This window comes from Ranitomeya imitator, chromosome 2, assembly GCF_032444005.1.
Source record: "Ranitomeya imitator isolate aRanImi1 chromosome 2, aRanImi1.pri, whole genome shotgun sequence".
Lineage (NCBI taxonomy): Eukaryota > Metazoa > Chordata > Amphibia > Anura > Dendrobatidae > Ranitomeya > Ranitomeya imitator.
In genome coordinates this window covers 318179946-318324124 of record NC_091283.1, presented here as the reverse complement: position 1 = coordinate 318324124, position 144179 = coordinate 318179946, and the positions used below count along the sequence as shown (strand labels likewise).

General features: G+C 45.5%; 2 protein-coding genes across 3 annotated transcripts; one reads left to right on the top strand and one right to left on the bottom strand.

Moving 5' to 3' along the window:
- The first annotated feature begins 13251 nt into the window (after positions 1-13251).
- Positions 13252-15519, top strand: LOC138667413 (oocyte zinc finger protein XlCOF7.1-like). The gene has a single exon (XM_069755630.1). It carries the CDS (start codon positions 13383-13385, stop codon positions 15261-15263), a length of 1881 nt encoding a protein of 626 aa, XP_069611731.1. The 5' UTR covers positions 13252-13382; the 3' UTR covers positions 15264-15519.
- A 64032-nt stretch (positions 15520-79551) lies between these two features.
- On the bottom strand, positions 79552-141413 carry LOC138663456 (oocyte zinc finger protein XlCOF7.1-like). Of its 2 annotated transcripts, none has more exons than XM_069749666.1 (7): positions 141354-141413; positions 99914-100062; positions 99605-99784; positions 99399-99522; positions 99220-99317; positions 97787-97877; positions 79552-82036 (listed from the first exon to the last, which is right to left on the bottom strand). In XM_069749666.1, exons 3-7 carry the CDS (start codon positions 99626-99628, stop codon positions 80343-80345), a joined length of 2031 nt encoding a protein of 676 aa, XP_069605767.1. In that variant the 5' UTR covers positions 99629-99784; positions 99914-100062; positions 141354-141413; the 3' UTR covers positions 79552-80342. The 2 variants fall into 2 exon arrangements, with proteins under 2 accessions (XP_069605767.1, XP_069605768.1); XM_069749667.1 differs by having other exon boundaries at positions 79552-82033.
- Between the last annotated feature and the right edge of the window lie 2766 nt (positions 141414-144179).

Below are 144179 nucleotides of genomic sequence, written 5' to 3'. Positions count from 1 at the left end.
CGTCATTATAGCTAGCGCCGATGTTTATCTACCGTTGGTGGTCACGAAGTGGTTAAGTTAAGGGTACCATCATTTCTGTCCAGGCCTATTTCATGAGGTTTTACCGCAACACCATGTCCAGACCACATATTACCACCACATAGTGACTGAAAACTACAATTCTGATCAGTAATTAGAAAAAAAAGCACCATACTATCACCATAAGTGCCATTATACACAGGAGATCTGTACTTAGTGCAGCGCCCCAGAGACCTGGTCGTTGCAGTATGGCCCCAAGGCGAGTAGCAGTACGTCCGATGGCACTAAGGAGTTCTCCTGACCAGGTATCACCAGAACACATTACACTTCACACTCCGGCCACTAGGGGGAGGAAAAGGCTTCATGTATTGGGCCACTCCCCACACTGGTAAAACTAGGGGCTGGAGAGGAAGTTAGTTAGAAGCTGACTGGGTTGGAACCAGGCAACATCCCGTGGCAGGGGGTGTTGCAGGGAGAAGACACAGGGGGGTCCCTGTCAGGCGTGGGAACCTGGCAGGTGCCTAGCGAACAGAGCAGAACGTTATGGAACCGCGCCTGCACACCTTGCGACGGTATCCTAAGAAAGAGACAAGAGGGGAAGAATATTGTGGAACAGTGTATACGAGATCAGCACAAAGGAGAGCCAGTAAGAGTCGTGCCGAGAGAGGAAGGCAACATCTTACTGAGGCGCGTAGTCGGTGGCCGGATCACCGTAGGAGTAACTGACTTCAGGCCTTACTTCAAATTCCGCTGGACAGTTAATTATAGGTTGGCTGTCTACCTTCTACACCTATGAAGACATAGGGGGCAACATTGGGAGAGGGGTGTCTCTAGGGTCCCGAAAGACCTCCAAGCCTTCCCATCAAACGGGTGGCATCCTAGCCATACTTCATCTGGGGGACGTTAGAAACTAGCAACATCTGGAACCAAAGAGAGAGAGAGAGAGAAAGCTGTAGAGAACGAACGAACGAGAGCAGCAGTTGTGAGGACTATCTCGAATGCTCAGCAGGGTAGGACTACAACACACAGGCGCTATTGGTAGGCAACGATTTCCATCTGTGAAGGAAACTCTGGATGTGCCCATCGGACCGGCCGGTCTCTGATAGCCCGGTTGAACGTGCTCTGGACTGAGTGTACTGAAGCCTTCAGTAAAAGGTAAAGAGACTGCAATCCTGTGTCCTCGTTATTGCCTGCACCTCACACCATCACAATCTACCTTATTGGGAAGCCCTGGGGACATACTTCACCTGTGGGAAGGTACACCATCCGGCTGCTATTCCATCACCCCAGCGGACCCCACAGCAGCGTCGGTCACCCTGACCGAACACCACAGGTGGCGTCACAAACTCCTGACAGACTGTACTACCACTTCCATTGGACGCCCCTTAGCAGGGTCGCGGACTGGGTCTAGCCACCATGACAGCCTCAGAACCGAACCAGAGAGGCCCGGTACCGAAACGACGTGGCCCTGTGTCTGGGGGCGCTCCACTTAGTATGCAGTGTCTGTGTACAGATAATACAGTGATCACTAGTGAAATTATACACAGGAGCTCTGTATACAGTATACAGTGTATAGTGTCAGTGTATAGGTAACACACTGACTCACCAGTGACGTCTCTAGGTGAAGTCCTTCATCTTTCATCCAGCACAGACCGCCATCATTTCATCCAGCCAGGACTTCTCTCTGCAGGAAATAACACAGTTATCTCGAGCTCCGCTTGTAGAATACATTACTTAATTTTTCCCAACTTCTACATTACACCACATGAAGAAAAAGAGGCGACATAGTGTCACTCACAGTACACAGTAACAGGACTTCCCCCCCATTTAAAACAGCGTCCTTAAAAAATAAAATAAATACATCACTGCAGTAATAATATCCCTAGATTAGCCCATATGGTAATAATATTCCCCATCCTGGCCACCGTGTGTCTCATTCCTGGCGTCAGCCATATGTTCTCCCATCCTGCCCTCATGAGTATCCATTCTGCCCCATATGATCTCCCCATCCTGCCCCATATGATCGCCCCATGTGATCTCTCCGTCCTGCCCCATCTTTCTCCATCATATCCATCCTGCCCCATGATCCTGCATGATCTGTCTCCAATTCTGCCCCCAGTGTCTCCAATCATGCCCCATGTCTCCATTCTGCCCCCTATGTCTCCAACCATGCCCCCATGTATGAAATCCTGCCACTTGTCTCCAATCATGCCCCATGTCTCCATTCTGCCCTCTGTCTCCAACCATGCCCCCATGTCTGCAATCCTGCCACTTGTCTTCAATCATGCCCCCTGTGTCTCCAATCCTCCCCCTTCTGTCTCCAGTCATGCCCCCATGTCTTTCATCATGCCCCGTATCTCCATTCTGCCCCGTGTCTCGCATTCTGCCCCAATGTCCAGCATTCTGCCCCAATGTCCAGCATTCTGCCCCTGTCACTGTGTCCAGCATTCTGCCCCTGTAACTGTGTCCAGCATTCTGCCCCTGTCACTGTGTCCAGCATTCTGCCCCTGTCACTGTGTCCAGAATTCTGCCCCTGTCACTGTGTCCAGCATTCTGCCCCTGTCACTGTGTCCAGCATTCTGCCCCTGTCACTGTGTCCAGCATTCTGCCTGTCACTGTGTCCAGCATTCTGCCCCTGTCACTGTGTGTCCAGCATTCTGCCCCTGTCACGGTGTGTCCAGCATTCTGCCCCTGTCACTGTGTCCAGCATTCTGCCCGTCACTGTGTCCAGCATTCTGCCCCTGTCACTGTGTCCAGCATTTTGCCCCTGTCACTGTGTCCAGCATTCTGCCCCTGTCACTGTGTCCAGCATTCTGCCTCCGGGTCTCACAGTCTGCCCCTGTGTCCAGCATTCTGCCCCTGTCACTTTGTCCAGCATTCTGCCCCTGTCTCTGTGTCCAGCATTCTGCCCCTGTCACTGTGTCCAGCATTCTGCCCCTGTCACTGTGTCCAGCATTCTGCCCGTCACTGTGTCCAGCATTCTGCCCGTCACTGTGTCCAGCATTCTGCCCCTGTCACTGTGTCCAGCATTCTGCCCCTGTCACTGTGTCCAGCATTCTGCCCCTGTTACTGTGTCCAGCATTCTGCCCCTGTCACTGTGTCCAGCATTCTGCCCCTGTCACTGTGTCCAGCATTCTGCCTGTCACTGTGTCCAGCATTCTGCCCCTGTCACTGTGTGTCCAGCATTCTGCCCCGTCACTGTCTGTCCAGCATTCTGCCCCTGTCACTGTGTCCAGCATTCTGCCCGTCACTGTGTCCAGCATTCTGCCCCTGTCACTGTGTCCAGCATTCTGCCCCTGTCACTGTGTCCAGCATTCTGCCCCTGTCACTGTGTCCAGCATTCTGCCCCTGTCACTGTGTCCAGCATTCTGCCCCTGTCACTGTGTCCAGCATTCTGCCCCTGTCACTGTGTCCAGCATTCTGCCCCTGTCACTGTGTCCAGCATTCTGCCCCTGTCACTGTGTCCAGCATTCTGCCCCTGTCACTGTGTGTCCAGAATTCTGCCTGTCACTGTGTCCAGCATTCTGCCCCTGTCACTGTGTCCAGCATTCTGCCCGTCACTGTGTCCAGCATTCTGCCGCTGTCACTGTGTCCAGCATTCTGCCCCTGTCACTGTGTCCAGCATTCTGCCCCCGGGTCTCACAGTCTGCCCCTGTGTCCAGCATTCTGCCCCTGTCACTGTGTCCAGCATTCTGCCCCTGTCACTGTGTCCAGCATTCTGCCCCTGTCACTGTGTCCAGCATTCTGCCCCTGTCACTGTGTCCAGCATTCTGCCCCCGGGTCTCACAGTCTGCCCCTGTGTCCAGCATTCTACCCCTGTCACTGTGTCCAGCATTCTGCCCCTGTCACTGTGTCCAGCATTCTGCCCCTGTCACTGTGTCCAGCATTCTGCCCCTGTCACTGTGTCCAGCATTCTGCCCCCGGGTCTCACAGTCTGCCCCTGTGTCCAGCATTCTGCCCCTGTCACTGTGTCCAGCATTCTGCCCCTGTCACTGTGTCCAGCATTCTGCCCGTCACTGTGTCCAGCATTCTGCCCCAGTCACTGTGTGTCCAGCATTCTGCCCCTGTCACTGTGTCCAGCATTCTGCCCCAGTCACTGTGTGTCCAGCATTCTGCCCCTGTCACTGTGTCCAGCATTCTGCCCCTGTCACTGTGTGTCCAGCATTCTGCCCCTGTCACTGTGTGTCCCGCATTCTTCCCCTGTCACTGTGTCCAGCATTCTGCCCGTCACTGTGTCCAGCATTCTGCCCCAGTCACTGTGTCCAGCATTCTGCCCCTGTCACTGTGTCCAGCATTCTGCCCCCGGGTCTCACAGTCTGCACCTGTGTCCAGCATTCTGCCCCTGTCACTGTGTCCAGCATTCTGCCCCTGTCACTGTGTCCAGCATTCTGCCCCTGTCACTGTGTCCAGCATTCTGCCCCTGTCACTGTGTCCAGCATTCTGCCCCCGGGTCTCACAGTCTGCCCCTGTGTCCAGCATTCTGCCCCTGTCACTGTGTCCAGCATTCTGCCCCTGTCACTGTGTCCAGCATTCTGTCCCTGTCACTGTGTCCAGCATTCTGCCCCTGTCACTGTGTCCAGCATTCTGCCCCAGTCACTGTGTGTCCAGCATTCTGCCCCTGTCACTGTGTCCAGCATTCTGCCCCTGTCACTGTGTCCAGCATTCTGCCCCTGTCACTGTGTCCAGCATTCTGCCCCTGTCACTGTGTCCAGCATTCTGCCCCTGTCACTGTGTGTCCAGCATTCTGCCCCTGTCACTGTGTGTCCAGCATTCTGCCCCAGTCACTGTGTGTCCAGCATTCTGCCCCTGTCACTGTGTGTCCAGCATTCTGCCCGTCACTGTGTCCAGCATTCTGCCTGTCACTGTGTCCAGCATTCTGCCCCTGTCACTGTGTGTCCAGCATTCTGCCCCTGTCACTGTGTCCAGCATTCTGCCTTTCACTGTGTCCAGCATTCTGTCCCTGTCACTGTGTCCAGCATTCTGCCCCTGTCACTTTGTCCAGCATTCTGCCCCTGTCACTGTGTCCAGCATTCTGCCCCCGGGTCTCACAGTCTGCCCCTGTGTCCAGCATTCTGCCCCTGTCACTGTGTCCAGCATTCTGCCTGTCACTGTGTCCAGCATTCTGCCCCTGTCACTGTGTCCAGCATTCTGCCTGTCACTGTGTCCAGCATTCTGCCCCTGTCATTGTGTCCAGCATTCTGCCCCTGTCACTGTGTCCAGCATTCTGCCCCTGTCACTGTGTCCAGCATTCTGCCCCTGTCACTGTGTCCAGCATTCTGCCTGTCACTGTGTCCAGCATTCTGCCCCTGTCACTGTGTGTCCAGCATTCTGCCCCTGTCACTGTGTGTCCAGCATTCTGCCCCTGTCACTGTGTCCAGCATTCTGCCCATCACTGTGTCCAGCATTCTGCCCCTGTCACTGTGTCCAGCATTCTGCCCCTGTCACTGTGTCCAGCATTCTGCCCCTGTCACTGTGTCCAGCATTCTGCCCCCGGGTCTCACAGTCTGCCCCTGTGTCCAGCATTCTGCCCCTGTCACTGTGTCCAGCATTCTGCCTGTGACTGTGTCCAGCATTCTGCCCCTGTCACTGTGTCCAGCATTCTGCCCCTGTCACTGTGTCCAGCATTCTGCCCCTGTCACTGTGTCCAGCATTCTGCCCCTGTCACTGTGTCCAGCATTCTGCCCCTGTCATTGTGTCCAGCATTCTGCCCCTGTCACTGTGTCCAGCATTCTGCCCCTGTCACTGTGTCCAGCATTCTGCCCCTGTCACTGTGTCCAGCATTCTGCCTGTCACTGTGTCCAGCATTCTGCCCCTGTCACTGTGTGTCCAGCATTCTGCCCCTGTCACTGTGTCCAGCATTCTGCCCGTCACTGTGTCCAGCATTCTGCCCCTGTCACTGTGTCCAGCATTCTGCCCCTGTCACTGTGTCCAGCATTCTGCCCCTGTCACTGTGTCCAGCATTCTGCCCGTCACTGTGTCCAGCATTCTGCCCCTGTCACTGTGTCCAGCATTCTGCCCCTGTCACTGTGTCCAGCATTCTGCCCCTGTCACTGTGTCCAGCATTCTGCCCCTGTCACTGTGTCCAGCATGGCCTCACAAAACCCATTCATACAAAGAAAACACAAACACTAAGTTCGTTTTGGATAAAAATGGCCGTGTAGTTTATTCAGGGTTACATAAGTTAAATAAATAAATACCAATAAATAAATACTTCAATTAAAACTCAATTTCCATATTACTCCAATAAACCAATCCACCCATACATGGGTGATTTTCCCACAATTAAACTACACGACAGTGCATTACAAACATTAAAAAAGGGGGAGGGAGTGCGGGCTTCTTCTTTTCTTCTTCACCAGCAGAATGACTAAATCCCCTGAAACCAGGGTTTTTATACACAAATATTTGGGCGCCCAGCACTTCAATAACCAATCAAAACAGTTAAAATTGGGCGCTAGGCAGAACATACACAAATATCTGGGTGCCCAGCAATTCAATAACCAATCAAAACAGTTAAAATTGGTCGCCAGGCAGACCAGAAGGAACTGGATAAAACCAGTTTCTCCTCACCTCATCTGACTGACCTGACCTCTAAATGACCCATAGAAAAATAGTCATATTAAAAACTATAGGGTCTATGAGGCCATGAGACCCCCGCTGTATTTCTTCTGGGTTCACGCGGGGGGCTAACATTCTGCCCCTGTCACTGTGTCCAGCATTCTGCCCCTGTCACTGTGTCCAGCATTCTGCCCCTGTCACTGTGTCCAGCATTCTGCCCCTGTCACTGTGTGTCCAGCATTCTGCCCCTGTCACTGTGTGTCCAGCATTCTGCCCCTGTCACTGTGTCCAGCATTCTGCCCCTGTCACTGTGTCCAGCATTCTGCCCCTGTCACTGTGTCCAGCATTCTGCCCCTGTCACTGTGTCCAGCATTCTGCCCTTGTCACTGTGTCCAGCATTCTGCCCCTGTCACTGTGTCCAGCATTCTGCCCCTGTCACTGTGTCCAGCATTCTGCCCCTGTCACTGTGTCCAGCATTCTGCCCCTGTCACTGTGTCCAGCATTCTGCCCCTGTCACTGTGTCCAGCATTCTGCCCCCGGGTCTCACAGTCTGCCTCTGTGTCCAGCATTCTGCCCCTGTCACTGTGTCTAGCATTCTGCCCCTGTCACTGTGTCCAGCATTCTGCCCCTGTCACTGTGTCCAGCATTCTGCCTGTCACTGTGTCCAGCATTCTGCCCCTGTCACTGTGTGTCCAGCATTCTACCTCTGTCACTGTGTCCAGCATTCTGCCCCTGTCACTGTGTCCAGCATTCTGCCCCTGTCACTGTGTCCAGCATTCTGCCCCCGGGTCTCACAGTCTGCCCCTGTGTCCAGCATTCTGCCCTGTCACTGTGTCCAGCATTCTGTCCCTGTCACTGTGTCCAGCATTCTGCCCCTGTCACTGTGTCCAGCATTCTGCCCCTGTCACTGCGTCCAGCATTCTGCCCTTGTCACTGTGTCCAGCTTTCTGCCCTGTCACTGTGTCCAGCATTCTGCCCTGTCACTGTGTCCAGCATTCTGTCCCTGTCACTGTGTCCAGCATTCTGCCCCTGTCACTGTGTCCAGCATTCTGCCCCTGTCACTGTGTCCAGCATTCTGCCCTTGTCACTGTGTCCAGCATTCTGCCCTGTCACTGTGTCCAGCATTCTGTCCCTGTCACTGTGTCCAGCATTCTGCCCCTGTCACTGTGTCCAGCATTCTGCCCCTGTCACTGTGTCCAGCATTCTGCCATTGTCACTGTGTCCAGCTTTCTGCTCCTGTGTGCAGCGTTCTGCCCCTGTGTGCAGCGTTCTGCCCCTGTGTGCAGCGTTCTGCCCCTGTGTCCAGTGTTTTGCCCCTGTGTCCAACGTTCTGCCCGTGTCCAGTGTTCTGCCCGTGTCAGCTTTCAGCCCCCCCCATGTCCAGCCTTCTGCCCCCCCCCGTGTCTAGCTTTCTGCCCCCCGTGTCCAGCTTTCTGCCCCCCCGTATCAAGCTTTCTGCCCCCCCATGTCCAGCTTTCTGCCCCCCCGTGTCCAGCTTTCTGCTCCACCCCCCATGTCCAACTTTCTGCCCCCCGTGTCCAGCTTTCTGCCCCCCTTGTGTCCAGCTCTCTGCCCCCCCTGTGTGCAGCTCTCTGCCCCCCCTGTGTCCAGCTTTCTGCCCCCATGTGTCCAGCTTTCTGCCCAGCTTTCTGTCCCCCCTGTGTCCAGCTTTCTGCCCTCACTGTGTCCAGCTTTCTGCCCCCCCTGTGTCCAGCTTTCTGCCCCCCCCTGTGTTTAGCTTTCTGCCCCCCTGTGTCCAGCTTTCTGCCCTCCCTGTGTCCAGCTTTCTGCCCCCCCCGTGTCCAGCATTCTGCCCCTGTCACTGTGTCCAGCATTCTGCCCCTGTCACTGTGTCCAGCATTCTGCCCCCGGGTCTCACAGTCTGCCCGTGTCCAGCATTCTGCCCTGTCACTGTGTCCAGCATTCTGCCCGTCACTGTGTCCAGCATTCTGCCCCTGTCACTGTGTCCAGCATTCTGCCCGTCACTGTGTCCAGCATTCTTCCCCTGTCACTGTGTCCAGCATTCTGCCCCTGTCACTGTGTCCAGCATTCTGCCCCCGGGTCTCTCACTCTGCCCCTGTGTCCAGCATTCTGCCCCTGTCACTGTGTCCAGCATTCTGCCCCTGTCACTGTGTCCAGCATTCTGCCCCTGTCACTGTGTCCAGCATTCTGCCCCTGTCACTGTGTCCAGCATTCTGCCCCTGTCACTGTGTGTCCATCATTCTGCCCCTGTCACTGTGTGTCCAGCATTCTGCCCCTGTCACTGTGTCCAGCATTCTGCCCCTGTCACTGTGTGCCCAGCATTCTGCCCCTGTCACTGTGTCCAGCATTCTGCCCCTGTCACTGTGTCCAGCATTCTGCCCCAGTCACTGTGTGTCCAGCATTCTGCCCCTGTCACTGTGTCCAGCATTCTGCCCCTGTCACTGTGTCCAGCATTCTGCCCCTGTCACTGTGTCCAGCATTCTGCCCCAGTCACTGTGTGTCCAGCATTCTGCCCCTGTCACTGTGTCCAGCATTCTGCCCCTGTCACTGTGTCCAGCATTCTGCCCCTGTCACTGTGTCCAGCATTCTGCCCCTGTCACTGTGTCCAGCATTCTGCCCCTGTCACTGTGTCCAGCATTCTGCCCCTGTCACTGTGTGTCCAGCATTCTGCCCCTGTCACTGTGTGTCCAGCATTCTGCCCCTGTCACTGTGTGTCCAGCATTCTGCCCGTCACTGTGTCCAGCATTCTGCCCCTGTCACTGTGTCCAGCATTCTGCCCCTGTCACTGTGTCCAGCATTCTGCCCTTGTCACTGTGTCCAGCATTCTGCCCCTGTCACTGTGTCCAGCATTCTGCCCCTGTCACTGTGTCCAGCATTCTGCCCCTGTCACTGTGTCCAGCATTCTGCCCCTGTCACTGTGTCCAGCATTCTGCCCCTGTCACTGTGTCCAGCATTCTGCCCCTGTCACTGTGTCCAGCATTCTGCCCCTGTCACTGTGTCCAGCATTCTGCCTGTCACTGTGTGTCCAGCATTCTGCCTCTGTCACTGTGTCCAGCATTCTGCCCCTGTCACTGTGTCCAGCATTCTGCCTCTGTCACTGTGTCCAGCATTCTGCCCCTGTCACTGTGTCCAGCATTCTGCCCCCGGGTCTCACAGTCTGCCCCTGTGTCCAGCATTCTGCCCTGTCACTGTGTCCAGCATTCTGTCCCTGTCACTGTGTCCAGCATTCTGCCCCTGTCACTGTGTCCAGCATTCTGCCCCTGTCACTGTGTCCAGCATTCTGCCCTTTTCACTGTGTCCAGCTTTCTGCCCTGTCACTGTGTCCAGCATTCTGCCCTGTCACTGTGTCCAGCATTCTGTCCCTGTCACTGTGTCCAGCATTCTGCCCCTGTCACTGTGTCCAGCATTCTGCCCCTGTCACTGTGTCCAGCATTCTGCCCTTGTCACTGTGTCCAGCATTCTGCCCTGTCACTGTGTCCAGCATTCTGTCCCTGTCACTGTGTCCAGCATTCTGCCCCTGTCACTGTGTCCAGCATTCTGCCCCTGTCACTGTGTCCAGCATTCTGCCCTTGTCACTGTGTCCAGCTTTCTGCTCCTGTGTGCAGCGTTCTGCCCCTGTGTGCAGCGTTCTGCCCCTGTGTCCAGTGTTTTGCCCCTGTGTCCAACGTTCTGCCCGTGTCCAGTGTTCTGCCCATGTCAGCTTTCAGCCCCCCCCATGTCCAGCCTTCTGCCCCCCCCGTGTCCAGCTTTCTGCCCCCCCGTGTCCAGCTTTCTGCCCCCCCGTGTCCAGCTTTCTGCCCCCCCATGTCCAGCTTTCTGCCCCCCCGTGTCCAGCTTTCTGCCCCCCCTGTGTCCAGCTTTCTGCTCCACCCCCCATGTCCAACTTTCTGCCCCCCCCGTGTCCAGCCTTCTGCCCCCCCTGTGTCCAGCTCTCTGCCCCCCCCTGTGTGCAGCTCTCTGCCCCCCCGTGTCAAGCTTTCTGCCCCCATGTGTCCAGCTTTCTGCCCAGCTTTCTGTCCCCCCTGTGTCCAGCTTTCTGCCCTCACTGTGTCCAGCTTTCTGCCCCCCCTGTGTCCAGCTTTCTGCCCCCCCCCTGTGTTTAGCTTTCTGCCCCCCTGTGTCCAGCTTTCTGCCCTCCCTGTGTCCAGCTTTCTGCCCCCCCTGTGTCCAGCATTCTGCCCCTGTCACTGTGTCCAGCATTCTGCCCCTGTCACTGTGTCCAGCATTCTGCCCCTGTCACTGTGTCCAGCATTCTGCCCCCGGGTCTCACAGTCTGCCCCTGTGTCCAGCATTCTGCCCTGTCACTGTGTCCAGCATTCTGCCCCTGTCACTGTGTCCAGCATTCTGCCCCCGGGTCTCACAGTCTGCCCCTGTGTCCAGCATTCTGCCCTGTCACTGTGTCCAGCATTCTGCCCCTGTCACTGTGTCCAGCATTCTGCCCCTGTCACTGTGTCCAGCATTCTGCCCCTGTCACTGTGTGTCCAGCATTCTGCCTCTGTCACTGTGTCCAGCATTCTGCCCCTGTCACTGTGTCCAGCATTCTGCCCCTGTCACTGTGTCCAGCATTCTGCCCCTGTCACTGTGTCCAGCATTCTGCCCCCGGGTCTCACAGTCTGCCCCTGTGTCCAGCATTCTGCCCTGTCACTGTGTCCAGCATTCTGTCCCTGTCACTGTGTCCAGCATTCTGCCCCTGTCACTGTGTCCAGCATTCTGCCTTTCACTGTGTCCAGCATTCTGCCCCTGTCACTGTGTCCAGCATTCTGCCCCCGGGTCTCACAGTCTGCCCCTGTGTCCAGCATTCTGCCCGTCACTGTGTCCAGCATTCTGCCCCTGTCACTGTGTCCAGCATTCTGCCCTTGTCACTGTGTCCAGCTTTCTGCTCCTGTGTGCAGCGTTCTGCCCCTGTGTGCAGCGTTCTGCCCCTGTGTGCAGCGTTCTGCCCCTGTGTCCAGTGTTTTGCCCCTGTGTCCAACGTTCTGCCCATGTCCAGTGTTCTGCCCGTGTCAGCTTTCAGCCCCCCCCATGTCCAGCCTTCTGCCCCCCCCGTGTCCAGCTTTCTGCCCCCCGTGTCCAGCTTTCTGCCCCCCCGTGTCCAGCTTTCTGCCCCCCCATGTCCAGCTTTCTGCCCCCCCGTGTCCAGCTTCCTGCCCCCCCTGTGTCCAGCTTTCTGCTCCACCCCCCATGTCCAACTTTCTGCCCCCCCGTGTCCAGCTTTCTGCCCCCCCCCTGTGTCCAGCTCTCTGCCCCCCCCTGTGTGCAGCTCTCTGCCCCCCCTGTGTCCAGCTTTCTGCCCCCCTGTGTCCAGCTTTCTGCCCAGCTTTCTGTCCCCCCTGTGTCCAGCTTTCTGCCCTCACTGTGTCCAGCTTTCTGCCCCCCCCCTGTGTCCAGCTTTCTGCCCCCCCTGTGTTTAGCTTTCTGCCCCCCTGTGTCCAGCTTTCTGCCCTCCCTGTGTCCAGCTTTCTGCCCCCACCCCTGTGTCCAGCTTTTTGCCCCCCCAGTGTCCAGCTTTCTGCCCTCCCTGTGTCCAGCTTTACTGCCCTGGGCCCCCCCGGATCGCCGCTCTCAATAAATAACCTGCACACTGCGCCTGACGTCAGTTGCCAGCCTCAGGCCCGCACGTCAATAGCGTTATGCGGCTCCCTCTGCTCACCGGGCCCCATACACCAGTCACGGCTGTAATGCCCTGATGGCGGCCCTGTTTGAGCCACTAGTGTGTGGGAACCTCTGTTTCTACATTGACAGATGATGGACCTGAGTGGGGACTTGGCTTTTTGTGAGATGAGAAAAGGTATTATTTTCGCATACATAACATTGATTGGTTTCTTTTTATTCGATAGTTGGGAGGCAGAATGAACAAACAGTTGAACACCACGCACTACTGGCTCATCCAACAAGGTTTTCAATTAGACTGTGAACATTGTCTTGATGAATAATTAAAGGGAACCTGTCACCCCTCAAAATGGAAGGTGAGCTAAGCCCTTTGTCATCAGAAGCTTATCTACAGCATTCTGTAATGCTGTAGATAAGCCCCCGATGTTACCTGAAAGATAATTAAAAGAGGTTAGATTATACTCACCCAGGGGCGGTCCCGCTGCGGTGGGCTTCACTGGTCCGGTCTGGCGCCTCCTATCTTCATTCCATGATGTCATCTTCCGGTCTTCACACCGCGGCTCTGGCGCAGGCATACTTTTATCTGCCCTGTTAAGCGCAGAGCAAAGTACTGCAGTGCGCAGGCGCCGGGAAAGGTCAGAGAGGCCTGGCACCTGCGCACTGCAGTACTTTGCTCTGCCCTAAACAGGGCAGACAAAGTACGCCTGCGCCGGAGCCACACCGTGAAGACCAGAAGAGGACATCATGGAATGAAGATAGGAGGCGCTGGACCAGACCAGCGACGACCTTCGGACCGGACCGCAGCGGGACCGCCCCTGGCTGAGTATAATCTAACCTCTTTTTATAATTTTTCAGGTAACATCGAGAGATTATCTACAGCATTACAGAATTCTGTGGATAAGCCCCGGATGACTGGGCTTGGCTCACCTTCCATTTTGGGGGTGACAGGTTCCCTTTAAAGTTTTTTACATAGCTTGCCATTTTTATGGACAGTTTTAGTAGAAATGTTCAAAAATATAAAACTCAAGGATATGTTATTAAAAAAAATATTTTTTGTCTTGGCAGATGACTGTACCAGGAGATCAGAAGGACAGCTGACATCTTCAATTTTTAAATCTGATAATCTTGAGATCCTACAAGATACAACTAAAGTGATTGCTGTTACTCCAGATATATCGACATCCATTCACAGCAAATATCTGTCATCCGATCCTATGAAACAGGTCCCATCTTCTGATTCATTACTGACTACTAAGGAAAATCAAAGTCACAAAAGAGGCATTAAAAAACAAACTGCTCCTAAAGCAAAGAAGTCATATTCATGTTCAGAATGTGGGAAATGTTTTAACCAGAAATCAGATTTGGTTAATCACCGTAGAATTCACACAGGGGAGAAGCCTTTTTCCTGTTCAGAATGTGGGAAATGTTTTAACCAGAAAGGGAATCTAGTACGTCACCAGAGAACTCATACAGGGGAGAAGCCCTTTTCCTGTTCAGAATGTGGGAAATGTTTTACCCACAAAGAGAAACTTGTTACACACCAAATAAATCACACAGGGGAGAAGCCTTTTTCCTGTTCAGATTGTGGGAAATGTTTTAACCATAAATCAGATTTGGTTAATCACCATAGAATTCACACAGGGGAGAAGCCTTTTTCCTGTTCAGAATGTGGGAAATGTTTTAGCCAGCAAAGGAATCTAGTAAGTCATCAGAGAACTCATACAGGGGAGAAGCCTTTTTCCTGTTTAGATTGTGGGAAATGTTTTAACAAGAAAGGGAGTCTAGTTAGTCACCAGAGAACTCATACAGGGGAGATGCCTTTTTCCTGTTCAGATTGTGGGAAATGTTTTAACCAGAAAGGGAATTTAGTTAGTCACCAGAGAACTCATAGAGGGGAGAAGCCTTTTTCCTGTTCAGATTGTGGGAAATGTTTTAACCTGAAAGGGAGTCTAGTTAGTCACCAGAGAACTCATACAGGGGAGATGCCTTTTTCCTGTTCAGAATGTGGGAAATGTTTTAACCATAAATCAGATTTGGTTAATCACCATAGAATTCACACAGGGGAGAAGCCTTTTTCCTGTTCAGAATGTGGGAAATGTTTTAGCCAGCAAAGGAATCTAGTAAGTCACCAGAGAACTCATACAGGGGAGAAGCCCTTTTCCTGTTCAGAATGTGGGAAACGTTTTACCCACAAAGAGAAACTTGATATACAACAAATAGCTCATACAGGGGAGAAGCCTTTTTCCTGTTCAGAATGTGGGAAATGTTTTAACAAGAAAGGGAGTCTAGTTAGTCACCAGAGAACTCATACAGGGGAGAAGCCTTTTTCCTGTTCAGATTGTGGGAAATGTTTTAACCTGAAAGGGAGTCTAGTTAGTCACCAGAGAACTCATAAAGGGGAGATGCCTTTTTCCTGTTCAGAATGTGGGAAATGTTTTAACCAGAAATCAGATTTGGTTAATCACCGTAGAATTCACACAGGGGAGAGGCCTTTTTCCTGTTCAGAATGTGGGAAATGTTTTAGCCAGAAAGGGAATCTAGTTAGCCACCAGAGAAATCACACAGGACAGAAGCCTTTTTCCTGTTCAGAATGTGGGAAATGTTTTAATCAGAAAGGGAGTCTAGTTAGTCACCAGAGAACTCATACAGGGGAGATGCCCTTTTCCTGTTCAGAATGTGGGAAATGTTTTAACCAGAAATCAGATTTGGTTAATCACCGTATAATTCACACAGGGGAGAAGCCTTTTTCCTGTTCAGAATGTGGGAAATGTTTTAACCAGAAAGGGAATCTAGTTAGCCACCAGAGAAATCACACAGGACAGAAGCCTTTTTCCTGTTTAGAATGTGGGAAATGTTTTAATCAGAAAGGGAGTCTAGTTAGTCACCAGAGAACTCATACAGGGGAGATGCCCTTTTCCTGTTCAGAATGTGGGAAATGTTTTAACCAGAAATCAGATTTGGTTAATCACCGTAGAATTCACACAGGGGAGAAGCCTTTTTCCTGTTCAGAATGTGGGAAATGTTTTAGACAGAAAGGGAATCTAGTTAGTCACCAGAGAACTCACACAGGGGAGAAGCCTTTTTCCTGTTCATAATGTGGGAAATGTTTTAAATGGAAACAGATTCTTGTTAGACATCAGTGCAGTCACACAGAGGAGAACCCTTTTTCGTTTTCTTAATGTGGGAAATATTTTACTTGGAAACCAACTGTTGATAAACATCAGAGACGTCACATAGGGGAGAAGCCTTTTTTATGTTCATAATGTTGGAATAGTTTTAACCAAAACTTAATCTTTTTAAAGGGGTTGTCTCTTGTCATTCCTCATGTTTGCTGACAAAAGGATAAAATTAAACTTTATTAATGCTAAATGTAAAACTATACCCATAATTCACCCCCTTAAGGTTAGTCAGTAGGTGACTAATAGAAAAAACATGTACCCCACAGTTCAGTATATAGGGTGAGGTGACGTATATACACTCACTCTCCAAGCCTCTCATTTCTATGGGTTTCATGGTGGCTACGTTCACACTAGCGTTGCGCCGCCCTGCGTCGGCGACGCAACGCGCGACGCACGGAAAAACACGCGCAAACGCGCGCAAAAACGCGCGCGTTTTGCGACGCGTGCGTCGTTTTTTGACGAAATCGGACGCAAGAAAAATGCAACTTGTAGCGTTTTCTTGCGTCCGACGCTAGCGTCTAAAACGACGCACGTGTCGGAAAACGCGTGCAAAAAGATGTTAAACATAGGGGCGCGTCGCCGCTGCGTCGCCGCTGCGTCGCCGACGCAACAGCGACGCGACGCTAATGTGAACGTAGCCTGTCCTCACCAAAGGCGACTCATCAGGAGACTATTTAATATTGACCTATATTGAAGTGAGACAAGACGAAAAAAACCAAAATCATGTATCATGTTATCCGAAACAGTCAGAAAACCAGCCACATATTGGCAGATCCCAGAACTCAAACTATATACTTCGTAAGTTTATAAGCCACTCCAGTGTCAGGAATAGATAGTATGTGACAATACAGTATAATTCTTGTGTTTTCCTCGTGTAGGGACTGCCCTAGTTTGGTGTTGTAACAGCTGTTAATTAGCAGTACAGACAAATTGTCCTAGACTAAACTCAGTTTTCAGATGGCCCAATATGTACCACTCAGGGAAAACTTACCTGCTCCAAAAATCAATAGCAGCTTCTAACTAATGGCTATGCTGCGGTCTGTCAAGGAATGAGTGCAATATCGTTATAAATACTAGGGATGTGTGCAATCATAATGTCTGGGAGATCTGTGCCATTATTTAGTATGAATATGGAGATTATCTCTGAAATTTAAGTGTTCCCTGAGCAGTATATACTGTATTTTCATATACTATCTATTCCTGACACTGGAATGGCTTATAAACTTACAAAGTATATAGTTTGAGATCTGGGATCTGCCAATATGTGGCTGGTTTTCTGACTGTTTCCGATAACATGATACATGATTTTAGTTTTTTTTTTGTCTAGTCTCGCTTGAATATAGGTCAATATTAAATAGTCTCCTGATGAGTCGCCTTTGTGAGGACGATGAAACCCGTAGACATGAGAGGCTTGGAGAGTGAGTGTGTATACGTCACCTCATCCTATATATTGAACTGTGGGGTATATGTTTTTTCTATTAGTCACTTTCTGATTAACCTTCAGGGGGTGAATTATGGGTATAGTTTTACATTTGGAATTAATAAAGTTTAGTTTTATCCTTTTGCCACTGAATCTTCTAATCAAGGGATCATTTTATATATAATTATATCTTAGAATTTTTTTTCTCAGTGAACTCATTCCTCATGTTTGGCCTCATTAAAATAAAAACACTCATACTCCTCTGGCAGCCGGCTCCACTTCAGCGGTGACGAGACTCGCTGTCCCGGGGCTTATGTGAGGTTGTTACATCACATGAGCCCTGCACCCGATCAGCAGCAGCTTCACTGCTCCTTCCTTCGGATGTATTGAACATGAACAGGAAGCCAGGGCCGCGGCTGCTCTCTGCCTCATGATGGTTGATTTGTCTGAAGGTGGGGACAGTGACGTCAGCGCTGATTGGGCACAGGGCTCACATGATGTAAAAACCTCAGAAGAGCCTCAAGAACCCAAGCGCCAACACCAGTGAAATGGCGCCACTTTGGGAGGTTTCTATGATTTTTATTTTAACAGGCCCAAACATGAGGACTGAGAAGGGCTTGTCCAACTAGTTGTCACACAGGGAAAAGCCATTATTATACTTGGAGGGTGAGAAATGAATTACAGGAAAATCGTATTTTCCTCAGACTGGGAGAAACTATATATGTTATTGACAAACTGTACAAAAACATGATGCGTGCATTCAAGAATCGAATATTACCGTATATGGGAGTTTTATAGAATAAACAAAATACCAACAGAAAATAAATGACCCGAAACAAACATTTATCAGTAAAAATAACTCATCTTTATTAAGTATAAAAAAAATTGCGCCATTTTCTCATACCCGTCGCGTCTCCACTTTTCATGATCTCGGGTTGGGTGAAGGCTCATTTTTTGCTGAGCTGATTTTTTTAATAATACCATTCTGGGGGTAATTTTTTTTGTATTGATAGATCGGGCAATTCTGAACGCGGCGATACCAATTATGTATATGTTTGATTTTTTTTAATTGTTTTATTTTGAATGGGGCGAAAGGGGTGATGTGAACTTTTATATATTTTTTATTTTTTTTATATTTTTTAAAACTTTTTTTTACTTTTGGCATTGTGAAGACATGCAGCATTGTATCTGTTAAGGGGAGAATGTATGGCATATGAAGATAAATTTAAATCAATCCTATATGGACGCTTTGCTTAACATTAGACTCGTGTAGCTTTAAGGTTTTCTGATTCACTGTCATAAGACCACATTCTGTTGATTACTCTGTACCAGGATGTACCAAGATCTGTGTAAATCCCTTAGTCTTATCGAGAGTAAATGTATCTGCACGAAGGTGAATTGATCCCCAATAAACCAAAGATAAGTAGAATGCGTGCATAGACAGATGTCAGCTTGACCCAAAGCCATTAGGGCGATAACGGTACAGAAATAGACTAAAAGCAATAATCATTAGAATAATGGTCCAATGATAATAAAGATAATAACATAGAACATGTAAGATCAAAAGAGTTTTGTGATAAGTGTTAAGTTGGAAAAACCCATGATGTAATGTGCTGAGACAGGGAACCAATTTTTCCCATAAAAAGAGCGGTCCGACCAATAAAGATCAGAAATCTTTGAGAGACAATTGCTTGCATTTGTGTCCTGATTTCTCCAGTCATAATACCTCACATCCAATTTGGAAGCAGACAACTAAGATGAGAACACACGCATCCCGTGTGCCCTAACATATCTTAATTAAACAGACAACTATTTTTAACAAGCAAAGAATAATAGAATGTTATCTGTATGTTGGCTTTCAAATGTAAAGGTACCGTCACATTTAGCGATGCTGCAGCGATCTAGACAACGATCCCGATCGCTGCAGCGTCGTTGTTTGGTCGCTGGAGAGCTGTCACACAGACAGCTCTCCAGCGACCAACTAAGCGAAGTCCCCTGGTAACCAGGGTAAACATCGGGTTACTAAGCGCAGGGCCGCGCTTAGTAACCCGATGTTTATCCCGGTTACCAGCGTAAACGTAAAAAAAAAAAAACACTACATACTTACATTCCGTTGTCTGTCCCCCGGCGCTGTGCTTCTCTGCACTGACAGTGAGCGCCAGCCGGAAAGCACAGCGGTGACGTCACTGCTGTGCTCTGCTTTCTGGCCGGCGCTTACACAGTGCAGAGAAGCACAGCGCCGGGGGACAGACACCGGAATGTAAATATGTAGTGTTTTTTTTTTTTACGTTTACGCTGGTAACCAGGGTGAACATCGGGTTACTAAGTAACCCGATGTTTACCCTGGTTACCAGTGAAGACATCGCTGAATCGGCGTCACACACGCCGATTCAGCGATGTCTGCTGGAGTCCAGCGACGAAATAAAGTTCTGGACTTTCTGCGCCGACCAGCGATGGCACAGCAGGATCCAGATCGCTGCTGCGTGTCAAACACAATGATATCGCTAGCCAGGACACTGCAACGTCATGGATCGCTAGCGATATCGTTCAGTGTGAAGGTACCTTAAGTGTTGATTTCTGGTTGGTCAAGAAAACAGACTTTTGTTTGTGTAGGCCGGTAATATTGACTTTTATTGTGCGCTTATCCTTAATCACTACTTGATGTTTGCTGATATGCTAATTATGCATTGTATTATGGATCCAGTTTGTTGACTTCTAAAGCAGAGAGGATAAAACTATGCAAATAGTTTAAATAATCAAGTAATGCTACTTGATCTCATCTTCATTCTTAAGGTACCTTCACACTCAGCGACGCTGCAGCGATACCGACAATGATGTCGATCGCTGCAGCGTCGCTGTTTGGTCGCTGGAGAGCAGGGCCGCGCTTAGTAACCCGATGTTTACCCTGGTTACCATCGTAAAAGTAAAAAAAACAAACACTACATACTTACATTCCGGTGTCTGTCCCCGGTGCTGTGCTTTCCTGCACTGACTGGCGCTCACAGCCAGTGCAGGAAGCAGAACGCCGGGGGACAGACAGCTGAAGGTAAGTATGTAGTGTTTGTTTTTTTTACTTTTACGATGGTAACCAGGGTAAACATCGGGCTACTAAGTGCGGCCCTGCGCTTAGTAACCCGATGTTTACCCTGGTTACCAGTGAAGACATCGCTGAATCGGCGTCACACACGCGGATTCAGCGATGTCTGCAGGGAGTCCAGCGACAAAATAAAGTCCTGGACTTTCTGCAGCGACCAACGATATCCCAGCAGGGGCCTGATCGTTGGTCGCTGTCACACTGAACGATATCGCTAGCCAGGACGCTGCAACGTCACGGATCGCTAGCGATATCGTTCAGTGTGAAGGTACCTTTACCTTTTATGTAAATAATGAATGAGGGACACTTGTTAAGTCTAAAAATAAGTTACATGCCTCTGTATAAAGAGACTGAGAGAGAAACAGCCAGAAAGATTCTGCCAAGACATCCATACATCTCAAAAGGACCAGAGACAGGACAGCAGCCATTTTATCTCATGGCTCCATTACGAGGGACACGGATCTAGCATTCTATAATGAACAACCTAGGGGTTTTCAACCTCGGTTGGAAGAATACAGATCTGCTCCATTGACCATCTCTGAACCACAGATATGTTTGGAGAAGCCAGTTTGTGATCCTCAGATCAACTGGCCTTGTACCTTGTATGGACTCAATAGACTGTCATCTTCCTACACTCATTATCTTCTCTCTGTGCGCGTGTCACTGGTAGAGTAACCGACCCTGGAAGATTAAGCCAGTTTGTGATCCTCGGATCAACTGGCTTTGTATGGACTGAATGGATTGACATCTCCCTATGCTAGCCGTTGCCTCCTCTCTGTGTGTGCCACAGGTGGGTTAGCGACCATGGAAGATCTGAAGTCACAGCTACTATTATCCCGGAAGAGCGAGACTCTGTAATGTGCCCCATTTTGGGTACTGTGCTGGGACTGTTCTATGTGTTACCTGCCTGTTTTGCGATTCAATAAAGCTTTGCCACACTGCTTTACCCTCATCCTGGTGTTGTCTGAGTAGCGTTTTGCCCATGTTAAAAGGAGAGCGGGAGTTCGGCAGGACGATCCCTTGTCCATGCTGTTTCGGCTAGCAGGCAGTGCTCCTAGCAATCTGGCAGTGACCACCATAGAGGTCTGCTGGAGATATAGTTAAGACAAGAAAATAAAATTTGTATAAACCATGTGTAGCTATAAAAATTCAGGCAAATGTCAAATGTTATAGCTCCATCTAATGGCTATGTGCAAAAATACCATCATAGAGTAAAATGTATCCTAAGAGAGCATCACTATCAAGGATGAAATGAGATTGAGTGCACCGTATAAGATAAATACATACAGGGGTGAACCTAGCCCCTCTGCTGCCTGAGATGAACTGCGAAACGGCGCCCCCCCACCCAGGGGTGAACCTAGCCTCTCTGCTGCCTCAGATGAACTGCGAAACGCCCCCCCTCCCCGTAGTAATATCAGTACCAATAAATCTGGCTTACTCTTTACTAGCCTATCCTGATGCACATGTAGAATAGGAATATACTGTAAACATCGATCTTTACACTTGTAGAAAATAAAGGATGTTTATTACGAGCCCTCTTGGTAACTACTCCTGGCTTTTCCCTCATAATATATATCTATAGCTCAGAAATCTGTATAAAGATCGTTTACAATCAGAATGATTAATACAAGCTCCTCCAACCTTTCCCATCCTGTCCAGAGGGGGCTGGCCTGGGCCCGTTATTGTCCATGGCTTGAATTACAGCCTATCGGCAACTTACGACTGCTGAATCTCTATCAGATGATTTCTAACTTGTACTAGAAAATTGACATCATGCCCGTTGCAACGACATCACTGCGGAAATGACTAAGTGAACCCTATCCAGCAGGTAGAGACTCGTCACAGCGCAGCTTTCATTTTACTACAGCTGGTTACAACAATTAAAGCTGTGCTGTGATTGGTTGCCATGGGCAACAAAGACTTTTTCTCTTAGACATTTTTAATAAACGGGGCCCATGATGTGGCAAGCTACCGCACAATTTACAATATAGTGCTACACAATCAGGATGTCTTCAGCCATTTTTTTTTAACCCCTTACTGGCATCTGGCGTAATATTCCATCCATGTGACCTGGGCCTATCTGCCCTGGTACGTAATATTACGTCATCACAATTGGCCATGCACACTGGGTGTGTGCGTGCGATCGCCACAGGTGTCATCTGATTCTGACTGCTGACACCCGGTTCTAGGTGGCAGGAGCAGTCACAACGGCTCCCGGCACTTTAACCCTTGAAATACTGCAATCGAATACGAGCACAGCATTTCGGAAGCCGGCACAGGGGATGACAGCCCCTCTGCCTTTGGGTCGGAGACCCCGCGGTGTAGCGCGGCTCCAGATCGTTGCCATGGTGACTCACTGTCATCATGACGACATCGGGTCACCACAGCTAGGGAACTTGGTGATCATGCGCAGTGCATGTCAGAACGTCTCCCTGTCAGTGCAGCGCTGACAGCTTCTATGGCATGGGGATGCAGCTTCATCTGCCGGCTATAGAAGTGATCAGCCTGCAAAACATGATTGTCCCATAGTGGGACAAAGGCAAAAGTTAGAATTTTTTTTTTTAAATAATTGTAAAAATATATATTTTTATTCTAAAATAATAATTAAAAATCAATATATATTCTATCTCTAAATAAATATTTGAATGAAAAAAAATCTAAACACTAAAAATACACATATTTGGTAACGCCCCGACCTATAAAACTATCCCACCAGTTGTTCTGTCACCCTCAACTTTGTGCTTAAGAAAAGCGACTTGACAGACAGCTAAACTCCTAAACCATCCAATTCAAAATGAACAGCGCTCCACCCAGGTGTAGAAATCTTCAAACAACGCTTTATTAAGCCATGGCACAGCAGCAACGTTTCGACCACAACTTGGTCTTTGTCAAGCATACACTACAGCATAGAGGGCTGTCTTAAGTAGAGTGGATGCCACACAGTGCACCAATCACCAAGTCCTGCCCAAATAACACAATTTACAAATATTACGTATAAAATAGACATCAGATATAGACATACACTTTTCCCATTAATGTCCACCCATATAACCAATAAAAAGTCCTATTATTCACTATACGTCAGAAGATCTTCACATGTTTATTCATGACCGGCGAATCACCACTCCCTGTATCTTCGTCTCCATGGGGATAATCAGCCAACCGGCAACTCCGTAGTCACAGCGTCATTGATTTAAACATGTGAAGATCTTCTGACCTATAGTGAATAATAGGACTTTTTATTGACAAAGACCAAGTTGTGGTCGAAACGTTGCTGCTGTGCCATGGCTTTAAAAAGCGTTGTTTGAAGATTTCTACACCTGGGTGGAGTGCTGTTCATTTTGTATTGGATGGTTTTGGAGTATCCAGGAAGGTTCCCTGGACGTTGAACGGGCGTCCCAGAGAAGGAAGTGCTGTCAGCCTCTGTTTATTTCTGTAGACAGCTAAACTCCTGTCTATGCATTGAGGTAGACGCAGGGGGTCCGTTACAACTTTTATTAATAGGATCAGTGTAAAACTATAAGAAAAAATGAAAGTACTCAGTACAAGGCATACAACATATCTAAATACACAGCATTAAGTATGGTACAAAACATTCACAGTGTAAGTGCACAACATGGCGGTAGTGTAAACATCTGTAATATCAAAAGGCTACTTTGATATAAAACATATATACAACAGAGTAGCTATATAATACAACATGGTGAGCTCTAACAAGGGGAAAACAATAACTCACCGACTGTGCTATGTGGAGGTAAACAACCAGATGGGCTGAAAATCAGGGAGACATAATCAGCATGTCCGCATCCATGAGGCCAAAATGGCTGCTGGAGAAGAAGGGGCAAGACTAATGCAGGCTGATGGGAAACTACGGAGGCCTCGATGAGCCTTGATTGAATTGCACAGTAAGTAATGAAACAGAAAATAAACTACAATGAGAACACTGTTGGATAAGTTAGCACAATACACCACACTTCAATAATACAAAGCATTGTAAACTGATTATATGCATTTGTATAAAGGCTTGACACTCCCCGTCTGGTGTCCAGTGGAAACAGTTTTCCGTTTTGCTTGGGGATCTTGATCTCCACCTTCCGGACCTGTCCATCTTGACTTGGGAAGAGTTTGGTTACCAATCCTAGAGGCCACTTGTTCCTATTAGACTGAGTGTTTCCAGGTTCCATATTGGGCTTACTAGCTTGCCATTTGTCTCTTGTCGTAGAAACTGCCCTCATCAAAGTGACCAATGACCTTCTGACAGCAAAATCTAACAGTGACCACTCTCTGCTCATTCTTCTCGACCTTTCTGCAGCTTTCGACACTGTTGACCACCCTCTCCTACTCTCTAGGCTCCAGTCACTGGGCATTAAGGACACTGCTCTCTCCTGGTTCTCCTCCTATCTTTCTGACCGCTCCTTCAGTGCTCTGTTCGCTGGCTCCACTTCATCTCCTCTTCCTCTCACTGTCAGGGTACCTCAAGGCTCAGTCCTTGGCCCCCTTTTCTTCTCCCTCTACACTGCCCCAATGGGACAGACCATCAGCAGATTTGGCTTTCAGTACCACCTTTATGCTGATGACACACAACTATACAACCTCTGGCAAAAATTATGGAATCACCGGCCTTGGAGGATGTTCCTCAGAATTGAGTGATTCCATAATTTTCCGCCTATGCTTGGTTAAAAAAAAGTAAGAAGGAACATAGACCAGCTCACCCGTGATTCAGCAACCAAACCTCGGGAGCACGGACCCGCTGTGTCCAGGCGTGCAAGATCCAAAAAAAGATTGTCATGATTGGGGGGCCTGGTCTCCAGAGGCGCGTTGAGATTCTTACCCATATGGTTGTGCTGAAGTCTGTATCCTCCATGTTTAAAGTTTGTTAATAAAGAAAACGCTTTTTTACGGACTCGGTGAAGCTGGACATTTCTTTCTTTTTTTAAAAAAAAGTAACCATTACTGACTACCACATTTTTTGTTCGTGATTTCTTTTAGTGTTTCTTAAAGCCAGAAAGTTGTCGTTTGAAATGACTTTAGTTTTGTGTCATGTCTGTGATCTGCTTTTTTTCTACAAAATTAAACAACTGATTGCACATCCTCCAAGGCCGGGGATTCCATAATTTTTGTCAGGGGTTGTACATGTCATCCCTGACCTTACCTCTGCTGTACTCAGGGCCGAATTTAGAGTTTCTGCTGCCCTAGGCACTCTTAGTGCTGCCTCCCCCTTTGGTGAGTATGACACTATCTACAGTGACTTTGGCAAGAATCGCTGTTGTGAAAGTCGCCTTTTGCAGCAGATCGGGGGGGCAGTTTTTCTGCATCTGCCACGTAACGGATCACTTATGGCAACATTGTGTTTGGTTTCATTCATACCCTATGGGATTTGCGGTACTTGCTGTGATCTGGGAAATGTGGTACCATACCTCCCAACCTTTGAAGAAGGGAAAAAGGTGAAAGTTTGCGGCGCACGTAGTGCGCCGCGGCAAATTTTAGGCCACGCCTCTGACCACACCCATTTCACAACTAATCACACCCATATCCACGTCCCAACCACACCCATTTAGCACTGCTGATCACACTGTTTCATATACAATATTTAAAACCAAAAAAATATGGCCACGCAGTGCTCCATACTGTATAATGGCTACGCAGTGCTCCACATACTGTATAATGGCCCTACATGATGCTCAATACTGTATAACGGCCACACATGATGCTCAATACTATCAAACAAAGAATCACGAAGCACATGTATATTATGGGGCTGAGAGTAATATAGTAAAGCTCTCCCACTTATATTAACCAGATACACTGGTTTACCAGGGCTACTCCAACAATCACGTATAACAACAAGAAAACGGAGTAGAAAAATCCCAAACAACATAGTAAAATTACAATAGCTTTATTAAATGCAAGTATACAAAAATTCTATGATCAAAGAATAAAATTTACAATTATGCACCGTAACAGATTGAAAATAAGGAGAGTACTCCAGCAGTACTGGTGTATATGGGGAGCGGAATATGTGTCCGGGGGCAAGAAAAATGCCAGCAGTCAGGAACCTTTCATACTATCCCATTTAATCAGGGTTGATTCCTGCAACCATCCCCGCTGTCCAGGAATAGTACCTCATGGAGTAAATGCTAATGCATAAATCAATGAGTGCTAACCACTATATGCTTACCCATATGGTAATCGGACCGCTCACCCACTGTGCACCAGGAACCCCTTGACGCACGTTTCGCCGCCAAGCTTTTTCAAAAGGGGATGGTGATCGGATGTTCAGATGCCATAATATACACGCTAAACCGGAAATGCCGCTGGGTTCCGGCGCATGCGCACCTGCGTCCGGGCTCCACAACACCAGCGGCCGTCACAGACGTGCGAGCATGGGGCGGAAGTCCGCCGTGTGACGTCATGACATGCGCACACGTCGATTAACAGACGGCCGCTGGTGGAGTGGAGGAAACCAGACCCAAGGAGCGCACGCGCACCCAAAGCGGCCATTTAAATGAAGGCCACTAATGGCGGCCATATTGTCAGAGACCTAAATATTAAAATATACTGCCGCGGAAAAAACGGCAGAAATAAATAGATAAAGCACTACTCGTCACCAATCGCAGCAATGCGCTTCAAAAAGTTGTGAACAAAATTACAATAACAACAGGTATTAAGTAGGTGTAAGGTGACAAACCCAGGATGAGAACCTATGTAAATAGGAAAGCCCAAGACGGGCAACTATAATACATAAGAGTGTGCATACGAAGTATAATACAAAATCAACAAAGCAATAAAAAAAGGGGGTATCAAAAAATGATTCCCCAAGAGCAAAAATACTTGTGAATATCAAGATCCAGTGAAAGAATGATATGCTTAGTATATCCACAAAACTTCATCTGTGGTTCTTCAGCAGCGACAAGAAAAGTAGTCTCAAGCAACTTCCGCCAAGCAGCATAGCCGAACTAATTAAAAAAACAACAACAAACAATCAAAATACAATACACATAAAAACGAAACGGGGGCGACCCGTATCAATAAATCGAGAGAGGACAGGATGAAGACTCAGACTCTGAACAATACTACAAAATCCTCAGTTGCCACTACAGGCACTATCAACACAGGCGGAGCAAGACTGGCCGTAATTATAAAAAAGGGGCAAAGCTGATAGATTCATTTAGGCCTTTAGGGGCCATGGTATCAAGGGTGACAATCCACCTACACTCACGCTGTGCCAATAATTGGTTAAGATTGCCACCCCTGATACCACCCTGTATTCTATCAATCCCCCTAATCTTAAGGCCACTGGGATCGGAGTTATGGTACTTTCTAAAGTGCCTTGGCATGGTCTTGAGTAAGGACACATCCAAGGCATCCCTACCAGCCATGATGTCACGTACGTGTTCGCGCGTCCTAATTTTCAGTTCCCTAGATGTGAGACCTACATATATGAGGGAGCAGGGACAGGTGGCATAGTACACCACATGAGTGGTATTACATGAAATAAATTCTCGAATTTTGAATTCCCTGCTCCCATCAGATGTTTTGAAGGTCCCACATCTAAGGATATTAGGACACGCGACACACGAACCACACGGGAAACACCCAACGCGAGGGGAGTAGTTTGTAAAAAAGGGTTTTTGTGCTGCCACATAGTGACTACGCACTAAATTATCCCTAAGATTTCTCCCTCTCCGTTGTGTCACCAGTGGAGCCTGTGGCAACTGGGCCGCTAGAATACTATCAGTCTTCAAAATCGGCCAGTGCTTTGTCAAGATTTCCCGCATCCGATCCCAGTGGCAATTAGAGGTAGATATAAACCTAATTTCAGACTTACTCGTAGATCTCTTCTTTTTGGACTGGGTAAGAAGATCCTCCCTTGCTGTAGCTCTTGCTCGTCTATATCCCGCCTTAATACATCTCTGGCTATATCCTCTAGTCCTAAACCTATCAGCAAGGGCCAATGACTGACACTCGAAGCGGGCATTAGTAGAGCAGACCCGCCTCCCCCTCAAGAACTGGCCAACTGGGATGGCTTTAATGACAGAATAGTTGTGTGCCGAGGAGGCGTGCAACAGTGAATTTACAGATGTTTCCTTCCGGTACAAGTCCGTTTCAATAGAACCGTCCTCCGCGACACACAACGTAATGTCAAGAAAATTGATTTTCTTCGGATGCCAAAGGTAAGTGAACTTTAAATTAAAAATATTGTCATTAAGGTACCGCATGAACGTGGATAGGCTGGTCTCGTCACCGTTCCAGATCATCAACACATCATCGATATACCGAAACCAGCCCACCACTTGGTCCGCGGCATGTGCCCCGTCCCCCTGGAAGATAAATCTCTCCCAGTATCCAAGAAATAAATTTGCATAGGCCGGGGCACATGCCGCGCCCATTGCGGTACCTTGTAACTGCAAAAAAAACCTGTCTTTGAAAACAAAATAATTATGTGTCAACACAAATTGAATCAGATCCAAAATAAACTCTGAAAAATGTCCATCCCAGTTAGCCATCTCCAGGAAGAAGCGGGCCGCCTTAAGACCATCCTCATGACGAATAGAGGTATAAAGTGACTCAATATCGATGGTCACCAATAGCATGCCCGCCTCGAGGGCCATGCCATTGACCCGAGCCAGCACATCAGTCGTGTCTCTGACATAGGAGGGGAGGGTTTCAACTAAAGGTTTGAGATAAAAGTCGATGAATTTACAAACATTGTCACTCAACCCCCCTATGCCAGAGACAATGGGACGGCCAGGAGGATTAGCAATATCCTTATGTACCTTTGGTAAAAGGTAAAAGGTCGGGATTTTTGGAAATTTAGGCAATAATCCATCCAGAACCCTTCTGGGAACAATACCAGACTCGCCCGCATAAGATAAAATTGAGTCCAACTCCTTAGAAAAGGTCAATGTTGGATTCTGTGTTAGCATTTGATAGGTGGTTTTATTTCTCAGTTGCCGAAAGGCCTCTTTTTCATACTTCTCAGTTGGCCAGATCACCACATTCCCCCCCTTGTCCGCTGGTTTAATGACCACAGATTCTAGTCCTTGTAACTCCTTCAAGGCACGCCTTTGTGGGCCTGTGAGGTTATCGTTACGTCTATACCCCGGGATCTTCTTTAAGTCCTCATTGATTTATGCATTAGCATTTACTCCATGAGGTACTATTCCTGGACAGCGGGGATGGTTGCAGGAATCAACCCTGATTAAATGGGATAGTATGAAAGGTTCCTGACTGCTGGCATTTTTCTTGCCCCCGGACACATATTCCGCTCCCCATATACACCAGTACTGCTGGAGTACTCTCCTTATTTTCAATCTGTTACGGTGCATAATTGTAAATTTTATTCTTTGATCATAGAATTTTTGTATACTTGCATTTAATAAAGCTATTGTAATTTTACTATGTTGTTTGGGATTTTTCTACTCCGTTTTCTTGTTGTTATACATGATGCTCAATACTGTATAATGGCCACATATGATGCTCAATACTGTATAATGGCCACACAGTGCTCCATACTGTATAATGGCCACACATAATGCTCAATACTGTATAATGGCCACATATGATGCTCAATACTGTATAATGGCCACACAGTGCTCCATACTGTATAATGACCACACATGATGCTCCATACTGTATGATGGCCACACAGTGCTCCATACTGTATAAAGGCCACACATGATGCTTCATACTGTATAATGGCCACACATGATGCTCCATGCTGTATAATGGCCACACAGTGCTCCATACTGTATAAAGGCCACACATGATGCTTCATACTGTATAATGGCCACACATGATGCTCAATACTGTATAATGGCCACATATGATGCTCAATACTGTATAATGGCCACATATGCTCCATGCATACTGTATAATGGCCACACATGATGTTCCATACTGTATGATGGCCACACATGATGCTCCATACTGTATGATGGCCACACATGATGCTCCATACTGTATGATGGCCACACATGATGCTCCATACTGTATAAAGGCCACACATGATGCTCCATACTGTATAAAGGCCACACATGATGCTCAATACTGTATAATGACCACATATGATGCTCCATGCATACTGTATAATGGCCAACCCCCCCTCCAATCATGTATGCATGGCTCATCTCCCCCTCCCTGTATGCATAGGTGGCTCATCTTCCCCTCCCCTGTATGCGTGGCTCATCTCCCCCTCCCTGTATGCATGGGTGGCTCAGGCACTGGCTCATCTCCCATCCCCCCCCCTGTATGCGTGGCTAATCTCCCCCTCCCTGTATGCATGGGTGGTTCAGGCACTGGCTCATCCCCCCCCCCAAAGGCGTGGCTCATCTCCCCCTCCCTGTATGCATAGGTGGCTGAGGCTCAGGCACTGGCTTATCCCCCCCTCTGTATGCATGGCTCATCTCCCCCTCCCTGTATGCATGGGTGGCTCAGCACTGGCTCATCCCCCCCATGCGTGGCTCATCTCCCCTTCCCTGTATGTATGCATGGGCGGCTCAGCACTGGCTCATCCCCCCCCCTATGCGTGGCTCATCTCCCCCTCCCTGTATGTATGCATGGGTGGCTCAGCACTGGCTCATCCCCCCCCCATGCGTGGCTCATCTCCCCCTCCCTGCTGTATGTATGCATGGGTGGCTCAGCACTGGCTCATCCCCCCCCTATGCGTGGCTCATCTCCCCCTCCCTGCAGTATGTATGCATGGGTGGCTCAGCACTGGCTCATTCCCCCCCCCCCCCTATGCGTGGCTCATCTCCCCCTCCCTGCTGTATATATGCAGCATGGGTGGCTCTGCACTGGCTCATCCCCCCCCCCCTATGCGTGGCTCATCTCCCCCTCCCTGCAGTATGTATGCATGGGTGGCTCAGCACTGGCTCATCCCCCCCTCCCTGCTGTATGTATGCAGCATGGGTGGCTCTGCACTGGCTCATCCCCCCCCCCCATGCGTGGCTCATCTCCCCCTCCCTGCTGTATGTATGCAGCATGGGTGGCTCTGCACTGGCTCATCCCCCCCCCATGCCTGGCTCATCTCCCCCTCCCTGCTGTATGTATGCAGCACGGGTGGCTCTGCACTGGCTCACCACCCCCCCCCCCTATGCGTGCACTGGCTCTGGCTCATCTCCCATCCCATCCCCAACCCCCCCCCCCCGGGCCCCGCCGTATGCTTGGCTGGCTCGTTATCTCCCCCCTGCCCTGGGCCTGGCTGTATGCGTAGGCGGCTCCATCATCGGCTCCTCGACGCGACGCTCCCATCTTGTATGGCTCGTCACCGTCGTCGGCTCCCCTTCCACCACGGTCCTCCTTCATCCTCCCCGGCTCCCCCCGTCCTCCCTGGCTGGCTGTCATCAGTAAAGTTACCTCACACACGCACCGCGGACCGCGCAGAGGAACGGAATCCTCCACCTCTGTGCTCTGTCCCACTCCCTGCGCAGCACTGTCCCTCGTCCTGTGTGAGCGCCGCGGTCAGGTGGTACCGCCTGATTAAGGTGATGAATATGCATGCATATTCATCACCTTAATCAGGCGGTACCACCTGACCGCGGCTCACTCAGGGCGAGTTGCAGTCGCTGAGAGCAGACCAGCCGGCACCGCTGTCTGCATGTCTTCAAGGGGGGGCTGACTGAGCCAGCAAGGAGGCGCCGGGGGGAGGGTGTTGATGGGGGCGGGGTCTTCTTAAGGTAACCACAGCCAAAGCCCAAACCGGACTTTATAATAATAAAAAAAAAAAAAAAAACCCTGCTCAGGTGCCGCCCCCCCTGCATTGCCCCGCCTTAGGCACGTGCCCTCGAGTGCCTAGTGGCAAATACGGCCCTGGCTGTACTGCAGAATGCCAGTGACTGTCTGCAGTCTCCAACATCATATCCGCTCTCTATCTGAAACTCAACCTCTCCAAAACTGAACTTCTTCTGCTCCCGCCATCTACTAACCTCCCTAAATCTGACGTTTCTCTCTCCGTGGGTGGCACCATAATAACACCCCGGCAGCAGGCACGCTGTCTGGGTGTTATGTTTGACTCCAATCTCTCCTTCACATCTCATGTACAATCTCTTGCCCTCTTGTGCCGCTTTCACCTAAAGAACATCTCTAGAATCCGCCCTTTTCTCACCATGGTAACAACAAAAACCCTCACTGTCGCCCTGATCTACTCCCGCCTGGACTACTGCAATGCTCTATTAATTGGCCTCCCCCTTACTCAAATTTCCCCTCTCCGGCTATGATCCCAGGCAGGATCTTTCAAGCAACTTTTCTCTGAAATAATGGCGGATTTCAGAGCAATATATTCCTGACTCTGATTCATGTTTCCCACGATTTGCTCAGCATGAATCAGATGACAGGTTCCCTGTAAGGCAAACGTAGCAGAATAAGGCTTCATGCACATTTGTGTTCTGACATTCTGTTTATCTATTACCTTTTTTGGACCAGATACAAGAAATTAATGTCCAAAATGGATTTGTGGCCTAACTAATGTATGCGTGAAAGTAGCCTTAGGGAAAGGTAGTGACAAAACTCTCTCTCCTCTGAAGCCGCTCACCATACTGTAGTAGTGTAACCAGGATGGAAACCGTGCCTGGCCACTGTGTGCAGGTACAGCTGGCAACAGGCACGTATGCACACATGCCAGTCGCATTCATACAGTGCTCGCTCTGGGAAGCGTGCTGATCAGTCAGAAGCATGGAAGTCGCCTAATATGCCAAAGAGGTGGCCTTACAGCTCAGAGAATTCTTGGCTACACCAGTGTTGTGAATTCCGCTCTTGGGCTCCCTCCGGTGGTTGTAAGTGGCACTTTTGTGAGTTCTGCTCTTGAGCTCCCTCTTGTGGTTTCTAGTGGTATGGCTGCTCCTTGGAGTTAGCTGTCTTCAGCTGCTTCCACTGATCGTCTGTTCTGCTCGGCTATTTATGCCTGGCTTTGTCCTTCAGCTAGTGCCACTTGTAAATGGTTCCTGGTTGGATTCACATCTCTTTGGAGTTCCCTGTTATCCTGACCAGTTCTGCAAAGCTAAGTTTTTGCTTGCTCTTTTCTGTTCACAGTTTATGGACTTATCCGTTCTGTGCTTCTATGTTTGACCAGCGTTATCAGTATGAATTAATTCTGTCTTGCTGGAAGCTCTGGGAAGCAGATTTACCCTCCACACCTTTAGTCAGGTGTGGAGATTTTTAGTAAACTCTGCGTGGATTTTTGTAGTGTTTTATACTGACCGCACAGTATTCCATCCTGTCCTATCTATCAAGTTAGACTGGCCTCCTGTGCTCATCCTGGTTTCATTCTATGTATGTCTTTTCCCTCTCCACTCACAGTCATTATTTGTGGGGGGCTAATCTATCCTTTGGGGATTTTCTCTGAGGCAAGATAGTTTTCCTGCTTCTATCTTTAGGGGTAGTTAGCTCTTAGGCGGTGACGAGGTGCCTAGGGAGAGTTAGGAGCACCCCACGGCTACTTCTAGTGTTGTATTGAGCTTAGGGACTGCGGTCAGTACAGTTACCACTTCCTTTAGAGCTCGTTCCATGTTGCTCCTAAACCACCGCATCATAACAGTACAAGTGGCCAAAAATGAATTAAATGCATCTCAAAAAAGGAAAAGAAAGTTCTGAACCATTTTTTTTTCTGTGTTCTGGTTTGTCTTTTTTCTCCTCTTGATATCTGGGTGGTTCAGGATATATGCTCTGGCATGGATGTTCAGGGTTTGTTTTCTCGTGTGGATCAACTTGCTGCAAGAGTACAGAGTATCCAGGACTACGTTGTCCAGACTCCAGCTTTAGAGCCTAGAATTCCTACTCCTGATTTGTTTTTTGGGGACAGATCCAAGTTTTTGAACTTTAAAAATAACTGCAAATTGTTTTTTGCTTTGAAACCCCGTTCTTCAGGTGATCCCATTCAGCAAGTAAAAATCATCATATCCTTGCTGCGTGGTGACCCTCAAGACTGGGCCTTTTCTCTTGAAACAGGGGATCTGGCATTATTGAATGTAGATGCATTTTTTCAAGCGCTCGGATTATTGTATGACGAACCTAATTCTGTGGATCATGCAGAAAAAACCCTGTTGGCCTTGTGTCAAGGTCAGGAAGCGGCAGAATTATACTGCCAAAAATTTAGAAAATGGTCTGTGCTCACTAAATGGAATGAGGAGGCTCTGGCTGCTATTTTCAGAAAAGGTCTTTCTGAAGCCCTTAAAGATGTTATGGTGGGCTTTCCTACGCCTGCCGGTTTGAGCGAATCTATGTCTCTAGCTATTCAGATTGATCGGCATCTGCGCGAGCGCAAAGCTGTGCACCATATGGCAGTGTCCTCGGAGCAGAGTCCTGAACCTACGCAATGTGATAGGATTTTGACTAGAACAGAACGGCAGGAATTCAGATGTCAGAATAGGCTGTGTTTTTACTGTGGTGATTCTACTCATATTATCTCTGATTGCCCTAAGCGTACTAAGAGAGTCGCTCGGTCTGTTACCATTAGTACTATACAGCCTAAATTTCTCTTATATGTGACCCTGATTTGCTCATTGTCGTCCTTTTCTGTCATGGCATTTGTGGATTCAGGCGCTGCCCTGAACTTAATGGACTTAGAATTCGCCAGGCGCTGTGGTTTTTCCTTGCAGCCTTTGCAGAGCCCTATTCCTTTGAGGGGTATTGATGCTACACCCTTGGCCAAGGATAAACCTCAGTACTGGATGCAGATGACTATGTACACGGCCCCAGCACATCAGGAAGATTGCCGTTTTCTGGTGTTGTATAACCTGCATGATGTTGTTGTACTGGGTTTTCCATGGTTACAGGAACATAATCCGGTGCTGGATTGGAAAACTATGTCTGTGACTAGTTGGGGTTGTCGAGGAGTACATAGTGACGTTCCTTTGATGTCAATTTCCTCTTCCCCCTCTTCTGAGGTCCCTGAGTTTTTGTCGGAATTCCAGGATGTATTTGATGAGCCCAAGTCCAGTTCCCTTCCACCACACAGGGACTGTGATTGTGCTATTAACTTGATTCCTGGTTGCAAGTTCCCTAAGGGCCGACTTTTCAATCTGTCTGTGCCAGAGCATGCCGCCATGCGGAGTTATGTTAAGGAATCTTTGGAGAAAGGGCATATTCGGCCCTCTTCGTCACCATTGGGAGCGGGTTTCTTTTTTGTTGCTAAGAAGGATGGCTCCTTGAGACCCTGTATTGATTATCGTCTTCTTAATAAGATCACGGTTAAATTCCAATACCCCTTGCCTCTGCTTACTGATTTGTTTGCTCAGATTAAGGGGGCTAGTTGGTTTACTAAGATTGACCTCCGAGGGGCATATAATCTTGTTCGTATTAAACAGGGTGACGAATGGAAAACTGCATTTAATACGCCTGAAGGCCATTTTGAATACCTTGTGATGCCATTTGGGCTCTCTAATGCTCCATCTGTGTTCCAGTCTTTCATGCATGATATTTTCCGCAATTATCTTGATAAATTCATGGTCGTATATTTGGATGATATTTTGATTTTTTCCGATGATTGGGAGTCTCATGTGAAGCAGGTCAGGATGGTGTTCCAGATCCTTCGTGAGAATGCTTTGTTTGTGAAGGGGTCTAAGTGCCTATTCGGAGTTCAGAAGGTCTCTTTTTGGGTTTTATTTTTTCTCCCTCGTCTATAGAAATGGATCCTGTTAAGGTTCAAGTTATTCATGACTGGATTTAACCCACATCTGTGAAGGGCCTTCAAAAATTTTTGGGCTTTGCTAATTTCTATCACCGTTTCATTGCCAACTTTTCCAGTGTGGTTAAGCCCCTTACTGATTTGACGAAGAAAGGTGCTGATGTGACGAATTGGTCCTCTGCGGCTGTTGAGGCCTTTGAGGAGCTTAAACGCCGATTTACTTCTGCCCCTGTGCTGCGTCAGCCGGATGTTTCTCTTCCTTTTCAGGTTGAGGTCGACGCTTCTAAGATTGGGGCAGGGGCCGTTTTGTCTCAGAGGGAGTCTGATGGTTCTTTGATGAAACCGTGTGCCTTTTTTTCCAGAAAGTTTTCGCTTGCGGAACGCAATTATGATATCGGCAATCGGGAGTTGTTGGCTATGAAGTGGGCGTTTGAGGAGTGGCGACATTGGCTTGAGGGAGCTAAGCACCGCTGTTGTGAATTCCGTTCTGGAGCTCCCTCCTGTTGTTGCTAATGGTATTTTTGTGGGTTCTGCCCTTGGGCTCCCTCTGGTGGTTTCAAGTGGAACTGCTGCTCCTTAGGTAGCTGTAGCAGCTGCCTTCACTAATCGCCTTGCCTGGGTTTGTTATTTAAACCTGCTCTGGGCTTTAGTTCATGCCTGCTGTCAATGTTCTTGGTTGGATTTTGTTCTCTCCTTGGATTTCTCATATGGCCAGTCCTTGTCTGCAAAAGATGAGTTTTTGCTAGTTTTTGTTTGTCCATTTATTTGGACACTATTGCTTTGCAATTATGTCTCTTTTGTCCAGCTTGTCACTATGTCTTATTCAGGCTAGCTGGAAGCTCTGGGAAAGCAGATTTGCCCCTCCACACCGTGAGTCGGTGTGGAGTTCATTTTTGTAAACTCTGCGTGGATGTTGTAGTTTTTTATACTGACCGCACAGTATCCTTTTCTCTCTGTCTATCAAGTTTAGTATTGGCCTCCCTTTGCTGAATTCTGATTTCATTACTTGGTACGTCATTTCCCTCTCCATTCACAGTCAATATTTGTGGGGGCTGTCTTTCCTTTTGGGGGTTTCTCTGAGGCAAGATAGCTTTCTATTTCCTTCTTTAGGGGTAGTTATTTCTTAGGCTGTGAAGAGGTGTCTAGGGAGAGTCAGGAACATCCCACGGCTATTTTTAGTGTTGTTGTTAGGTTTAGGGACTGCGGTCAGTAAAGATACCACCTTCTCAGAGCTCGTCCCATGTTGCGTTTTAGCCACCAGGTCATATCAGTGTGGCCTCTTAACCACCAGGTCATAACACATCGCGTTGTGGTCTTGACTGATCATAAGAATCTGGTTTACCTCGAGTCGGCCAAGCGGCTGAATCCTAGACAGGCTCGATGGTCTCTGTTTTTCTTCCGTTTTGATTTTGTGGTCTCATATCTTCCGGGATCTAAGAATGTTCAGGCTGATGCCCTCTCTAGGAGTTTTTCACCTGATTCTCCTGGAGTCCTTGAGCCGGTTGGCATTTTTAAGGAAGGGGTGGTTCTTTCTGCCATCTCCCCTGATTTGCAGCGGGTGCTTCAGGAATTTCAGGCTGATAGGCCTGACCGCTGTACTGTGGGGAAGCTGTTTGTTCCTGATAGATGGACAAGTAAGGTGATTTCTGAGGTTCATTGTTCAGTGTTGGCTGGTCATCCTGGGATTTTTGGTACCAGAGATTTGGTTGCTAGGTCCTTTTGGTGGCCTTCCTTGTCGCGCGATGTGCGTGCTTTTGTGCAGTCCTGTGGGACTTGCGCCCGGGCCAAGCCTTGCTGTTCCCGCGCTAGTGGGTTGCTTTTGCCTTTGCCGGTCCCTGAGAGGCCCTGGACGCATATTTCCATGGATTTTATTTTGGATCTTCCTGTTTCCCAGAAGATGTCTGTTATCTGGGTTGTTTGTGACCGGTTCTCTAAAATGGTCCATCTGGTACCTTTGCCTAAGTTGCCTTCCTCCTCAGATCTGGTTCCATTGTTTTTTCAGCATGTGGTTCGTTTGCATGGCATTCCGGAGAATATTGTGTCTGACAGAGGTTCTCAGTTTGTCTCTAGATTTTGGCGGGCCTTTTGTGCTAGGATAGGCATTGATTTGTCTTTTTCCTCGGCGTTTCATCCTCAGACTAATGGCCAAACTGAGCGAACTAATCAGACCTTGGAGACCTATTTGAGATGCTTTGTGTCTGCTGATCAGGATGATTGGGTGTCTTTCTTGCCGTTGGCTGAGTTTTCCCTTAATAATCGGGCTAGTTCGGCTACTTTGGTTTCACCTTTATTTTGTAATTTTGGTTTTCATCCTCGCTTTTCTTCTGGGCAGGTTGAGCCTTCTGATTGTCCTGGTGTTGACTCTGTGGTGGACAGGCTGCAGCAGATTTGGACTCATGTGGTGGACAATTTGACGTTGTCTCAGGAAAGGGCTCAACGTTTTGCTAACCGCCGTCGGTGTGTTGGTCCCCGGCTTCGTGTGGGGGATTTGGTTTGGTTGTCTTCTCGTCATGTTCCTATGAAGGTTTCGTCCCCTAAGTTTAAGCCTCGGTTTATTGGTCCTTATAACATTTCTGAAATTATTAATCCGGTGTCTTTTCGTTTGGCTCTTCCAGCCTCTTTTGCCATTCATAATGTTTTCCATAGATCTTTGTTGCAGAGATATGTGGTCCCCGTTGTTCCCTCGGTTGACCCTCCTGCCCCAGTGTTGGTTGAGGGAGAGTTGGAATATGAGGTTGAGAAGATTTTGGATTCTCGTTTTTCGAGGCGGAGGCTTCAGTATCTTGTCAAGTGGAAGGGTTATGGTCAGGAGGATAATTCTTGGGTTGTTGCCTCCGATGTCCATGCCACCAATTTGGTTCGTGCTTTTCACTTGGCTCATCCTGATCGGCCTGGGGGCTCTGGTGAGGGTTCGGTGACCCCTCCTCAAGGGGGGGGGTACTGTTGTGAATTCCGCTCTTGGGCTCCCTCCGGTGGTTGTAAGTGGCACTTTTGTGAGTTCTGCTCTTGGGCTCCCTCTTGTGGTTTCTAGTGGTATGGCTGCTCTTTGGAGTTAGCTGTCTTCAGTTGCTTCCACTGATCGTCTGTTCTGCTCGGCTATTTATGCCTGGCTTTGTCCTTCAGCTAGTGCCACTTGTAAATGGTTCCTGGTTGGATTCACATCTCTTTGGAGTTCCCTGTTATCCTGACCAGTTCTGCAAAGCTAAGTTTTTGCTTGCTCTTTTCTGTTCACAGTTTGTGGACTTATCCGTTCTGTGCTTCTATGTTTGTCCAGCGTTATCAGTATGAATTAATTCTGTCTTGCTGGAGGCTCTGGGAAGCAGATTTACCCTCCACACCTTTAGTCAGGTGTGGAGATTTTTAGTAAACTCTGCGTGGATTTTTGTAGTGTTTTATACTGACCGCACAGTATTCCATCCTGTCCTATCTATCAAGTTAGAGTGGCCTCCTGTGCTCATCCTGGTTTCATTCTGTGTATGTCTTTTCCCTCTCCACTCACAGTCATTATTTGTGGGGGGCTAATCTATCCTTTGGGGATTTTCTCTGAGGCAAGATAGTTTTCCTGCTTCTATCTTTAGGGGTAGTTAGCTCTTAGGCGGTGACGAGGTGCCTAGGGAGAGTTAGGAGCACCCCAGGGCTACTTCTAGTGTTGTGTTGAGCTTAGGGACTGCGGTCAGTACAGTTACCACTTCCTTTAGAGCTCGTTCCATGTTGCTCCTAAACCACCGCATCATAACACACCAAGGGTGCACTGTAGCCCCATCATATGCACATAAAGTTATTCCTTCAGGTACTCTACTAGTAGCAGGCACGGTGCTATTATGGATTTTATAGCTACTAAGTCCCCTACAACACTGTATAGCCCATTTAAAATGTATTTTGGGGTGACAAACTCCTTTTAAATGTTTGCTACGTCAAGGGGACCTGTAATTGGTTTCAACACTCATTTTGTGCTGACAGACTTGCTTTAAAGTGACACTCCTCTTCCTCCACAGTACATGTAACTACACAATTCTAATGCATAGTCATTATACCTAATGGCCTCTACTCTCCTGCTGCTCCATCCATGTCTGACATCAGTACCCTATTGTCTTCATGCCCCTAAATAGCTGTTCCCCATGAATTGGGTCCCCCAATCCCTTTTATCGGGATCACTGTGGTAAATTGTTAACATGGCTTCCCTGCCATGCCATCGGTGTGAGACGCACCAGTGCCGATAAACATGTTGGTTTCTCCATCCAAGGGCAGAGAATGGCAGGAGGGCGAGGTTCAGACTTTGCACAGCTTCCCTCCCCCCCCATGAATCTGCAGTGGCCAATGTGGACAAGAAGAAAATGATGAACCAAAGGTGAATAAGTAAAGATCAGCAGCAGAGCGGAGGCTTCCGGTACAGTGACAATATATTAGAAATGTATCATTACAGTTAACATGGGGGGAGTGTAGGTCGCTTTAGAGGGGTTGTTTGCTGACATTGTTTAGGCATGGATGACTAGAAGAGCACATTGGATTCTTCTTGGTTAGTATCTTCCTTTAGTCACCGGGCTGTGGCAGCCAATCACAGGCTTCAGTTGACCTGTTAATATCTGGATGACCCGAATATCACTTCTGAAGTTGGCGCAGACCTCCAGAGCAGCCTGCAAAGTATCCACTGGGTGACCGAAGGTGAGTTTATTTGTTTAATATTTTGTTTTTCCTGTTGGTTATTTTGAAAACATCCATGGTTAAATAAATGTTCTCAGCACTGGACAACCATGAGGTCAAATGGGCATTTTAAGGCTGCGGTCACATATGGGTCAAGGCTTTTGATCATGAATCTGGGCAGAGTGAATGGAAGTTATTGCAGCAGGTCAAACTTCGTCAGCCTGGGGAAATCTCAGCACAGGAAAGTTTCCCATATTTATTGTGAAGATAACGCACAAGTTGTAACAACCTGTAAAAATATTACAGGCTTAGTAATCGCACGATGAACTAATAACTGCTGATAAAGTCGCCCGTATGGAACGATGCCACCTGCAGAAATAAACACGGATGGCACCGGCTTTTCTACTCCTCCTTCCTTTTCCAGATTACTGGCAGTGGTGGTATTATTCTTTTGGATCTATGTACTTTGTTTGTTTCCTCTGCTTGATTATAAATGTCTATCAGTTTAGTGACTGTTAAGGGAGCAGGGAAGTCTGCCTATATTAACGAGTGGTCTCTGGACTTATAATCAGCTTCCTATCTGGTTAGTTTTTCCTAAATCCAGTATATGTTTGATTTTTGTTGTTGTCTCAAGTCACTTTAACAATCTTATTAAATGTGATGTTTTAGTTTCCCATTTTTTGCTTTTTTCTATTATCCACCATCCAACCAACAACCTTTTCACACTGCTCTGGCTCCAATCCTGCTGTCCTGCTGCGGTCCCCTAGTAATTGGGACAGGAAGGTTGAGCCAGCAGATGTGGGTGTTTGTTGTGGCCACTTTCAGCTTGTCCACGGCCTCTGCATGCACCATCACCATCACGTCCACTTCCCCATCCCTTGCCATGCGCCTTGCCCATTTTAAATGGACTACAATATTTTCCACATTCACTATAAATTGCTGAATTTGGAGCGAAATTATATGTGATCCGTGTGCGGGAAAACCACAGTTTACAATATCTGCCCTGTAGGTAACAAACTGGTGTCAATAACTAGGGTAACACACAGCAAAAACAGTTCAATGGAGGCCTCAAATGCCACAATTTGTAGCCCACAGATAGATGAGGCGTGTCACAGAGATACCACACTGTAAAATACCAGGCCTGTTTTTTATTTTTGGGCCAGGAAAACTGTGTCAATAAGTTGCAATGGCACAAAAATAAAAATTCTATGGAGCCCTGAAATGGCACAATGATGAGCGCAATGATATACAATCCATGTGGGGTATAAAACTCAGTTTACAATATCTGCCCTGTTGCTAAATATGTTTTTTGGGCAGCAAAATGGTGTCAAGAAATTGTATAAAACACTCCAAAATTTTTTTACAGTACCACAAAAAATGGCAGAACTTTCTGCGCACTCAGATGTGATCGCTGGGACGGACAAACCCGTGTAAAATAGCCGGATTTTTATGCTGAACTATGAAAAGGATCTGGCTGTAGTCTGCAGTGTCAACAAGAAAATGGAGAAAAAAGGGGCTCTGGAATAAAATAATCAGGACTAAGATGCAAAAAAATTATTCCTGGCCACTGACACCTGGGGCTAGGTATATATGTAATAGGCAGCAGCAGACAGTAATGGAATGGACCCTCTTGATGTATGCAGTGATATCTATATACCCACATACAGCGCCTGCAGGCCTTGTACTGATATGTATAGAGCCACATACACTTCCCTGCCTACCTAGCACTGCAATCTATATACTCCGGAATTAGTCCTTAGGAGGACTGTTGGTTTAGCTGGATTTGTGGATTCTATGATGGTAGACCCTCACTAGCTGAAACCCCCCCCCCCCCCACATCTGACCCAATCTCGGCAGAAGCTCTCCCTACACTGTCTGAATCCGGAGCTGAATGTGACGAGCAAGGCGGCGCCAGGTCTCTTATAGACCTGATGATGCTGTGCGGCCAGCCAATCACTGTAATGCCACAACCAACATGGCTACGGCATTACAGTGCGTGGCAGACAATCCCTGCATGTTTATTGGCTCTCTAAAGAGCGCCGAACATGCAGCGCGGGGACCTGAACTCCCACCGAGCAAACCCGGAAATGCTCGGTGCTCGCCGAGTACAGCGATGCTCGGGCCAGTAACGACCATTACCGAGTATGCTCGCTCATCACTAGTGTAGCTGGTTCCCCCAGTGTTTTTCGTTGTCTCTGGCATCCAGAGTGCTCCTCCAATGGATCCTCCATTCTGTAGCCTGAGTGATCAGCCGACGCTCTTTATATCGCATTATTCACCTCATCATCACCTCCCTCATTTTCCCTTACTCCCATTCACTACACATTCTGTCAGCTTCCACCATAGTAGCTTGACCCCGATACATGCTCACTAGGTTTATGTCTCCTGTCACCAGAACAGCCGCGATCAGGAACCAACACGCGCTCTTAGAATAGACAGCTGTCACATACAAGATCCAATCACATTCTTGTGTTGTCAGCACTTCCATTTCTCACTATGTAACACCCCAGGCTGACATTCATTCTTATTACTTATTAACCATTGGGTTACGGATTTGTCTTCGGGGTCAATGGATTCTTTTCCAATAATCCTATTTCTTCAGTCCAATGCTGATCCATCAAGTTCACTAGTGGTGCACAGCTTTACACCACTATACCTGTGACTTCAGAACCTTCCAGAACACCAGGTCACATCTCATATAGGAAACTACTAACTTCAAAAAACTGACCGTCACATCCAAACATAGACTAAGTATGAACAGGTGCTGAACCTAGAGTCACCAACTCATATGCAGTGAAATAAATAAGGCAGCACACTGTAGCGCCAAAACCTGCAAACATGAAACATGAAAATTGAACTGCATTACTGCACTAGAAATATGAAAAATTGAGAAAGTTTAGCACATAAATTGGCCTATTTATGTGTACCTTGTAGCCACGTTAAGGCATTTCTCATCTCTATCTCTATCTCTAGAGATTTTTAGTCAAAGAGAGGACTCGCTTTTAGGTTCCCATTCAGATGAAGACTTTATTCTGAGAGAGGAAAGGCATTGCTAGGATCTTGAATATGAGAAATGCCTTAACGTGGCTACAAGGTACACATAAATAGGTCAATTTATGCGCTAAACTTTCTCAATTTTTCATATTTCTAGTGCAGTAATGCAATTCAATTTTCATGTTTCATGTTTGCAGGTTTTGGCGCCGCAGTGTGCTGCCTTATTTATATGACTATATAGGAAACTACTGACACAACTCAATAACACCATTTATAAATGATTGATTTACAGGCCAGAACTTTCTCATTCACATCACATACATGCTTATTCATTCTTTTAGGTGACCTCACTTCATTCATAAGTACTTTTTAATATAATTAATGTATGTAAATGGTTTTTGTTTTTTCATGAACCATAATTTATCTTTGTTTGACGGACATTCTCATGAACTTTGACATATCGTGCTTTGTTTGGCTTTTTTTTTTTCAAAAACACTGCATATAAAACGTTCCAAGCTTGACATGTTCATCCGCTATCAGGTTTCTCCTGAGGAAGAGGTCCTGTGTGACTCTGAAACGCCTTGACTTTGAAAACCTATTTGAATAAACGTTTTTAAGGAAATCTCCATATAACCCCACCTTAATCCCTGTCCTGTCAGCTGCCCTGCTCTCTTTCTCCAGGTGTCACCTCCCTCTCTGCAGGCTGTGAGTGCAGCTTACTGGAGATCACAGGGACTGTGTGTGGGGGGATGGGGAGACACAGCAGGAGAAGCACACAGGGAGGGCAGCGTGTGAGGAGCAGAGGACTTGCCTGCCTGGAGTACAGAGGAGCAGTGAGGGCTTCTTCTGTCCTGCGATAGAGAGCACTGGGCTATAATAAAATGGCAGCTAGTCACACCTACAGCAGTGAGTTGTGCAGCCCACAGAGGCGTGCCCAGCTCACTGCTAATGCTGCTACAATGTTAGAGATAGGGTCCGCGCCGGTCTATTATCTCCTATGTCCATGGGGTGCCGTAATCTGACACTGATAGTGCCCTGCTACTGCTGCAAAGCCAAGATGTCAGCCCCCAGTGCATTCTTTAAACTCGTATAACACATGAAATCTGTTTCACATGCATTTCAAACTTGCTTATAGCAGCATGTTATGCTACATTACAGTGATTTATTAATGGTCTACAAACACAGTACCTTCCCTTTAAGGGTACTTAAAAAAAATTGAATAGCTCCCCCCAGAGTCGGATTTTCTCTGGGGTCTCGGTTGCCGAGGGTAGCCGAGACCCCAGAGAACCTGATTCAGGGGGTTTGTATCGACCGCTGCGTTGCGACCACCGGTAATTGACCGTTTACCGGCGGCCGCAAAACCCCCCCCAAAAAACGTGATTTCCCATTTCATTTCTCTGTCCTCCAATGTGATCGCACATCAGAGGACAGAGAAATGGAGTCCCTGATAGCCCCCCGATACTTACTCATCTCCCCCGATGCTCCTCGTGGCTCCCGATGGGCGCCACCATCTTTTTCCGGGGAAAAAATGGCGGGCGCATGCGCAGTGCGCCTGCTGGCCGGCACCCAGCAGATCTTTGGGGTCTCGTCTTCCGGGGGTAGCCAAGACCCCAAAGAACATGATTGGGGTCGGTTTTTACCAACCCCTGTTTTGCGATCGCCAGTATTTAACCGTTTACCGGGGAAAGCAAAGACAAAAAGCTGGATGTTATTCTCTGTCCTCTGATGTGATCGCACATCAGAGGACAGAGAAATAGGGGGATCGGGGACCATGTTATACTTACCGGTGTCCCTGGGTCCTCCTGCATCCCCTCCTGGCCGCCGGCTTCTTCCACCGGGAAGAAAATGGCGGGCGCATGCACAGTGCGCTGGCTGTGATGTGCCGGCCGGCAGAGGAAGATTCTTCCTCTTGTTTTATTTTGGTCACTGTGAGATCCTATCACAGTGATCAAACTAAAAAATATAGTAAATAACCCCCCCTTTATCACCCCCTTAGTTAGGAAAAAATGATAAAATAAAAAAGTATGTATTTCTATTTTCCAATTAGGGTTAGGGCTAGGGTTAGGGCTAAGGTTAGGGTTGAGGCTAAAGTTAGGGTTAGGGTTTGTGGCTAAAGTTAGGGTTAGGGGTGGTGCTAAAGTTAGGGTTAGGGCTAGGGTTGGGGCTAAAGTTAGGGTTAGGGTTGGGGCTAAAGTTATGTTTGGGATTAGGGTTAGGTTTGGGATTAGGGTTAAGGTTGGAGTTAGGATTAGGTTTCAGATTATGATTAGGGGTGTGTTGGGCTTAGGGATTTGATTAGAGTGAGGCTTGGGATTAGGGTTAGGGGTGTTTTGGCATTAGAGTTGTGATTAGGGTCATGCCAAAGGGTTAGTGGTGTTTTGGGGTTAGCGTTTTCATTAGGGTTATGGATTGGGATGGGATTAGCGTTAGGGGTGTGTTGGGTTTATGGTTGGAGTAAGAATTTGGGGGGTTTCCACTGTTTAGGTACATCAGGGGGTCTCCAAACACGACAGCCAATTTTGTGTTTAAAAAGTCAACTGGTGCTCCCTTCCTTCTGAGCTCTGCTGTGCGCCCAAACAGTGGTTTACCCCCACATATGGGGTATCAGCGTACTTAGGACTGATTGGACAACAACCTTTGGGGCCCAGTTTCTCCTGTTACCCTTGCGAAAATGAAAAAAATATTGGGGGCTAAAAAATAATTTTTGTGGGGAAACAAATGATTTTTTTATTATCATGGCTCTGCGTCAAACTTCTCTGAAGCACTTGGGCGTTCAAAATGCGCACCACATATCTAGAAGAGTTCCTTGGGGGGTCTAGTTTCCAAAATAGGGTCACTTGTGGGGGGTTTCTACTGTTTAGGGACATCAGGGGCTCTGAAAATGCAAAATGACACCCGCAGACCATTCTATCAAAGTCTGCATTTTAAAACGTCACTACTTCCCTTCCGAGCCCTGATGTGTGCCCAAACAGTGGTCCCCCCACATATGGGGTATCAGCGTTCTCAGAACAAATGGGACAACAAATTTTGGGGTCCAATTTCTCCTGTTATCCTTGGGAAAATAAAAAATTGGGGGATAAAAGATAATTTTTGAGAAAATATTTTTTTATTTTATTTTCATGGCTCTGCGTTATAAACTTCTATGAAGCACTTGGGCGTTCAAAGTGCTTACCACACATCTAGATAAGTTCCTTGGGGGGTCTAGTTTCCAAAATGGAGTCATTTGTGAGGGGTTTCCACTGTTTAGCTACATCAGGGGCTCTGCAAATGCAATGTAACACTCGCAGACCATTCCATCAAAGTCTGCATTTCAAAACGGTGCGCCTTCCCTTCCGAGCTCTGCCATGCGCCCAAACAGTGGTCCCCCCCATATATGGGTTATCAGCGTACTCAGGATAAATTGCACAATAAATTTTGGGGTCCAATTTCTCCTGTTACCCTTATGAAAGTAAAAATCTGGTGGTGAAAAGATAATTTTTGTGGAAAAAATATGTTTTTTTATTTTCATGACTCTACATTATAAACTTCTGTGAAGCAGTTGGGGGTTCATAGTGCTCATCACACATCTAGATAAGCTCGTTGAGGGGTCTAGTTTCCAAAATTTGGTCACTTGTGGGGGGTTTCTACTGTTTAGGTACATCAGGGGCTCTGCAAATACAACATAACGCCCGCAGACCATTCCATCAAAGTCTGCATTTCAAAATGTCACTACTTCCCTTCCAGATGTGTGCCCAAACAGTGGTCCCCCCCCCCCACATATAGGGTATCAGCGTACTCAGGACAAACTGGACAACAAATTTTGGGGTCCAATTTCTCCTGTTACCCTTGAGAAAATAACAAATTGCAAGCTAAAAAATCATTTTTGAGGAAAAAAAAAGGATTTTTTTTTCATGGCTCTGCATTATAAAGTTCGGTGAAGCACTTGGGCGTTTAAAGTGCGCACCACACATCTAGATAAGTTCCTTGGGGGGGTCTAGTTTCCAAAATGGGGTCACTTGTGGGGGGTTTCCACTGTTTAGGTACATCAGGGGCTCTGCAAACGCAATGTGACGCCTGCAGACATTCCATCAAAGTCAGTATTTTAAAACATCACTACTTCCCTTCCAAGCCCCGATGTGTGCCCAAACAGTGGTCTCCCCCCACATATGGGGTATCAGGGTACTCAGGACAAATGTTGGGGTCCAATTTCTCCTGTTACCCTTGAAAAAATAAAAAATTGTGAACGGCGCTCCTTCACTTCCAAGCTCTGCGGTGCGCCAAAACAGTGGTTTACCCTCACATATGGGGTATCGGTGCATTCAGGAGAAATTGCACAACAACTTTTGTGGTTTGTTTTCTCTTTTTTCCCTGTGAAAATAAAAAAATTTGGTTCTGAAGTAAAATGTATGCAAAAAAAAAAAGATAAATGTTCATTTTTTCCTTCCACATTGTTTCAGTTCCTGTGAAGCACGTAAAGGGTTAATAAACTTCTTGAATGTGGTTTTGAGCACCTTGAGGGGTGCAGTTTTTAGAATGGTGTCACTTTTGGGTATTTTCAGCCATATAAACCCCTCAAACTGACTTCAAATATGAGATGGTCCCTAAAAAATGGTTTTGTAAATTTTGTTGTAAAAATGAGAAATCGCTGGTCAACTTTTAACCCTTATAGCTTCCTAACAAAAAAAACTGTTTCCAAAATTGTGCTGATGTAAAGTAGACATGTGGGAAATGTTATTTATTAACTATTTTTCATGACATATCTCTCTGATTTAAGGGCATAAAATTACAAAGTTTGAAAATTACAAAATTTTAAAATTTTTCGCCATATTTCCATTTTTTTCATAAATAATCGCAAGTAATATCGAAGAAATGTTACCACTATCATGAAGTACAAAATGTCACGAAAAAACAATCTCAGAATCAACGGGATCCGTTGAAGCGTTCCAGAGTTATAACCTCATAAAGTGACAGTGGTCAGAATTGTAAAAATTGGCCCGGTCATTAAGTACCAAATTGACTCTGTCACTAAGGGGTTAAACATTTTCTTTTCCAATGCTAGCATATGTTTTTCCAATTCATCAGATTTATTCATATCCGGATGTGGATGATGGCCAAATACTGCGGCCAATTTGTTCAATCTATCAGTACAGTCATTAATATCATAAAAATTGGTATATGAAGGATTCAATGTTTATCGTTGGAAAAAAATATATTTTTTTAAGAACAATCTGTGAGCTATTGTAATGGTAACCAATCCAATATAGATGGGAATAAAGAGTCTCAGTGAGCAAGACACAAAACTCCATATAAAGCAAATAGAAAAGTCAGCTCACCTGCATCTAGACTCCTCCACATCTACTCCCGCAAGATTATTGAATAGCAACCAATCAAAGAGAAAAGGAAAGAAAACATGGCCGGACCTCAAAGGTTTCTTCAAATGTGGGGCTCAGCGCTGCTTAGTATGTCAGTATGGATGGAAAACAAACATTTACCAATCACGCAGTAATCTTAGGGTATTTCAGATTAATGATTTTATTAACGGCAATGGCACTTATGTAGTCTCTCATTGAGTGCACCCTCTGTAAACTCCAATATGTGGGTTGTACAACATGCTCCTTACAAACTAGAATCAGACGTCACTTATCTGATGCGGTTAATTAACCCTGTGGCTTTTTCTTCGTCTGCTGTCTCCAAACACTTTTGGAATGTCCATAAAGGTGAGGCTTCTGGCTTTGCCTTCCGTGGTATTGAACAGGTGTATAGCCCTTATAGAGGTGGGGATCATAGAAGGAAACTCCCGAATAGGGAATCCTTTTGGATTTTCACGCTGGAAACGAGAGCACCTCATGGTCTAAATCACAGACAGGATCTTATTTTATATTACTAAACTATCTAACTTGCTCCTTCTGGCTTGATTTTCCTTCACATTTTTTAACGTTTTTTTTTGTGTGTTGTCCCTTCACAATGTCTTTTATATTATTTAGCATTTGTATTTTCATGATTTGTTTTCTCATATATCTCCATATCCAACTCATTGGTGTCTGGAAACAATTGCAATTATTCAAACCAGCTGTGCAATGGAATAAGGGAAGCTCTAAGAACTTATCCAGTCTTCAGTGAAGCATGCCACGATTAAGACGGATGTCGAAACGCGTAGGCTAATCGCTATTCTGTGTGCATGATGCTGGAAAGTGCTGTAATGGTTTACCTTATTATCATTCTTTTATATTTTTGGATAAATAAACATGCTAAACTTTATTGAAGATAATTATTTCCCACTGGATCACTCGCTTTTTTCTTCTTGAACTGGTTGCTCTGCCCTTTCCTTGCAGGAGTCTAGATGCAGGTGAGCTGACTTTTCTATTTGCTTTAAATCCAATCTAACCACATCCAGGTTGTATAGATGGAGGCTAAATGAATCCTTACTGACAGATCCAGTTGTTAATACCCTAATTAAAGAGGACATGAGTAGATTTTTGAGGACAATATTACAGGAATATCCTCCCCAGGAACAGCTTGGCTAGCACACAAGAAATACAGTGGGGCAAAAAAGTATTTAGTCAGTCAGCAATAGTGCAAGTTCCACCACTTAAAAAGATGAGAGGCGTCTGTAATTTACATCATAGGTAGACCTCAACTATGGGAGACAAACTGAGAAAAAAAAATCCAGAAAATCACATTGTCTGTTTTTTTAACATTTTATTTGCATATTATGGTGGAAAATAAGTATTTGGTCAGAAACAAAATTTCATCTCAATACTTTGTAATATATCCTTTGTTGGCAATGACAGAGGTCAAACGTTTTCTGTAAGTCTTCACAAGGTTGCCACACACTGTTGCTGGTATGTTGGCCCATTCCTCCATGCAGATCTCCTCTAGAGCAGTGATGTTTTTGGCTTTTCGCTTGGCAACACGGACTTTCAACTCCCTCCAAAGGTTTTCTATAGGGTTGAGATCTGGATACTGGCTAGGCCACTCCAGGACCTTGAAATGCTTCTTACGAAGCCACTCCTTCGTTGCCCTGGCGGTGTGCTTTGGATCATTGTCATGTTGAAAGACCCAGCCACGTTTCATCTTCAATGCCCTTGCTGATGGAAGGAGGTTTGCACTCAAAATCTCACGATACATGGCCCCATTCATTCTTTCATGTACCCGGATCAGTCGTCCTGGCCCCTTTGCAGAGAAACAGCCCCAAAGCATGATGTTTCCACCACCATGCTTTACAGTAGGTATGGTGTTTGATGGATGCAACTCAGTATTCTTTTTCCTCCAAACACGACAAGTTGTGTTTCTACCAAACAGTTCCAGTTTGGTTTCATCAGACCATAGGACATTCTCCCAAAACTCCTCTGGATCATCCAAATGCTCTCTAGCAAACTTCAGACGGGCCCGGACATGTACTGGCTTAAGCAGTGGGACACGTCTGGCACTGCAGGATCTGAGTCCATGGTGGCGTAGTGTGTTACTTATGGTAGGCCTTGTTACATTGGTCCCAGCTCTCTGCAGTTCATTCACTAGGTCCCCCCGCGTGGTTTTGGGATTTTTGCTCACCGTTCTTGTGATCATTCTGACCGCACGGGGTGGGATTTTGCGTGGAGCCCCAGATCGAGGGAGATTATCAGTGGTCTTGTATGTCTTCCATTTTCTAATTATTGCTCCCACTGTTGATTTCTTCACTCCAAGCTGGTTGGCTATTGCAGATTCAGTCTTCCCAGCTTGGTGCAGGGCTACAATTTTGTTTCTGGTGTCCTTTGACAGCTCTTTGGTCTTCACCATAGTGGAGTTTGGAGTCAGACTGTTTGAGGGTGTGCACAGGTGTCTTTTTATACTGATAACAAGTTTAAACAGGTGCCATTACTACAGGTAATGAGTGGAGGAAAGAGGAGACTCTTAAAGAAGAAGTTACAGGTCTGTGAGAGCCAGAAATCTTGATTGTTTGTTTCTGACCAAATACTTATTTTCCACCATAATATGCAAATAAAATGTTAAAAAAACACACAATGTGATATTCTGGATTTTTTTTTCTCAGTTTGTCTCCCATAGTTGAGGTCTACCTATGATGTAAATTACAGACGCCTCTCATCTTTTTAAGTGGTGGAACTTGCACTATTGCTGACTGACTAAATACTTTTTTGCCCCACTGTATATGACTGGTTCCCTAATCAAGCTAGCCACTAACAAGAAAAGGAAGAGAACAGACTTGAAAACAAATTTGGAAAACAAATTTCTAAAACTCGAACTAGCCAACCAACTTTCCACATCTTTGTACCTAACCAAGCAAATACTGGACACTAAGCTACAATTAGAAGCCACGCTCACCATTGGACAGAGAGAGCCCTGACTTAGACCAAAGCTACATTTTACATTTTATAGACAGGCCAACAAATCCAATAGAATGTTAGCAAGTAAACTTATGGAGCACCCCCAAGGGCTAGGGGTTTACTCGGTACCAGGCCCTTTAGTTCTCGATGGGGATTGTCACGGTGGCTGACCCAGTCCGTGGCCCTCGGGAGGTCCGTTGAATAAATGGGGGAATGGTCTTTAAAGGGATAATGTCACGGTGCTACCGCGACAGAGAGGTTCCAGAGAACCGCAGCGCTTTGGGCCTCGTTCACACACAATGAACAGAAGCTCTTCTCCTGAATTCTGACCTGACTGTCTTGTGCCAGCAGGGCAGGAGTTAAACCTTGTTACTGAAGTTACTGAGAGCTATGTCTCTCAGCTGATTTGGCTTTGGTAATCTCCGCTTCTATCTAGACTCAGCTTTGTCTACAATTGTTGTCAGTGATCAGTTCTTCTGCCTGACTTGGAGTGTGAAGGAGCATAGTGTTGGAGCTTGGAGGTTTATTTACAGAGATTGGTGTCTGCTGTTTTGGTTGCATGTTAAACCTGTTTTCCTTCCTAGTTTTTTCCTTCTCTTCCCTTCTCTGTGTTTCCTCTGTGGTTGTGTGAGCATTTGGTGAGTTTGAAACTTTTAGTTACCTTGTCTGTATATCCTGTTAATTGTTGTATTTATACACTGGTGCAGTCCACCTCCCTTGGGGGGAGAGGGGGCCACTGATAGGGCCTGCACAGGAGACAGGGATACGCTGGTGGCTCAGGCCTCCTAACCATCATAGGTACCCCTGAGATAAGGGAAAGCCAGGGCCCCTTTACAGTGGCAGGGACAGGTGCAGGTCCCAGTACGCCGTCGTGCCCCTTTATCGCCGTTAACGGCATGACAGTATCACTGACCTTAAAAATTTTCTTGGTCCAATATGGACTCCATTGCTGCTTTTGCTGGACAATTGCAGCAACTCAGTCTAGAGGTGGCTGACCTCCGCTCGGCGGTTGTACAGCGCACTCCAGTGGCCACTGCAGGGGTTGCTACACCTCCACAAGCTTCGCTGGAGCCTAAAATTGCGTTACCTGACAGGTTCTCTGGGGGGCGTGACAAATGTGTTACATTCAGGGAGGCCTGTAATTTGTATTTTAGGTTGCGTCCTCACACTTCAGGTTCAGAGGAGCAGAGGGTTGGAATTGTAGTATCGCTCCTACAAGGTGATCCTCAGGCCTGGGCATTTTCACTTCCCGCTGACGCTTTGCCGTTACGGACTGTGGAGTTTTTTCGAGCCTTAGGTCAAGTGTATGATGATCCTGACCACGTCTCCCTTGCTGAGTCCACAATGCGCCATCTTACACAGGGAGACCAGCCAGTAGAGGAGTACTGCTCTGAGTTTCGGAGATGGGCTACTGACACAATGTGGAATGACCCTGCACTCCGCAGTCAATTTTATCAGGGCCTATCTGATAAAATAAAAGATGCTTTCGCCCTACAGGAGACACCAACCACACTGGAGGCAGCTATATCTCTTGCGATCCGTGTGGACCGCCGCCTGCGCCAGAGACTTAATGAATCGCCGCTATTCAAGGATAACTCAGATTTGGACTCACCAGAATCTGAGTCTCTAGGAGAACCTATGCAGTTGGGTGGCGCTTCTCGTTCTAAGGGGGCTGCAGTAGTTTGGCGTAAGGGAGGTGCATGTTTTTTTTTGTGGCAGAAGGGGTCATTATGTGAATGTGTGTCCTTCTAGAGGACAACCGCCAGAAAACTATTGAGTCCAGGTTGCGGGGAGTTTGGCAATTCGGGTGTACAAGTTTCCTCCTTAGGTAAACCACAATTTTTCCTACCAGCTGAGATTCGTCTTGGTGAAAGTAGGCTCAATATCTCTGCCTTTCTGGACTCTGGGGCAGGGTTTAATTTAATTGATGCTGGGTTTGTTCAGGCACATGGGCTTAAAACTCAAGAGTTGTCCAGACCCAAACCTATTATAGCTATTGATTCTGCACCTTTGAGCCAGGGGACTTTCACTCAGATCGTCCGTGGGGTGAGCTTACAAATAGGGGCGTTGCACTCTGAGTCATTATATTGTTGTGTTTTGTTGGGATTGCCATCGCCTGTAGTTCTCGGTTTACCATGGCTCACGTTACACAACCCGGTGTTAGACTGGTAGACTCGGGAGATTACTAGATGGAGTGAGTTTTGTCAGGAACATTGCCTGGGCACTCGGCTGGCCGGGTTGAGTTCTCAGGTTTTGCCAGAGTTCATCTCAGATTTTGAGGATGTATTCTCTGAGGAGGGGAGTCGAGAGCTACCTCCACACCGTCCTTATGATTGCGCCATACGTCTCATTCCTGGTGCTAAACTGCCTAAGAGTAGGCTATACAACATCTCTGCCCCAGAGAGACAGGCCATGAAGGACTATATCACGGAAAGTCTGGCGAAGGGTCATATCAGACCGTCGTCATCACCCATTGCTGCCGGGTTCTTTTTTGTTAAGAAGGATGGGGGTTTACGCCCATGCTTAGACTTCCGTGAATTGAATCAAATTATGGTCCGGGATTCTTTCCCGCGCCCTCTTATTCCAGACCTCTTTAATCAAATTGTGGGGATGAATGGAAGACGGCGTTTAATACTCCAGAGGGACATTACGAGAACTTGTTTATGCCTTTTGGGTTAAGTAGTGCTCCTGCTGTGTTTCAACACTTTGTCAATGTAATGTAATGTCTGTAACAACCCTGCCGGCATCACTGCATGGCCTTCCATTCCCCACCTGCCTGTTACATCAACTCACTCACCCAGTGCCATGCTGTGAGATCTGTCTGCTGCCGGCTCCATGCCATGTGCTTCATGGCGGCTTGCTCTGTGTTCACTTCCTGGCTGTGTGCATAGGGGGGCGGCGCCAGCCACTTTGGATTCTTATTGAGACTGTGTGCACCTCCCTTGGGTGTTCCTGGCCAATAGCCTTGAGGCCTCTGATACTTAAGGCATCCTCACCCATTCCTCTCCATCAAAATCTAAGACTGTGTCTCTGTTTTCTGGGAGCTTTGGTGCGGTAAAGTTACCTGCCATTCGGAGTCAGAGTGTGGTCTCCGTCATACAGCTCCAGAACCCGGTGTGGGCGTTGTCTGAAGTTGGTCAAGCCCTACTCAAGAGCAGTCTAGTCCTTTAAGGACAACTACAGCTCCAGGTTGGAGTCTTATACTCGAAGAAGTTTGTCTACTGTATGCTGTCTGTTATGCCCATGGGTCATTCTGAGCCTAGGACTCTACCACCCGCCCTGGTCAAGAGTTCCTGCAAAATGCTTCGTTTGAATTTACCCAGTCATGAGAGGTGTCTGGTTCCCATGCGTCAAGGACAGTCAACTGTGTTGTCTTCTTCTTCAGCTGGCCTGCTAGTCATTGAGTCAAGGTGTGTTGACGTCACTCAAGATGAGGAAGCGGTGACTATCTCTCCACACGTCTCCAGTGACTATACCAGTAACCCGTTAGTCATCGAGTCAAGAAATTCTGATGTTACCAAAGATGGGAAAGCAGTGACAATCTCTCCTCACAACTCTAATGACTATACCTGTAACCTGTTCATGGAAATACCTCTGCCTCTTGGACGTTTTTTTCCTGGATAATAGGCAGAAAATGGTTCCTACGTGGGTGCCTTCATCGTCTATATGGCCGGTTGGTGAAGAATCCATAACAGAAGTTTTTTCCTCTCAGTTTTTTTCTGATCCGGTGGAATTGTTGTTCTCCACCCTCTGTTCCAATGATTTTTCCTGTGTTCAGTACTCTGGAACATCTCTGCTACCTGAAAGTTTGTCTCTGGATATCGGGCAGAAGACGTATCCTGTGAGTGTTCCTTCGGCTTCCATATGGCCGGCTGGTGAAGATATCAAGACATCTCCGTTACATGAAAGTTTGTCTCTGGATATCAGGCAGAAGATGTATCCTGTGAGTGTTCCTTCGGCTTCCATGTGGCCGGCTGGTGAAGATATCAAGTCAGTAGCATCCAAGTCCCTGCTTCTTGTTTATCCTGAGGAAGTGGTCCAGTCCATTGAGGAAGTCAACCCCATTGGGTATAAAGAGACTTTGCTATCTGAGATTTCTGCTGAAGCTATCCCTGTTGGGCACAAAGAGACTTTGTCTTCTGAGATTCCTGGTGACCCGTTTGCCTTATCCTACTTTGAAGATGTTATGACTTGGACTGTGAGTGGTTTCTTTCTTCTTCTATGGATCATTTTAGCGGGTTTGAAGAAGAGGGGGCGTAAAGGAGGGGGTACTGTAACAACCCTGCCGGCATCACTGCTTGGCCTTCCATTCCCCACCTGCCTGTTACATCAACTCACTCACCCAGTGCCATGCTGTGAGATCTGTCTGCTGCTGGCTCCATGCCATGTGCTTTATGGCGACTTGCTCTGTGTTCACTTCCTGGCTGTGTGCATAGGGGGGCGGCGCCAGCCACTCTGGATTCTTATTGAGACTGTGTGCACCTCCCTTGGGTGTTCCTGGCCAATAGCCTTGAGGCCTCTGATACTTAAGGCATCCTCACCCATTGGAGGATGCCTGAGCAAACTATTCCCCTCAGTTAGCACTTGCTACTGAGCTGCCAGGTCGTGTGTTTCCTGTCTCAGAGGGCTGCAATACTGCAGGCCTTCATCTGTGTTCTGTTTGTGTATCCGTGTCCGTTCCTGTCTGAACTCTGGTCTATGTCCGTCCCTGCTACTCCTTTGTCATTAGTCATTTCCCACTCTGCTGTGTGTACCTTCGCCTTATCTTTCTGCTCTGTTCGCCACTGTCTGTGGCTCTGATTCTCTCTGCTCAGTTCTACCACAACCTGTGGTTCTGTGTCTCTCAGTTTTTCTCTCAGCTCTGCTCTCTGTAACTTTGCTCTGCACTCTGACCTTGCTTTACACTCTGTGGCTTTGCTCTCAGCTCTGCACTCAGACCTTGCTCCACACTCTGTGGCTTTGCTCTCAGCTCTGCACTCAGACCTTGCTCCGCACTCTGTGGCTTAGCTCTGTGGCTCTGCTCAGCTCTCGCTCTGCGGCTCCGCTCCTTGCGGTTCTACTTGGCTCCGCTCCTTGCGGTTCTACGTCTTTCGCTCTTGGCTCCGTCTCTGCTCTTGGCTCCGCCTCCAGCATGTCCACTCTTGGCTCCGCCTCCAGCGTCTCCGCTCTTGGCTCCGCCTCCAGCATCTCCGCTCTTGGCTCCGCCTCCAGCATCTCTGCTCTTGGCTCTGCCCCCTGATCCCCAAACCTAAAAGAAACCATCTACTAACAAAAAATGACAGGCTTATTTCACTATTAAACATAGACCTAAAAATTTTCACATCAATAATTTCTGATAGTCTTAATAAATTACTACACTCTCTAATCCACCATGATCAGGTTGGCTTCATACCCTCAAGACAAGCGCCAGATAATATCAGGAGGAATGTAAATCTCATTCACTCAGCAAACCACCACAAAAAGCCTCTCTTGTTGTTGGCCTTGGACATCGAAAAAGCTTATGATACATTATCCTGGCCATACCTCTTTATGGTCCTGTTCAAATTCGGCATCTCTCCCAAACTCATCTCTTGTCTTCAGCTATTATATGACAGTCCTGCAGCTTATCTAAAGCTTCCGTTGACACATCCAATCCCCATAAATATACAACGAAGCACTAGACAGGGATGTCCTTTATCACTGCCCTTTTTGTCCTAGCCACGGAACCCCTGGCGGAGGCCATAATGAGAAACCCCAACGTAACAGTCCCTGACAACTTAGGAGATCATTAAAAAGTCAGTCTCTTTGCGGATGACCTCCTCTTGACATTAACCAATCCTCATACCACCCTTCCCAATCTGTTCTCCCTCCTTCATGATTTTGAATTGATCTCAGGCCTTAAGATAAATATAGAAAAATCTGACGCATTATTCGTAAACACTCCAAAAGATGTGCAAACCAATATAAGCTCCCAATTTAAGTTCACAAGAAAGGAGAATTACCTGACCTACCTTGAGAGTAACCTTACATCTAATAAGTCGACACTGTTCAAATGGAACTACACCCCACTTATACAGAACCCTCAGGCTGACAGCTAGGTGGTCCCCCTCAACACTATCCTGGCTTGGTAGACTACACGCGGTACAAATGGTATCATTACCTCACTTTCTATACCTATGCCGATCCCTCCCGATTGCGGTACCAACGAAAACGTTCCTCAATATACATACTATGATTTCTAAGTTTCTGTGGCAAGGAAAGAGACCTAGAATCTCACAAAAAATTGTTTCACCACCAGAGATTGGGATGTTTATCTTTGCCCAACTTTGCACTATATGTCAAGTCAGCCCAAATAGCTCAACTACAGTTAGGTCCATATATATTTGGACAGAGACAACATTTTTATAATTTTGGTTATAGACATTACCACAATGAATTTTAAACAAAACAATTTAGATGCAGTTGAAGTTCAGACTTTCAGCTTTCATTTGAGGGTATCCACATTAAAATTGGATGAAGGGTTTAGGAGTTTCAGCTCCATAACATGTGCCATCCTGTTTTTAAAGGGACCAAAAGTAATTGGACAATTGATTCCAAGGCTATTTCATGGACAGGTGTGGGCAATCCCTTCGTTATGTCATTCTCATTTAAGCATATAAAAGGCCTCGAGTTGATTTGAGGTGTGGTGCTTGCATTTGGAAGGTTTTGCTGTGAAGTAAATATGCGGTCAAAGGAGCTCTCCATGCAGGTGAAACAAGCCATCCTTAAGCTGTGAAAACAGAAAAAAACCCATCCGATAAATTGCTACAATATTAGGAGTCGCAAAATCTACAGTTTGGTACATCCTGAGAAAGAAAGAAAGCACTGGTGAACTCATCAATGCAAAAAGACCTGGGTGCCCACAGAAGACAACAGTGGTGGATGATTGCAGAATAATCTCCATGGTGAAGAGAAACCACTTCACAAGAGCCAACCAAGTGACCAACACTCTCCAGGAGGTCGGCGTATCAATATCCAAATCTACCATAAAGAGAAGACTGCATGAAAGTAATACAGAGGGTTCACTGCGCGGTGCAAGACACTCATAAGCATCAAGAATAAAGAGGCTAGACTGGACTTTGCTAAAAAACATCTAAAAAAGCCGCACAGTTCTGGAAGAACATTCTTTGGACAGATGAAACCAAGATCAACCTCTACCAGAATGATGGAAAGAGAAAAGTATGGTGAAGGCGTGGTGCAGCTCATGATCCAAAGCATACCACATCATCTGTAAAACACGATGGAGGCAGTGTGATGGCGCGGGCATGCATGGCTGTCAGTGGCACTGGGTCACTAGTGTTTATTGATGATGTGACATAGGACAGAAGCAGCCAAATGAATTCTGAGGTATTCAGAGCCATACTGTGTGCTCAGATCCAACCAAATGTAGCCAAACTGATTGGTCGTAGTTTCATACTACAGATGGACAATGACCCAAAACATAGAGCCAAAGCAACCCAGGAGTTTATTAAAGCAAAGAAGTGGAATATTCTTGAGTGGCCAAGTCAGTCACCTGACCTCAACCCAATTGAGCAGCATTTCACTTGTTAAAGACTAAACTTCAGACAGAAAGGCCCACAAACAAGCAGCAACTTAAAACCACCGCAGCGAAGGCCTGGCAGAGCATCAAAAAGGAGGAAACACAGCGTCTGGTGATGTCCATGAGTTCAAGATTTCAGGCAGTCATTGCCAACAAAGGGTTTTCAACCAAGTACTAAAAATGAACATTTTATTTAAAATTATTGAATCTGTCCAATTACTTTTGGCCCCTTTAAAACAGGGTGGCACATGTTAAGAAGCTGAAACTCCTAAACCCTTCATGCACTTTTAATGTGGATACCCTCAAATGAAAGCTGAAAGTCTGAACTTCAACTGCATCTGAATTGTTTTGCTTAAAATTCATTGTGGTAATGTCTATAACCAAAATTAGAAAAATGTTGTCTCTGTCCAAATATATATGGACCTAACTGTAACTAACGCATGTACACATGCCAGAAAATCTAGATGGGTTCTCTTGGAGTCATTTCTCACAAAGCCATTCTCATTACCAGATCTCATATGGACTACAGAAAAGCTTCCACAGGGTTTGACCATCACAGTGCCTTTCACAGCCCACTACCTAATACTCTGAAGGAAAGTAAGATTCAAATTTAAACTCCAGTCCAACTCTTCCCCACTAATCTCATTATTTAACAACCCAATGTTTCTGCTTGGCCTTGAACCTCATCTCTTTTCATGATGGAAGCTAAAAGGGATCTTCATATTTAAACACCTTTGCTCTCCATTTATCACATTACCCCCCCAACCAGAGGAGCCATGTGTGTAAACCAGATTTTTCACTTTGCCCAACAAATTTTTCCAAATGAGTCTTCTCTCAATGCTTCAAGCTTTGAACAAAAATGTCTAAATGACCCTCTGGGAAGGGGAACAATAGCATTAGTCTATTCAACCATCAATCCTCCACATGACAAGAAAAAACTAAAATAAATGGTACAATGGGAGGAGGATTTGGGCTTCGCTATGTCTGTGGAGAGTTGGCAGCGATGCTGCGATACGCTATCAAGAGGAAGCCACCAGACGTCTCTTGTGGAAACTTCTCTAAAAATTCTCCACAGAACGTATCGTGTCCCAGCAAAACTTCATAGCATTTACCTAAATGTTTCAGACAAATGTTTCAGAGAATGCAATTGACACGCCCCCAGAAGAAGTGTTGACGAAACGTGGTCGGGGTGGAGGGACACGGCATTGAATCCACACATTAGTAAGTATTTAGACAGAGTTTGATTTAGCCTTAAGGTACCTTCACACTAAACGACGCTGCAGCGATACCGACAACGATGTTGATCGCTGCAGCGTCGCTGTTTGGTCACTGGAGAGCTGTCACACAGACAGCTCTCCAGCGACCAACGATGCCGGTAACCAGGGTAAACATCGGGTTACTAAGCGCAGGGCCGCGCTTAGTAACCCGATGTTTACCCTGGTTAAAATCGTAAAAGTAAAAAAACAAACACTACATACTTACCTTCAGCTGTCTGTCCTCGGCGCTCTGCTTCCTGCTCTGACTGTGAGCACAGCGGCCGGAAAGCAGAGCGGTGACGTCACCGCTGTGCTTTCCGGCTGGCCGACGCTCACAGCCAGTGCAGGAAGCAAAGCACCGGGAACAGACACTGAAGGTAAGTATGTAGTGTTTGTTTTTTTTACTTTTACGCTGGTAACCAGGGTAAACATCGGGTTACTAAGCGCGGCCCTACGCTTAGTAACCCGATGTTTACCCTGGTTACCAGTGAAGACATCGCTGAATCGGCGTCACACACGCCGATTCAGCGATGTCTGCAGGGAGTCCAGCGACGAAATAAAATTTTGGACTTTCTGCAGCGACCAACGATCTCCCAGCAGGGGCCTGATCGTTGGTCGCTGTAACACTGAAAGATATCGCTAGCCAGGACGCTGCAACGTCACGATCGCTAGCGATATCATTCAGTGTGAAGGTACCTTTACAGACACTGTTTGCTTATCACACAGTCACCTTTAGTGATTTATGGCAGTAACAGACGGTGCACTTTAGTAGGCTAGGATGGCTATTTAGCTCCAGTGCATTCGTATGTAGCTCCGATGTCAGCCATTCAAGCTAGGACAATTTATGTGCCAGTCTTATTACATGGAGATTGGGATTGTGTGGTAGGCTGCTCTAATAGAATCATGTGTTGATCATTAGATTGGAATAGGAGATTTTCATATGTGGTTAAAGGATTCATAAGCCAGGTGTCTCTTACATCTGAGGTCTTGATTTGTATTCAATGTTGTATGCATTTTAGAAATTTGTAATAAAAACAATAATTTTAATTTATTTGGGAGAAATGGGCTTTTTCTGTTCACTTTCCCTAAGCCATGGGAATTTAGTGAGACGGACTGATTTGTGATATATGCGTTTGGCACAAGTTTTTTTTGATGGATCATTGATTGATGTTATTAAATGTTTCAGAGGATGCAATTTACTAGGAGATATGAAACATATTTGGTGGACTTGCCCAGTGGTATCAGACCTGTGGCATGAAGTGAAACTTCATGTTGAACAAATGTTTGGTGGGACAGTCCAATTAGACCCTGTTAGGGCTAGCAGAACGTACCGAGTAAATATAGATGTTTTATTGTAATAGATGCGTTCGCAGCCCGGGGTCCACCGTACAGGAGAACCTGCTGCTAGTAAACGGCGGAACTATATGGCGGTATTAACTAACTCTGTTAATTCACAGCGTAGCCGTGAAATCAAAGCACTGCACCCTGTTAGACTTCACAGAGGCACAGGCTAACTACCCAACTGAGAGCAGTCAGTGGTCATGCATGCACACAAAACTTCTCGGCGGAGGTGCCAGCATTCTAGGGGCTTATTTCAGCTGGGTCCCTGAACACAAACTTACATGACCACACTGGCGCAAAGCACATAACATAGAAAGATACTAGCGCATGGCCGTCCGGCCATGCGAGCCTTAAATAGTTGAAGCACGTACAGGACCTTCCTAGAAGGACCAATGAGAGGCTGCCACAGAGCCTGAGCACCTACAGGACCTTCCTGAAGGACCAATGGCTTTAGCTGCAGTATCTGAACATGTGACCCTCGATCTCCATTGAGAGATCTTACTCTGGGCATGCTCAGAACGAGAAAAGCAGGACTTAGTCCCAGAAACGTCTGCTCGCCGCTGCCCAGCACTGACTTCAATGGCAGAAGCAGGTAAAGCAGCAGTAACTCTTTGTACAGAGTCAGACTGAGCGAGACGCTGGGACTGACGTCTCCGCTGAGCAGGCTCCTGTTGTGAGTTCTGTTTTTGGGCTCCCTCTGGTGGTTACTGATGGTACTGGGTGATTTGTGTTCTGCTGTCTCTGGTGTCCACCTGTTCTATTAGGATTTGGGAGTTTCCTATTTAACCGGGCTTTCTTGTCATTTCCCCGCCGGCTATCAAGGTTATCAGAGTGTTTTGTTACCTCAGCTTCTGGCTTCAGTAATCTTCAGGACAAGCTAAGTTTTTGATTTTCTTGTTTCACGTTTTGCTTTATTTTTGTCTTGTCCAGCTTGCATATAATTGTTTCTTTGCTGCTGGTTGCTCTAGTGGGCTGTAATTGCTCCTCATGTTCCATGAGTTGGAACATGAGTTCAAGTAATTACAGGATGGTTTTTTGAAGGGTTTTTTGCTGACCGCACAGTTTACTTTTGTATCCTCTGCTATCTAATTTTAGCGGGCCTCATTTTGCTGAATCTGTTTTCATACTGTGTATGTGCCTTCCTCTCATTTCACCGTCATTATATGTGGGGGGCTGCTATTTCTGTGGGGTATTTCTCTGGAGGCAAGAGAGGTCTGTGTTTCTTCTAATAGGGAAAGTTAGATCTTCGGCTGGTGCGAGACGTCTAGGATCAACGTAGGCACGTTCCCCGGCTATTGTTATTTGTGTGTTCAGGTTTAGGTTCGCGGTCAGCTCAGGTTCCATCACCCTAGAGCTCGTTGGTGCTTGTCCTTTTGTGATTCCCTGCCATTGGAATCATGACAGGCTCCACTGCGGCAGGAGAAGAATGGGAGACCGCAGCGAAGATGGCCCAAGATTCCCCCTGTGCAGAGGCGGGAACTCGACCCCTAACAGGCCCCTCTGTAACGGGGTCTACCAATCTGGGGTACCTTTTTTAGTACCACCCTGTGTTTCCGGCGGACCACTCTGCTTTGGCTGGAGTCTGAATGATGGACGCTGGCTGGAATTGCTTGGTTACATGGGCGCATATAAAAGATCACTGCTTCTCCACGTATTTCCAGTCTGACAACACTTTACTCACAGGACACAGAATATATCACACAGATACAGAGGGCAGGCCAATAGAAAAGCGTCAGGCCAGACATGCATTACAATAGCCGCAGGTGGCCGGAGCCTGCCAATATTTACTGTTGGAATTACAAAGGTGGGGAGGGGGCGGACAAAAGGGGAATATCGTGTCCCCTCTGCTCAGGGGTGCAGCCTGTGGGCTGATGCATTAGGGACATGCATCTCACATGGAACCTATTATACATACATATAACTGCACAGCATATTCTGGGTGCTTAGTGGTTCCGTAACACGTAACACCCTCTATCTTTCTCCTGGGGGCAAAACCTTCGGGATTCACTAATAACTTACACAGATTGGCAAATTTTCTATTTATGGCCACCAAAATCCAGATAGCGGCGAAGTGGAAGTCCCCTTTACACTCTATATCTCTGGTAAGAGAGAGAGGATGAATGCTATTATGCTATATGAGCATATTGAAGCCACCAGAGCTGACATGTGGGACTCCTTTAAGATATGGAACCCGTGGATAGATCTACATTCGAACATGCAACTAAATCAGGCCTTGCGTTTGTCACCCTGATGAGACGGGGCCTGAAGGACTTGGGAAAGATGTCCAAACATAGTATTAGGGGTTTAATCACATGTCTACGCTTAAGCAGATCTTATTATAAATTATATTCTTTCTTTCTCTACCTTAAATTAACCTTAATTAATCTTAATCTGAAATTCTGACTATTTTATGTTTTTACCATTGTGTGCGATAGTTGACAATAAGCTGGTGTAAAACACACTGGGGATTACCTGTTTGTCTTCCTTTTCCAGTGTCGCCCCCCTATCTTTGTCTTGTCTCCCCTATGTAAAAGTTTGTATTTGTTCATTATTACTGAAATTTACACCTCTCCTGCGTGGGAGAACTTACCCAAACTGTTGTAAACTTTCTAAATAAAACTTACTGAAACGGTGTCATGAATCACAGGGAGGATATCTTTATCATCCCCACCGCTCTCACTAATATGTCATGAACCGGGGTTGTTTGGTTGCCCAGTTCTTTTATGAAGGGGTTTCATCTATATCCCACTTCCGGTTTGGAACTTGCAGCTCTCCAGAGCCCCCTCTTTTCTCAGAGGGACTGAAGCGTACTGAAAGCTCCTAGCCATCCTAGCTCAGGGATGCCACCCCGTATAGCGATCACGGAACTACCATTCTTCCGGGCATCAGATGGGCGTTAATTTGAGCCCAAAAACATGGTTACGAGCCCTGTAAATCAGCAATCCGTTTCTCCGTTTCTGCTAGGCGCTGCGCCTAGAAAACGCACTGTGTGATGGCCCGGCCGATGCGGAGGCCAAAAATATATTTGTCCTGTTTCCAGACCTAAGCTGCGTGATTATATTCGTTTAAGAGAACAAAGGGGAGGCCTTCTTTGGCCATGTGCTTTTTGCAGGCAGCTGAGTAGGGCTGCTCACAGCACACTGGTTTCACATTACAGCTGCATGCAGGGGGAAGGGAGTTGCCTGCATGCCAAGAGAGAAGAAGTGCCTTCTAGGCAATGTGAAGAGGGGGGTGTCAGAGAGTTCACCTCTAAAAAATACTCAGAACGTGGCATTTTTACATTATCGTGACAAACGGGATGAAAAGATCGTATCTGCACCAAAATGGTATTCATTAAAAACGTCTGCTTGGCACGCAAAAATAAGCTTTCTTCAAACCCAAGATCATGAAAAATGGAGATGCGACGGGTATCGGAAAATGGCGCTATTCTTTTATACTTTACCTAATAAAGAAGAGTTATTTTTACTGATAAATGTTTGTTTTGGGTCATTTATTTTCTGTTGGTATTTGGTTTGTCCTATAAAACTCCCATATAATATTCCATCCTTGAACGCGCATCATGCTTTTGTCCAATTTGTCAATAATATATATAAGTTCCCCCCGAGTTATTTTTGAAGGTCAACAAAATACGATTTTCCTGTAATTCATTTCTCACACACTAGGTATAATAATGGCTTTTTCCTGTGTGGGATTTTTGATGTTTATAAAGGGTGACAACTAGTTGGTCAAGCCCTTCTTATTCCTGTTTGGTCCTGCTAAAATAAAAACACTTATACAAACCTCCCATGGTGGCGCCGTTTCAGTGATGTTGGCGCTTGTGTTTTTGGGGCTCTTTTGAGGTTTTTACATCATGTGAGCCCTGTGCCAAGTCAGCGCTGACGTCACTGTCCCCACCTTCGGACAAATCAAGCATCGTGAGGCAGAGAGCAGCAGCGGCCCTGGCTTCCTGTTTGTAATGCGCTGTTGCAGTGCAGTATAGTGCAACCTCCACCAGGGGGTGCTGGTGAGGGAAGAGAGGTTGCACACACAGCATAGCAACATTGAGCAGCAGCACAGGTGCCACAGGTAACAAAAGTGTAGTCAGACAAGCCAAATCCAAAACTGTCAGGAGCCGAAGTACCAAAGATAACAGCAAACACGTAGTCAGGGACAAGCAAGAAGTCAGAGCCTACCGGGAACGTGTAACCCAAAACATGAGACGTAAGATGAAGTCGGGGTACAAGCCAGAGTCGAAGCCAGTCGGGGAGCATGGTATCAGAGACGGAAAACGAGGGCCAAAGTCCATAGATCAGGTTGAGTCATACACGAGTACAAGCAGTCAGAGGCACAAGGATCACTAATACAGGTCAGGTGCCCAAGCCAGTTAGCATGAACTATAGCTGACACTGGCCTGCAGAGAACTGAAATAGCCCAGCCAGCTTGAAAATGAGGCAGAGGGGATTAACTCCCGCATGGCCAGTCCAGAGACAAGACAGCTGAAAGCAAACTCAGGAATGGATCATGACACTGTTAATGTTCAATACGTCCGAAGGAAGGAACAGTGAAGCTGCCACTGATCGGGTGCAGGGCTTGTGTGATGTAACAACCTCAGACAGTGACCCTCGACACCACTGAAGTGGAGGCAGCACGCTAGAGAAGTGTGTGTTTTTATTTTAATGAGGTCAAACATGAGGAATGAGTACACTGAGAAAAAAAAAAGATATACAGTACAAACCAAAAGTTTGAACACATCTTCTCATTCAAAGATTTTTCTGTATTTTCATGACTATGAAAATTGTACATTCACACTGATGGCATCAAAACTATGAATTAACACATGTGGAATTATATACTTAACAAAAAAGTGTGAAACAACTGAATACATGTCTTATATTTTAGGCTCTTCAAAGTAGCCACGTTTTGCTTTGATTACTGCTTTGCACACTCTTGGCATTCTATTGATGAGCTTCATGAGGTAGTCACCGGAAATGGTCTTCCAACAATCTTGAAGGAGTTCCCAGAGATGCTTAGTACTTGTTGGCCCTTTTGCCTTCACTCTGCGGTCCAGCTAACCCCAAACCATCTCGATTGGGTTCAGGTCTGGTGACTGTGGAGGCCAGGTTATCTGGCGTAGCACCCCATCACTCTCCTTCTTGGTCAAATAGCCCTTACACAGCCTGCAGTGTTGTGAATTCTGCTCTTATGTTTCCTCCAGTGGTTGTAGGTGGGAATGCAGTTGTCTCTGAGTCGCAGTCCTGTATCTGCTGATTGCAATTCTGACTGGGATATTTAAGTGTGCATGATTCATTAGCCCTTGCCAGTTGTCAATGTTCCTTGTGAAGTGTTGGATCACTTTCTGGCTTCTCCTGCTTGCTGCCAAATTCAGCAAAGATAAGTGCTTGGTTTTTGTTTCTTTGGCACACTGCTGTGTGCTAGTTTTTGTTTATATTCCTGCTCTGATTGTAGGATTCGCTGGAGTTGCAGATTTACGCTCCTACATCTATTAGTTAGATGTAGGAAGTTTTTGTATATTCTGCTGTGGATATTTTTGAAGGGTTTTAATACTGACCGCACAGAACTCTGTCCTATCCTGTCCTATCTAGCTAGAGTGGCCTCCTGTGCTAAATCCTGTTTTTCTGCCTGTGTATGTTTTTTCCTCTCCAACTCACCGCCAATATTTGTGGGAGGCTGTCTATCGTTTGGGGAGCTGCTCTGAGGCAAGATAGTATTCCTATTTCCATCTTTAGGGGTATTTAGTCCTCCGGCTGTGACGAGGTGTCTAGATTTGTTAGGTACACTCCACGGCTACTTCTAGTTGCGGTGTTAAGTTCAGGATTGCGGTCAGTATAGTGGCCACCTTCTCCAGTGAAAGTTCTCATGCTGCTCCAAGGTCACCGGATCATAACACTGGAGGTGTGTTTGGGGTCATTGTCCTGTTGAAAAATAAATGATGGTCGAACTAAACACAAACCGGATGGAATAGCATGCCGCTGCAAGATGCTACGGTAGCCATGCTGGTTCGGTATGCCTTCAATTTTGAATAAATCCCCAACAGTGTCACCAGCAAAGCACCCCACCATCACACCTCCTCCTCCATGCTTCACGGTGGGAACCAGGCATGTAGAGTCCATCCGTTCACCTTTTCTGCGTCGTACAAAGACACGGTCGTTGGAACCAAAGATCTCAAATTTGGACTCATCAGACCAAAGCACAGATTTTCACTGGTCTAATGTCCATTCCTTGTGTTCTTTAGCCCAAACAAGTCTCTTCTGCTTGTTGCCTGTCCTTAGCAGTGGTTTCCTAGCAGCTATTTTACCATGAAGGCCTGCTCCACAAAGTCTCCTCTTAACAGTTGTTGTAGAGATGTGTCTGCTGCTAGAACTCTGTGTGGCATTGACCTTGCCTCTAGTCTGAGCTGCTGTTAACCTGCGATTTCTGAGGCTGGTGACTCGGATAAACTTATCCTCAGAAGCAGAGGTGACTCTTGGTCTTCCTTTCCTGGAGCGGTCCTCATGTGAGCCAGTTTCTTTGTAGCGCTAGATGGTTTTTGCTACTGCACTTGGGGACACTTTCAAAGTTTTCCCAATTTTTCGGACTGACTGACCTTCATTTCTTAAAGTAATGATGGCCACTCGTTTTTCTTTACTTAGCTGCTTTTTTCTTGCCATAATAGAAATTCGAATTTATTTTTCAATAGGACAATGACCCCAAACACACCTCCAGGCTGTGTAAGGGCTATTTGACCAAGAAGGAGAGGGATGGGGTGCTACGCCAGATAACCTGGCCTCCACAGTCACCAGACCTGAACCCAATCGAGATGGTTTGGGGTGAGCTGGACCGCAGAGTGAAGGCAAAAGGGCCAACAAGTGCTAAGCATCTCTGGGAACTCCTTCAAGATTGTTTGAAGACCATTTCTGGTGACTACCTCTTGAACCTCATCAAGAGAATGCCAAGAGTGTGCAAAGCAGTAATCAAAGCAAAAGGTGGCTACTTTGAAGAACCTAGAATACAAGACACATTTTCAGTTGTTTCACACTTTTTTGTTAAGTATATAATTCCACATGTGTTAATTCATAGTTTTGATGCCTTCAGTGTGAATGTACAATTTTCATAGTCATGAAAATACAGAAAAAATCTTTAAATGAGGTGTGTCCAAACTTTTGGTCTATAGTGTATATAAAGCATTTTTTGGACTATAAGACACACTTAGGTTTTAGAGGAGGAAATTAGGAAAAAAAATTGAAGCAAAAAAATGCATAGTAAATTCAATACTTAACATCTCCTACCCGGGTATATAGGGTCCCCTCACCCTATCCTGGTGTATATGGTCCCCTTCACCCCCATCCTGATACACATGACCCCCTTATCCCTAACCTGGTATGCATGGCTCCATCACCCCCATCCTGATACACAAGGCCCCCTTATACCTACCCTGGTATGCATGGCTCCCTCACCCCCATCCTGATACACAAGGCCCCCTTATACCTACCCTGGTATGCATGGATCCCTCATCCCTATTCTGGCAGGAATGATCGCCCTCATCCCTATACTAGTATGTATGGCCCCATCCTAATCCTGGTATGCAGGGCCCCCATCTTGTCCTGGTATACAGGGACCCCATCAAGTCCTAGTATGCGGGGCACCATCCGTATTCTGGTATGATTGCCCACCATGCCGGTATGCAGTAACCCCATCGTGTTGTAGTATGCATGGCCCCATCCTTATCCTGGTATGCAGAGCCCCCATCTCATCCTTGTATTCAGGACCCTATCTCGTCCTAGTATGCAGGGCCATCTCATCCTAGTATGCAGGGCCCCATCCATATTCTGGTATGATTGGCCCCCATTTCGGTCCTGGTATGCATGGTCCAAACCTTATAATTGGCCCCCATTCCCATCCTGGTATGCATGGCCCCTTCAGAAAACATTAAAAAAAAAAACATTACACTTACCTACTTGGCACTCCCTCGCAGCTTCCTGCTCCAATGCCAGCAACTGGTTTATGCTTGTAAGCAGCACATGGCAGGGACGTCTGTTGTGAATTCAGCTTTTGGGCTCCCTCCGGTGGTTGTAGAGGGTAATGCAGTTGTGCCTGGACTGCAGGATTGGACAGGTGTATCTACTAATTGCAAAACTGACTGGGGTATATAGCCTTGCAGGACTCTTTAGTCCCTGCCAGTTGTCCATTGTTTTTGGAGGATTCACTTCCCTGCTGGTCTCTCCAGTTTGCTGTGCTTTTCTACAAAGATAAGTCCTGGCTTTGTTTTTGCTGTCCACCTGCTGTGGACCTTATAGTTCTGTGCATATTCATGTTTTTGTCTTGTCCAGCTTGTCTGTGAAGGATTTTTTGCAGCCAAGCTGTGTCTCTGGAGATGCAGATATACCCCCCATGTCTTTAGTCAGATGTGGGGATTCGTATTTTCTGTGGTGGATATTTTCTAGTGTTTTTATATTGACCGCATAGTACTCTGTTCTATTCTTTCTTTTTAGCTAGTATGGCCTCCTATGCTAAAATCTGATTTCATATCTGCGTATGTTATTTCCCTCTCCTCTCACCGTCAATATTTGTGGGGGGCTATCTATCATTTGGGGATTTTCTCTGAGGCAAGATAGGTTTCCTGTTTCTGTCTTTAGGGGAAGCTAGATCTTAGGCTGTGCCGAGGGGTCTAGGGAGTGTTAGGTACCCCCCACGGCTACTTCTAGTTGCGCTGCTAGGTTCAGGGTTTGCGGTCAGTACAGGGACCACCTTCTCCAGAGTCTGTCTCATGCTGCTCCTAGGCCACCAGATCATAACAGTACAACTGGCCAACAATGAGTTAATTGCATCTCAGAAGAAGGGAGGGAAGCTTTTGAGCCATTTTTTTTCCTTAGCCTGTTTGGTATTTTCCTCCCTCTTTATCTCTGGGTGGCTTCGGAATCTAGTATTAACATGAATGTTCAGGAGTTAGTTTCTCGGGTGGATCAGCTTGCTGCTAGGGTACAGGGTATTTCAGATTTTATTGTTCAGACTCCTGCCTTAGAACCTAAGATTCCCACTCCTGATTTATTCTTTGGTGACAGATCCAAATTTTTGAGTTTCAAAAATAACTGTAAACTGTTTTTTGCATTAAGACCCCGGTCTTCTGGTGATCCTATTCAGCAGGTTAAAATCATCATATCTCTGCTGCGTGGTGACCCACAGGATTGGGCATTTTCCCTGGTTCCCTGGAAACTGGCAATCCTGCTTTGCTTAATGTTGATTCGTTCTTTCAGGCATTGGGGTTGTTGAATGATGAGCCTAATTATGTGGATCAGGCTGAGAAAATCTTGTTGGCCCTGTGTCAAGGTCAAGAAGCGGCAGAATCGTATTGCCAGAAATTTAGAAAATGGTCTGTACTGACTAAATGGAATGAGGATGCCTTGGCGGCAATTTTCAGAAAGGGTCTTTCTGAATCCGTTAAAGATGTTATGGTGGGGTTCCCCACGCCTGCTGGTCTGAGTGATTCTATGTCTCTGGCCATTCAGATTGATCGGCGCTTGCGCGAGCGCAGAGTTGTGCACACTGTGGCGTTGTCCTCTGAGCGGAGCCCTGAGCCTATGCAGTGTGATAGGATTTTGTCTAGAGCTGAACGTCAAACATTCAGGCGTCAGAATAGGTTGTGTTTTTACTGCGGCGATTCTGCTCATGTTATTTCTGATTGCCCTAAGCGTACAAAGAGAATCGCTAGTTCTGTTGCCATCAGTACTATACAACCTAAATTTCTGTTATCTGTGACCTTGATCTGCTCATTATCATCATTTTCTGTCATGGCATTTGTGGATTCAGGCACCGCTCTGAACTTAATGGACTTAGAATTTGCCAGACGTTGTGGTTTTCCCTTACAGCCTTTGCAGAACCCTATTCCTTTGAGGGGCATTGATGCTACACCGTTGGCTAAAAATAAACCTCAGTTTTGGACACAGCTGACCATGCGCATGACGCCAGCCCATCAGGAAGATTGTCGTTTTCTGGTGTTGCATAATTTGCATGATGATATTGTGCTGGGTTTTCCATGGTTGCAGCTACATAATCCAGTGTTAGATTGGAAATCCATGTCTGTGACTAGTTGGGGTTGTCAGGGGGTTCATGATCAGGTTCCTTTGATGTCAATTTCCTCTTCCCCCTTTTCTGAAATTCCTCAGTTTTTGTCAGAATTCCACGATGTATTCGATGAGCCCAAATCCAGTTCCCTTCCACCGCATAGGGACTGTGATTGTGCTATTGACTTGATTCCAGGTTGTAAGTTCCCTAAGGGCCGACTTTTCAACCTGTCTGTGCCTGAACATACCGCCATGTGGAGCTATATTAAGGAGTCTTTGGAGAAAGGGCATATTCGGCCATCTTCCTCACCATTGGGAGCGGGGTTCTTTTTTGTTGCCAAGAAGGATGGCTCCTTGAGACCCTGTATTGATTATTGCCTCTTGAATAAGATCACGGTCAAATTTCAATACCCCTTACCTTTGCTTACTGATTTGTTTGCTAGGATTAAGGGGGCTAGCTGGTTTACTAAGATTGACATTCGAGGGGCATATAATCTTATTCGTATTAAGCAGGGTGACGAATGGAAAACTGCATTTAATACGCCCGAAGGCCATTTTGAATACCTTGTGATGCCATTAGGACTCTCTAATGCCCCATCTGTGTTCCAATTCTTCATGCATGATATCTTTTGGAGTTATCTTGATAAATTCATGGTTGTATATTTGGATGATATTTTGATTTTTTCCAATGATAGGGAGTCTCATGTGAAACAGGTCAGGATGGTATTTCAGATCCTTTGTAATAATGCTTTATTTGTGAAGGGGTCAAAGTGCCTCTTTGGGGTGCAGAAGGTTTTTTTTGGGGGGTTTCATTTTTTCTCCCTCATCTATAGAAATGGATCCGGTTAAGGTTCAGCCCACATCTGTGAAGAGCCTTCAGAAATTCTTGGGCTTTGCTAATTTTTATCGTCGTTTCATTGCCAACTTCTCCAGTGTGGTTAAACCTCTGACCGATTTGACCAAGAAAGGCGCTGATGTGACAAATTGGTCCTCCGCGGCTGTTTCTGCCTTTCAGGAGCTTAAACGCCGATTTACTTCTGCCCCTGTGTTGTGTCAGCCAGATGTTTTTCTTCCATTTCAGGTTGAGGTCGACGCGTCTGAGATTGGGGCAGGGGCCGTTTTGTCTCAGAGGAATTCTGATGGTTCCTTGATGAAACCGTGTGCCTTCTTTTCTCAGAAGTTTTCACCTGCGGAACGCAATTATGATGTCGGCAATCGGGAGTGTTTGGCTATGAAGTGGGCATTTGAGGAGTGGCGACATTGGCTTGAGGGGGCCAAGCACCGTATTGTGGTCCTGACCGATCATAAGAATCTGATTTACCTCGAGTCTGCCAAACGGCTGAATCCTAGACAGGCTCGATGGTCCCTGTTTTTCTCCCGTTTTGATTTTGTGGTCTCGTACCTTCCTGATACTAAGAATGTTAAGGCGGATGCCCTCTCTAGGAGTTATTTGCCTGATTCCCCTGGGGTTCTTGAGCTGGTCGGCGTTTTGAAGGAAGGGGTGATTCTTTCTGCCATCTCCCCTGATTTGTGACAGGTTCTTCAGGAATTTCAGGCTAATAAACCTGACCGCTGTCCTGTGGGGAAACTGTTTGTTCCTGATAGATGGACTAGTAAAGTGATTTCTGAGGTTCATTGTTCTGTGTTGGCTGGCCATCCTGGGATTTTTGGTACCAGAGATTTGGTTAGTAGGTCCTTTTTGTGGCCTTCTTTGTTGTGGGATGTGCTTTCTTTTGTGCAGTCCTGTGGGATTTGTGCGCGGGCTAAGCCTTGCTGTTCCCGCGCTAGTGGGTTGCTTTTGCCATTACCGGTCCCCTAGAGGCCCTGGACACATATTTCTATGGATTTTATTTCCGATCTTCCTGTTTCCCAAAGAATGTCGGTTATCTGGGTTGTCTGTGACCGATTTTCTAAGATGGTTCATTTAGTGCCTTTGCCTAAATTGCCTTCTTCTTCTGATTTGGTTCCGTTGTTTTTTCAGCATGTGATACGTTTGCATGGTATTCCGGAGAATATTGTGTCCGACAGAGGTTCCCAGTTTGTTTCTAGGTTTTGGCGGGCCTTTTGTGCCAAGCTGGGCATTGATTTGTCTTTTTCTTCTGCATTTCATCCTCAGACAAATGGCCAGACTGAGCGAACTAATCAGACCTTGGAGACCTATTTGAGATGCTTTGTATCTGATGATCGGGATGATAGGGTGGCTTTTTTGCCATTGGCCGAGTTTGCCCTTAATAATCGGGCTAGTTCGGCTACTTTGGTTTCGCCTTTTTTTTGTAATTTTGGTTTTCATCCTCGTTTTTCTTCTGGGCAGGTTGAGCATTCTGACCTTCCTGGTGTGGATTCTGTGGTTGACAGGTTGCAGCAGACATGGGCTCATGTGATGGCCAATTTGGTGTTGTCTCAGGAGGCTCATCGTTTTGCTAACCGTCGTCGGTGTGTTGGTTCCCGGCTTCGGGTTGGGGATCTGGTTTGGTTATCTTCCCGTCATGTTCCTATGAAGGTTTCTTCCCCTAAGTTTAAGCCTCGATTTATTGGTCCTTATAGGATTTCTGAGATTATTAATCCGGTGTCCTTTCGCCTGGCGCTTCCGGCCTCTTTTGCTATTCATGTCTTCCATAGATCTTTGTTGCGGAAATATGTGGAGCCCGTTGTTCCCTCTGTTGATCCTCCGGCCCCTGTGTTGGTCGATGGGGAGTTGGAATATGTGGTTGAGAAGATTTTGGATTCTCGTTTTTCGAGGCGGAAGCTTCAGTACCTTGTCAAATGGAAGGGTTATGGCCAGGATGATAATTCTTGGGTTTCTGCCTCTGATGTCCATGCCGCTGATTTGGTTCGTACCTTTCATCGGGCTCATCCTGATCGGCCTGGGGGCTCTGGTGAGGGTTTGGTGACCCCTCCTCAAGGGGGGGGTACTGTTGTGAATTCAGCTTTTGGGCTCCCTCCGGTAGTTGTAGAGGGTAATGCAGTTGTGCCTGGACTGCAGGATTGGACAGGTGTATCTACTAATTGCAAAACTGACCGGGGTATATAGCCTTGCAGGACTCTTTAGTCCCTGCCAGTTGTCCATTGTTTTTGGAGGATTCACTTCCCTGCTGGTCTCTCCAGTTTGCTGTGCTTTTCTACAAAGATAAGTCCTGGCTTTGTTTTTGCTGTCCACCTGCTGTGGACCTTATAGTTCTGTGCATATTCATGTTTTTGTCTTGTCCAGCTTGTCTGTGAAGGATTTTTTGCAGCCAAGCTGTGTCTCTGGAGATGCAGATATACCCCCATGTGTTTAGTCAGATGTGGGGATTCGTATTTTCCGTGGTGGATATTTTCTAGTGTTTTTATACTGACCGCGTAGTACTCTGTTCTATTCTTTCATTTTAGCTAGTATGACCTCCTATGCTAAATTCTGATTTCATATCTGCATATGTTATTTCCCTCTCCTCTCAGCGTCAATATTTGTGGGGGGCTATCTATCCTTTGGGGATTTTCTCTGAGGCAAGATAGGTTTCCTGTTTCTGTCTTTAGGGGAAGTTAGATCTTAGGCTGTGCCGAGGGGTCTAGGGAGTGTTAGGTACCCCCCACGGCTACTTATAGTTGCGCTGCTAGGTTCAGGGTTTGCGGTCAGTACAGGGACCACCTTCTCCAGAGTCCGTCTCATGCTGCTCCTATGCCACCAGATCATAACAGACGTCACAAGCAGAGCACAGCTGCCGGAGTACTTGCCGGGACTGTGCGCACAGAGAGCGGTGAGTATTCATTGCCCTCCAGTAGTGCGCAGTGTCAGCCACCGGCTTCCTGCTGCTGCCGGAGGTTACGTGTGCAGCTACTTAAGAGAAATGAATATTCATTGGATTCAATCATCAGGAGACTATTTAATATTGAACTATATTCAAGCGGGACTAGATGAAGAAAACCATAAAATCATGTATCATGTTATCTGAAACAGTCAGAAAACCAGCCACATATTGGCAGATCCCTGACCTCAAACTATATACTTTGTAAGTTTATACGCCACTCCAGTGTCAGGAATAGATAGTATGTGACAATACAGTATATACCGCTCAGGGAACACTTAACTTCCAGAGATAATCTCCATATTCATACTAAATAATGGCACAGATCTTCCAGACATTATGATTGCACACATCCCTAGTCTTTATAACGATATTGCACTCATTCCTTGACAGACCGCAGCATGGCCATTAGTTAGAAGCTGCTATTGATCTTTGCAGCAGGTAAGTTTTCCCTGAGTGGTACATACTGGGCCGTCCGAAAACGGAGTTTAGTCTAGGACAATTTGTCTGCACTACTAATTAACAGCTGTTACAATACCAAACTAGGGCAGTCCCTATAGGAGAAAAACACAAGAATTATACTGTATTTTCACATACTATCTATTCCTGACACTGGAGTGGCATATAAACTTACGAAGTATATAGTTTGAGGTCTGGGATCTGCCAATATGTGGCTAGTTTTCTGACTGTTTCGGATAACATGATACCTGATTTTAGGTTTTTTTTTGTCTAGTCTCGCTTGAATGTAGGTCAATATTAAATAGTCTCCTGATGAGTCGCCTTTGGTGAGGACGATGAAACCCGTAGAAATTAGAGGCTTGGAGAGTGAGTGTGTATACGTCACCTCACCCTATATACTGAACTGTGGGGTACATGTTTTTCTATTAGTCACCTACTGACTAACCTTCAGGGAGTGAATTATGGGTATAGTTTTACATTTGGAATTAATAAAGTTTAGTTTTATCCTTTTGTCAGCAAACATGAGGAATTATAAGAGACAATTCATTTAAGAAGATTCAATTTTGGTTAAAACTATTCCAACATTATGACCATAAAAAGGCTTCTCCCCTATGTGACCTCTGATGTTTATTAACCCCTTTACCCCCAAGGGTGGTTTGCACGTTAATGACCGGGCCAATTTTTACAATTCTGACCACTGTCCCTTTATGAGGTTATAACTCTGGAACGCTTCAACGGATCCCAGTGATTCTGACAATGTTTTCTCGTGACATATTGTACTTCATGATAGTGGTAAAAAGTCTTTGATAGTACCTGCATTTATTTGTGAAAAAAATGGAAATTTGGCGAAAATTATGAAAATTTCGCAATTTTCCAACTTTGAATTTTTATGCAATTAAATCACAGAGATATGTCACACAAAATACTTAATAAGTAACATTTCTCACATGTCTACTTTACATCAGCACAATTTTGGAACCAAAATTTTTTTTTGTTAGGGAGTTATAAGGGTTAAAAGTTGACCAGCAATTTCTCATTTTTACAAAACCATTTTTTTTTAGGGACCACGTCTCATTTGAAGTAATTTTGAGGGGTCTATATGATACAAAATACCCAAGTTTGACACCATTCTAAAAACTGCACCCCTCAAGGTCCTCAAAACCATATTCAAGAAGTTTATTAACCCTTCTGGTGCTTCACAGGAATTTTTGGAATATTTAAATAAAAATGAACATTTAACTTTTTTTCACAAAAAATTTACTTCAGCTCCAATTTGTTTTATTTTACCAAGGGTAACAGGAAAAAATGGACCCCAAATTTTGTTGTACAATTTGTCCTGAGTACACTGATACCCCATATGTGGGGTTAAACCACTGTTTGGGCGCATGACAGAGCTCGGAAGCAAAGGAGCGCCATTTGACTTTTCAATGCAAAATTGACTGGAATCGAGATGGGACACCATGTTGCGTTTGGAGAGCCCCTGATGTGCATTGAAACCCCCCACAAGTGACACTATTTTGGAAATTAGACCCCCTAAGAAACTTATCTAGAGGTGTGGTGAGCACTTTGACCCACCAAGTCCTTCACAGAAGTTTATAATGCAGAACCGTAAAAATAAAAAATCATATTTTTTCACAAAAGTTATCTTTTCGCCCCCAATGTTTTATTTTCCCAAGGGTAAGAGAAGAAATTGGACCCCAAAAGTTGTTGTACAATTTGTCCTAAGTACGCTGATACCCCATATATGGGGGTAAACCACTGTTTTGGCGCATGGGAGAGCTCGGAAGGGAAGGAGCGCCGTTTGACTTTTCAATGCAAAATTGACAGGAATTGAGATGGGACGCCATGTTGCGTTTAGAGAGCCACTGATGTGCCTAAACATTGAAACTCCCCACAAGTGACACCAATTTGGAAAGTAGACCCCCTAAGGAACTTATCTAGATGTGTTTTGAGCGCTTTGACCCACCAAGGGCTTCACAGAAGTTTATAATGCAGAGCCGTAAAAATAAAACAAAATTTTTTTCCCACAAAAATAATTTTTTTAGCCCCCAGTTTTGTATTTTCCCGAGGGCAACAGGAGAAATTGGACCCCAATATTTGTTGCCCAATTTGTCCTGAGGGCGATGATACACAATATGTGGGGGGAACCACTGTTTGGGTGCATGGGAGGGCTCGGAAGGGAAGGAGCACCATTTGGAATGCAGACTTAGATGGAATGGTCTGCAGGTGTCACATTGCATTTGCAGAGCCCCTAATGTACCTAAACAGTAGAAACCCCCCACAAGTGACACCATTTTGGAAACTAGACACGCTAAGGAACTCATCTAGATGTGTTTTGAGCGCTTTGACCCACCAAGGGCTTCACAGAAGTTTATAATGCAGAGCCGTAAAAATAAAACAAAAATTTTTTCCCACAAAAATTATTTTTTAGCCCCCAGTTTTGTATTTTCCCGAGGGTAACAGGAGAAATTGGACCCCAAAATTTGTTGTCCAATTTGTCCTGAGTGCGCTGATACCCCATAAGTGGGGGGAACCACTGTTTGGGCGCATGGGAGGGCTCGGAAGGGAAGGAGCTCCATTTGGAATGCAGACTTACAGTAGATGGAATGGTCTGCAGGTGTCACATTGCGTTTGCAGAGCCCCTAATGTACCTAAACAGTAGAACCCCCCCACAAGTGACACCATTTTGGAAACTAGACACCCTAAGGAACTCATCTAGATGTGTTGTGAGAGCTTTGAACCCCTAAGTGTTTCACTACAGTTTGTAACGCAGAGCAGTGAAAATAAAATAAAAAACTTTCCCCCCAAAATTATTTTTTAGCCCCCAGTTTTGTATTTTCCCGAGGGTAAGAGGAGAAATTCGACCCCAAAAGTTGTTGTCCAATTTGTCCTGAGTATGCTGATACCCCATATGTGGGGGGAACCACGGTTTGGGCGCATGGGAGGGCTCGGAAGGGAAGGAGTGCCATTTGGAATGCAGACTTAGATGAAATGGTCTGCAGGCATCACATTGCGTTTGCAGATCCCCTAATGTACCTAAACAGTAGAAACCCCCCACAAGTGACCCCATATTGGAAACGAGACCCCCCAGGGAACTCATCTAGATGTGTTGTGAGAACTTTGAACCCCCAAGTGTTTCACTACAGTTTATAACGTAGAGCCGTGAAAATAAAAAATCTTTTTTTTTCCCACAAAAATTATTTTTTAGCTCCCAGTTTTGTATTTTCCCTAGGGTAACAGGAGAAACTGGACCCCAAAAGTTGTTGTCCTATTTGTCCTGAGTACGCTGATACCCCATATGTTGGGGTAAACCCGTTTGGGCACACAGGAGAGCTCGGAAGGGAAGGAGCACTGTTTTACTTTTTCAACTCAGAATTGGCTGGAATTGAGATCGGACGCCATGTCGTGTTTGGAGAGCCCCTGATGTGCCTAAACAGTGGAAACCCCCCAATTATAACTGAAACCCTAATCCAAACACACCCCTAACCCTAATTCCAACGGTAAACCTAACCACACCTCTAACCCAGACACACCCCTAACCCTAATCCCAACCCTATTCCCAACTGTAAATGTAATCTAAACCCTAACCGTAACTTTAGCCCCAACCCTAACCCTAACTTTAGCCCCAACCCTAACTGTAGCCCCAACCCTAACCCTAGCCCTAACCCTAGCCATAACCCTAACCCTAACCCTAGCCCCAACCCTAACCCTAGCCCTAACCCTAGCCTTAGCCCTAACCCTAATGGGAAAATGGAAATAAATGCATTTTTTTAATTTTTCCCTAACTAAGGGGGTGATGAAGGGGGGTTTGATTTACTTTTATAGCGGGTTTTTTAGCGGATTTTTATGATTGGCAGCCGTCACACACCTGAAAGACGCTTTTTATTGCAAAAAATATTTTTTGCGTTACCACATTTTGAGAGCTATAATTTTTCCATATTTTGGTCCACAGAGTCATGTGAGGTTTTGTTTTTTGCGAAGCCACCTCCCTCCCTGCAGGACCCGGATCCACGACCATCTTGGATCCGGGCCTGGAGCTGGCAGGGAGGTAGGGAGACCCTTGCAGCAACGCGATCACATCGCGTTGCTGCGGGGGGCTCAGGGAAGCACGCAGGGAGCCCCCTCCCTGCGCGATGCTTCCCTGTACCGCCGGCATCGCGGTGTGCCGGAGGTTAATGTGCCAGGGCGGTCCGTGACCGCTCCTGGTACATAGTGCCGGATGTCAGCTGCGATAGGCAGCTGACAGCTGGCCGTGATCGACGGCGCTCCCCCGTGAGCGCGGCCGATCGCGTATGACGTACTATCCCATCGGTGGTCATAGGGGCCCACCCCACCTCGACGGGATAGTACGTCTAATGTCAGAAAGGGGTTAACAGCTGATTTCCAAATAAAATATTTCACACATTAAGAAAATAAAGAAGGCTTCTCCTCTGTGTGATTGCTCTGATGTCTAACAAGAAGAGCTTTCTGCTTAAAATATTTCCCACAATTTCAACAGGAAAAAGGTTTCTCCCCTGTGTGAGTTCTCTGGTGACTAACAAGACACCTTTTCTGGTTAAAATATTTCCCACATTCTGAACAGGAAAAAGGCTTCTCCCCTGTGTGAGTTCTCTGGTGACTAACAAGATGCCATTTCTGGATAAAACATTTCCCACATTCTGAACAGGAAAAAGGTTTCTCCTCTGTGTGAGTTCTCTGGTGACTAACAAGATTCACTTTCTGGTTAAAACTTTTCCCACAATCTGAACACAAAAAAGACTTCTCCCCTGTGTGAGTTCTCTGGTGACTAACAAGATGCCATTTGTGGTTAAAACATTTCCCACATTCTGAACAGGAAAAAGGCTTCTCCCCTGTGTGAGTTCTCTGGTGACTAACAAGGCGCCATTTCTGGATAAAATATTTCCCACATTCTGAACAGGAAAAAGGCTTCTCCCCTATGTGTGCTCTCTGGTGGTTAACAAAAATTGACTTACGTGCAAAACATTTCCCACATTCTGAACAAAAAAAAGGCTTCTCCCCTGTGTGAGTTTTCTGGTGACTAACAAGATGCCATTTGTGGTTAAAACATTTCCCACATTCTGAACAGGAAAAAGGCTTCTCCCCTGTGTGAGTTCTCTGGTGACTAACAAGGCGCCATTTCTGGATAAAACATTTCCCACATTCTGAACAGGAAAAAGGCTTCTCCCCTATGTGAGCTCTCTGGTGGTTAACAAAAATTGACTTACGTGCAAAACATTTCCCACATTCTGAACAAAAAAAAGGCTTCTCCCCTGTGTGAGTTTTCTGGTGACTAACAAGATGCCATTTGTGGTTAAAACATTTCCCACATTCTGAACAGGAAAAAGGCTTCTCCCCTGTGTGAGTTCTCTGGTGACTAACAAGGCGCCATTTCTGGATAAAACATTTCCCACATTCTGAACAGGAAAAAGGCTTCTCCCCTATGTGAGCTCTCTGGTGGTTAACAAAATTTGACTTGCGTGCAAAACATTTCCCACATTCTGAACATGAAAAAGGCTTCTCCCCTGTGTGAGTTCTCTGGTGATTAATCAAATCTGATTTTTGGTTAAAACATTTCCCACATTCTGAACAGGAAAAAGGCTTCTCCCCTATGTGATCTCTCTGGTGGTTAACAAAAAGTGACTTACGTGCAAAACATTTCCCACATTCTGAACATGAAAAAGGCTTCTTCCCTGTGTGAGTTCTCTGGTGACTAACAAGATGCCATTTATGGTTAAAACATTTCCCACATTCTGAACAGGAAAAAGGCTTCTCCCCTGTGTGGGTTATTTTATGGCGATCAAGATCTATTTTCCATTTAAAACATTTCCCACATTCTGAACAGGAAAAAAGCTTCTCCCCTGTGTGAGTTAAATGGTGATTAACCAAATTGGATTTCTTGTTAAAACATTTCCCACATTCTGAACATGAAAATGACTTCTTTGCTTTAGGAGCAGTTTGTGTTTTAATGCCTCTTTTGTGAATTTGATTTTCCTTAGTAGTCAGTAATGAATCAGAAGATGGGAACTGTTTCATAGGATAAGATGACAGATCGTTGCTGTGAATGGATGATGATAGATCTGAAGTTACAGCAATCCCCTCAGTTGCATGTTGTAGGATCTCAAGATCATCTGATTTAAAAACTGAAGATGTTAACTGTCCGTCTGATCTCCTGGTACAGTCATCTGCTAAGATAAAAAACATTTTTTTTAATAAAATATCCTTGAGTTTTATATTATTGAACATTTCTACTTAAACTGTAAAATTAAAAATGGCAAGCTATGCAAAAAAAATTATTTACCAAGAAAATGACAGTTCACAGTCTAATAGAAAACCTTGTTGGATGAACCAGTAGTGTGTGGTGTTCAACTGTTTGTTCATTCTACCTCCCAAACATCGAATAAAAAGAAACCAATCAATGTTATGTAGGCACAAATAATACCAATTCTCATCTCACAAAAAACAAGTCCCCACTCAGGTCCATCATCTGTCAATGGAAAAACAGAGGTTCCCACACTATTAGTGGCTCAAAGGCTGTTGAACAGTAACAGAGTTTCTATAAACCAGTCCAGCAAAATCCACTCTCACTTCTGAGTTTTGCAGTGTGCTCAAACAACACTTAGGATCTCTGTATTTAGCAATATTATAGTGAGAAGAATCCACTTAATTTGCGATGTGTGTCTCCTGGAGCAAAATCTGACAAAATATATTAACATAGTAACATAGTTATTAAGGTTGAAGGAAGACTTTAAGTCCATCTAGTTGAACCCATAGCCTAACCTAACATGCCCTAACATGTTGATCCAGAGGAGGGCAAAAAAAAACCCCATGTGGCAAAAAGTAAGCTCCACACTGGGGAAAAAAATTCCTTCCCGACTCCACATACGGCAATCAGACTAGTTCCCTGGATCAACACCCTAACAAGGAATCTAGTATATATACCCTGTAACATTATACTTTTCAAGAAAGGTATCCAGTCCCCTCTTAAATTTAAGTAATGAATCACTCATTACAACATCATACGGCAGAGAGTTCTATAGTCTCACTGCTCTTACAGTAAAGAATCCACGTCTGTGATTATGCTTAATCCTGCTTTCCTCCAGACGTAGAGGATGCCCCCTTGTCCCCGTCTCAGGTCTATAATTAAAAAGATCATCAGAAAGGTCTTTGTACTGTCCCCTCATATATTTATACATTAACATAAGATCACCCCTTAGCCTTCGTTTTTCCAAACTAAATAGCCCCAAGTGTAATAACCTATCTTGGTATTGCAGACCCCCCAGTCCTCTAATAACCTTGGTCGCTCTTCTCTGCACCCGCTCTAGTTCAGCTATGTCTTTCTTATACACCGGAGACCAGAACTGTGCACAGTATTCTAAGTGTGGTCGCACTAGTGACTTGTATAGAGGTAAAATTATGTTCTCCTCATGAGCATCTATGCCTCTTTTAATGCATCCCATTATTTTATTTGCCTTTGTAGCAGCTGCCTGACACTGGCCACGGAATATGCGTTTGTCATCCACCCATACACCCAGGTCTTTTTCATTGACGGTTTTGCCCAGAGTTTTAGAATTAAGCACATAATTATACATCTTATTACTTCTACCCAAGTGCATGACCATACATTTATCCCCATTAAAGCTCATTTGCCATTTATCAGCCCAAGCTTCTAGTTTACATAAATCATCCTGTAATATAAAATTGTCCTCCTCTCTATTGATTACCCTGCAGAGTTTATTGTCATCTGCAAATATTGAAACTCCACTCTGTATGCCCCCTACAAGATCATTAATAAATATGTTAAAAAGAGGGTCCAATACTGACCCCTGTGGTACCCCACTGCTAATCGCTACCCAGTCTGAGTGTGCTCCATTAATAACCATATACCGTAGCAGGAAAAAATCCACAAAAAATGAAAATATATAATAGCAATGGACTAAAACTTAACTTTTATTATCTCCAAATGAGAAACATATAAAGTGCCCACAAAAAACACCTAAGTGAAAAAAACGAACATGACACTACAAGACACAAATAAAGGGGAAAAAAGGGAAGATAAAAAACTACTGATGCCAATACAAAGAATGCTCTCGTAGGAGCTATCCCAAAGAGTGTGTGAACGTAATTTTATACGAGTAATACAAAACTCGATGCAAATGTAAAAAACGAATCACCACACTAAACTAGATGTAAATTCTAGTAATGCAAGCCAGATAATGGTCACAGATGCTGTAATTAAACCATGTCAGCATATAGAAGGAGGTATAAGCAAAACCCCCCCCCCCAAACTAGTACAACGGGGTATGTGAGAGATATCGATAGATATTGAACACTAACACCGCATGCTATACAAAGTAGATGGAGTATAACCCATCAGATACTTAATTAGACCAGCAGTGTGCAATAGTTCTATCATATGTTATGCTATGCTGAAATAGTAGCAGAAATGACATAAGACAGCCTGTTGACATCAGTGTATGAAATAGCAGCAAAAGGTATATAGAAAGCTCATAGTGGCGAATAACGTGCCTAGGTACCTATATGATGGCAGGCTCACAGCCTATCACTTGCCTCATTTGACCAAGGAAAACCTAAACCGACAAAGTATACAGCCACATACTTTCACCTGCAATGAGAGACAACGCGCCCCCTGTGTAGCCTATACCAGCAGCCAGGGGTTAAACATCAGCAGCGTTACTCGCAATATAGAGCGGTGATATGGTTAGATCTCACCCAGTTCCCGGAAAGGCTGTACCATATCCAAGCAAGGTTCAAAGCGCTTTCAGAAATAAGGGAGCGGGTGGTGAGCTTCTATAGCGTCTCCCGACGCGTTTCATCCTATCTTCATGGATTCATCAGGGGAGTGTAAGCAGTGGCAAGAGCTGCGTTACCTGGTCCCCAACTGTGTCTTTTACAAATAGTCCGCAAACCGGAAGTACGTCAGACGCTGAAACCAGCTGGCGCCTGCGCGCCTCTTCAGCTGGAACGCATATGTGGAGCGCACGATAGTGCGCCTGCGTGTAAAGTTGACAGGTCAGCAGGCACAGAAGATCAGCTGACCGCCGACCCATTCATCGTGCCCAGAATGCATAGCCGCCTTTGTATAGCGCATATACCAGAGCGCCAATAATGCGGCTATGTATGACATACCGGGCTGAGCAAATAAACAACACACCACACTCCTGTCCTAACGATGTACAGGTGAGAATATGGAATGTCGCCTATTTATAAGTAGTCCCTAAGAAAAAAACTCTAACAAAGCAAATCTATAGGACTAATCCCCTGTCTGTATATTTTACTTGAGACCACAGAAAAGTCCCCATGGAGATAGATAAAGGGGCATAACCTGTGGTCTACCCTGTAGTTATAAAACTAAACCATAACCCATATGATTCTAGAAAAAATACATACAGACAAGGGGATAGGGGAAAAAATGTTGGTGAACGTAAACAACCAAAATTTCCATAGACTCCTGACGGCATGATTCAGGCTCTGCTTCTTTACGAAGATGCAAAAAGAGTGGATACTGAATAGAAAAGACAAAAAACAAAAAACAAAAGACATAGACTATATAAGCCAGAAAATGCATTTTGGATATCAAAAGATTAATTATAGGATCAAAAAAGGCAAATATTGGGTTCAAAAAAAGAGACATGGAACACAAAAGAAAAAGCACTTGGTTGCAAATGTAAAACAAACAAGTGCGAGAAATTACAAAAATAAAACGAAAAAACGAAAAAACTGTGAGAGATACCACCGCCTCAAAAAAGAGAGAGAGACTACACTGCCCCCTAGTACATCCTGGACTAATAAGATACTACCTAACGCGGAGGTTGGCACCCTAAAGACCTGCGCAAATGGCGCCCCCACTCAACGGCGGCTGTCCCTATATATCTGACCCTATGGGACCCTACATTAGATACAGAAATTATGTAAGAGGTGGAACAACTAGTGTAACCAGAGATGAGGGGTAAGGTAGGGTACACACCACTAAAAAGGTATACGAGTGAGATAGTATACGTGTCCCTCTGTGAATCCTACCTATCGTGGAGGTTGGCACCCTAAGAGATCCTGCGCAAGAGGCGCCCCCACTCAACGGTGGCTGTCCCTCAAAACTGACCCTAAAGAGAGAATGGGAAGAGTGGATAGGTTGGAAAGATATCCGAAGGGTGATGGGGGTTATGTATAGAATGGGTTCACAAAAAGCAGCTGTATGACAATTGTTCATTTAAACCATCTGGCCGTACTGTTTTCAAAGTGAAAATCCATCTGCTCTCTTTCTGCAGTATTAGTTTATCCCAATCACCTCCCCTTGTTGGTGGTAAAATCTTATCTATGCCCATGAATTTGATCTTGTCAGGTTCCCCCTGGTGATGTAGGTTCAAATGATTGGCGACTGGTCTGTCCCTTTTGTTGACTATGTCACGGACATGTTCACCAATTCGCTTTCGGAATTCCCTTTTCGTTTTGCCCACATATTCCATACCACATTCACATGTGGCCTTGTAAACAATCCCTCTGGTGCTGCAGTTTATAAAATGTCGAATGGGGTATGTAATCCCCGCAATAGTACCAGAGAAAGAAATTCCAGGCTGTACAGATTTGCAGGCCTTACACCTACCACACTTATAGCAACCCTTAGTCTGACTTGACAAAAAGTGAGTTTTTGGAGCCGCCTGATAATGGCTGTGAACCAGCCTATCACCCAACGACCTACCCCTCCTGAATGTAATTTGAGGAGAAGAGGAAAGCTGATCTTTAATGTCATTGTCCATCATGAGTATGGGCCAGTGTCTCTGGAGAATGTTCCTGACATCTCTGGCACCGTTTGAAAATCTAGTGATGAAACGAATAGTGGGGTCATCTTCCTCTTTCGGTTTTGGGGTTAACAAATCCCTTCTCTCTCTCCTGATTGATTCTTTATATGCTTTATTCAGGACATGTTCCGGATACCCCCTTTCTAGAAATCTGGTGCGTAGATCGTTTGCCTGTTCTTGGAAGGAGGACACACTTGAGCAATTCCTCCTCATTCTCAAGTATTGACCTTTGGGTATACCCCTCTTGAGTGGGACAGGATGGTTACTTTCCCATCTCAAGAGGGAGTTGGTTGCTGTACTCTTCCTATGTGTGCTAGTCATGATGGCTCCATTGGTGTCTTTAGCAATACATATGTCCAGAAAGGCCAATTTAGAGGGATTGGCTTCAAAAGTGAAGTGCAGACCAATGCAATTTTGGTTTAGACTGTCAACAAATTGGCCAAAGTCAATGATGTTACCCTTCCAGATGACCAGAATGTCGTCTATGTATCTAAGCCATAGAACAATTCTGTCATCTGGGTATGAGGAAGAATCAGCAAACACAATTGTCTCCTCCCACCAGCCCAGGAGCAAATTTGCATACGAGGGCGCACAAGGGCTGCCCATCGCAGTGCCCCTGAGCTGGTGGTAGATTTTTTTATCAAAGGAGAAAACGTTTCTTGTAAGACAAAAATTCAAGGCTTTCATTACAAACTCATTGTGTTTGGTGAACATTAATAACCACCCTTTGTTTCCTATCACTGAGCCAGATCTTAACCCACTTACACATATCTACCCCTATCCCCATTATTCTCACTTTATGTATCATCCTTTTGTGTGGCACCGTATCAAAAGCTTTTGAAAAGTCCATATACACTACATCCACTGGGTTCCCTTGGTCCAGTCCGGAACTTACCTCTTCATAGAAATTGATCAGATTAGTCTGACATGAACGGTCCCTAGTAAACCCATGGTGATACTGGGCCATGAGGTTATTCCTCTTCAGACACTCCACTATAGCATCCCTTAGAATGCCCTCCAGGATTTTACCCACAGTAGAGGTTAAGCTTACTGGCCTATAATTTCCGAGTTCAGTTTTTGTCCCCTTTTTGAATATTGGCACCACATTTGCTATACGCCAGTCCTGTGGTACAGACCCTGTTATTATGGAGTCTTTAAAGATTACAGATAATGGTCTATCAATGACTGTACTTAATTCCTGCAATACTCGGGGGTGGATCCCATCCGGGCCCGGAGATTTGTCAATTTTAGTGATTTTTAGCCGCCGCCGCACTTCCTGCTGGGTTAAGCAGGTGACATTTAATGGGGAATTTTTATCACTAGTCATTTTGTCTGCCATGGGATTTTCTTGTGTAAATACTGATGAAAAAAAGTCATTTAGCATATTGGCTTTTTCCTCATCCTCATCGATCATTTCACCCAGACTATTTTTAAGGGGGCCAACACTATCATTTTTTAGTTTCTTACTATTTACGTAGTTAAAGAATATTTTGGGATTATTTTTACTACTTTTATTAGTAGTGTTGAGCATTCCGATACCGCAAGTATCGGGTATCGGCCGATATTTGCGGTATCGGAATTCCGATACCGAGTTCCGATATTTTTGTGATATCGGGAATCGGTATCGGGAGTAAGATTTATGTGTAAAATAAAGAATAAAAATAAAAAATATTGAAATACTTACCCTCTGACGCGCCCTGGTTGTCACCGCTGCAACCGCCATGCTTTCCTTGGTAGAATGAGCGCTTGAAGGACCTTTCGATGACGTTGCGGCTTGTGATTGGTCGCGGTAGCGTCATGTGACCGCTCACGCGACCAATCACAAGCCGCGACGTCATCAAAAGTCATTAACGCGCTCATTCCTAAGAATGAGCGCGTTAAGGACCTTCGATGACGTTGCGGCTTGTGATTGGTCGCGTGAGCGGTCACATGACGCTACCGCGACCAATCACAAGCCGCGACATCATCGAAAGGTCCTTCAAGCACTCATTCTTAGGAAGAAAGGCTCCCGGTTACAACCAGGGCGTGTCCGAGGGTGAGTATAGCAATATTTTTTATTTTTATTCTTTATTTTACACATGAATATGGATCCCAGGGCCTGAAGGAGAGTTTCCTCTCCTTCAGACCCTGGGAACCATTACAGGATACCTTACGATATTTGTGTCCCATTGACTTGTATTGGTATCGGATATCGGTATCGGCGATATCCGATATTTTTCGGATATCGGCCGATACCATCCGATACCGATACTTTCAAATATCGGACGGTATCGCTCAACACTATTTATTAGTAATAATAAACCAAAAATCTATGAAAATGAACAAATGAAAGTCAGACATTGCTTTTCAACCATGTTTCCACAGAATTAAAAAAAAAATAAAACTCATGAAATAGGCCTGGACAGAAATGATGGTACCCTTAACTTAACCGCTTCGTGACCGTCAACGGTAGATAAACATCGGCGCTGCACAAAGCCCTGCTAGCGCCGACGTTTATCTACCGTTTGTCTACGGTCGGCAGTTTTGTGCTCATTGGGAACCCCACGTACCTTATAACGACTCCAGAGCACAAAGCTTACTGTGACCCCCGACCTCATCGAGATCTGATTGATTCAGGTCCTGATGATGTCAGCATCACACCAGCCAATGAGACAAATCACTAGGAAAGTTTGTTGTAACAACGAACTTCCCCGGGCGACCTGCCTCATAAAAACGCTGTTTCTCCTCAGATCTCCTGTCAGCGAGAGATTAGAGGAGAAACAGTGTTACAAGAGCTGCTAGCAACAGCTGTGTCAGTCAGTGATCTTATTATAAAGTAAAAAAAAAAAACAGATAAGACAGGTTAGGGTTAGTGCTATAGTAAGGGTTAGTGTTGGGGCTAAAGTTAGGGTTACTGATAGGGTTAGGCTAATGAAATAAGGCTTTTCTCAGTTGACTCGACAATAATTTGGTCATGTCAGTCACATCACGTCAGAGTTTTCTATTACCTTGCTAGAGCATATTGTCCTAGAAACAAATTCATATATGTCCCAATTCATCAGCCAGAATCCACGATTCTATTTTGCTAGGTCAAATTTATGGACACCAACTAATGTCCTAGAAATGAAAACTTTTTTAGGACTTACATTCGCTATGGGGCTTGTTAAAAAAACGAGCATTCGGTCCTATTGGTCCAACCGCCCTGTCCAAGCCACCCCAATGTTTTCTGCTGTTCTTCCTAGGACCCGTTATGAAATGCTCATGTGATTTTGGCATTTGAACGACAACAGTCAATACCTGCCCAGAAATACCCCAGAACATAACAGACTATTCAAAATCAGACCCATCATCGAAGACTTGACAGAAAGTTCTTAAAGCTCTACACCCCAACAGAAAACATTTCCATTGATGAGTCCCTTGTAAAATTCGAAGGAAGACTGCACCCCAAGCAATTTATTCCTTCTAACAGGGCAAGGTTCGGAATAAAGCTCTATAACATGTGCGAGAGTTCAACCGGATACACAACAGCTTTTCGCATTTATGAGGGGAAAGATAGTCAAGTAAACCCACCAGGATGCCCTACTTATCTGGGGACATCTGGAAAAAACATTTTTAACTCCATTTTTTATAAAAAAAAAGGCTACTATCTGTATGTTGACAACTTCTAAACCAGCATACCCCTATTTAAAAGATTGGTTGAACAGAACATGGGAGCTTGTGTGACTATTCACAAAAACGGTCAGGGGTTTCCACAATCATTGGTCAATGAAATAGTCTGAAAGGGGCAGTCAGGGGCTTTACGTAATGGAGAGCTGCTTGCCCTTAAGTTTACAGATAAAAAATATATTTTTATCCTGAGCTCAATCCACACAGATGCCACGAGGGCCACTGCAGATCAACAGCGATTCACTACTCCAAAACCTGTGTCTGTCAACTAATGATGATCGAATATACTCGTTGCTCGTGTTTTCCAGAGCACACTCGGGTGGTCTCCGAGAATTTGTTAGTGTTCGGAGATTTAGTTTTCATTGCTGCAGCTGAATGATTTACAGCTACTAGACAGCTTGATTACATGTGGGGATTCCATAGCAACCAGCCAACCCCCACATGTACTCAGGCTGGCTACTAGCTGTAAATTATTCAGCTGCTGCGATGAAAACTAAACCTCCGAACACTAACAAATACTCGGAGATCACCAGAGCGTGCTCAGGAAAACCCGAGCAACGAGGGGTGTGTGGACCGTGTTCTACAGCCATACCAGGTATCAAGAAAATCATATACCTGGTATAAAAAGTTAGTCATTTATTTGTTTCAGGTGGCCACATATAATTATTTTATGCTATGCAAAAAAGCTGGAAATGCAGATACTTTCCTTGATTATCAGGAAAATGTCATTGAAAATCTTGTTTTTGAAAATTTTGTCCCCGCCAATCCTTTAGAATGTGAGGATGTCAAAAGACTCACTGAAGGACATTTTATTGCACTCATTCCAGCAACTGAAACAAGAAAGATCCCCCAGAGAAGATGTCGTGTATGTTCCAAGAGAGGAATGAGGCATGATACCCGCTATTATTGCCCACAATGCCCATCATTGCCGGCCTTATGCCTCCATGACTGATTTATAATCTTCCACAAAGAACCACGTTTTTAATCTGTTTTGACATTCAAGCATTTGGTTTATTTAGTGACAGACACATTTGAGTAGAGCCGGCTTAACAATTTCCGGGGGCACTATATGTTTCTGAAAATCATCCATGTAGTGTAAAAGGTCACTACATCCATAGATGAATTCCCAGTGGGGTGTCATTTCCAAAATGGGAGATTCTGTTGTTCTGGCACGTAGCGAATCTCCAAAATGCCTTACCAGCAGAATCCCCCTGAAGTGACCCCATTTTGGAAATGACACCCTTCTGGGAATTGGAAATGACACCCCTCTGCGAATTCATCTATGGGTGTAGTGACCATTTACCCATCTACCTATTTTCCAATGTAAAATCTGGGATTAAGACATTTTAGTGGTAAAAATGTAATTATTTTGTATTCACTTCCCAATGGTATATTTTTCTATGGAACAGCTGTGGTGTCAGTATGCTCACTGCACCACTAGAAGAATTCATTCAGGGAAGTATTTAGTAAAATGCAGTCACTTTTGGGGCTTATGATGTTCTGGTACCTCAGGAGCTCTGACAATGTCACATGTCACCCATAAACAATTCCAGCAAAATCTGCTCTCCAATATGGCGCTCCTTCCCTTCCGAGCTCTGCCATGCGCCTAAACAGTGGTTTACCCCTGGTGCTCAGGAAGGATATAATGGAACTAGAGAGAGTACAATGGAGGGCAACAAAATTAATAAAGGGGATGGGAGAACTACAATACCCAGATAGATTAGCGAAATTAGGATTATTTAGTCTAGAAAAAAGACGACTGAGGGGCGATCTAATAACCATGTATAAGTATATAAGGGGACAATACAAATATCTCGCTGAGGATCGGTTTATACCAAGGAAGGTGACGGGCACAAGGGGGCATTCTTTGCGTTTGGAGGAGAGAAGGTTTTTCCACCAACATAGAAGAGGATTCTTTACTGTTAGGGCAGTGAGAATCTGGAATTGCTTGCCTGAGGAGGTGGTGATGGCGAACTCAGTCGAGGGGTTCAAGAGAGGCCTGGATGTCTTCCTGGAGCAGAACAATATTGTATCATACAATTATTAGGTTCTGTAGAAGGACGTAGATCTGGGGATTTATTATGATGGAATATAGGCTGGACTGGATGGACAAATGTCTTTTTTCGGCCTTACTAACTATGTTACTATGTTACTATCCAAACCACACTATGTTACTATATGGGGTGTCAGCATAGTCGGGACAAATTGCTCAACAACGTTCTCCTGTTACCCTTTGGAAAAAAATGAGGGCAAAAACATAATTTTTTGTGGAAAAAATATATTTTATTTTCACGGCTCTACGTAATTAACTTCTGTGAAGCACTTGGAGGTTCAAAGTGCCCAACACACATCTAGGTAAGTTCCTTGGGGGGTCTAGTTTCCAAAATGCGGTCACTTGTTGGGGATTTCCACTGTTTAGACATGTCAGGGTCTCTGATATTGTGACATGTCACCCACAAACAATTCCAGAAAAATCTGCTCTCCAATATGGCGCTCCTTCCCTTCCAAACTCTGCCATGCGCCCAAACAGTAGTATTCCCCCCCATATGGGGTATCGGTGTGCTCAGGAGAAATTTCACAACAAATTGTATGGAACAATTTCTTTTGTTACCCTTATGAAAATGCAAAACATAGAGCTAAAAAGATTAGTGAAAAACGTTTTGTTTTTTTTATTTCCACAACTCTACGTTATTAACTTCTGTGAAGCACCTGTGGGTTCGGGTTCAAGGTGCTCAATACAAATCTGGATAAGGTCCCTAAGGGGTTAATTTCCAAAATGGTGTCACTTGTGGGGTGTTTCCACTGTTTAGGCACATCAGGGGCTCTCAAGACGCGACATGTCAACCGCTAATTATTCCAACATATTTTACATTCAAAAAGTCTAATGGCACGCCTTCTATTCTGAGCCTTGCCGTGCACCAAACAGTAGATTTCCCCCACATATGGAGTATCGGCATGTTCAGGAGAAATTGCAGAACAAAATGTATGGTCCACTTTCTCCTGTTCCCTGTGAGAAAGTAAAAAAAATGACGTCTGAAGGAAAATTTTTGTGAAAGAAAAGTAAATGTTTATTTTTTCCTTACACATTCCATTCATTGCTGTGAAGCACCTGAAGGGTTAATACACTTTTTGAATGTGGTTTTGAGCACCTTGAGGGGTGCAGTTTTTAGAATTGTGTCTCTTCTGGGTATTTTCCGTCAGTTTGACCCCCCCCCAAACTCACTTCAAATGTGATGTGCTCCCTAAAAAAATGGTTTTGTAAATTTTATTGTAAAAATGAAAAAAATCGCTGGTCAACTTTCAACCCTTATAACTTCCTAATATCCCTCCTGGCCCTTACTTCATCCTTTGGATTCACTCAGTGGTCCTCCACAGCCACCCACACAGACGAACATACGCTAGACCTCATCTCCTGAGACAACCCTTTCCTTCGCTTCCTCTGGTCCATGTTGAGTGTGATACACACCATGTCACCAAACAGCACAGTGAGTATCTGTAGCCCTATATACCGGCCACTCACTGATTCTAAGACTGTAAACCTCTCTGATGCAAGTTAGTGGACACACCCCGATTTAACATGTCCCTTTTGTCACATTATTTTCAGGGGTACCATCATTTCTGTCCAGGCCTATTTCATGAGTTTTATTTATTTTTTTTTAATTCTGTGGAAGCATGGCTGAAATGCAATGTCTGACTTTCATTTGTTCATTTTCATAGATTTTTTATGCATTATTACTTTTGTCAGATTCAAGTTATTTCTGTGACCATTGTGGGTTTTTCTGTCATTAAACGAGGTGTACCAACAATTTTGACCACATATGTACAGATGATAACCCTCAGTGAATTAATTTATAAAATGGAATCACTTTATGGGGATTTTGACTATTCTAGTTTTGTGTCATTAAGGCTAGGGTCACATTGCGTTAGTGCAATCCGTTTAGCTCTAGCGCTAGCGGATTGCGCTAACGCAATGTTTTTAAAGGGTCGCGTTTCGGGGTCGCGTTAACGTCCCCGCTCTCGCAGATCCCCGATCTGCGAGAGCGGGGAACGGACCTTGGGCGCGCCGCGGACGCTGCAAGCAGCGTCCGAGGCGCGCTACAAAAGACCGGTGCGTCGCTAGCGCGTGCCGAAAATGACACGCGCTAGCAATGCGCTGGTACATTGCGGGCAATGGGAGCGCTAACGGACGCGTTGCATGGCGTTAATTTCGCCGTGCAACGCTGTCCGTTAGCGCTCTGACCAAAACGCAATGTGACCCCAGCCTTAGTCATATTAGGGCTTCTGCATATGGTGTGTCCAATCTCATCTGGGATCTGTTCCTGCTGTCCAGCTGGAGTAATCTGCTCCCTACTTCAGCCAATTGGAAAGTACCACACCCTACTAAAGCTCAAAGCACATGGCCAGAATCTGCCAGAATCAGCGTTGTTCTCCTCTGGTTCAGTCCTCTGTGCTCAACTTGCGGCTTGTGTATTTGTTTCCTGTTGTGACCGTGGCCCGTTTACTGACTACTCGTGTGTCTTCTGATTCTGTATTCTGTCCTTCTGGTTGTGACCCAGCTACCTGACTATTGTTCTTGCCATTTAATACCACAGAATAGCAGGTAACACCATGGTCCAAGCCTAGGGGTCCCAGTGTAAGTCCAGATCCATGTAATGGTGTTAAAGGGCGATGAGCAAGGCGATCCTTGGGATATGGAAAGCAGAGAAGATAGTGCCAAGCATGTTCATGGTGGAGATCTTTTGAGCTGCCAGTTGACCACGAACAGTGCTCCCAATACATTGTGTCTGCAAACTATTCCAGCTAGATCTGCAGTCAAACAGGTAAATGGCGCTCCTTCCCTTCTGAACACGGCCATGTGCCCAGAGAGTAGTGTACAATCGTATGTAGGGTATTGTGAGAAGCTGGAAAACAATTTGTAAGATCCATTTGTTTTCTATTATCCTTTGTGAATAATTCCAAAGTTGTCACCACATAAAGTGACACACGTCAGATTGTAAAAATGGTCAAGTAAATAAGGCAGCACACTGCAGCGCTAAAACATGCAAACAAGAAACACGAAAATTGAACTGCATTACTGCACTAGAAATATGAAAATGAGAGCGTTTAGCGCATAAAAATGGCCAATTTTATGTGTGCCTGGTAGCCACTTTACGGCATCTCTCTTATACCAGGTCCTACACTTGCCTTTCCTCGATGAGAATAAACGTCTCCATCTGAATGGGTACCTGTGAAACCTCTTCTTAGACTAAAATTCTCTCTCTCTGTGGAGGGGTATTGGACCTGCTGTAATTAAAACACCTGTGGCTAGGAGGCGGAGTGCTCGATCAGAAGGCTAAAGAATACATTTCAAAAACCTGACCGTCACATCCAAACATAGACTAAGTGTGAACAGGTGCTGAACCTAGAGTTGCCAACTCGTATACAGTCAAGTAAATAAGGCAGCACACTGCAGCGCTAAAACATGCAAACAAGAAACACGAAAATTGAACTGCATTACTGCACTAGAAATATGAAAATAAGAGCGTTTAGCGCATAAAAATGGCCAAGTGTAGGACCTGGTATAAGAGAGATGCCGTAAAGTGGCTACCAGGTACACAGAAAATTGGCCATTTTTATGCGCTAAACGCTCTCATTTTCATATTTCTAGTGCAGTAATGCAGTTCAATTTTCGTGTTTCTTGTTTGCATGTTTTAGCGCTGCAGTGTGCTGCCTTATTTACTTGACTGTATACGAGTTGGCAACTCTAGGTTCAGCACCTGTTCACACTTAGTCTATGTTTGGATGTGACGTCAGGTTTTTGAAATGTATTCTTTAGCCTTCTGATCGAGCACTCCGCCTCCTAGCCACAGGTGTTTTAATTACAGCAGGTCCAATACCCCTCCACAGAGAGAGAGAATTTTAGTCTAAGAAGAGGTTTCACAGGTACCCATTCAGATGGAGACGTTTATTCTCATCGAGGAAAGGCAAGTGTAGGACCTGGTATAAGAGAGATGCTGTAAAGTGGCTACCAGGTACACATAAAATTGGCCATTTTTATGCGCTAAACGCTCTCATTTTCATATTTCTAGTGCAGTAATGCAGTTCAATTTTCGTGTTTCTTGTTTGCATGTTTTAGCGCTGCAGTGTGCTGCCTTATTTACTTGACTGTATACGAGTTGGCAACTCTAGGTTCAGCACCTGTTCACACTTAGTCTATGTTTGGATGTGACGTCAGGTTTTTGAAATGTATTCTTTAGCCTTCTGATCGAGCACTCCGCCTCCTAGCCACAGGTGTTTTAATTACAGCAGGTCCAATACCCCTCCACAGAGAGAGAGAATTTTAGTCTAAGAAGAGGTTTCACAGGTACCCATTCAGATGGAGACGTTTATTCTCATTGAGGAAAGGCAAGTGTAGGACCTGGTATAAGAGAGATGCCGTAAAGTGGCTACCAGGTACACATAAAATTGGCCATTTTTATGCGCTAAACGCTCTCATTTTCATATTTCTAGTGCAGTAATGCAGTTCAATTTTCATGTTTCTTGTTTGCATGTTTTAGCGCTGCAGTGTGCTGCCTTATTTACTTGACTGTATACGAGTTGGCAACTCTAGGTTCAGCACCTGTTCACACTTAGTCTATGTTTGGATGTGACGGTCAGGTTTTTGAAATAGATTGTAAAAATGGGGCCTGATTAAGAACACAAAACTGGAAGAGGTTAAATCAGAGGATTCTGGACACTACTGTAATCAAAAACTGACTATAGACAATAACATCTACTGAAATGCTCAATCTGAACAGTCTCCATCAGTAATAAATGAGCAGCTAGTGGTGAAACCTCTCTGGGGTAATTAGAGCACGGGGCTCGGTGACTTCACAATCTAAACTATCGGAAGCTCCAATATTTTCTGTCAGATGAGTTTCAAGAAGAAATATTACACATTTAAAGAGAACTGCATATAATAGTGCAGAGCGGAGATGTCTTAAAGGGAACCTGTCAGCAGGATTGTGCTCAGTGGCTACAGACACTGTCAGGTCGGTGCCGTTATACTGATTACACTGATACCTGGTGATGAAATCCGTCTTGTGGTTGTTGTTTAATCTGTATTTGTAGTTTTCAGCTAATGAGATTCGCGTGCTTCGTGGCGGGGCTGTGGGCGGAGCTCTATGTGGTGCTCTGATTACATATTCATCTGTATTGGCTTATGACAGGTCACTGATCCCTCACTACAGGGGTTGACAGCCCCTCTGCCTTTGGATAGGAGACCATGTAGCATGACGCAGGGTCCCGATCGCTGCCATAGAGACCCGATGTAGTCATGACAACATCCGGGTCTCCAGACCTGAGAGGCTTCCTGTCATGCGCAGTGATGATCAAGAAGTCTCTCAGATCAGTGTATAGAAGTGATCAGCATGCACAAAATGATTGTCCTATAGTGGGACACAGTGTAAAACTAAGAATGAATTAAAAAATACCAAGAGCCCGTATATTACTACTCACCTGGGTAGCCATATGTAGGAATCTCCTCTTCACACCGCTCATCCCCCCTCACATATGTCTCTGTAGTATTAATATGGGTCAGATCTTCACCCTGAAACAAATATTGTAAAAATCACCGACAGATGGAGAAGTCCAATCTATGATCAGCTCTATTCCTGCCATCTCCACCGTTCTTATTAAACAAGTATAAAACATATAATACTGGTGGATAAAACAAGACTGAGCACAAGACCTTCACCGGCATCTATAGATCACCCACACGGGGCAAAAGGGGTACTCGGTACCAGGTCTGTCAGTTCGCAGGGGGAATGTCACGGTGGCGACCTGGTCCGTGGCCCACAGGTGTCCGTATAAATGGGGAAAGGTCTTTAAAGTGGAAAAGAGTTTATGTTCATAACGCCACCTGTGGTATTCGGTCAGGGTGACCAACGCTGCTATAAGGGGTCCGCTGGGGTGATGTTATGGCGGCTAGATGGTATACCTTCCCACAGGTGAAGTGTTTCCCCAGTGCTTCCCGGTATGTGGTTGGAAGATGGTGAATGGTGCATTAAAGAGCGAGGACACAGGTTTTCAGTCTCTTACCTGGTTTACTGAAGACTTCAGGGGTCCGCAGTCTAGAGCACCAGATCACAGGGCAGGCAGAGTCCGGCCGGTTTGGAGGCAAGTCCAGAGTCCCCTTATCCAGGTGGAAATCAGTAGCCTTCCCTTGCGCTGTAATGGTGTAGTCCCTTACTGCATTAGCTTCAAATAAGGTCCTCACAGATGTAATGTCTCTCTCTCTGTCCCCCGTGGTTGGATAGGCTAAAACCTGTATGACTGGTGGCTTGATGCATTTTACAGGGACTCTAGCATGCCCTGGCCTCTGAGGGGTACCACCATGCCTCATGGGTGTGGGTCGGACAAGTAATGTGGAATTAGTTGTCCTGCCTGTCTCTGGAGTAAAGCATAGAGGTCCGTACTCCCTCGGTATTCCGGCTACCGGGATTCTGCGCCTCAGAAGGAGGCAGCCTGTGCAGGGCTGGTCCCCTTCTGGTATCCACTCATTTGCTCTGACTTCCTTCACACTCGCTACAATAAAGTCCTCCTTCAAAGTGTCTGCTTCTGGGAGCTGCAACTCTAAGGGCATGCACAGCTCCGTGGACCTTCTGTCCTCCTCAAACCACTGTCTGGAACTGTCTAACTTTCCCTCCAGTCTACTAGTTACATATCTATATGTGGGGAGTGGCCTAATAAATAGAGCAAAAGCCCACCCTGGTGGCCTGGAGTGTGAATGGTGTTGCATGGTTGTGATACCTGGATGCAGTTATCCTTCTTTGCCTCCAAACGTAATATCACTCTCCCCGATAGGAATGCGACATTACTGTGACGACCAGGACCCTGGGGCGCCGTATCTAGACATCATTGAGATCTCCTGACACCTTCTCTCCATCTACCTGATGATCCTGAGGAACATTGAGATCTTCTTGGTTACAGTCCTGTGGAGGAAGAGGACTGGGACATCTCTCTGGTGTTGTCCTCTTACTGGACAGAACTGGAGGAAACATACAGGGACTGAATTCATTCTTTACATACAGATAATTATAGGCTGTATGTATTTAGTCCTGTCTATTACCTGGAGATGTGAGGGGCTGGGGAACCTCCATTATGATGTTCTTGTACAGATCTCTGTGTCCTTCTAAATACTCCCACTCCTCCATGGAGACATAGACAGCGACATCCTGACACCTTATAGGAACCTGACACATATAATGATACCGTCATCCCCCGATCCCTTCATAGTGTTACTGTATAATGTCCCAGCATTCCCAGCAGTGTCACCTCTCCAGTCAGCAGCTCAATCATCTTGTAGGTGAGTTCTAGGATCTTCTGGTCATTGATGTCCTCATGGATCAGGGGGTGAGGTGGAGGCCCCGTGATTGGGCTCAGTGGTCTTCCCCATCCCTCAGACACAGGGTCCTGACAGCGATCACTAGAGGTCTTCTTCACCACTGTGTAATCCTGGTAATGGAGAGACACATTAATAAATCTCACTACAGACATTTCCATAGTCCTCACCTCTCCAGTTCTGTCCATCTGTTATTCCCATAGATAAGAATGATGTAATGTGGCGTCATCAGAATCTCTCACCTCTCCAGTACCCGGAAGAGGATCTCTAGGGTGAGGTGTAATATCCTCTCCGCCATCTTGTCTCTGTCCATATCCATCTTTGATGGGCAAATCAGAAAAATGTTCTTTTGTAGAAGAGCTTCACTGAGAGGATCCGATATTGTAGAGACCTGAATGAGAAGATGAGCCGATGTAACATCATAAGAATCCTGTGTAATAATACAATTACTGGAGATAATGAGGGAAACATATGAGGAGATTTATTACTTTACAGTGTTTAGTTTCCTTCTTTACATCTACTAATAAATCCTATATATTTAGGCCACAGACAACAAGCAGTTTCCTCCTCAGAGTCGGCAGCTGAATACGTTTCTCATAGACTCATCTTCCATAACGCTAATTCTCGTCTCATTTACCGACCCTGGAATCGGCATTAGCAATACTGCAGGAGATATTCATTACACGCATCATGAGAAATAACTACTTCATGATGAAGACGACATCTTCATCTTCTACTACGGCTCTAGAAACAGATTTGGCCAGAGTCGGTCACTGACTCCATCACCACTGGCTGTCTATATGAAAGTTTCCCGTCTTCGGCTACTTTCACACATCCATTCCACTCCGTCAGGTATAATCCGGCGGCAGAACAGATTCCTGGATCAGGCGAAAATAGTGGAAAAACCGATGCCACGGATCAATTTTTCTGTCGGATCCAGATACTCACCTTCCGGCGGCCCCCGCAGCCTTCCCGATCGTCATGATGCATAGGCAGCATCAATAGTAAAAAGAGAGAGAGAACGAGAGAGAGAGAGAGAGAGAGAACAGGGCGGAAGCCCGACTCCGGATACCGTCATGTGACATATCTGGTGCCCATTGTAAGAAAAGCTGGACGGCGCCCATTCCGGCGCCGTCAGGTTTTTCACTGGAACAAAAAAACGTTCCTCTGTACGTTGTGTCCGGCCGCTGGACCGTCAATTTTTGTCGGATCCGGTGAAAAACGGATGAAACGGAAGTCTATCCGATGCAATGCGGCGCTAATACAAGTCTATGGGAAACAAAACGTGAATTTTTCAGAATATTTTCCCATGGTAGAGTTCATATGCTACATTCCCCTGCATTCCATTCATTCCCCAGTTTTTACAACCAGGAACAACAGCTGCATTAGCAGGCTCTGGTTGTAATTGTATTTAACCCCTTCAGATGGATTTACAGCGTGGGACATGACTGTACGCCGGAGAGGTATGTATATTGTTGCTTTTTTATTTTATTTTTTTTACAGAACGAGGGTCTTCAGGTGGACTACGCGTATAATAAAGATTTTTAAATCCCATGTGTGTATTTATTTCATTAAAATACTTTATTAATAATTTGTGTGTGTATTATTAACCCTTTACTACTATTAGATTAATAATGGATAGGTGTCTTATTGACATCTCTCCATTATTAACCAGGCTTAATGTCACCTTACAATAGCAAGGCGACATTAACCCTTTATTACCCCATATCCCACCGCTACAGGGGAGTAGGAAGAGAGAAGCTAAGTGCCAGAATAGGCGCATCTTCCAGATGTGCCTTTTCTGGGGTGGCTGGGGGCAGATGTTTTTAGCCAAGGGGAGCCAATAACCATGGTCCCTCTCTAGGCTATTAATATCTGCCCTCAGTCACTGGCTTTCCCACGCTGGTGGAGAAAATTGCGCGGGAGCCCACGCCAGTTTTTTACGTGATTTAACACTTTATTTTAACACCTAGAGCCATCAAATTTTGCACACAGACACTTCTAACATTAGTAGTAAGGAATATGTAAAAAAATAAAGGATCTGAAATGGTTTACTCTATGTAACCATGTCTCATATCCTGTCGGGTTTGACAAGGAGATAGCAAAAGCCGGCAATTGAATTACCGTCTTTTCTGCTATCTAGCTCTGAAATATATATATGTGACTGTATACTGCATATACTCAAGTATAAGCCGAGATTTTAAGCCCATTTTTGGGGGCTGAAAGTCCCCCTATCGGCTTATACTCGAGTCATACCCAGGGGTCGTCAGGGGAGGGGGAGCGGCGGCTGTCTAATTATACTCAACTGCTCCTGGCGTGGTACCTGCAGATCCCTGGCTCACCGGCGCCCCAGCTTCTTGCTGTACTGAGCGGTCACATGGTACCGCTCATTACAGTAATGAATATGCGGCTCCACCTCCCATAGGGGTAAATATCTTTATGGAGCATCTTATGGGGCCATAGTCAACATATGTGCAGCATTATATTGGGCAAATGTGTCTATGGAGCATCTTATGGGACCATTATTAACCTTTATGCAGCATTATATGGGGCATATTATAATATGGAGCATCTTATGGGGCCATCATGAACTGTATGGAGCATTATAGGGGGCTCCTGATTCAATATGGATATTCAAAAACACTTAACCTACACTTTTTTTTTATTTGGTCTGTAAAAAATAGAATTTATTTTCATACGCTAAGTGTGACGCCAGTCTTACCAGGATGTGCTCAGAAGAGTATTAGATCTGCTGGAGTGCCCTGTGCTCACAGCAGGTTGCCTGTGAGTCACAAGACAGAATAAAAGTGAGTGTGAACTTGGTCAAGTTATTTGACCAAGAAATTATTCAGGAAAACCATGTATGGGCTTTTATTTTTTAAACGGACTGCAGTGGGGCCGATCCGTTTCCTCCAGCCCAGAACTTATAAGTGGTCCATGGCCACAGAGTCTGTAGGAAAGAATAAAACCCTGCAGGAGAGTTTGGGTGTGTCAGTGTTGAGCTTGCTGGCAGACAGAGCAGTCGGTCTGCAGAGCCTTCTCTGTGTGAGACAACACAGGGCCAAACGGAGCCAAAAGGTCTGGCACCTGCATGCAGAGTCGTGTGGTCGCTCACGGCATCCGAACCCTGACTGTCTTTTGTTTTCCCGGCTGCGATCCGGAGGATACAGCCTGCTGTGCATTGTGTGAGTTTTCTTTTTGGACATTAAACACGTTTTTGTTTTGAACTTCATTGGGTCACTGCTAGTGTTGAGCAATCCGATAATGTAAGTATCGTGCATCGGCCGATATTTGCTGTATCGGAATTCCAATACCGAGTTCCGATACTTTTGTGATATCGGAATTGGAAGTTCCTATAGTGCAATTATGCACTATAATGAAGTGTGGGCGGTGCGTGGGTGGAGACTGCGTGTGTTTGCAGGCGGTGTCTGTGCGTGACCGTGGGGCTCTGTGCGTGTGTGCTGGGGCTCTGTGCGTGTGTGCCAGGGGTCTCTGCCTGTGTGCAGGCATCGTCCAATGGAACTACAAGTCCCATCGGATGATGCCTGCTACACTGACAGTGATTGAAACATTAGCCAATGATAGGACAGTAGTAGTCCCATCATCCGGCTAATGTGTTGAATGAAAAAAAAAAATACTCCATACATACTCCATACTACATACATACTATATACATACTACATGCATACTACATACATACATACTACATACATACTACATACATACATACCACATACAGTACATTACATACAATACATACATATGGACATACAGTACATTAAACATAGAGTACATACTCACCATCTCTTGTCACTTTGTTCCTCGAAGCCAGTGTCAACCTGTAAAAAAGATTAAAATAACAAACAACCAATATACTCACTGTCCGCAGAAATCCACGAGTATCCCACGACGATCTCCCGTGGAGAGCAGCAGCATCAGCTGATGCGACCGCTCTCCAGGGGCTCCAGAAACACAATGATGGGAGGAAGGTATCCTTCCGCACTGTATTCCTCCGCCGCTGTAAAAAAAAAATAGTCCCTAGTCTCACTTGAAGCATTGCTGGGTGAGAAATTTTCCCACGCAGCAATTGCCATAAAATGACACTTTGAACTTTAGTAACCTCAGTGATGCACTGCAGGAGCCATTGTCTCCTGTCACTGTGTCACTGAGGGTCCTATAGAGCAGTGACATCACCCGATGTCACTGTTCTATAGGGGAGATCGTCGTGGGACACTCGTTATTAATTGGACTACGGTGGACAGGTAGTATACGGTTTATTATTTTACGTTTTTTGCAGGTGCTAAAGTATGGTGAAATGAAGAATATTAAAATACTTTTTCGTAATGTGTGCTTGTTTTATTAACCCTTTCTTACTATAGGATTAATAATGGATAGGCGTCTTATTGACGCCGCTCCGTTATTAACCCGGCTTAATGTCACCTTACAATAGCAAGGTGACATTAACCCCTTATTACCCCATATCCCACCGCTACACGGGAGTGGGAAGAGAGGGGCTAAGTGCCGGAATTGGCGCATGTTACAGATGCACCATTTCTGGGGCGGCTGCAGACTGGTATTTGTAGCCGGGGGGGGCAATATCCATGGCCCCTCTCTAGGCTATTAATATCAGCCCGCAGCTGTCTGCGTAGCCTTTCAGGTTATAAAATATAGGGGGACCCCACATCATTTTTTGTGGGGTCCCCCTATTTTAATAGCCAGTAAAGACTATTGTTGTGATTTGGTAATTCAGTACCACAATGGACATAGAAGTCAGAGCACATACAGTGACCTGACAAAACCCAAAAACATAGAACGAGCTCTGAGACGTGGAAACTCTGCTGACCGCAATCCCTAATCCTCTCCAACAACACTAGAGGCAGCCGTGGATTGCGCCTAACGCTCCCTATGCAACTCGGCACAGCCTGAGAAACTAGCTAGCCTGAAGATAGAAAATAAGCCTACCTTGCCTCAGAGAAATACCCCAAAGGAAAAGGCAGCCCCCACATATAATGACTGTGAGTTAAGATGAAAAGACAAACGTAGAGATGAAATAGATTTAGCAAAGTGAGGCCCGACTTTCTGAACAGAGCGAGGATAGGAAAGGTAACTTTGCGGTCAACACAAAACCCTACAAACAACCACGCAAAGGGGGCAAAAAGACCCTCCGTACCGACTAACGGCACGGAGGTACACCCTCTGCGTCCCAGAGCTTCCAGCAAGCAAGAAAAACCAAATAAACAAGCTGGACAGAAAAAAACAGCAAACAAAATAACAAAAGCGGAACTTAGCTATGCAGAGCAGCAGGCCACAGGAACGATCCAGGAGGAAGCAAGTCCTATACTAGAACATTGACTGGAGGCCAGGATCAAAGCACTAGGTGGAGTTAAATAGAGCAGCACCTAACAACTTCACCACATCACCTGAGGAAGGAAACTCAGAAGCCGCAGTACCACTTTCCTCCACCAACGGAAGCACATAGAGAGAATCAGCCGAAGTACCACTTGTGACCACAGGAGGGAGCTCTGCCACAGAATTCACAACAGACTATGCAGACAGCTGCGGGCTGATATTCATAGCAGGCTACAAATATTGGCCCTCGGCCGTCGGCTTTCCCCCTCTGACGCAGAAAATTGCGTGTGTTTTTTCCAGAAAACACATACAGATGAACGGTTTTTCTGTCTGGCGAAAAAACGCACAGCGACGGATCCAGCAAAAAACGGATGAAACAGATGTGAAATGATGAATCCGGCCTCCGAATCCGTTTTTTCATGCATAATTTCATTCAAATCATGCACATTTTCCGTTTATTTATTTCCAAAAACTGCATCAAAGCCGCGCAAAAAACGGAACGAAAACTGCATCAAAAACTGCACTAAAAACTGCATCAAAAACCGCACCAAAAACCAGCATCAAAACCTGCACCAAAAACAGCATCAAAAACAGCATCAAAAACCTGCAGTAAAAACTGCACCAAAACTGCATCAAAATCCGCAGGTTTTGATGCGGTTTTTGGTGCTGTTTTGATGCAGTTTTTGATGCAGTTTTTGGTGCGGCTTTTGATGCTGTTTTTGATGCAGTTTTTGGTGCAGGTTTTGATGCTGGTTTTTGGTGCGGTTTTTGATGCTGTTTTTGATGCACTTTTTGGTGCAGTTTTTGATGCACTTTTTGGTGCAGTTTTTGGTGCGATTTTTAATGCTGTTTTTGATGCATTTTTTGGTGCAGTTTTTGGTGCAGTTTTGATGCAGTTTTTGGAAATAAATAAATGGAAAATGTGCATGATTTCAATGGAAACATGCATGAAAAAATGGATTCGGAGACCGAATTCATCATTTCACATCTCAGTTTCATCCGTTTTTTGCTGGATCCGTCGCTGTGCGTTTTTTCGCTGGATAGAAAAATCGTTCCTCTGTACGTGTTTTCTGTCTGGCGAAAACAGCTTTTTTGACGAATCCTGCAAAAGACGGATGAAACGTGTGGCCATCAGACGCAATCCGGCACTTATACAACTCTATAAGAAAAAAACGGGTCTGGCAGAAAAAAACAGATCCGGTGGAAAAAATGGATCCGTTGGAAAAGATGGATCCAGTGGAAAAAAATGGATCCGGGGGGAAAAAAGGATCCGTTGTTTTCAAAACTCGCCGGATTGTGCCTGACGGCAAAAACCTGATGTGTGAAAGCAGCCAGGTATATGAATAGATACATCTATGTATCTATAGATATATCTATCTATAAATATATCTGTAGATAGATATATCCATAGATATATAACAGAAAGGCCGATGTTTCTAAGGCTACTTTCACACTTGCGTTTTTAGCAATCCGTCGCAATCCGTCGTTTTGGGAAAAAAACTGATCCTGCAAATGTGCTCGCAGGATGTGTTTTTTACCCAGAGACTTGTATTATAGACGGCTCGTGACGGATGGCCACACGTCATGTCCGTCGTGCAACGGATCCGTCGTGTTTTGGCGGACCGTCGGCACGAAAAAAATGTTCAAGTGCACGTTTTTTTGTCCGTCATGTCCGCCCCCTATATTTAATAGCCAGAAAGGCTACACAGATAGCTGTGGGCTGATATTCATAGCCTAGAGAGGGGCCATGGATATTGCCCCCCCCCTTCGCTACAAATACCAGTCCGCAGCCGCCCCAGAAATGGCGCATCTGTAAAATGCGCCAATTCCGGCACTTAGCCCCTCTCTTCCCACTCCCATGTAGCTGTGGGATATGGGGTTATAAGGGGGTTAATATCACCTTGCTATTGTAAGGTGACATTAAGCCGGGTTAATAACGGAGAGGCGTCAGTAAGACACCTAATCATTATTAATCCTATAGTAATAAAGGGTTAATAAAACAAGCACACATTCGGAAAAAAGTATTTTAACATTCTTCATTTAACCATGCTTACCATACTTCAGCGCCTGCAAAAAACGTAAAATAATAAACCGTATACTACCTGTCCGCCGAAGTCCAATTAATAATGAGTGTCCCACGACGATCTCCCCTATAGAACAGTGACATCGGGTGATGTCACTGCTCTATAGGACCCTCAGTGACACACTCACAGGTGACAATGGCTCCTGCAGTGCATCACTGAGATTACTATAGTTCAAAGTGTCACTTTATGGCAATTGCTGCATGGGAAAATTTCTCACACAGCAATGCCAAAAGTGAGACTAGGGACAATTTTTGTTTACAGCGGCAGAGGAATACAGTGCGGACAGTGATTATATTGGTTGTTTGTTATTTTAATCTTTTTTACAGGTTGACACTGGCTTCGGGGAACAAAGTGACAAGTAAAGGTGAGTATGAACTCTATGTTTAATGTGCTGTATGTCCATATGTATGTATTGTATGTCATGTATGAATGTATTGTATGTAGTATGTATGTATGTATGTATGGAGTATGTATGGAGTATGTATGTAGTATGTATGGAGTATGTATGTATTTGTTTTTTTTTCTTCATTCAACACATTAGCCGGATGATGGGACTACTACTGTCCCATCATTGGCTAATGTGTCAATCACGGTTAGTGTAGCAGGCATCGTCTGATGGGACTTGTAGTCCCATCGGACGATGCCTGCAGAGCCCCAGCACGCCGCACAGACCCCAGAGAGCCCCGGCAGGCCCGCATACAGCCCCGGCAGGCCACATAGAGCCCTGGTAGGCCCGCACAGAGCCCCGGCAGGCACGTACAAATCCCAGCAGGCCCGCACAGACGCCGCCCGCACAGACAGACACTCACAGTGTCCGCCCACACTCTACCCCCCCTCCGGAACAGCATATAGAAGGACAGAAAGGGCTTATTTACGTTCCGATATTTGTGTCCCATTGACTTGCATTGGTATCGGGTATCGGTATCGGTGATATCCAATATTTTTTCTGGATATCGGAAGGTATCGCTCAACACTAGTCACTGCCTCTCACTGCACAGCAAGGACACCGCTGCACCACATATGGTTGGAGAATACGGGCAGTGTGAACTGAGGCATGCCACAAAGATTGCTGCGTGTCTATGATTAAGCCGGCAATGCTTCAGCTCAAGCCGACTGACAAAATGGAGGAACTTTTGAAGCAGTTGGTCCTCAGCCAGCAATGGCAGGAGCAGCACAATCATCATCAGCAATTGTATCAGCAGCAGCAAAAGACTAATGAGCGGATTCTGCAGCAGATAGCGGCAGTAGTGTAGCATCGGGTGGTTTCGTCAAACTCAATCTGACAGGTGTCCCGCCCCTATCAAAGTGTATCAAAGTGTGTAACCCCTCCCAGCCCCTGTCAGCCAGTTGTCCCTGTGTCTGGCTGATTTCCCCTTTTGATATAGTTTGATATTGTTAATTTGATCCTGTGATTATTATCCCAGTATTTGTTTTTTATATTAGATTTTCATATGTATTTGTTGTGAGATTGCATATTGCATTCCTGGCTGATTTCCCCTTTTGATATAGTTTGATATTGTTAATTTGATCCAGTGATTATTATCCCAGTATTTGTTTTTATATTAGATTTTTATATGTCGTTGTTGTGAGATTGCACATTGCATTCTGTAATCAGGGCAGTGTGTTTTATTACCAATGAGCACATATAGTGCATAGATTTTCATATTATTTGTAGCTGTTTGTGAAGTTGCTTCTGTAAGCTGTATTTTTTCTGCCGACAGTCCATAATGCTCCGCTTATATTATCTCATCTAAACAGAGTGCAATGCTTAATAGTTTGTGATAGTATAATTCTCAATATTATGAAAAAATGACAGTCATTGTATGCGTTTTAAAAGACTTTATTAAAGTATGTATCAGACACAATACATTGTATGTGGATTACAGCATGATATACAATAACATACAGCAGGGGCTGAGCGTAATGAAAATACGATCCTTAATAATTAAATTGCTATCCCAATGGCTGTTACAGGGGCTGCTCAGGGCGCTGACACTGGTGTGTCAGCATAATTTTCCAGCGTGTCCAGGGGCTGTGTTAGTTGTGATAGCCAACTACGTGCCCTGTGTGGTTAACAGATAAAATAGCCACAAGTACAGAGATGCATCGGCCTGTACAGATAATGACCAGTGCTAGAGTTATGCAGCAATGCGGTCAGCTAACCAAAGGCACACTTTGCAATGCTCGCTAAACCTCAATATTGTACAGAAATCTAAAAAAAAAAAAAAAAAAATTGAGTGTTTTTTATAATCACTAGAATTCATATTAATAGTTACTTTTAACTATTCTTTTAGAGTGTCTAGAAGTTTTATATTCTTTGTCTGATATATTTCTACACGAAGCTTCAAAACTATTTTGTAATTTATAATGTATCACAGTAGTTTCATATGAAGTTACATCTTAGGCTCTGTTCAGACTATTGTAATATCTGCAGCTTAAAATAGAGCCAAATAGCTACTTTCAAATCCGGACATACACCAATGATTTTAATGGGGTCTAAGGGGGTTCTATTAAGGCTTCCCACATAATAGTTATGGAAAGAATAATGCTACAGAATTGTTGTTTCAGCTCTTTGTCGTTCTATGTATACCGTAAATTTTGCTTCCTTTCAGTGAATAATATAAGACAAATTATTTTTATTCAAAGACATCTAACTTATGTATACTTTTAAAGCTTTGTTACATTTCTATCCAGTCTACACCATGCTGTGTAACATAAATACATGTAATCTTGTAGTGATTTAATATAGTACGCCAAACATGATGTGGTTTTTGGTTTCTCTGAACTGTCGCATACAAAACATATAAGGTAGTACGGCACAAGATGTGAGCATTCCCGCAGCTCGCTGAGCGTTACCACTGTACTCATTTCTCTCTGCTGCTTCTGAATGTACACTATTCTCACCCATGGACAGTTTTCCTTTAAAAATATGAATATTATTGAATATAATGTTTTACCTATGTTACAGTCACTTTTTGCAGATAATAAATCTTAATTTCTTTATAATTTGACTTTTTAGTTATAGTTTGTTTCAGCTCTTTGCCGTTCTATGTATACCGTAAATTTTGCTTCCTTTCAGTGAATAATATAAGACAAATTATTTTTATTCAAAGACATCTAACTTATGTATACTTTTAAAGCATTGTTACATTTCTATCCAGTCTACACCATGCTGTGTAACATAAATACATGTGGTCTTGTATTATGTTATGTTATCTCATCTAAACAGAGTAGCTGTCTATGCCCACCGAAGCAGCAAATATATGATTTGATCACAGTCATTCTTATTTAGCTTTATGAGTAAGAGACATCCTACAAATAGAATCCTTTTTCCATTTCATTTGACCTGCGATATTCCACATTTTTTTTCAGTGTGCATGAGAAAGATTTAAACAAGTAAGTAGAACTTTTTCTTAACTATATATTAAATGTAAACACTTGCCCTATTTATAATACTCTTTATATACTCTATATATGTGTACCGGTACGCATGTGTAAGAATAAATTTAAATGTTAGCCAGAAATCTAAAAAAAAAATTGAGTGCTTTTTTTATAATCACTAGTATTCATATTAATAGTTACTTTTAACTATCCTTTTAGAGTATCTAGTAGTTTTATATTCTTTGTCTGATATATTTCTACACAAAGCTTCAAAACTATTTTGTAATTTATAATGTATCACAGTAGTTTCACATGAAGTTACATCTTAGGCTCTGTTCAGACCATTGTAATATCTGCAGCTTAAAATAGAGCCAAATAGCTACTTTCTAATCCGGACATACACCATTGATTTTAATGGGGTCTAAGGGGTGTTCTATCAAGGTTTCCCACATAATAGTTATGGAAAGAATAATGCTACAGAATTGGCCGTTCCAGTTATAAAACAAAAATGATGAAAATTATCCTTGATGATAATGTGAAAGAAGCTTATGCAACGGGTTTATGGATCTCTACAATAAATACCATGTGTAGAAATTTGGTTCTAGAACTTGTTGGATTAGTGAATATAATAACGTTTGTCATATTTTATAACATACAGCTAATGATTCTTGCTTTTAACTTGTATGTAACTGGCTAATGTTACTAATACCCTCTAACATGGGGTCATGGTTCTGCATTTCTGAAGAGTTAAGCTTCATCATCACAGTTAGCACCATGTAACTGTATGCATCTCCAATAACGGCTATAGATGTCAACTTTTAACCTACTGATTGATTTACAAAATGTCAGGCTGGCATTTACGTTTATGATGATTATTGCGCAGCTCCATGTAACATTCAATATACACTATTTCTCAGTTTTCCTTTAAAAATATGAATATTATTGAATATAATGTTTTACTTATGTTATAGTATTTTATTTTCCCGGTGTTACTTTTGCTCATGTATTACTGGTTTCTTCTTCAGTTGTGATTCTTACCTTTTCTATATAAATATGGGTAAATGAATTCTCTATTATAGAACCATTTTGAATCCATGTTTTGGTGACCTTAAACATTTTGTATAACAGATGTGTTTCTCCTGATTTTTCTTGGTTAACCCCTTCCCGACCTTTAACCCCTCCCCGACCTTTGACGCACCGTATGCGTCATGAAAACCTGTGCCATTCCGACCTGTGACGCAGCATATGCGTCATGGCCGGATTTGGCTCCTGCAGGCCGGGTCAAAGGGTTAACTGTAATTTCACCCGGCCTGCAGGGACAGGAGGAGTTGTACTTTAGCCCGGAAGGGGTGGCTTCACCCCCCCCCCCCATGGCTACGATCGCTCTGATTGGCTGTTGAAAGTGAAGCTGCCAATCAGAGCGATTTGTAATATTTCACCTAAAAAACTGGTGAAATATTACAATCCAGCCATGGCCGATGCTGCAATATCATCGGCCATGGCTGGAAACACTGATGTGCCCCCACCCCACCGATCGCCCCCCAGCCCTCCGATCTGTGGTCCGCCCCCCTCCGTCCTGTGCTCCGCACCCCCATCCTCCCTGTCGCTCCACCTGTGCTCCAATCTCACCCCCCTGCACTGCTATCCACCCCCCGCACTGCTATCCACCCCCCCGCACTGCAATCCACCCCCCCGCACTGCAATCCACCCCCCATGCTCCGATCCACCTCCCCGTGCTCCCCCCCAGCCCATCATACTTACCGAGCCTCCCGGGGTCCATCCGTCTTCTTTCCTGGGCGCCGCCATCTTCCAAAATGGCGGGCGCATGCATAGTGCGCCCACCGAATCTGCCGGCCGGCAGATTCGTTTCAAGTGCATTTTGATCACTGTGATAAAACCTCACAGTGATCAAAATAAAAAAAATACTAAATGTCACCCCCATAGGTAGGGACAATAATAAAATAAATAAATTTTTTTTTCTTCCACTAAGGTTGGGATTAGAACTAGGGTTAGGGTTAGGGTTTCGGTATGTGCACACGTATTCTGGTCCTCTGCGGATTTTTCCGCAGCAGATTTGATAAATCCGCAGTGCTAAACCGCTACGGATTTATCGCGGATTTACCGTGGTTTTTCTGCACATTTCACTGCGGTTTTACAACTGCGGTTTACTATTGGAGCAGTTGTAAAACCGCTGTGGAATCCGCAGAAAGAAGTGACATGCTGCGGAATGTAAACCGCTGCGTTTCCGTGCAGTTTTTCTGCAGCATGTGTACAGCGATTTTTGTTTCCCATAGGTTTACATTGAACTGTAAACTCATGGGAAACTGCTGCGGATCCGCAGCGTTTTCCGCAGCGTGTGCACATACCTTTAGAATTAGGCTATGTGCACACGGTGCGGATTTGGCTGCGGATCCGCAGCGGATTGGCAGCTGCGGATTTGCAGCAGAGTTCCATCAGGTTTACAGTACCAAGTAAACCTATGGAAAACCAAATCCGCTGTGCCCATGGTGTGGAAAATACAGCGCGGAAACGCTGCGTTGTATTTTCCGCAGCATGACAATTCTTTGTGTGGATTCCGCAGCGTTTTACACCTGTTCCTCAATAGGAATCCGCAGGTGAAATCCGCACAAAAAACACTGGAAATCCGTGGTAAATCCACAGGTAAAACGCAGTGCCTTTTACCCATGGATTTTTCAAAAATGGTGCTGAAAAATCTCACACGAATCCGCAACGTGGGCACATAGCCTTAGGGTTAGGGTTGGAATTAGGGTTGTGGTTAGGGTTGTGATTAGGGTTATGGCTACAGTTGGGATTAGGGTTAGGGGTGTGGGGGGGTTAGTGTTGGAGGTAGAATTGAGGGGTTTCCACTGTTTAGGCACATCAGAGGTCTCCAAACGCAACATGGCGCCACCATTGATTCCAGCCAATCTTGTATTCAAAAAGTCAAATGGTGCTCCCTCACTTCCGAGCCCCGACGTGTGCCAAAACAGTGGTTTACCCCCACATATGGGGTACCAGCATACTCAGGATAAACTGCGCAACAATTATTGGGGTCCAATTTCTCCTGTTACCCTTGTGAAAATAAAAAATTGCTTGCTAAAACATCATTTTTGAGGAAAGAAAATGGAATTTTTATTTTCACGGCTCTGCGTTGTAAACGTCTGTGAAGCACTTGGGGGTTCAAAGTGCTCACCACATATCTAGATAAGTTCCTTGGGGGGTCTAGTTTACAAAATGGGGTCACTTGTGGGGGGTTTCTACTGTTTAGGCACACCAGGGGCTCTGCAAACGCAACGTGACGCCCGCAGACCATTCCATCAAAGTCTGCATTTCAAAAGTCACTACTTCCCTTCTGAGCCCTGACGTTTGCCCAAGCAGTGGTTTACCCCCACACATGGGGTATCAGCGTACTCAGGAGAAACTGGACAACAACTTTTGTGGTCCAATTTCTCCTGTAACCCTTGGGAAAATAAAAAATTCTGGGCTAAAAAATTATTTTTGAGGAAAGAAAACGTATTTATTATTTTCACGGCTCTGCGTTATAAACTTCTGTGAAGCACTTGGGGGTTCAAAGTGCTCACCACACATCTAGATAAGTTCCTTTGGGGGTCTAGTTTCCAAAATGGGGTCACTTGTGGGGGGTTTCTACTGTTTAGCCACATCAGGGGCTCTGCAAACGCAACGTGACGCCCGCAGAGCATTCCATCAAAGTCTGCATTTCAAAACATCACTACTTCCCTTCCAAACCCCGACGTGTGCCCAAACAGTGGTTTACCCCCACATATGGGGTATCAGCGTACTCAGGGGAAACTGGACAACAACTTTTGGGGTCAAATTTCTCCTGTTACCCTTTGGAAAATAAAAAATTGCGGGCTAAAAAATCATTTTTGAGAAAAGAATTTTTTATTTTATTTTCATGGTTCTGCGTTATAAACTTCTGTGAAGCACTTGGGGGTTCAAAGTGCTCACCACACATCTAGATTAGTTCCTTTGGGGGTCTAGTTTCCAAAATGGGGTTATTTGTGGGGGATCTGCAATGTTTAGGCACACAGGGGCTCTCCAAACGCGACATGGTGTCCGCTAATGATTGGAGCTAATTTTCCATTTAAAAAGCCAAATGGCATGCCTTCCCTTCCGAGCCCTGCCGTGCACCAAAACAGTGGTTTACCCCCACATATGGGGTATCAGCGTACTCAGGACAAACTGGACAACAACATTTGGGGTCCAATTTCTCCTATTACCCTTGGCAAAATAGGAAATTCCAGGCTAAAAAATAATTTTTGAGGAAAGAAAAATTATTTTTTATTTTCATGGCTCTGCGTCTTCTGTGAAGCACCTGGGGGTTTAAAGTGCTCAATATGCATCTAGATAAGTTCCTTGGGGGTCTAGTTTCCAACATGGGGTCACTTGTGGGGGAGCTCCAATGTTTAGGCACACAGGGGCTCTCCAAACGCGACATGGTGTCCACTAAAGATTGGAGCTAATTTTTCATTCAAAAAGTCAAATGGTGCTCCTTCCCTTCTGAGCTCTGCCGTGCGCCCAAACAGTGGTTTACCCCCACATATGAGGTATCAGTGTACTCGGGAGAAATTGCCCAACAAATTTTATGATCCATTTTATCCTATTTCCCATGTGAAAATGAAAAAATTGAGGCGAAAAAATTTTTTTTGTGAAAAAAAAGTACTTTTTCATTTTTACGGATCAATTTGTGAAGTACCTGAGGGTTTAAAGTGCTCACTATGCATCTAGATAAGTTCCTTGGGGGGTCCAGTTTCCAAAATGGGGTCACTTGTGGGGGAGCTCCAATGTTTAGGCACACAGGGGCTTTCCAAACGTGACATGGTGTCCGCTAAAGAGTGCAGCCAATTTTTCATTCAAAAAGTCAAATGGCGCTGCTTCCCTTCCAAGCCCTGCCGTGCGCCCAAACAGTGGTTTACCCCCACATATGAGGTATCAGCGTACTCAGGACAAATTGGACAACAACTTTCGTGGTTCAGTTTCTCCTTTTACCATTGGGAAAATAAAAAAATTGTTGCTAAAAGATCATTTTTGTGACTAAAAAGTTAAATGTTCATTTTTTCCTTCCATGTTGCTTCTGCTGCTGTGAAGCACCTGAAGGGTTAACAAACTTCTTGAATGTCGTTTTGTGCACCATGAGGGGTGCAGTTTTTAGAATGGTGTCACTTTTGGGTATTTTCAGCCATATAGACCCCTCAAACTGACTTCAAATGTGAGGTGGTCCCTAAAAAAAATGGTTTTGTAAATTTCATTGTAAAAATGAGAAATCGCTGGTCAAATTTTAACCCTTATAACTTCCTAGCAAAAAAAAATTTTGTTTCCAAAATTGAGCTGATGTAAAGTAGACATGTGGGTAATGTTATTTATTAACTATTTTGTGTCACATAACTCTCTGGTTTAACAGAATAAAAATTCAAAATGTGAAAATTGTGAAATTTTAAAAATTTTCGCCAAATTTCCGTTTTTATCACAAATAAACGCAGAATTTATTGACCTAAATTTACCACTAACATAAAGCCCAATATGTCACGAAAAAACCTTCTCAGAACCGCTAGGATCCGTTGAAGCATTCCTGAGTTATTACCTCATAAAGGGACACTGGTCAGAATTGCAAAAAACGGCCAGGTCATTAAGGTCAAAATAGGCTGGGTCAGGAAGGGGTTAAGGGATCACTGATGTTTTAATAAACTTTGAATAAATAATTGGTCATACATAAGAAACCTTGCAATATATCTTTATAGAAATAATACTTCTGCACTCATGGCCACTTCTCCTCCACCTTTGCCTCCTGAACTCATCATTCACTGTGAAATAATGCAAAAACCCATCTTTGTGCGGATGGATGCATCAACATTTTGCCATTATAAGTTTATGGTTCTGTAAAGAGAGATGAGAATTGCAGAAAGGAGATGGAGGCAGACACACACAACAAACATACACACACAACATACAGAACACACACAACACACACAACAAACATACACACAACATACAGAACACACACAACACATACAACACACACAAAGATGGGTTTTTGCATTATTTCACAGTGAATGATGAGTTCAGGAGGCAAAGGTGGAAGAGAAGTGGCCATGAGTGCAGAAGTATTATTTCTATAAAGATATATTGCAAGGTTTCTTATGTATGACCAGTTATTTATTCAAAGTTTATTAAAACATCAGTGATCCCTTAACCAAGAAAAATCAGGAGAAACACATCTGTTATACAAAATGTTTAAGGTCACCAAAACATGGATTCAAAATGGTTCTATAATAGAGAATTCATTTACCCATATTTATATAGAAAAGGTAAGAATCACAACTGAAGAAGAAACCAGTAATACATGAGCAAAAGTAACACCGGGAAAATAAAATACTATAACATAAGTAAAACATTATATTCAATAATATTCATATTTTTAACGGAAAACTGAGAAATAGTGTATATTGGATGTTACATGGAGCTGCGCAATAATCATCATAAACGTAAATGCCAGCCTGACATTTTGTAAATCAATCAGTAGGTTAAAAGTTGACATCTATAGCCGTTATTGGAGATGCATACAGTTACATGGTGCTAACTGTGATGATGAAGCTCAACTCTTCAGAAATGTAGAACCATGACCCCATGTTAGAGGGTATTAGTAACATTAGCCAGTTACATACAAGTTAAAAGCAAGAATCATTAGCTGTATGTTATAAATTATGACAAACGTTATAATATTCACTAATCCAACAAGTTCTAGAACCAAATTTCTACACATGGTGTTTATTGTAGAGATCCATAAACCCGTTGCATAAGCCTTTTTCACATTATCATCAAGGATAATTTTCATCATTTTTGTTTTATAACTGGAACGGCCAATTCTGTAGCATTATTCTTTCCATAACTATTATGTGGGAAACCTTGATAGAACCCCTTAGACCCCATTAAAATCAATGGTGTATGTCCGGATTAGAAAGTAGCTATTTGGCTCTATTTTAAGCTGCAGATATTACAATAGTCTGAACAGTGCCTAAGATGTAACTTCATACTGTGATACATTATAAATTACAAAAAAGTTTTGAAGCTTTGTGTAGAAATATATCAGACAAAGAATATAAAACTACTAGACACTCTAAAAGGATAGTTAAAAGTAATTATTAATATGAATACTAGCGATTATAAAAAAACACTCGATTTTTTTTTTTTTTTTTTTTAGATTTCTGTACAATATTGAGGTTTAGCGAGCATTGCAAAGTGTGCCTGTGGTTAGCTGACCGCATTGCTGCATAACTCTAGCACTGGTCATTATCTGTACAGGCCGATGCATCTCTGTACTTGTGGCTATTTTATCTGTTAACCACACAGGGCACGTAGTTGGCTATCACAACTAACACAGCCCCTGGACACGCTGGAAATTTATGCTGACACACCAGTGTCAGCGCCCTGAACAGCCCCTGTAACAGCCATTGCGATAGCAATTTAATTATTCAGGATCGTATTTTCATTACGCTCAGCCCCTGCTGTATGTTATTGTATATCATGCTGTAATCCACATACAATGTATTGTGTCTGATACACACTTTAATAAAGTCTTTTAAAACGCATACAATGACTGTAATTTTTTCATAATATTGAGAATTATACTATCACAAACTATTAAGCATTGCACTCTGTTTAGATGAGATAATATAAGCGGAGCATTATGGACTGTCGGCAGAAAAAATACAGCTTACAGAAGCAACTTCACAAACAGCTACAAATAATATGAAAATCTATGCACTATATGTGCTCATTGGTAATAAAACACACTGCCCTGACTACAGAATGCAATGTGCAATCTCACAACAACGACATATAAAAATCTAATATAAAAACAAATACTGGGATAATAATCACTGGATCAAATTAACAATATCAAACTATATCAAAAGGGGAAATCAGCCAGGAATGCAATATGCAATCTCACAACAAATACATATGAAAATCTAATATAAAAAACAAATACTGGGATAATAATCACAGGATCAAATTAACTATATCAAACTACATCAAAAGGGGAAATCAGCCAGACACAGGGACAACTGGCTGACAGGGGCTGGGAGGGGTTACACACTTTGATAGGGGCGGGGCACCTGTCAGATTGAGTTTGACGAAACCACCCGATGCTACACTACTAGCGGCAATGCGAGAGGCACCCTCCCCAGCGACCCCGCATCAGTCGGAGGCCAGGTACAAAGTCCGGTCAGCACTGAGGAAGCCTGCCTGCATGCACTGCCACATTGTAGCAGACAAGTACAGCTTATTTTGGGGACTTATTCCTCCTGTGCCCCTAGTGTATATCTAACATTTTGCAGTACTGTGGTGGCAATCACATGTGTGGTAACAGTTATTTATCAGTGTCATGCAGTTTGTTATTCTATATATCTGCTGGAATATCTAGGAGAGTCATTGTGCGTCAGCACCTATTTAATCCTTGGTCAGTATAGTAGGTGGGGATTACTAGTGTAAAGTTAAGTGCTGCCATGGTACCTAGATAAACCCTGTATCCGTTCTGAGCGGCTAAGGTTGAGTGGACTGTCTCTTTTGCTTACATACATGTATCTTACCTCTCGCTAGTTCTAATATACAGTGGGGCAAAAAAGTATTTAGTCAGTCAGCAATAGTGCAAGTTCCACCACTTAAAAAGATGAGAGGCGTCTGTAATTTACATCATAGGTAGACCTCAACTATGGGAGACAAACTGAGAAAAAAAAATCCAGAAAATCACATTGTCTGTTTTTTTAACATTTTATTTGCATATTATGGTGGAAAATAAGTATTTGGTCAGAAACAAACAATCAAGATTTCTGGCTCTCACAGACCTGTAACTTCTTCTTTAAGAGTCTCCTCTTTCCTCCACTCATTACCTGTAGTAATGGCACCTGTTTAAACTTGTTATCAGTATAAAAAGACACCTGTGCACACCCTCAAACAGTCTGACTCCAAACTCCACTATGGTGAAGACCAAAGAGCTGTCAAAGGACACCAGAAACAAAATTGTAGCCCTGCACCAGGCTGGGAAGACTGAATCTGCAATAGCCAACCAGCTTGGAGTGAAGAAATCAACAGTGGGAGCAATAATTAGAAAATGGAAGACATAGAAGACCACTGATAATCTCCCTCTATCTGGGGCTCCACGCAAAATCCCACCCCGTGGGGTCAGAATGATCACAAGAACGGTGAGCAAAAATCCCAGAACCACGCGGGGGGACCTAGTAAATGAACTGCAGAGAGCTGGGACCAATGTAACAAGGCCTACCATAAGTAACACACTACGCCACCATGGACTCAGATCCTGCAGTGCCAGACATGTCCCACTGCTTAAGCCAGTACATGTCCGGGCCCGTCTGAAGTTTGCTAGAGAGCATTTGGATGATCCAGAGGAGTTTTGGGAGAATGTCCTATGGTCTGATGAAACCAAACTGGAACTGTTTGGTAGAAACACAACTTGTCGTGTTTGGAGGAAAAAGAATACTGAGTTGCATCCATCAAACACCATACCTACTGTAAAGCATGGTGGTGGAAACATCATGCTTTGGGGCTGTTTCTCTGCACAGGGGCCAGGACGACTGATCCGGGTACATGAAAGAATGAATGGGGCCATGTATCGTGAGATTTTGAGTGCAAACCTCCTTCCATCAGCAAGGGCATTGAAGATGAAACGTGGCTGGGTCTTTCAACATGACAATGATCCAAAGCACACCGCCAGGGCAACGAAGGAGTGGCTTCGTAAGAAGTATTTCAAGGTCCTGGAGTGGCCTAGCCAGTCTCCAGATCTCAACCCAATAGAAAACCTTTGGAGGGAGTAGAAAGTCCGTGTTGCCAAGCGAAAAGCCAAAAACATCACTGCTCTAGAGGAGATCTGCATGGAGGAATGGGCCAACATACCAACAACAGTGTGTGGCAACCTTGTGAAGACTTACAGAAAACGTTTGACCTCTGTCATTGCCAACAAAGGATATATTACAAAGTATTGAGATGAAATTTTGTTTCTGACCAAATACTTATTTTCCACCATAATATGCAAATAAAATGTTAAAAAAACAGACAATGTGATTTTCTGGATTTTTTTTTCTCAGTTTGTCTCCCATAGTTGAGGTCTACCTATGATGTAAATTACAGACGCCTCTCATCTTTTTAAGCGGTGGAACTTGCACTATTGCTGACTGACTAAATACTTTTTTGCCCCACTGTACATATTGTATACTTGTATAATCTCAGCAGTATATTATACAGGTAATACAGGCCATCTGGCCCTCTGTTTCTGACTTCCAGTCTTATAGGGTTAAATAGGAGGTAAGGGACAGCCATCGCACGAGCGGGGGCGCCAATCTCGTATTCCTTAGGGTGCCAACCTCCGCACCCACGTAGGCGCTCCGATTGGGGGTATCTAGGGCTAGGTCACTCATTTCTACACATCGGCTGAGTGAGGTTGTTGTGACATAGTAGCACTTTTATATCACCACTATTTAGTCATTAACAATTTTGGTGCTGTTAGTTTTGTTTAATGAGGTATAACACTGGGCATACCTCTGTATATATATATATATATATATATATATATATATATACACACACACTAGATATTGAACCCGTTCTACGCCCGGTTGGTGAGCATTTATATTGGTATATGGTCTCCATCCTGGTATGTGCTGCTCCCATCTTGCTCCCCCATCCTGTCATGTGCTGCTCCAACCTGCATCCCCATCCTGTCATGTGCTGCTCCAACCTGCGTCCCCATCCTTTCATGTGCTGCTCCAACCTGCGTCCCCATCCTGTCATGTGCTGCACCCATCCTGCACCCCGTCTTGTCATGTGCTGCTCCCATCCTGCCCCCATCCTGTCATGTGGTGCTCCCATCGTGCGCAACCATTCTGTCATGTGCTGTTCCCATCCTGTGCCCCCATTTTGTCATGTGGTGCTCCCATCCTGCGCAACCATTCTGTCATGTGCTGCTCCCATTCTGTGCCCCCATTCTGTTGTAATGTGCTGCACCCATTCTGCCTGTTCCTGTTTCCATTCTGTCATATGTTGCTCCCATCTTTTTCCGGCTCTACTGCCCGAGTGCGACTGTGCAGAGTGCGACTGTGCAGATCGCGACTGTGCAGAGCGCGACTGTGCAGAGCGCGACTGTGCAGAGTGCGACTGTGCAGAGTGTGGCTATACTGCCTGAGTACGGCTATACTGCATGAATGCGGCTATACTGCCTGAGTGCGGCTATACTGAGTGCAGTTGAACTGCCTGAGTACGGCTTTAAAGCTTGAGTGTGGCTATACTGAGTGCGGCTGTACTGTCTGAGTGCGGCTATCCTGCCTGAGCGTTGCTATACTGCCTGAGCGCGGCTATACTTAGTGCAGTTGAACTCCCTGAGCGCGGCTTTACTGCCTGAGTGCGGCTATACTGAGCGCGCCTGTACTGCCTGAGTGCGGCTATACTGAGTGCGCCTGTACTGCCTGAGTGCGGCTATACTGAGCACGGCTGTACTGCCTGAGTGCGGCTATACTGAGCGCGGCTGTACTGCCTGAGTGCAGCTATACTGAGCGCGGCTGTACTGCATGAGTGTGGCTGTACTGAGTGCGCCTGTACTGCCTGAGTGCGGCTATACTGAGCGTGCCTGTACTGCATGAGTGCGGCTATACTGAGTGCGCCTGTACTGCCTGAGTGCGGCTATACTGAGCATGGCTGTACTGCCTGAGTGCTGCTATACTGAGCGCGGCTGTACTGCCTGAGTGCAGCTATACTGGGCGCGGCTGTACTGCCTGAGTGCGGCTGTACTGCCTGAGTGCGGCTATACTGAGCGTGGCTGTACTGCATGAGTGCGGCTATACTGAGCGCGGCTGTACTACATGAGTGCGGCTATACTGAGCGCGGCTGTAGTGCCCGAGTGCGGCTATACTGTGAGTGGTTGTAGTGCCTGAATGCGGCTATACTGAGCGCGGCTGTACTGCCTGAGTGCAGGTATACTGAGCGCGGCTGTACTGCCTGAGTGCGGCTATACTGAGGGAGGCTGTACTGCCTGAGTGTGGTTGAGTGTGACTCTACTGCCTGAGTGTGGCTATACTGAGCGTGACTGTACTGCATGAGTTCGACTATACTGAGCGCGGCTGTACTGTCTGAGTGCGGCTATACTGAGCGTGGCTGTACTGCCTGAGTGCGGCTATACTGAGCACGGCTATACTGCCTGAGTGCGGTTGAGTGTGGCTGTACTGCCTGAGTGTGGCTATACTGAGCGTGGCTGTACTGCATGAGTTCAACTATACTGAGCGTGGCTGTACTGTCTGAGTGCGGCTATACTGAGCGTGGCTGTACTGCGTGAGTGCGGCTGTAATGCGTGAGTGCGGCTGTACTGTGTGAGTCTGTGCGCTTTTGTGTTTTCAAGTTCTTTGGTGGTGTGAACAAGTTTCTACAGACTTGTTCACTGTGCAAGTATCCCATGTGTTTCTGGTTTTATAATTGTTCTCTTGTTTCTACAAGACTGGGGAGTCCACCACTCCTCTGTGGGTCATTTGCATTGTAGCTGTTCCATCCTGCATGTTCTACATTGATATTTTCTCTCTGAACCCTGCTCAAACAGGTACTATACAGATGATCAGGTTTTTAAATACATCAGATAGGGATTATATACATTAGACAGGATTGCTCTATTATGGGTGTACCTTGGCGATTGGTGGAGCAGCTTAACATACTTTTTTTTTGCAAAAAAAAACGTATTAACTAAATACCCTGTATTTTTTCATTTTTTGACTAGCACTTGCTTATTTACTGTGACTTTTTTGCAACAGAGTATTTTTTGACCTCTCTGTGCGCTTTTGTGTTTTCATTTACTGTGTGAGTGCGGCTGAGTGTGGCTGTACTGTGCGAGTGTGGCTCTACTGTGCGAGTGTGGCTCTACTGTGCGAGTGTGGCTGAGTGTGGCTCTACTGTGCGAGTGTGGCTGTGTGTGGCTCTACTGTGCAAGTGTGGCTGTACTGTGTGAGTGCAGCTGAGTGTGGCTGTACTGCGTGTGGCTGAGTGTGGCTGTACTGTGTGAGTGTGGCTGTACTGTGTGAGTGTGGCTGTACTGTGTGAGTGCGGCTGAGTTTGGCTGTACTGTGTGTGACTGACTGTGGCTGTACTGTGTGAGTGTGGCTGTACTGTGTGAGTGCGGGTGAGTGTGGCTGTACTGTGTGAGTGCAGCTGAGTGTGGCTGTACTGTGTGAGTGCGGCTGAGTGTGGCTGTACTGTGTGAGTGCGGGTGAGTGTGGCTGTACTATGTGAGTGTGGCTGTACTGCATGAGAGTGGCTGTACTTACTGCCTGAGTGCAGTGCTGGCTATAATGGATACAGCACCCCTGCAGCCAGCACAGCGAGGGCTGACTCTGCCCACTTGTGTCACTGGTCACATGCTGGTGACATCATCAAAGGTCCTCGAGCTCTGCTGGGCTCTACATCTACCCTGACCGGAGCTGCAGAGCATGGAGCCCCCATGGCCGCTATATTATGGGGGATACACGGGTGTGTGGAGCCCCCATGGCCGGTATATTGGTGGGGGGAAAAGTAAGTACGGCTGCGTCACTCTGGTCCAGACTGTGCAGGCACGGTGCGTCGCGCTTGCGTAGTCTATAAAGGCTTCGGACAGAGTGACGCTCCCACCGTTATATTATAGACTAGCTATTGAACCCGTTCTACGCCCGGGTGGCGAGCATCTATATTGGTATATGGTCTACATCCTGGTATGTGCTGCTCCATCCTGCGTCCCCATCCTGTCATGAGCTGCTCCATCCTGCGTACCCATCCTGACGTGCTGCACCCATCTTGCGCCCCCATTCTGTCATGTGTTGCACCCATCCTGCGCCCCCATTGTGACATGTGCTGCTCCCATCCTGCGCCCCCATTCTGACATGTGCTGCTCCCATCCTGCACCTCCATTCTGACATGTTCTGCACCTCCATTCTGTCATTTGCTGCTCCCATCCTGTCATGTGCTGCTCCCATCCTGTGCCCCTGTTCTTTCATGTGCTGCTCCCATCCTGCGCCTGTTCTGTCATGTGCTGCTGCCATCCTGCACCCGTTCTGTCATGTGCTGCTGCCATCCTGCGCCCGTTCTGTCATGTGCTGCTGCCATCCTGCGCCCGTTCTGTCATGTGCTGCTGCCATCCTGCGCCCGTTCTGTCATGTGCTGCTGCCATCCTGCGCCCGTTCTGTCATGTGCTGCTGCCATCCTGCGCCCGTTCTGTCATGTGCTGCTGCCATCCTGCGCCCGTTCTGTCATGTGCTGCTGCCATCCTGCGCCCGTTCTGTCATGTGCTGCTGCCATCCTGCGCCCGTTCTGTCATGTGCTGCCCCCATCCTGTGCCCCCGTTCCTTCATGTGCTGCTCCCATCCTGCGCCCCCGTTCTGTCATGTGCTGCTGCCATCCTGCGCCCGTTCTGGCATGTGCTGCTGCCATCCTGCACCCGTTCTGTCATGTGCTGCTGCCATCCTGCGCCCGTTCTGTCATGTGCTGCTGCCATCCTGCGTCCGTTCTGTCATGTGCTGCTGCCATCCTGCGCCCGTTCTGTCATGTGCTGCTCCCATCCTGCTCCTGTGTTCTGTCATGTGCTGCTCCCATCCTGCGCCCGTTCTGTCATGTGCTGCTGCCATCCTGCGCCCGTTCTGTCATGTGCTGCTTCCATCCTGCGCCCGTTCTGTCATGTGCTGCTGCCATCCTGCCCCCGTTCTGTCATGTGCTGCTCCCATCCTGCGCCACCATTGTATTATATGCCCCCCATAAGACGCTCCAGTGTGTATGCCCCTGTATGCTGCTGCCATATAAAAAAAAAAAAATACCATACTCACCTATCGTCGCTGGGCGCCGAGTGCTGGGGGCCTGAGCAGGCGGGGACACCGGCGCGCTGTGGGGGTCAGGTGCCGGAGTCACCGCCAGCTCAGGCCCCCAGCACTTGCTATACTCACCTGTCTGTCCCGTTCCAGCACTGTGCGCCGCCATCTTCCTGGCTCCTCTGGCTGTGACTGTTCAGTCAGAGGGCGGCGCCGGCGCGCATTAAGCGCGTCATCGCGCCCTCTGAACTGTGAACGTCACAGCAGAGGAAACTGGAGACGGAGCCGCACGCAGCGCTGGAACGGGACAGACAGGTGAATATACTCACCCTCCTGGCGGTCCCTAACTCTCCGGTGGAGATCGCGGTGTGCGTTCAGTGTTTACGCATACCGCGATCTCCTGGGAGCGTTACTCTGTGGGGGCCAGACTGCGCCAGCGCTTGCGCCTGCGCAGTCTATAAAGGCTTCGGACAGAGTGACGCTCCCAGCGTTATATTATAGATTACTGATGGAGGTCGTTTTCTAGTATCTTAATATCATTATTTACTAGCTAGCTAGAGAGTATAGTAGATTTATTGGTTTTTTTTCTCCCTATTATCGCTCAGCCCGGTTTATTGAGGCATTTTTAGCAAGGGGGACCTATTTTTGGATTTTTTGCTTATGTGTATTGTAAGACTCATGCTGGTGTGGTAGATGGAGGCAGGTATATCTCGCCCAGGTGTTTGTCCTATGTGAATTAGGCCACTCAGTATCTTCAGGGTGCTAATGGGTTAATGATTGCAGGAATAAAAGATGACCAGCTGGGTGTTTCCAGTGTCTGCCTGGGGCACACAGATTGCCTGCCTGTGTGAGACAAACGTGAGTGAAGAGCTCTGCTCAAGATCTGTATGATGTTAGCTGGGTGGGAGAAGCCCCCCCAGTTGTTGAGATAGCAACGTATTTGTTTAGTTAGTGCCGGACAGGCTAGGGTTTATTTTTATGTTTTGTTTTTTGTGTTGCTTTCACGTTAATAAATCTGACCTGAGGTCAGCCTGCTCAGATTCAATGCACAAACCACGTGTCCTTTGACCCCAGCAAAGGCGATCCCAGAGTGTTTTGTCACATTGTGGTGGAGAACGCGGGCATACCGTGGCACAGGCGACAGCATGGAAGACGTGGTGAAAGCCTTAGTACAGTCCACTGCCGTACAGCAGCAGGCCACTGCCGCACAGCACGAAGCTAATCGCTTGATGGCCGCACAGCTGAAGGAGTTACTGGACATGACGGTTGCAGACCGCCAACTTCTCCAACAGGTGGCGCAGCGCCTGGTGAGCATGCCTGACGCTGACCCGGAAGCAGAGTCCAGAAGGATCCATGTGAGTCGATACTGGCAAAAGCTGACTGCAGAAGATGACGTCGAGGCATATCTGACAACTTTTGAGCGGACGGCATTGAGAGAGAAGTGGCCGAAGGCACGATGGGCCGATTTGATTGCCCCGTTTCTCTCCGGCGAGGCCCAAAAAGCTTACCATGATTTGGACCCGGAGGTCGCTCAGGACTTTGAGAAGCTGAAAGCTGAGATCCTGGCCCGGCTGGGTGTGACGACGGCTGTCCGTGCACAGAGGGTACATCAGTGGACATACCAGCAAGATAAACCAGCGCGGTCTCAGATGTTCGACCTGATCTACTTGACAAAGAAATGGCTGCAACCCGAGGTACTGACAATACCCGAAATAATCCAGCGGGTTGTCCTGGACAAGTACCTGAGAGTACTACCCCCAGCGCTGAAAAGGTGGGTAAGCCAAGGAAATCCCACGACAGCGGATCAACTTGTGGAGTTGGTCGAGCGTTATTCCGTGGCAGAAGGACTTCCCGACGACACTGCCAAACCCCGGACTGTGCCTCCTCCTCGTGGAACCGGTAAGACTGTTCCAGGGACCACGGGTGAAGGAAAATCGCTTAAAACTGTGGGGGAGGAGTCCGGGACTGCTCGCACTCCGAGACCAAGAGTATTGGACGGTGGTCTCAGTAGGGGACCTGTTAGGTGTTTCCGCTGCCATGAGAAGGGTCATGTTTCTGCGAACTGTCCTGTTACCGCTGAACCCATGCAGTGCGACGTTATAGACTCTAGAAAACGCATGTCTTTGGTTACACAGCTAGTGAGTGTGAATGCGGGTCAAAATGATACAGTGAAACGCCTGTGTGAATTATCTGTTGATGGGAAAAATGTTGTGGCATTACTAGACTCTGGAAGTGTGGTGACTCTGGTGAAAGCTAGTCTGGTGGCACTTCCGTCTGGTCCGTCTGACAAGTTTTCTGTGACGTGTGTGCATGGTGACACCCGCTCGTACTTAACAGCGGTCATATGGATTTCTACTCCCTATGGGTCAGTGCAGCACAAAGTGGGACTCGTTCCCGCATTGTTACATGATGTAATCCTGGGCAGGGATTTTCCCTATTTCTGGCAGTTGTGGGAGAATCAGTTACTCCTTCACGGTAGCTGTACCCGTGAATCTTCTTCCATGCCATCTGGAGGTCCCGAGTCCCTAGAGGAGACCCCACAGGAAGATGTTGCTGGGGAGGTTAGTGAATCTAACCTTCAGTACCCCTTCTCCGTCATGGCGGGGGAAACAGAGGAAACTGAGGAACCTCAGCGAGAGGCGGAGGCAGACAGCCATCCGGCACCCTGCCTGCCAGATTTGGGAGTCCAGGTGGATGACTTCCACAGCGAGCAAATGAAAGATCCTACCCTGACTCCGGCTAGGAAAAATGTAAAAATGATAGATGGGGTACCCGTAGAACCTGACACTAGGCTAGCGTACCCGTATATGGTTCTTGAAAATGATTTGCTCTACCAGGTAGAAAAAAAAAGGGGAAGACACAGTGCAACGGTTAGTGGTACCCAAACCTTATCGGCGGAAGGTACTGGATTTGGCCCACGGACATATAATGGGGGGACATCTGGGGGTACAGAAAACCACAGAAAGGATATTGCATTGTTTTGTGTGGCCTGGAATACATTGTGATGTGCGTAACTATTGTGAGTCCTGTCCAGAGTGCCAAATCGCGGCCCCTAAATCTCAGTTCCGTAGCCCTTTGGTACCCCTTCCTATCATCGGGGTCCCTTTTGAGAGAATTGGGATGGATTTGGTTGGGCCCCTTCCCCGATCCGCACGTGGGCACCAACATATCCTCGTCATCGTGGACTATGCCACTCGTTACCCGGAAGCCATCCCTTTGCGTAACACAGCTACCAAGACGATCGCCAAGGAATTGGTACAAGTGTTTAGTCGGGTGGGAATTCCAAAACAGATACTCACCGACCAGGGGACTCCCTTTATGTCGAGGGTAATGAAGGAGCTCTGCAGGCTCTTACAAATAGACCCGTTGCGTACGTCTGTCTATCACCCTCAAACAGATGGCCTGGTTGAGCGCTTCAACAAAACCTTAAAACAGATGCTCCGGAAGGCGATAGACAAAGATGGGAAGAACTGGGATTACTTGTTACCCTATTTGCTGTTTGCCATTAGGGAAGTTCCCCAGTCTTCCACAGGATTTTCGCCTTTCGAACTGTTGTACGCCCGTCGTCCCCGGGGACTGCTGGACGTCGCAAAAGAAACCTGGGAAGGTCAAGTCACTCCCTTTAAAACGGTGATCGACCATGTAACACAAATGCAGGATCGTATTGCCGCTGTCATGCCCATTGTTAGGGACCATATGTTACAGGCCCAGGGAGCCCAGAGGCAAAGTTATGATAGAGGCGCTAAGGTCCGTACATTTGCACCCGGCGATAGGGTGTTGGTCCTAATCCCTACGGTGGATAGTAAATTCCTGGCGAAATGGCAGGGCCCATTTGAGGTCCGAGAAAGAGTTGGTGAAGTGAACTATAAAGTGTACCAGCCGGGTAAGAGAAAACCGGAACAGATTTATCATGTGAATCTGATAAAATCCTGGAAAGACCGCTCTGCCCTAACGGCGGATCTGCCCCGTCCGGTTTGTTCACCTACTGTACCAGAGGTGCAGGTTGCTAAGACTCTCTCAGAACGACAAAAATCTGAGGTTAAGCAATTTTTGTTACAGAACCGACAGTTTTTCTCCGAAAAACCTGGCTGGACGAAGTTGGTGAAACATGAGATTGTCACAGAGCCTGGCGTCACTGTTCATGTGAAGCCCTACCGGATTCCGGAAGCCCGCCGTGAAGCCGTCTCCCGGGAAGTGATGGCAATGTTGGACTTAGGAGTCATTGAGGAGTCACACAGCGCCTGGTCCAGTCCAATTGTGTTGATACCTAAACCGGATGGCTCCATCCGGTTTTGTAATGACTTTAGGAAACTGAATGCAGTTTCTAAATTTGATGCGTACCCTATGCCCCGGGTCGATGAGTTGATCGACCGGCTTGGTAAAGCCCGATACATTACGAACCTGGATTTAACAAAGGGGTACTGGCAGATTCCTCTGGCCGAGGCGGCCAGAGAGAAGACGGCATTTGCTACACCGGAAGGTCTGTTCCAGTATGTCTATATGCCGTTTGGACTTCACGGAGCTCCCGCAACGTTCCAGAGATTGATGGATCGAGTCTTGAGGCCTCACAGACAGTACGCTTCTGCCTACCTGGATGACATCGTAATTTACAGCATGGACTGGGAAACTCATCTCCAGAAGGTACAAGCCGTGATTGATGACCTGCGAGATGCATGTTTAACGGCAAACCCCAAGAAATGCCACATCAGGCTTGAAGAAGCCCGATACTTGGGCTACGTGATTGGCCGAGGAGTGGTTAAACCCCAGATCGACAAAATACAGGCAATTCAGGGCTGGCCACAACCAGTGAACAAGAAACAAGTGCAGGCTTTCCTGGGGATTGCCGGCTATTATCGCCGGTTCATACCCAATTTTGCAGCCATGGCTACTCCCTTGACGGATCTTACCAAGGGGAAGGGTTCCGTCATGGTAAAATGGACCTCAGCTGCTGAAGAGGCCTTCCACAGCCTGAAACGGGCTTTGTGCTCTCAGCCCGTACTAGTGACTCCTGATTTCAGCAGCGAGTTTGTGGTACAAACTGATGCCTCTGATACTGGTGTCGGAGCTGTACTTTCCCAGGTGAGGGACGGAGTCGAACACCCGGTCCTCTATCTCAGTCGGAAACTGAATGTACATGAGCAGAGGTATGCCGTGGTTGAAAAAGAGTGCCTAGCCATTAAATGGGCTCTCGACTCCCTCAAGTATTACCTGGCTGGTAGGAAGTTTAGGCTGGTCACAGACCATGCCCCTCTCAAGTGGATGCACCTCCACAAGGACCGTAATAGTCGGGTAACCAGGTGGTTCCTTGCCCTGCAGGCTTACTCTTTTACGGTGGAGCACCGACCTGGGGTGCAGATGGGGAACGCCGATGCCCTATCCCGAGTGCACTGTTTCAAAAGTGTTCTTGCTCGACCGGAGTGGTCTGAGCAAGGGGGGGGGATATGTAAGACTCATGCTAGTGTGGTAGATGGAGGCAGGTATATCTCGCCCAGGTGTTTGTCCTATGTGAATTAGGCCACTCAGTATCTTCAGGGTGCTAATGGGTTAATGATTGCAGGAATAAAAGATGACCAGCTGGGTGTTTCCAGTGTCTGCCTGGGGCACACAGATTGCCTGCCTGTGTGAGACAAACGTGAGTGAAGAGCTCTGCTCAAGATCTGTATGATGTTAGCTGGGTGGGAGAAGCCCCCCCAGTTGTTGAGATAGCAACGTATTTGTTTAGTTAGTGCCGGACAGGCTAGGGTTTATTTTTATGTTTTGTTTTTTGTGTTGCTTTCACGTTAATAAATCTGACCTGAGGTCAGCCTGCTCAGAAACCTGCTGTACGCCTCAGATTCAATGCACAAACCACGTGTCCTTTGACCCCAGCAAAGGCGATCCCAGAGTGTTTTGTCACAGTATCAAAGGTTTAATATTAAAGGTTATATTTTATTAGGGGATTATTTCTTGGTAAGCTGCAAATGAGTAGCCCTGAAATACACACGGAGGACTGTATAGAAACAAAGTCCTCCAACACAAATTCTCAAAATAAATACCAGAAAACAGAGACAATAATGTGCACTCATGGTAGCTAAATACAGCAATAAACAGCTGGACGTGACCACACACAGGGAATCTATACGGTTTATGGTTATTGCTGTATTTAGCTACCTTCAGTTATGGTGCGCACATTATTGTCTCTGTTTTCCCTGGAGGCTGTATACTTTACATGATTCCATTATATTATCTTTATTGATACTCCTTGCCTCCATTTAGCTACCTTCAGTTATGGTGTGCGCATTATTGTCTCTGTTTTCCCCGGAGGCTGTATACTTTACATGATTCCATTATATTATCTTTATTGATACTCCTTGCCTCCATTTAGCTACCTTCAGTTATGGTGGGCACATTATTGTCTCTGTTTTCCCTGGAGGCTGTATACTTTACATGATTTCATTATATTATCTTTATTGATACTCCTTGCCTCCATTTAGCTACCTTCAGTTATGGTGGGCACATTATTGTCTCTGTTTTCCCTGGAGGCTGTATACTTTAAATGATTCCATTATATTATCTTTATTGATACTCCTTTCTTCCATTTAGCTACCTTCAGTTATGGTGCGCACATTATTGTCTCTGTTTTCCCTGGAGGCTGTATACTTTACATGATTCCATTATATTATCTTTATTGATACTCCTTGCCTCCATTTAGCTACCTTCAGTTATGGCGTGCACATTATTGTCTCTGTTTTCCCCTGGAGGCTGTATACTTTACATGATTTCATTATATTATCTTTATTGATACTCCTTGCCACCAGGTGAAATCTGACACAATTAATACAATATTATGCAAATAGATCTACCCTTAATTGTGCATGACCATTTTTCTATATACAGTGGGGCAAAAAAGTATTTAGTCAGTCAGCAATAGCGCAAGTTCCACCACTTAAAAAGATGAGAGGCGTCTGTAATTTACATCATAGGTAGACCTCAACTATGGGAGACAAACTGAGAAAAAAAAAATCCAGAAAATCACATTGTCTGTTTTTTTTAACATTTTATTTGCATATTATGGTGGAAAATAAGTATTTGGTCAGAAACAAAATTTCATCTCAATACTTTGTAATATATCCTTTGTTGGCAATGACAGAGGTCAAACGTTTTCTGTAAGTCTTCACAAGGTTGCCACACACTGTTGTTGGTATGTTGGCCCATTCCTCCATGCAGATCTCCTCTAGAGCAGTGATGTTTTTGGCTTTTCGCTTGGCAACACGGACTTTCAACTCCCTCCAAAGGTTTTCTATAGGGTTGAGATCTGGAGACTGGCTAGGCCACTCCAGGACCTTGAAATGCTTCTTACGAAGCCACTCCTTTGTTGCCCTGACGGTGTGCTTTGGATCATTGTCATGTTGAAAGACCCAGCCACGTTTCATCTTCAATGCCCTTGCTGATGGAAGGAGGTTTGCACTCAAAATCTCACGATACATGGCCCCATTCATTCTTTCATGTACCCGGATCAGTCGTCCTGGCCCCTTTGCAGAGAAACAGCCCCAAAGCATGATGTTTCCACCACCATGCTTTACAGTAGGTATGGTGTTTGATGGATGCAACTCAGTATTCTTTTTCCTCCAAACACGACAAGTTGTGTTTCTACCAAACAGTTCCAGTTTGGTTTCATCAGACCATAGGACATTCTCCCAAAACTCCTCTGGATCATCCAAATGCTCTCTAGCAAACTTCAGACGGGCCCGGACATGTACTGGCTTAAGCAGTGGGACACGTCTGACACTGCAGGATCTGAGTCCATGGTGGCGTAGTGTGTTACTTATGGTAGGCCTTGTTACATTGGTCCCAGCTTTTTGCAGTTCATTCACTAGGTCCCCCCGCGTGGTTCTGGAATTTTTGCTCACTGTTCTTGTGATCATTCTGACCCCATGGGGTGGGATTTTGCGTGGAGCCCCAGATCGAGGGAGATTATCAGTGGTCTTGTATGTCTTCCATTTTCTAATTATTGCTCCCACTGTTGATTTCTTCACTCCAAGCTGGTTGGCTATTGCAGATTCAGTCTTCCCAGCCTGGTGCAGGGCTACAATTTTGTTTCTGGTGTCCTTTGACAGCTCTTTGGTCTTCACCATAGTGGAGTTTGGAGTCAGACTGTTTGAGGGTGTGCACAGGTGTCTTTTTATACTGATAACAAGTTTAAACAGGTGCCATTACTACAGGTAATGAGTGGAGGAAAGAGGAGACTCTTAAAGAAGAAGTTACAGGTCTGTGAGAGCCAGAAATCTTGATTGTTTGTTTCTGACCAAATACTTATTTTCCACCATAATATGCAAATAAATTGTTAAAAAAACAGACAATGTGATTTTCTGGATTTTTTTTTCTCAGTTTGTCTCCCATAGTTGAGGTCTACCTATGATGTAAATTACAGACGCCTCTCATCTTTTTAAGTGGTGGAACTTGCACTATTGCTGACTGACTAAATACTTTTTTGCCCCACTGTACCTCACATCCTTGTACATAATTCAACCATTTCTGCACTATGCACTTTATGTTATGTGTATTGATCTTGTTTCCATCTATCTCCAGATTGGTTGTAAAATTACTTCAGGATGTGGTATACTCTGTGCCACCCTAGTCAGGGCACAGATCTACTATTTTTTTTTATGTCCAGTGTTTGCTTCCCCCCCCCCCCCCCCCCTACCATCAACTGTATGGATAGCTTGCATTTCCAATTTTTTACTGTTTCTAAAACTATGCAAATCAATAAAATTCTTTATTTATTTGGAGAATTTGTGTTGGAGGACTTTGTTTGTTTCTATACATTTGTTTGAGTGGTTAAAAATGGCTCCAGCCTGAGACTTCCCCGTTCCAGATGGTAGAGAGGGTGGTGGTCGACCGGACAGTGAGGGTCCTGCCAGCAGCCTTACAGCATTGGGTGTGGCAAGTGGACCAGGGCATTCTGGACCAGGTGGTAGGACCGATAGAGAGGCATGCAGCCACTTAGGACTTTATACGGGACACTGCTCCACTTTGGCTGTCACGTAAGGCCCCGCCGACCCAGGAGTCAGGGAAAAGTCCACAGCCCTCCACCGGGGCCAATAGGGATCATGCCTGTACTGAGGGGATTTCTCGGAAGGAGAGTAACAACCGACCTGTATCCCCTAAATCGGCCCCAAGGTTACCTCGTACCACAGTCATTAAGTGTTGGCGATGCCAAGAGCCTGGACATGTGGTTGCCAATTGCCCCTTAACAGAACCCATGGATTGCGGATATACCCGCCGTGTATTTATGTATACCCAGCCAGTCTGCATTGCTACTACTGACTCTGCTGGTACCGAAACTCAGCTGTGCAAGGTTCTTGTTAATGTTTACCAGACAGACGCTCTCTTGGACTTGGGGAGCTTGGTGATCCTGGTACACAGGTCCCTGGTTGCTGGGCAGCATAATGCGGTGTAACGTAGTCCGCTAATGGTGCATTTGAATGCAAAGTCGGACGCATTGCTAGCGCACGCCCACAATGGACATTGCACACAATGGACATTGAGTGACGGACCCGAGACGCAGGCTGCAGCGTTTCCGGGTCCGTCACCGCTAGCGCAGATGGAGCTAGCAGATGCTCCATCTGTGCTAGCGCTCTGCAAAGTCAGCACTTGCGTCAGCGCAGTCCGTTTAACGTATGCATTGAACGGACTGCACTAACGCAATGTGAACCTAGCCTTAGACTTAGGGTGCAGACCTCCATGCATTGTGAGGAGCTTTCGTGTATTCGCATCTGCAGCTTCCATCTCTTATTTTGGCCAGCACACTATGCCAGCAGGGTATCTGATAACTGGCAGAGCATATATATATTGATGGTGCAGATTTTATTCTTCCCATTGAGCTGGCTCTTCAGGACCTGCCTTACCCTTTGATGGTATTTGGATGTTGCTGCTTTCCTTGCCTCCTCATCATAGTTACTGTATCCCTGTGGGATGCCGAGGTACTTGTAGCATGACTGTACATCTGCTATGTGCACAGCTGGTAATTCCACTCCATCAGTCTTGACTACCTTGCCTCTATTTATTACCAACTGGCCGCACTTCTCAAGTTCGAAGGACATCCCGATTTCTTCACTGTAGATCCTTGTCAGGTGGATCAGTGATGTCTTGTTAGTTTTTCGCATACAGCTTGATGTCATCCATGTAGAGGAGGTGGCTGATGGTGCTTCCACTCTTGAACTTGTATCCATAGCCAGACTCTGTAATTATCTGACTGAGGGGATTCAAGCCTATGCAGAACAGCAATGGGGACAGTGCATCACCTTGGTATATGCCGCATTTGATGGGCACTTGTGCTAGTTGTCTTGAGTTGACTCCTGATGTTGTTCTCCATAGCCCCAGTGAGTTTCTGAGAAAAGTTCTTAATTTCCTGTTGATATTGTTCAGAGCCAAGCATTCACAGATCCATGTGTGTGCATTGAGTCATAGGCTTTCCTGTAGTCAATCCAGGCTGTGCGGAGATTGGTCTGTCTGGATCTTGAGTCTTAAGCGACTGCTCTATCTACTAGGAGCTGGTGCTTAGAGCCTCTGGTGTCAGTCCCAATGCCTTTCTGAGCTGGATTCATGTACTGGTTCATATGGTTCTGTAGCTTGGTGGCTATGATGCCTGACAGAAGTTTCCATGTTGCTGTAAGGCAGGTTATTGGGCGGTAGTTGGATGGAACAGTTCCTTTGTGAGGGTCCTTCATGGTGGTGGTAGGTATTGATGCAAGTGCTGCTCTATTGGCATCCTCTTGCATACTGTCTGGTGGTGTTTTTTTGCTGAGACTTGGCAGTCGATCTCTGGTATTGATGGTATTCAGTTTATCTAAGATCTTCTGTTTCAGACCAGCTGCAGTTCTCTCTAGTTGCAGGGTTGGATCAGGATCTTCAGGGGGTTGCACATGTTGCTCTTCCAGGTCTTCATGTGGGGTGGATCTGCAGTGCAGTTGATCCATCTCAAGCTGTGATAATAGCTTTCTCTTTATGATATTGAAATGTTGGGTGACTAGTCGTTTCTCAGTTAGTGGACAATCAGGTCTTGTATCCATCCAGAGTTTCCTCATACGCTTCATATATCCTCTCTCATTTGGTCTGCTGTTATAGTAGCATTTCATCAGATCCAGGTTCTCTTGCCTTGTCCATGTATGGTTTGGTCCAGTAGCCCATTTATCATCAGATTGTCCTGATTCCTCGACATCTGATGTGGACCTTGTTAATCCAGGTGACGTCTGAGCCAGCATGACTTTCTTTGCTCGTGACACTCTCATGTTTATTGAGGTAGACACCATAGTGTTACGGACCACTACTGGTACATTATGTCCAACATGGCAGAGCCAGGATTTGAACCCCAGTCTCCCACACTGGTGGCTGTGATTTTACTAAATGTGGCACATGTATTGTAGGCTCCTATTAGGTCTTTAACGAATGTTACCGACTTTTTCAGATGTTAAGAAAAATGCTCGTGTTACCGATCATGAATCCGAATGTACCATATTCATGCAGAATTTGCTTGGTGATCGTTTTCCAAACATATTTGCTCATCTCTAATTATGGCCACCACAACCTGCTCCATAAACACCCGATTCAGTATGGAGGCATTTACAGTCCACCAGAACCCCAGTATAATGGCCCCTACCAGCCACACATTCAGTATGAGAGTCCCAACAGCTCTTCTCTTAATATGATGCCCCCACAATTCCTGATATTTGAAAAAAAAACACACACTACTCACCCAACCCGGTTCCTGAGGAGCGCTGCTCTGGTCTGTGCGGTGTGAGTACTGAGGCTCCGTACTACAGGTGTGATGTAGTGACGTCATTGTGCCTGCAGTGCACGGAGTCTCAGACTCAGAAGTGAAGGCTGAATGGAGGATCAGGAGCTTTCCACTCCCTGATTCACTAATCTATTCAGCGGTATCACCATCATGGGAATGTGGATATCGCTGACATTGTGATGATGGGAAGGAGAGGGTGACCAATACCACACCCCACCGAGCCCCGTCAATTCATAGGCATCATGGCAACCGAGTGGGCTACCTTTATGGATGATACACTCCTGCCTATCCAACTATCGTATGGGAAATATCTCATAGTATTTGCGCCAAGAATGAGGCTAAGTGAGTATTTATTAATTAACTATCGGTGGTTGGAGGTAGTCAGTGAGGTGGATGGTACCATATTGTGCATGTAGGGGGCAGTACTGTGGGAACATTAGAAAGTGGGGGGATGGCAGTACTGTGGAAACATTATCCTGTGTCTGTGGGAAGCCACTAATGTGGGAACAAAATACTGTGTGTGGTGGGATGGAGGTACTGTGAGAACATTATACTGTGTGTGGGGGTATAGGGGTACTATGAGAACATTATACTGCGTGTGGGGGTATGGCGGTACTATGAGAACATTATACTGTGTGTGGGGGTACGGCGGTACTGTAGGAACATTATAAAGTGTGTGGGGGTATGGCTGTAGTATGAGAATATTATACTGTGTGTGGGGGTATGGCAGTACTGTAAGAACATTATACTGTGTGTGTGGGGGTATGGCGGTACTATGAGAGCATTATACTGTGTGTGGGGGTATGGCGGTACTGTAGGAGCATTATACTGTGTGTGGGGGTATGGCGGTACTATGAGAACATTATACTGTGTGTGGGGGTATGGCGGTACTATGAGAACATTATACTGTGGTCGGGCAGGTGGCAGGTGGTCGGGCATCTAGGAAATAGCGACCACAATATTGTACAGTTTCACCTGTCTTTCACTAGGGGGACTTGTCAGGGAGTCACAAAAACACTGAACTTTAGGAAGGCAAAGTTTGACCAGCTTAGAGATGCCCTTAATCTGGTAGACTGGGACAATATCCTCAGAACTAATAATACAGATAATAAATGGGAAATGTTTAAGAACATCCTAAATAGGCAGTGTAAGCGGTTTATACCTTGTGGGAATAAAAGGACTAGAAATAGGAAAAACCCAATGTGGCTAAACAAAGAAGTAAGACAGGCAATTAACAGTAAAAAGAAAGCATTTGCACTACTAAAGCAGGATGGCACCATTGAAGCTCTAAAAAACTATAGGGAGAAAAATACTTTATCTAAAAAACTAATTAAAGCTGCCAAAAAGGAAACAGAGAAGCACATTGCTAAGGAGAGTAAAACTAATCCCAAACTGTTCTTCAACTATATCAATAGTAAAAGAATAAAAACTGAAAATGTAGGCCCCTTAAAAAATAGTGAGGAAAGAATGGTTGTAGATGACGAGGAAAAAGCTAACATATTAAACACCTTCTTCTCCACGGTATTCACGGTGGAAAATGAAATGCTAGGTGAAATCCCAAGAAACAATGAAAACCCTATATTAAGGGTCACCAATCTAACCCAAGAAGAGGTGCGAAACCGGCTAAATAAGATTAAAATAGATAAATCTCCGGGTCCGGATGGCATACACCCACGAGTACTAAGAGAACTAAGTAATGTAATAGATAAACCATTATTTCTTATTTTTAGGGACTCTATAGCGACAGGGTCTGTTCCGCAGGATTGGCGCATAGCAAATGTGGTGCCAATATTCAAAAAGGGCTCTAAAAGTGAACCTGGAAATTATAGGCCAGTAAGTCTAACCTCTATTGTTGGTAAAATATTTGAAGGGTTTCTGAGGGATGCTATTCTGGATTATCTCAATGAGAATAACTGTTTAACTCCATATCAGCATGGGTTTATGAGAAATCGCTCCTGTCAAACCAATCTAATCAGTTTTTATGAAGAGGTAAGCTATAGGCTGGACCACGGTGAGTCATTGGACGTGGTATATCTCGATTTTTCCAAAGCGTTTGATACCGTGCCGCACAAGAGGTTGGTACACAAAATGAGAATGCTTGGTCTGGGGGAAATTGTGTGTAAATGGGTTAGTAACTGGCTTAGTGATAGAAAGCAGAGGGTGGTTATAAATGGTATAGTCTCTAACTGGGTCGCTGTGACCAGTGGGGTACCGCAGGGGTCAGTATTGGGACCTGTTCTCTTCAACATATTCATTAATGATCTGGTAGAAGGTTTACACAGTAAAATATCGATATTTGCAGATGATACAAAACTATGTAAAGCAGTTAATACAAGAGAAGATAGTATTCTGCTACAGATGGATCTGGATAAGTTGGAAACTTGGGCTGAAAGGTGGCAGATGAGGTTTAACAATGATAAATGTAAGGTTATACACATGGGAAGAAGGAATCAATGTCACCATTACACACTGAATGGGAAACCACTGGGTAAATCTGACAGGGAGAAGGACTTGGGGATCCTAGTTAATGATAAACTTACCTGGAGCAGCCAGTGCCAGGCAGCAGCTGCCAAGGCAAACAGCATCATGGGGTGCATTAAAAGAGGTCTGGATACACATGATGAGAGCATTATACTGCCTCTGTACAAATCCCTAGTTAGACCGCACATGGAGTACTGTGTCCAGTTTTGGGCACCGGTGCTCAGGAAGGATATAATGGAACTAGAGAGAGTACAAAGGAGGGCAACAAAATTAATAAAGGGGATGGGAGAACTACAATACCCAGATAGATTAGCGAAATTAGGATTATTTAGTCTAGAAAAAAGACGACTGAGGGGCGATCTAATAACCATGTATAAGTGTATAAGGGGACAATACAAATATCTCGCTGAGGATCTGTTTATACCAAGGAAGGTGACGGGCACAAGGGGGCATTCTTTGCGTCTGGAGGAGAGAAGGTTTTTCCACCAACATAGAAGAGGATTCTTTACTGTTAGGGCAGTGAGAATCTGGAATTGCTTGCCTGAGGAGGTGGTGATGGCGAACTCAGTCGAGGGGTTCAAGAGAGGCCTGGATGTCTTCCTGGAGCAGAACAATATTGTATCATACAATTAGGTTCTGTAGAAGGACGTAGATCTGGGGATTTATTATGATGGAATATAGGCTGAACTGGATGGACAAATGTCTTTTTTCGGCCTTACTAACTATGTTACTATGTTACTGTTTGTGGGGGTATGGCGGTACTATAAGAACATTATACTGTGTGTGGGGGTATGGCGGTACTGTAGGAACATTATACTGTGTGTGGGGGTATGGCGGTACTATGAGAACATTATACTATGTGGGGGGTATGGCGGTACTATGAGAACATTATACTGTGTATGGGGGTATGGCGGTACTGTAGGAACATTATACTGTGTGTGGGGGTATGGCGGTACTATGAGAACATTATACTATGTGGGGGGTATGGCGGTACTATGAGAACATTATACTGTGTATGGGGGTATGGCGGTACTATGAGAACATTATACTGTGTGTGGGGGTATGGCAGTACTATGAGAACATTATACTGTGCGTGGGGGTATGGCGGTACTGTAGGAACATTATACTGTGTGGGGGTATGGCGGTAGTGCGAAAATACCTTTTTTACGAGAGATGCCAGTACTGTGGAAACATTATAGTGTGTGAGCGGCGTCATATATATTACATAAGGGGTGTAAAAAGGAGGGTCATAGAAAAGACTCCTCAGGGCTGTGCTGCATTTGTATAAAAAGACTGCTATCTGCCGTCCAGACGGGACCATGTGACATCAATGGGAAGAGGGAGGGTTTCCGGAGGGAAGAGTCTAGATGGTACACCTGGTCAGGAGACCTTGATGATGCAGTTACTGATATTATAAAGGCCAGAGCCCCAAAGGCAGAACAGATTTGGCGCCAAGCAAAGGAAAGGGGTGCGGGGAAGAATCTGAGGTACCAGCTCATGGTAAAGTGCCCGAGGCAGCTGGTTGTGGGGCAGAACCCTGCTTACAGGGGCATAATAGGGGCATCACACTGTGCGGGGGCCAAGAAAGGGGCACTGTACTAGGAGAACAATCCGTTCCCTCACTTCCTGTCCTCCATAGTTGGCTCGTATGTATCTATTACAGGAAACAGAACAACGTTATGATTCTTATAAAGTGACAACAACCCCAAAAGAGTCTCAGTGCAGAAGGGGTTAATGTCCCCTCGCTCAGTAATGGGGAATCTCCACATACCTCCACCTGCAGAGCCGCACTCCACATATATGGCTACTCTGTGCGCACAGGACCTGTGATGAGGTCACAGGAGGGAGGAGTCAGGGGTCACGTGATCCGCAGTGAAGACGCTACATGGAGACTTCTCCTCAGTCAGTGACATTTCCGCCATTATTCGCCCTCACTACTGGCACAATTATCTCGCGCCGCCTTTTCTACACAATGTTCTGTGTGGACTGTAACGTGTGATTTCTCTGGAGACAAATAGACCCCACACATGAGGGAATTATTACCGGTTACCGGACGTCTAGTATATGGCGGCATATGATTGTGCTATCGCCTCCACACCAGGAGCTAAAATGCTGAAATCTCGCTTATTTACCCCCTTCCAGTGTCCGGCTAAGGCCGGGGACACACACAACGTATAAAAATAGGGACCGTAAATTACGGCCGTAATACGCAGAAAAGTCCCCAAAATAGTAGTCCGTAGCTCCTTCGTAGGCAGGGTGTGTCTGCGTATTTTGCGCATGGCATCCTCCGTATGTAAAACCAACATACGGATTTACAATGGATCCATGGGCTCAAAAAATCATAAAAACATATATACTGTCTATATATATATATATATGTATATATATATATATATATCAGTAGACACATATATGTATATATATTAATATTTCATCCAGCGCGAGATAGCTTTAAAGCCGTTAATTCAATTACCGGCTTTTGCTATCTCCTTCCTAAAACCCGACATGATATGAGACATGATTACATACAGTAAACTATCTCATATCCCCATTTTTTTAGCATATTCCACACTACTAATGTTAGTAGTGTGTATGTGCAAAATTTGGGCTCTGTAGCTATTAAATTAAAGGGTTAAATGGTGGAAAAAATTGGCGTGGGCTCCCGCGCAATTTTCTCCGCCAGAGTAGTAAAGCCAGTGACTGAGGGCAGATAGTAATAGCCTGGAGAGGGTCCATGGTTATTGGCCCCCCCCCTGGCTAAAAACATCTGCCTCCAGCCACCCCAGAAAAGGCACATCTGGAAGATACGCCTATTCTGGCACTTGGCCACTCTCTTCCCACTCCCGTGTAGCGGTGGGATATGGGGTAATGAAGGGTTAATGTCACCTTGCTCTTGTAAGGTGACATTAAGCCAGATTAATAATGGAGAGGCGTCAATTATGACACCTATCCATTATTAATCCATTATTAATCCAATTGTTAAAAATTACACACTCATTATTAAAAAGTATTTTAATGAAATAAATACACAGGTTGTTTTAATATTTTATTACACTGCCAATCCACCTGAAGACCCTTGCCCTGTAACAAAGAAAACATAATAAACCAACAATGTACATACCTTCCAAAGATCTGTAACGTCCCATGATGTAAATCCATCTGAAGGGGTTAAAATATTTTACAGGCAGGAGCTCTGCTATAATGCAGCTGTGCTCTTGCCTGTAAAACCCCAGCGAATGAAGGTAATGTAGGTCAATGACCTATATTTACCTTCATTCGCGGTGATGCGCCCTCTGCTGGTTGTCCTCATATGAACTCGAGCCTGGGAGCTTTCCAGGAAAGTTCCCACGTTCGAGGGACAACCAGCAGAGGGCGCATCACCGCGAATGAAGGTAAATATAGGTCATTGACCTACATTACCTTCATTCCCCGGTGTTTTACAGCCATGAGCACCGCTGCATTAGCAGAGCTCCTGCCTGTAAAATATTTTAACCCCTTCAGATGGATTTACATCGTGGGACGTTACAGATCATCGGAAGGTATGTATATTGTTGGTTTATTATGTTTTCTTTGTTACAGGGCGAGGGTCTTCAGGTGGATTGGCAGTGTAATAAAATATTACAACAACCTGTGTATTTATTTCATTAAAAAACTTTTTAATAATGTGTGTGTGTAATTTTTAACCCTTTCATACAATTGGATTAATAATGGATAGGTGTCATAATTGACGCCTCTCCATTATTAATCTGGCTTAATGTCACCTTACAATAGCAAGGTGACATTAACCCTTCATTACCCCATATCCCACCGCTACACGGGAATGGGAAGAGAGTGGCCAAGTGCCAGAATAGGCGCATCTTCCAGATGTGCCTTTTCTGGGGTGGCTGGGGGCAAATGTTTTTAGCCAGGGGGGGCCAATAACCATGCACCCTCTCCAGGCTATTAATATCTGCCCTCAGTCACTGGCTTTACTACTCTGGCGGAGAAAATTGCACGGGAGCCCACACGAATTTTTTCCACCATTTAACCCTTTAATTTAATAGCTAGAGCGCCCAAATTTTGCACATACACACTACTAACATTAGTAGTGTGGAATATGCTAAAAAAATGGGGATATGAGATGGTTTACTGTATGTAATCATGTCTCATATCATGTCGGGTTTAGGAAAAAGATAGCAAAAGTCGGCAATTGAATTACCGGCTTTAAAACTATCTCGCGCTGGATGAAATATTAATATATATACATATATGTGTCTACTGACATATACTGTATATATATACCTATTCTATGTGCACACATTTATTCTACCTATTCTACTGTAACCTGTCAGTGTGATTTTACTGTACACTGCACTGAATTGCCGGCTTTTCTCTCTAACACCGCTGCATATTTCTCGCAAGTCACACTGCTGGTCCGTGTGTAATCCGTATTTTTCTCGCACCCATAGACTTGCATTGGCGATTCTCGGCCGAGATACGCTGGCAATCGCAGCATGCTGCGATTCCACTCGGATCCTGAATACGGCCGAGAAAATATCGGATGATGGGAGCTGCCCCATAGATTAACAGTGGGACGAGTGCTATGCGATTTTTTTAT

Coding starts and splice junctions, on each gene's coding strand:
- LOC138667413 (XM_069755630.1), top strand. CDS start 13,383: ATGAAACAGGTCCCATCTTCTGATTCATTACTGACTACTAAGGAAAAT.
- LOC138663456 (XM_069749666.1), bottom strand. CDS start 99,628: ATGATTGAGCTGCTGACTGGAGAG. Junction 99,318..99,398: donor CCAGCCCCTCACATCTCCAG/GTAATAGACAGG, acceptor TGTTTCCTCCAG/TTCTGTCCAGTAAGAGGACA. Junction 82,037..97,786: donor TCCTACATATGGCTACCCAG/GTGAGTAGTAAT, acceptor TTTTTATCTTAG/CAGATGACTGTACCAGGAGA.